Source organism: Protomyctophum parallelum (genome assembly GCF_964188405.1).
Source record: "Protomyctophum parallelum genome assembly, chromosome: 4".
In the NCBI taxonomy this organism is placed as follows: Eukaryota; Metazoa; Chordata; class Actinopteri; order Myctophiformes; family Myctophidae; genus Protomyctophum; species Protomyctophum parallelum.
Genome location: NC_139700.1, coordinates 17,141,510 through 17,271,509, shown reverse-complemented (window position 1 = coordinate 17,271,509; position 130,000 = coordinate 17,141,510). Strand labels below are relative to the sequence as shown.

Sequence of the window (130,000 nt, the reverse complement as noted above, 5' to 3'; positions counted from 1 at the left end):
ACCATGGAGAGTGGGCAGCTCACACGGTAAGATGGCTGAAGCTCACCAACCATGGAGAGTGGGCAGCTCACACGGTAAGATGACTGAAGCTCACCAACCATGGAGAGTGGGCAGCTCACACGGTAAAATGACTAGCTAATGAAAACTCTTGGCAAGCCTTCTGAGGACCTTGCTTCAGAGTCTGGAAAATGTAACAGTGCACATGCACTATCATTAGGAAGTCTCTCCCTTTGCCTGTTTGTAAATATAAAGCATGAGTATAGGCTTTATCTCCGGTAGCTACAGTAATAGTTATATTATATCACTTGTGGTTACTCCATTTCTGCGTTGGGAGGGGTGCATGTGGAAGACCAATTGACTAAATTGGTCTTCCACATTTTTCAAATGTTGTAGTTAAACGTGTTACAATACATTATATTGTCCTGTGTCTTTAAAGCTTATAGCACTGTAGGTCTTGTGTCTTTAAAGCTTATAGCACTGTACATTGGGACCCTCTAGTGTCAGATGTAGGGATAGCTTAGGGAAATAGGGATAGATAGTTCAATGCACTATCATTTTGTTGATTCATCTTTCTTTTTTTTTCTTAAAAAAAAAAAAGTTTTCTACTGTGACAGACAGACAGACAGACATGTTCTGCTGGGTTACATAGTAAATGCTCACTGGCTTTCGCAATAATGATTAACAAAGAGCTGACAATTAACCAGGTCAGGTATGAGGAAAAAGTCAACCCTGTAAATTGGCAGCTGAAGGGGAACAAAAGCCTACAGCAAAGTAAGTCTTATTTAAGCATGTGTTTTCCAGGTGAAGCTGAAGTCGGGCACTAACATCCTCTACTGGAGGACAGGAGCGGTGTTGACAAAAGCAGTGAAGCCAGTTCTTCTGAAGAACGTTCAGATAGAGGGTCAGTGAACACTTTCCACTCCGTTTACCTCCTCTTCACTTTCTCCCGCTTGTCCGTGCCAAAGAATGAATTCACTCACATACCTGTACATTATCTGACCTCACTCACACATTGTAACCACTTATCTCACTTCCACTTGCTCATTTACATCACTGTCTCATGTGAAGCTTATTATAAGTATATAAGTACTCATCATACTCATCATATAAGCACTCATCAATCAACACTCATTTCCTTTCCTCACTCTCGACTCTCATATGGTGCTGTGTTTCCCAGGAGTGGCCTACACGTCAGAGTGCTTCCAGTGTAAGCCAGGGACATTCAGCAGCGTCCCGGGCTCTTCCTCCTGTGATCTCTGTCCCAGGGACACCTACTCTGGGCACGGAGCCAGCTCCTGCACACCCTGTAACACCACCACGCACTACGCACGTAGGTACACACACGCCTGCACGCACACATGCGCACGCACACATGCACACCGCACGCACACACACAGGCTGTCCTAGTTTCACAAGGGGTAGATACACTTGAGTGTTTGTGATCAGTCCTTCCCGTCCCTGAGGCCTCCTTTTCAGGGCCCGAGAGAGTTCGATTTGACTAATGAATCACTGTCTGCAAACATGCTCATGTTCTTTATTAAAGTTCTCATAATGATTCACTTTTCATGTTTTTCCCAATGTGGTGTGCTTTGGAATAAGTAAAATAAACAAATATATTTTGATACAAACATACACACACTCATAGTAGCTTGATGTCACACAATTGCACAATTTCATTATTAATTAAATTAAATTCGCTACAAACCTGGCGATATGAAATACCGCCCTAAAGATTTTTGCAACTGGCTTTGCAACTCTCAAAATCTTTCCCTTCCCAGTCTTGGCAATGAAAGCTAATACTAACTTGTGAGTGTAGGCATGCTAGTCAATTATTATTAGTTTTATTTTGCATTTAAAAACAAATGCAAAAGTACTTTATTTCTTTATATTATTATTATGACGATGTTACTGCTACTACCTTATGAAAGTGAGTTTTTTCTGTCCTTCCTCCCCCAGACGAGGGATCAGGTGTTTGTAAGGACAGACCTCCATGTTCCAGGAAGGACTATTTCCAGATCCACACACCCTGTGACAGTGACGGCAAGGTGAAATGGGGGAAAACACTCGCTCTACACAAAAAGATCCTCAGTGTTCCTTTATCCACTCTTGAGAGTGCAAGTGTACACAATATTAAATTCTTTGTCTTTCTGGCCTTTAACATCAGCCGAAGCTAAACTATTAGTATTACGAAATGTGTCTGTGATTTTTGTAAATTGTAACATTTCGATGTTCAATGCAAAGAACACAGTTAAATCGTTAAATCACAATTATTTGTGTGACAATTAATCTGCAACTTAAATTTGTAATGGTGACAGCCGTACTGGTCCTGCTGTCTTTTTGCGACCGCAGTTTACTATGAAAACCTGCATCTCCCGTCAGTCATGCCTCGTGATACGCTCCATATATGGCCAATACAGAATTCATTCCATCTGACCTCATCAAACCATGTACACTCAAGACACTGCCCTCCACCCTTTATATATATATATATATATATATATATATATATATATATATATATATATATATATATATATATATATATGGAGCTGACCTGTTCTGACATTCCATAATTATGTTGATCTGACCTCATCAAACACTGTGCACTCAAGACACGCTCCATATATGGCCAGTACAGAATTCATTCTATATGTTGATCTGACTGACCCCCCCATGCCAAAGCGCCAGCACTCGCTCAGTCTGCCGTCACCCAGGCAGATGCCTGCATGTCGCTTCTCGCCCTCAGGGCTGGTACTTTCACTCTAAATACTTTTCCCTGTGTGTTGCTGTGTGAACGCAGAGTGACTCAGGTCATCTATAACGTTTCCCTGTGTGTTGCTGTGTGAACGCAGAGTGTCTCAGGTCATCTATAACGTTTCCCTGTGTGTTGCTGTGTGAACGCAGAGTGACTCAGATCATCTATAACGTTTCCCTGTGTGTTGCTGTGTGAACGCAGAGTGTCTCAGGTCATCTATAACGTTTCCCTGTGTGTTGCTGTGTGAACGCAGAGTGACTCAGATAATCTATAACGTTTCCCTGTGTGTTGCTGTGTGAACGCAGAGTGACTCAGGTCATCTATAACGTTTCCCTGTGTGTTGCTGTGTGAACGCAGAGTGTCTCAGGTCATCTATAACGTTTCCCTGTGTGTTGCTGTGTGAACGCAGAGTGACTCAGATCATCTATAACGTTTCCCTGTGTGTTGCTGTGTGAACGCAGAGTGACTCAGATCATCTATAACGTTTCCCTGTGTGTTGCTGTGTGAACGCAGAGTGACTCAGGTCATCTATAACGTTTCCCTGTGTGTTGCTGTGTGAACGCAGAGTGACTCAGGTCATCTATAACGTTTCCCTGTGTGTTGCTGTGTGAACGCAGAGTGTCTCAGGTCATCTATAACGTTTCCCTGTGTGTTGCTGTGTGAACGCAGAGTGACTCAGGTCATCTATAACGTTTCCCTGTGTGTTGCTGTGTGAACGCAGAGTGACTCAGGTCATCTATAACGTTTCCCTGTGTGTTGCTGTGTGAACGCAGAGTGACTCAGATCATCTATAACATTTCCCTGTGTGAACGCAGAGTGACTCAGATCATCTATAACGTTTCCCTGTGTGTTGCTGTGTGAACGCAGAGTGACTCAGATCATCTATAACGTTTCCCTGTGTGTTGCTGTGTGAACGCAGAGTGACTCAGGTCATCTATAACGTTTCCCTGTGTGTTGCTGTGTGAACGCAGAGTGACTCAGATCATCTATAACATTTCCCTGTGTGAACGCAGAGTGACTCAGATCATCTATAACGTTTCCCTGTGTGTTGCTGTGTGAACGCAGAGTGACTCAGATCATCTATAACGTTTCCCTGTGTGTTGCTGTGTGAACGCAGAGTGACTCAGGTCATCTATAACGTTTCCCTGTGTGTTGCTGTGTGAACGCAGAGTGACTCAGGTCATCTATAACGTTTCCCTGTGTGTTGCTGTGTGAACGCAGAGTGTCTCAGGTCATCTATAACGTTTCCCTGTGTGTTGCTGTGTGAACGCAGAGTGACTCAGATCATCTATAACGTTTCCCTGTGTGTTGCTGTGTGAACGCAGAGTGACTCAGATCATCTATAACGTTTCCCTGTGTGTTGCTGTGTGAACGCAGAGTGACTCAGGTCATCTATAACGTTTCCCTGTGTGTTGCTGTGTGAACGCAGAGTGACTCAGGTCATCTATAACGTTTCCCTGTGTGTTGCTGTGTGAACGCAGAGTGTCTCAGGTCATCTATAACGTTTCCCTGTGTGTTGCTGTGTGAACGCAGAGTGACTCAGATCATCTATAACGTTTCCCTGTGTGTTGCTGTGTGAACGCAGAGTGACTCAGGTCATCTATAACGTTTCCCTGTGTGTTGCTGTGTGAACGCAGAGTGACTCAGGTCATCTATAACGTTTCCCTGTGTGTTGCTGTGTGAACGCAGAGTGACTCAGGTCATCTATAACGTTTCCCTGTGTGTTGCTGTGTGAACGCAGAGTGACTCAGGTCATCTATAACGTTTCCCTGTGTGTTGCTGTGTGAACGCAGAGTGACTCAGGTCATCTATAACGTTTCCCTGTGTGTTGCTGTGTGAACGCAGAGTGACTCAGGTCATCTATAACGTTTCCCTGTGTGTTGCTGTGTGAACGCAGAGTGACTCAGATCATCTATAACATTTCCCTGTGTGAACGCAGAGTGACTCAGATCATCTATAACGTTTCCCTGTGTGTTGCTGTGTGAACGCAGAGTGACTCAGATCATCTATAACGTTTCCCTGTGTGTTGCTGTGTGAACGCAGAGTGACTCAGATCATCTATAACGTTTCCCTGTGTGTTGCTGTGTGAACGCAGAGTGACTCAGATCATCTATAACGTTTCCCTGTGTGTTGCTGTGTGAACGCAGAGTGACTCAGGTCATCTATAACGTTTCCCTGTGTGTTGCTGTGTGAACGCAGAGTGACTCAGGTCATCTATAACGTTTCCCTGTGTGTTGCTGTGTGAACGCAGAGTGACTCAGGTCATCTATAACGTTTCCCTGTGTGTTGCTGTGTGAACGCAGAGTGACTCAGGTCATCTATAACATTTCCCTGTGTGAACGCAGAGTGACTCAGATCATCTATAACGTTTCCCTGTGTGTTGCTGTGTGAACGCAGAGTGACTCAGGTCATCTATAACGTTTCCCTGTGTGTTGCTGTGTGAACGCAGAGTGACTCAGGTCATCTATAACGTTTCCCTGTGTGTTGCTGTGTGAACGCAGAGTGACTCAGATCATCTATAACGTTTCCCTGTGTGTTGCTGTGTGAACGCAGAGTGACTCAGGTCATCTATAACGTTTCCCTGTGTGTTGCTGTGTGAACGCAGAGTGACTCAGGTCATCTATAACGTTTCCCTGTGTGTTGCTGTGTGAACGCAGAGTGACTCAGGTCATCTATAACGTTTCCCTGTGTGTTGCTGTGTGAACGCAGACCCAGATCATCTATAAGTGGATCGAGCCTAAGATCTGCCTGGAAGATGTCGCTGGAGCTGAAATGCTGCCCCCTCTTGGAGAACGTGAACCTTGCCCACCCTGTAACCCCGGCTTTTATAACAACGACACAGCCACCTGCTCACCGTGCCCGCCTGGGACCTATTCGGACGGCATGAAAGGTACAGTGAACTTCTAGTACTTTCTATCGGCCCATTTAGACCCGAGGGCGCATCTGTGTCACCTTATGGCAATTAACCACTTTAACCATTATTTTAAACTTTAGAGCTACGAGCTTGTAGATCTGCCATTTTTGAAAAATCGTGAAAATGTGTGCAAATCTTTGAATATATATTCTTAATTCACAGTGAACGTTTTGAACTCAAATTAAATTCTGAGGGAGGGGGGGTCCCCCTTGAACAACATATTTTGAGATTAAGTCGGCCGCCAAATACACAATTTTGGGAGTCCTTCACATGAAATGTTTTGAGAACCACTGACTTAGAAACATAGGTTTCAGGATGCAGAAGACATTTTGTAGAATCAGGTCTCAGGTCTAAATGGGTTAGTGGGCCAGTTGAAAGCTAGATTCCAAATAGGTTTTCCCTGTTTTGGTTTTCCTAACTCCTCTTAACCCCTCTTCTCTTGCCTGTCTGTTTAATCTATAATGACTCATGCATAGCATAATTTTCACATTAAAACTTTTGGTTGTATCAGTAACTTTGTATAGATTATACCGTATCACCAATGCAAATATGTGATTGACCTCTTGAACCCCAGCATCCATATTCCAGGGGTAACATTAGCCAAACATAGCAGATCTACAAGCTCAAGACACGTCACGTTTGAGCTTATATATCAGCCATTTTGGTGTGCACATTTTTGAATAGGTCTTTTAAAGCAAACATTAAATCATCTTAAATCTTTGCTTCTCGGGATCCCTGGAACAATCTATTTTGAGGTGAAGGTCCGCGGCCAAATACATATACTTTTGGGGGTCCATGACATGTAGAAGTTTTGAGCACAACTGATATAGTAGGATTTAGAACACATTTGTAGAATCGGCCCCAGGCATACTTAATGAACTGGTGGGCGTGCCAACCGTGTCCACATAAAAACGACATTTTAACAAATACTGTACACTTATTTGAAAACAAGATTCCTTATCCCGATGATCATGTTTTAGTGTGGAAAAAAATATCACGGCACTCCAACTTTAAAGACATTTCAAACTCTTCACCCTGTTTATCCTCCACTTCCTCCAGCGTGCCAGAGCTGTCCGGCCGGCACAGAGCCCAGTCTGGGTTATGAATATAAATGGTGGAATGTCCTGCCTGCCAACATGAAGACATCCTGTTTCAACGTGGGAAACTCCAAATGTGACAACATGAATGGTGGGTACTGTCCTGCACCTCCATGAACTAGTAGTGTAGCTATTTCTCTCTCTTTGTCCGTCTTTGTCTCTGTCTCTTAAGGTGACAAATAATTATAAAATAAAACCATGTCAAACTGTTGACACATGTTCAGGTTTAACAGCAAAGAGGAATGATCTATTCATATCCAAGGACAGAATAGAACCTATGAGGGCTTGGTTATGTAGCCTGATGGCTAGCAGCACAAAGGACTGACCAAGTGGCTCTGTCTTGTTTTGGGGGGGACGGACGGACGGACGATGAAGCCTGCAGCATACAAACTGTGTTTGGCTAGGATAGGTCAATAAGAACAAAATGACAACGTTCAGCAATGCATGCATAAGATAAGCGTTATCTTGTCCTGGTTTTAATCACTTAAGCCCTATTTTATACTCGTTTTAAATGTGAATGTCGCATCGAATTGCAATGCTTTGTGAGGTTGAACATCTTTTGAATTGTTTGATTCATTAAAAACAAAAATGCATATTATCGTCACAATATTGACATCGAGGTATTTGGTCAAAACTATTGTGATATTGGATTTAGTCAATATCGCCCGTGCAGCCCTAATGTCTATCCAGACCTAGTCTCTCGCTCTTTCTCAAGTCTCGAGACTGTTGAGGGCGATATAATCTGAATTATTTTGAGATCGATCCGATACCGATACCGATTTTAAGGGTGATTTCGATATGCTACCGATTATAGCATGCATCAGTGTGTTTTGCTGGTGGCTGACGACCATATAAAGTGTGTTTTGCTGGCTCCCTCAGGTTGGGAGGTGGCTGGAGATCACATCCAGAGTGGAGCAGGGGGCTCGGATAACGACTACCTCATCCTCAACATCCACATCCCTGGCTTCAAGTGAGCATCATCCTCTTACATCTAGTTATCGACGTATACGCAGTACACATGGTTCAAGGTCACAATAGAGAAAGGAGCGAAAATGTGCCATTGATTATTTTACATCAAAGTATTCGTTGTGGTTGATGCTCCATTCATACAGTTTAAAAAAAATCATTGATGCATCTGCATGAAATATTTGCGTTCGCACAAAAAAAGAAAGAAAAGAAAACGCTCCTGGGTCCTCCATGTTGCAGTTGTCAGTGTGGACAAAAATAGTGTTACAAAATAGAAATAAAAGTAGCCTACAAAAAAAAGATGGCATCTGCACAACCGAAGATGTTCAGACTGTAATCCAGTACCGTCTATATAGTACAGTATACATACTGTCCATGACTACATATCAAATATATAAAGTTTATTTGAAATTACAGACTATTATCTTCAACAGAAAAGACCGTTCATTTGTAGTAGGCCTACACACTCTATATGAGTACGTTAACAGTATTTATTTAATATTAAAGTAGGTATATTTATTCACTCTGAATGAAATAAATAATTCTGATGCCGGTAAAGGCAATTTAACAAATGATCAACAGGCATCGCATCACATTGTTCTCCCAGTCCCAGATCATGGGATGAAGTCGAGTTGCATGGCATCATTATTTATAATCTGAGAGCAGATCTAGTACAAGCTTTAAACAATTGTGCACCCTTGGTTGCGAATCGATAAAGAAGGCTAATAATAATGACATAAGAGAATGGAGCGGAGAGGTGATGTTCTGCAAGTGCTTTACCCAAAACTCTTGAACCCTGTTTGAGTATTATTGACCCACTTGTGCAGGTCCATGTTTTGCTTTACTTCTGGTTGTATATTATTGCTCTTATGAGCCTTGTTTTTACGTGATTATTGTTTATATTGTTGTCACACCCCTGTCTCAGGCAAGGGTCGTATGATCATAAAGGATGGCGAGGCAACACAGTTGTTTAACAATGTTTTGTCCCCAAGTGCAGATTATTTGACAAAAACAAAGGAGACCATATGTCTGAAAGTAGAAAATAAAAGGATATTCAAAATAATATTATTATAATATTATATACAATAATATAAATCAAACCAATCATTTTAAATAAATCAACAGATCTAGATCCAAAATGCATTTCAACCATGGTAATAAAAATAATAAGCAAAACATCACCTCCTCAGAAACAGACACTTCCTTCCTTGACCAGCTCCAGACAGCAGACTGACTGACTGTGCCCTTTCTCAGAGCTATATACCCCCTGGCTCCTCCCACAACACAGGACCAAATGAAAAAGGGGTCAACATGATCCACAATATGTTATAGTCGCTCAAAACGGTCACAAAACACAGATATATATATACATATATTTCAGTTCATTTGAGCTTGTAGCTCTTTTATTTCACAAAGTCTTTATTTTTCCAAAGTCCTTTTAGAATTCCAATGTCCCTCGGCGACAAGTAATCCTCCCCATCCCTAGACAGGAGTTGGTTTGGCCCAAAGTGGCCGATTAGTGTTCAGCTGAGAGCAGTGTGTGATCTGTTTGCTGCTTTCTTATAGTTTGTCCATACCCTACCTAAACAGTGCATGCTACTGAAAGGAATGCAAATGAGCAAACAAACAGACAGTGACAGGGTGGGGTCACACTGTCACAATTGTTCTCCATTGTACAGCATCTTGTAACATTGTTTCGAAAGGTGCTTTATAAATACCCCATTAACCCAATAACGGGAACCCCTTTTGGGGTTCTTGTTAAGTTGTTGCTATCTACAGTATATCTGTATAGCAAAATTCAGCCTCAGTCCTAAATGGGATAAAATGTATGAACTTAAACGAATACCTAAATGCGTTGCAATGTGACACATTGTACATTTTATTCATTTTGAAATGCCCAAACTATCTGTTGCTCTTTGTGGTTTATTTTCTCCCCTTTTCTTCTGACTTCCTGTCACGTCCAGGATCCCAACCTCGATGTCCAGCAGTTCGGGGATGGAGTTCGGTCGCATCACCTTTGAATTTGAGACGTCGTGCATGGCCGACTGCGAACTCTACTTCATGATGGTGAGGAAGAGCTCGCCGTGAAATCTCATGTCAATACGTATCCAACTCATGCTGTAGGGTTAGGGTTAGGGAAATCTAATGTCAATACGTATCCAACTCATGCTGTAGGATGTTCGCAACCATTTCTGGATCAGTGCATACTTGAAAATCGCAAAAGCATTCGCAGCCCACCCATCTGAACACGGCAGTCAGAATGGGTGAGCCGTGTGAATTTTCAGAGCATTATTTGAACAATCAATAAATCAATAAATCAATCAATCAATAAATCAATCAATAAATCAATCAATCGATTGTGTTCCGGCTTGGATCAACTAATCGATTATTCTTTAAATTCCTACAGTAACGTGTGTTGTGTGTGTGTGTGTGTGTGTGTGTGTGTGTGTGTGTGTGTGTGTGTGTGTGTGTGTGTGTGTGTATGTATGTATGTATGTATGTATGTATGTATGTAAGTATGTATGTATGTATGTATACATACGTATATATAAACTTCATTCTTTTTTTTAGATGAATCTTCATTCACAGCTATAGGATTCAAAGTAAAGGACAGGTTGCCTCATACTGTGTTTTTTGTAGGATGTGAACCGGAAGAGCACCACGGTGGTGGAATCCTGGGAGGGAATGAAGAGCAGGCAGTTCTACACACACGTCATGACCAAGAACGCCTCTGTGTCATACACATGGGCCTTCCAGAGGACCAATCAGCCGTCTGATGTGAGCGCACGCACGCACGCACGCACTCACGCACGCACGCACGCACGCACGCACGCACGCACGCACGCACGCACGCACGCACGCACGCACGCACGCACGCACGCACGCAAGCAACGCACTCACGCACGCACGCACACACACACACACACGGACACGGACACACACACACACACACACACACACACACACGGGGACACACACACACTAAATAAAGTTCATGGGATGATTATTGTTGTTGTGTCTGACGTCTGTGCATAGCCTGGTGGCTGCTCAGACCGATGCGTGATCCGCATATTTTGTCACAGGAGGGGCAGGGGAAGGCAGCAGCGGTGGTCGGTAGACCCCTAGCACGCTGGTTCCGCTGTGCACGCCGCTGTGCTCTCCTCTCTGTGAGCTTCTCTTGAAGGTGAGCGATTCCCTGGTGGCAGGTAGAGCTCCAGGTGTGGCGATCAACAGCCAGGGACTCCAGCGCTGGTGGTCTGATGTCACACCTCTTCAGGAGGGTTTTGATGTGGTCCTTGTACCGCTTTTTTGGACCTCCGGCAGCCCTTTGACCGGCTTGAAGCTGGCCATACAGGATCTGTCGGGGTAGGCGATGGGCTGGCATACGGATCACATGCCCGACCCATCTGAGGTGTTTTTGGCCAAGGAGTGCTGTAATGCTGGGTGTGTTGGTCCGGTCATATATTTCATTGTATGGCACCCTGTCGGCCCAGGTCAGACCCAGGATCCTTTGGAGGCAGAATATATGGAAAGCCTCTAGACAGTTTGTATGCCTCTGGTAGGGTGTCCAGGTTTCAGAGCTGTAGAGCAGTAGAGCACTGCCTTGTACACAGCTGCCTTAGTGGAGATGGTGAGGTTCCTGTTCTGGAAAACCCTGGACCTTAGCCTACCAAAGGCAGTAGAGGCCAGGCTGATGCGTGCCTGGACGTCATCGTCTATGGTGCAGGATGGTGACAGAGTGCTACCGAGGTAGGTGAAGTGAGGGACGATGGCTAATGAGTGCCCGTCGAGGGTGAAGATAGGCGTGTTTGGCTGGGGGGTGAAATGCTGCACGAATATTTGTGTTTTTTTAATGTTTATCTGGAGACCAATGGCACTGTATATGGAGGCGACCACATAGTGCACGCTGAAGGGATTCGGTGTGTGAGCAAGTAGAGCACAGTCATCAGCGTACTGTAACTCCAAGATGTGCTGGGTGGTGACTTTGGTAGTGGCTTGGAGGCGACGGATGTTAAAAAGGTTACCATCCAGCCTGTATTGTATATGTATCCCATCCGTGGGGTCCAGGTGTTTATGGGACAGGAGGGTGACAGTGGAGATGAATACATTAAATATGGTTGGGGCTAGGACACACCCTTGCTTGACCCCCACATCCACACTGAAAAAAGGGGATTGTTGGTCACCGTTGCTCACACATGCCTTCATACCATTATGTAGCTGCCGCAGGAGGTTGCAGAACTTTGCTGGTACACCTAACTTCCCCAGTATTTCCCACAGTAGGTCCCGATTGACGGTGTCGAAGGCCTTGGACAGATCTATGAAAGCCAGGTACAGGTCTGTGTGATGTTGTATTTCGCAGGCCTTCTTGGTCCACCAGTCGTTTTCCATGGCTCTGAGGGTGTGCTGGGTTTCACTTCTGAGGCGGATGAGGTGAGCCTTCAAGACAGAAGATTGGGGGTTAGATAGATGGGCTGCAAGGGCCTTGTGTTTTGCTTGAAGGAGATCGTGGATTCCCGGTTGTTGAACCAGTCTTGATGTCTCCTTCGGGTGTACCCAATAGCCTCAACAGCCGCTTGGTGGAGGGCTGAGCGTAGGGTGCTCCAGGTAGAGTTGATGTCCAGATCTGCTGGAGTTTCAGGACTCATGGACAGCTGGTCTGCTATCTTTTTCCTGAGCTGATTGACAGAGTGCTTGGACTTCAGTGCATCACAGTTGAGCCTCCGGGAGGGTGGTGTTTTCCTCTGAATTTCTAGGGCAATCTTTGTTCTGATCAGGCGGTGGTCAGCACCTCTTTCCTGTCCGCTTGGCGAACGATGATGTAGTCTAGGAGATGCCAGTGTTTAGAGCGAGGGTGTTGCCAGGATGTTTTGTACTTGTTCTTCAGTTGGAACAGGGTGTTTGTGATGACCAGTTGATGTTCAGAACAGAGAGTGAGGAGACGGAGACCATTGTTGTTGAGCTTGCCAAGACCGTGCTGACCAATCACTTCCTTCCATAGTGTACTGTCAGAGCCCACTCTTGCGTTAAAATCCCCTAGAAGGATGAGCTTGTCAGTAGATGGTGTTTTGCTAATGGCGGAGTGCAGGGATGCGTAAAACTCATCCTTGCATTGAGTGTCGAGACACACACACACACACACACACACACACACACACACAGACACGGACATATACAACCCTTACCGGTCTCTCTCTTGTCTTCGGTCACACAGACGCGTCGGTTCGTGAACGACGTGGTGCGTATCTTCTCCGTGACTGTGAGCAACGCCGTGGACGGCGTGTCGTCGGAGTGCCGAGCGTGCGCCCTCAGCACCCGGCCCTCCTCAGGCTCGCTGTGCGTGCCCTGCCCCTCCGGACACTACATAGACACCCACAGCAGCCGCTGCACCGAGTGCCCGCCCAACACCTACCTGGTCCCTCAGAGCACTTCGGGCTCCGAGGCGTGCCGGCCGTGCGGACCCGCCAGCAAAAGCAACATGGTGAGCCCTTTTGCATTTCTAATATTAACCCATTTAGATCTGAGGCTGATTCCAAAAAAGTTGCTTCTAAATTCTAACAGTTATCAGTTATCACGTTTGAAAGGCCCTTTATACAGGCGATGGGGAATAACAAAAACAAACCTTATATACGACAGAGTATTATAAAAGTGCTACATCTAGTGGCCGAATGTTGTGTTGTTTCCCTTAAGTTTTTCACATTTTTGATTTAGTATTTGCTATCGTAAATTGTAGTCCAGCTTTTTATTCATATTGTTTTGGTGCATACCTTAACAATATGTAATTCATGCAGAGGCAATATGACTTTTTAGAATGTTAGACTTGCTGGCTGTATAATAATAATAATAATAATAATAAAGGGGGACAGATGCACAACGGAGACATGGCTTGTTACACCTGGCAGTTCTTGTTTTTTTGTAGGAGCACAGTTTATGCTACAGTGACTGTCACTTCAGCCACACTGAGGCCAACGTGACCCTGACTTTTGACCTGAGCTCCCTGGGTTCTGTTGGCTCACTGATGAACGGCCCCAGCTTCACCTCCAAGGGCACCAAGTACTTCCACAACTTTAACATCAGCCTGTGTGGAGGAGAGGTACGCACGCACGCACGCACGCACGCGCACACGCACGCACACGATTTGATTGGCTGAGCACGGATGATGTATGATGATGTATGATGATAAGAGCGCCCCTCACTTCACACAAGAGTGATATTTGTTATATTATAGCAGGATAATGATTATGATCAACACTTTATTTAGGTTTTAACAGATACAAATACAAAAACTATCATCCAAAAAGAAAATCAGAGCAAGAAAATGCACACAAATAAAAAACACAAACTTTCGCCTATAATGACATACCCAAAATAGGGACAGGCGTTTAAAGCCAAATATTTTCTTTTAAGCCCTTTTATTATTTGTCCATGTCTACATTTCACCTCACTGTGTTTGTGTGTCAGGGCCGTATGGCAGTGTGTACGGACAACGTCACGGACCTGTCCGTCACCGATGGACAGAGAGAGAAGGGAGAAGGAGCCAACACGGTGAAGACATTCATCTGTCAATCAACCATAATCCCAGCTAACGGGAGGGGCTTCCACACGGCGCTGTCCTCACAGTCCATCAGCCTGGCGGACAGATTTCTGGGTTAGTATACTGTCCTCACAGTCCATCAGCCTGGCGGACAGATTTCTGGGTTAGTATACTGTCCTCACAGTCCATCAGCCTGGCGGACAGATTTCTGGGTTAGTATACTGTCCTCACAGTCCATCAGCCTGGCGGACAGATTTCTGGGTTAGTATACTGTCCTCACAGTCCATCAGCCTGGCGGACAGATTTCTGGGTTAGTATACTGTCCTCACAGTCCATCAGCCTGGCGGACAGATTTCTGGGTTAGTATACTGTCCTCACAGTCCATCAGCCTGGCGGACAGATTTCTGGGTTAGTCCATGCATACGAATTTAGAAGACATTTTTTAAATTTCGACGTCAGGCCAAGACCGGAGGCCAATTATTATATCGTTGCAATTTCCTCTCTGTTGCTCTAGTCAAAACCGACCTATTCAAGAATTTGAATTCGGTTTTATTGGCCAAGTATAATGTTACATTATACATGATGTACGGGATTTGAGTTGGTGCTTTTCTGTCAGACACAGAATAAAGAAAACAACACGTTTAGTACATGATTTGCAGTTACTATAATACATATAATGTTACTAATATTATACAATATAATGTGTTTAACAGGAGCAACAGTTGAGAGCACACTGGATGCAATCAGGGCGAGACCAGAATTGTTCCCAGAGACTATCAAGAAAGTCCCCGATATCAACTTCTACTACCGGTACTGCTGCCATCTTGCATGTTCACCTTTAATAACATTATACTGTATGTTGACATGAAAATACGTACAGAATATTTGAGCTTGTTGTTAGCTCACATTTGCTGTTTATGTGCCGTTCAGTTCCTTGGAGGCGACCTCATCGTGCGAGTCGGGCCGAAGCACAGTCGTGACGCTTCGTTGCAATCCAGAGAAGAGCATGAAAGGAGAGATCACAGTGCCAAGGTATTTTATACATATGAATAGCTAGGTTTGCATCTTTCGTTGTTTTTGCAAAGTATGCTGTAACAAATAAGAAATTCAGTTCAGTCAGACAACTCACGAATGGATTCAGCATGTTAACCCCTTGAGTATAGTATGTGCCTTTGAGCACGGCATGAACTCCCTCGAGTATGTCTGACTGAACTAACTCCATAGGCTACGTTTCATTTGTCAGATTTCATCAGATTGCCTCAATTTTCCAACAAGTCGGTTTTCACACTGATAAAGCGCATTCCTCCACTGTCATTCACTGACATTGTGAATTATATTTAGACAGTCTATTTGAAAGCACTTGGAAGGTACGCTAAGAACGAACTTGACAGCTACAAGGGAATATATTAATTGAGTTGTCTGCCAACTGGCTGGATTTAAACAATCATTTTTCAATCTGCCAATCTGTGTTTGGCCATTGTAGTCAGTGCCCCGCGGGAACATGCGACGGCTGCACCTTTCACTTCCTGTGGGAGAGCTCTGGGGCATGTCCTACATGCACTGAGATGGACTATCACAGGATAGAGGGGGCCTGCAACGGAAGACTCCAGGTGTGTGTGTGTGTGTGTGTGTGTGTGTGTGTGTGTGTGTGTGTGTGTGTGTGTGTGTGTGTGTGTGTGTGTGTGTGTGTGTGTGTGTGTGTGTGTGTGTGTGTGTGTGTGTGTGCGCGTGCGCGTTTGCCATTGTGTGCTTGTTTCTGTCTCAATGTATCTTAATTTAGAAAACAAATCAGTTCTCATTATGTGTGCGTTCGTCCATACTCCGCAGGAATGGCTGTATGTGTGGAATGAACCAAAGCGCTGCATGGGAGGAGTGACCTTGCCCGAAAAGAAGGTGTTGCCGTGCGAGAGCATAGAGTTCTGGGTGCGCCTGGGCGCAGGGATAGCAGCTTTCACAGCAGTACTGCTCGTCTCCCTCACCTGCTACTTCTGGAAGAAGAACAAGAGGTCTGCACTTTTTATTTGTAACGCACTTACAGTACACTGCCACACACTACCGATGGAGACTGCTACTCCCTCCTGCTTGCTTGCTTGCCTCTTCAATTCCTTACTTACTTCCTCTCCTTTCCAATTTCCCTTCACGGGAGTTCAACCTTTTTGTCAATACTCATTTCACTAATCTTGATGCATAATCATAATTGAGCCGTTCCCCCTCTTTATATTGATTATTTGGGTTTATTGTTCCTGCAGGTTGCAGTATAAGTATTCCAGGCTGGTGATGACCGCCAACAAGGAGTGCGAGATGCCGGGAGCCGACAGCTGCGCCGTGATGGAGGGGGAGGAGAACGAGGGAGACATGGAGGACGAGGTGGTGTACCACAAGCCTTCGCTGCTGGGAAAACTCAAAGCCATTGCGTCCAAGGTGAGTGTCCACCACGGTCCCTCCTTGTACATTTTATAGGGCTGGGACTTTAACTGATTAATTGAGATGAATTAATTACAGAAACAATAACGTGTTTAAATCGTGCATAGTTTTTTTAATTTATGTAAAACTGCCTCTCCCTGGCCAGCCGGGGCACCTGATGGAGGGGAAAGGGAACCCAGCAAGCACGGTCAGGACCTGGACAAATTCGTGACGTCTCTATTGGGGCCAAATCAAGTCAAACCAAACCAAGACTAGTCAGATCTGGCCCAGAATATCACCTGATTTCAATGAACAACAAATCTGCCCACTAATACAGACGTCCCTGGAGGAATCAGAGAGAGTGCGATAGAGGGCCAGGCCATATCAACTTAAGTCATATCATAACTAGTCAGATCTGGGCCAGAATAAGCTATATTATTTCAACTGGTGAAGACGTCCTGGAAATGACGTAAAGATCATCCCCATATGGGATGTGATCTGGCCTAGTCCTGAACGTCACCGGAGTCACCGGAGGGCATCATAACGTCATCATGACGTCATTTGGCTTGCTGGGAACCGGTTGGAATAACGTGTTCCTTCCACGGCTCGCTGCGTTCAACCAGGGAAAATAAATCGGCTTGAACTCCTCATGCATTGAAGGAAGCATGAGGTCAGTCCGTCAATCGTGGCATAAAAATTAAAGAAACATTTATTTTACATAATGTAAAAACAGCAGCAGAGTACAGTCAAACACTTATTCCAAAAGGAATAGCAATGTCCTTGCGGTCTTGTTTCCATTTAGGCCCTATGCAATCAATTCATACTAGACATGACATGAATAATAACAACAAAATTCAATATCATCAATAACAACAACAAAATCAATATCATTACAGGAAAATCCTCTCGGACTGGGATAATCTAGTATTATGACCTGGAGCTTTGATGTTAGGACTTTGATACTCTGTTGGTGAACTAATGCTTATAGCAGACATTTATCCGACATACCAAAAGTCTGACAAGCTTGCGCAAATCACCCGTTGCTCCCGACATGCATGTCCGCGACATGCGTTGCGTCTGTGACATGCGTTGCGTCTGTGACATGCGTTGCGTCTGTGACATGCGTTGCGTCTGTGACATGCGTTGCGTCTGTGACATGTGTTGCGTCTGTGACATGTGTTGCGTCCGCGTGCGGTTAGGCCAGGGTTAGGTTAGTGTTTGGGTAGGGTGTCGGACTGCATCCGGCGCCTGCACCTGGTTGTACTACTTGTAAATTACTCTGGATAAGAGCCTCATTGAAAAGGCTAGTACAATGTGAAATAGTTATTGTTGTTTTTCTTTCTTAGGGAAATGGAGAGCGTTACGAACACGTGCAGCTGAACTCCTCTCATCCAAAAGCATTAGTGTGGAGTTAAGAGGGTGAACCAGGAAGTGAGTCAGAGGGCGCGGGCAAAGACGGAGCCGTAAAAGAGACTTGTCACTGTAAATACCCCCCCCCCCCCCTCCCACCCCCCCAAATAAAATGCCTCCTTTATGAGTTTTGGAACCTGTATATTAAACACTTGTGTGTGTGTGTGTGCGACTGTGCGTGCACGCATGTGTGCATATGCGTGTGTGTTCGGTTTAGAAACACATGGACACCACACACCTGCTGTGACCGGGTTCGGAGAAGTCGCGCCCGTCTGGTGGCCTTAGAAGCTTGGTACACGAGAGCAGTCCATCTCAACGTGTTGGTGGCGCGTGTGACATGCTCACTTTGAACTGATGTCAGAGAGAGAGTGCGTTGGAAATGCTCAGGAAAAGAAGAGAACCAATTTCATGTGTTTCCGTGCTTTTATTTTTTTAATTTATTTGTCAATGTAATGTTGTCCGATGATATTTCCAGATGGATAACTGTTGCATTTTGCCATAGCCATTGTCAAAATTGTTGAAATATGTGGCCATCTGTAGTATCTCTAATGTCCCTTCCTAGATGAAAACGGATACGCAAACATCACCTGGTCATACTGTACATGACAGCCAGTATATCTTCACTTGTTCATTTGCTGGTGTGTGTGGCTGCTGGCGGTCGCGTTGACAGGAGTGCTTGCAGCCCAGTAATGAATGAAGATGTCAAACTATGCTGATCGTCTTGTTGACTGTCCATGAACAACGGATGAATAAATTGTATTTGTCTACAGGGAGACTGTTTTATTTACTAATTTCTTCTTTGAAGACATGTGGGGTTCCTTTCTGCCTATTTTTAGAAAGACATCATTTGACACTAGACGTATCAGAATCTGAGGCGACGGGCAATTCTGCAAATAGACCCCATGGCCAGTTGTTTGGGATCAATATAAGTACGAAAATGAGCCTATGTTATTTATTTAGTCTGGACTTTTTAGTCCAGGCTTTTATCCATCATGTTGTGTACGTCACAGTACCTAAAGAGTGCGGGGTCGTGACCCCAAAATAGCTTATCTACTACCTAGTATATCTGCTATGTTCAAAATGCCCTTTAAGGGGATTTCAGCCCATGCCTCTCTAACATTCTCTGCACGTCCCGTTGGGACTGCTGAAGACATGATTCACTTTTGGTTCTCCAAGGTCAAAGTCACTCAAGTGCAATGCAAACTTAATACATTTGCAAATTTCAGATGCTGGTATGCAGGCAGTGTTTACACCCCGAGATGCTTTAAAAATGATCTTCACTTGACCATTTATATTATTTTCATTATTTAGTTGTTGGCAGATGCAAAATTATTGTAATTTAGATAGATACTATCTAATGCTACATTATTAATGTAGCATCATGGTTTATTAATACTCACTACATTATTTGACCACTTGCCCTCTCTGCCTCTCTGGGTGACTATAAAGTTCATCTCACCATTGTAAGTCAATCTGGTTGACTAAGTTTCTGTACAACTTTGCATTTTTTTCAACAAATACATTTGCATGGATTTCCTTGAAACTGCAGGAACACACCCATAATATGACTGTCGGACTGGATCATCAGTTGTTCCCAAACCTTTTCATGTCAACGACACCCAAATTAACACCAATTAGCCTGTGGACCCCCATTTGAAGAGATATGCCAGGGACCCCCATAAGAGAAGATTTTTACAGCTCTAGCAGTGATTCTCAGCGTGTTTAATTACACAGACCCTTAGTTTGACATGCATTAGTCTACGGCCCCCCATTTAATGGCATTTCTTTCTCTGGGACCCCCAATTTATATTGTAAAATCAATGTTAATTTAACTCTAGTGTATACAAAGTGTCTAGTGTAAATGGAACCAAATGGACCCGTTAGGGAGGGTCCATTTGGTTCCTTTTGTACACTCAGAGTTATTATTTGGTTCCAAACTATCATTTAGCTCATGGACCCCTTGGGGTTCCCGGACCCCACTTTGGGAACCACTGATCTAGACCACATTAACGTTTGATTCAAAATGGCATGTGTGACATTTTGGCGAGGTTTTCAATGTAATGACCCTAGTCTACCACCAGAGGAGGCCGTTGGTCTGGTTATCCAACCATGGGTTAAAACTTAAAGGAAGGTGTTACTTTACCTAAACCCAGTTACTGGACATGTCTACTTGGACCAAAACAATTATAGCAACAAGGAACACACACATCAGCAATGACCCAGAGATAAAAAGAGAAAAAAGAGGAACTAACCAGGTTAGTGGATTAAAAAGGCAACTGCAGTTGCCTTTTTTATTTAATAAAGGCGTTCCTAATTGTTTTACTTTGTGTGCCCGGATCCTTCTCTTTTTATCAATGACCCAGAGATATTGGTCCATCCCAGTGTTGATTTTGACAGAACGTTTTTATATTACATATTACATTTGTGAAAATAGACAACGCGTCACACTGTATCATCTATTTTCAGCATGCAACAAAGTGTAAAATGACTTACACTGGATCTCTTGTCCTACAGTCCCTTCCTAACATTTTAGTCTATTTTTATTTGTTGACGAAATTGTCAATAATATGTTTAGTCTTAGTTTTAGTCATCATAGCTTAGTTTTCATTTAGTTTCCATTTAGTTTTCGTCAGTGAAAAAGGTAGTCGACGAACATTTTTTGTCATAGTATTAGTTGACGAAATCAACACTAGTCCATCCTTGTTACAATGTATGTATAATGATAATATAATATAATATATTCATGATGATGAATTATCATGATAAGAATAAGAACAATAAGGATAATTATCTGCCTGCTGACAGCAGCCGTGTTTTAATAATTAAAAGGTAAAGAACAGACGAGACAATTTAAATGATCAAAATCCTTCCCAGATGTAAATGTTTTCCAAGGCTGCATGTGTGCATACATGGAGCTTGTGATAATAATGAGTTGGCTCAGAGTATAGGATTCCAATTATTGCATTATTTACCCCAGCTCATTACCAGGTTTTAGGGGATTCTCATGCAGCTGCTCTGAGCCAGTGGCTTACATGTTATCTTTGACCAGTACAGAACAAATAATTATCTGTATTCAATTTATGAGGTTTAATATCCTATAATATCCTTTGAACATTGGAAGGGTTAAATTATTTGGGGGTCAAGGTCATTGGTCATAATTATAATTATTTACATTAGACATATAATGAATTGCATTTGGTCAACAAATAGGAAGTCACATGGATTTATTTAGTCACCTTTTACCTTGGGTGACCTTGAAAAGGTCACACTCACGGTCACCACATTAAAAAAAATAAAAAGAGGGCATGGTTTGTTGTTCCATGCAGCCTGATTTTATACACTGTAGGCTACTTATCCTAGCTATGACCAAACCTACTGCCTAGCCCTAGGCTACCTAGCCTGTCTAGGGTCTATTACCAAACCTACTGCCTATAGCCCTAGGCTACCTAGCCTGTCTAGGGTCTATTACCAAACCTACTGCCTATAGCCCTAGGCTACCTAGCCTGTCTAGGGTCTATTACCAAACCTACTGCCTATAGGCTACCTAGCCTGTCTGGTCGGGAGCGCAATACAAACATGGAGGACGACAGCTGGATTCAAACTGAATATATATACATTTTCTTCAGTAGAAATATTTCCTTAACTTTTCTTTTAAATGACCAGTGACTTCAGGGTGCTGGTTTACACTATGTAAAATGCCTACCACTCAAAAGATCACAGACCAAAGCAAAATAATACAAATACTAAACCTATACGTATAACAAAATAACACAACAGGAGGAAAATATAGGAGGGTGTGGGATGAGCCAAAACAAAAGTACCAAAAAATATTTTACAAGGATTTTACAACGATAATAACGTAAGCTCAAAGTAGGCTACTAATTGAAACAAACTAATAACTGAGATACTAAAGGTAAATGTCTTAACTAAAGCACATAAGCAAACTAAATCAAAAATTAATTTAAGGTTAAAGTTTGGTTGGCGGATAATAGTGTTTTCATTTAGTTTTAGTCACATTTTTGTCACCTGGAATGTTTGTGTTATTCTGTTATTTCTTGATGCCGTCGTAATGACAGATTTTACACAAATCAACACTGCGGTGTATAAGAGGAATGGAGTCTCTGTTTGCTGTTCAGCTGCCGATCCTCAGAGCTGTCAGAGCAAAGTGAGGCTTTTATAGTGTTGGACCCCAGATCCACAGCCAATCAGGGTGTTGGACCCAGATCTACAGCCAATCAGGGGTGGGTACCAATTCCCCACACGCAGAAGCTGGCTCTGGCAATCTAATGCTGCCTGCATCAATCTACCAATCATTCCATCCATCACCACACCCAACTCCAGCATTCACCACCAACCACACCAACTAACTCTCTACCATTCACTCACAAAGTGAAAGAAACATAAAACCAGTAAGAAGCCTGAGGGCGAGAAGCGACCAGGACTGAGGTCGCTCGCATCCGCCTCGTAAGGAGCATGTCTTGAGTGTACAGGGTTTAATGAGGGCACAGGTAGGGCCGGGCCTTCATTTTCTGGCCTGTTGAGAACTAGTTTTCCCCCGGTTGCCGGGCGCGGCTGCACTAATAACTTTGGGACAGGCCCGTCTAGAGTTTGAATGGACAGGTATCAGTCAAAAGGGAGACATCGAAAAGGAAGGATGAATGGGGAAGGATCAACACATGGAATGTTCTGACATATATCCATATATGGAGATCTAAGGGTTTGAGGTCAGAGGTCAACAGTAGAGTTGCTGGCCAATATTGATGACGTCAGGGATCTCCATGGGCTTAACTGTGACAGCAGGGATATCCATACCTGATGATGTCACGATGACCTGGGCACCATGGGGGCTGATGTCACGTGATGTCACGATGAACTGGACACCATATATGGGGCCTGATGTCACGTGATGTCACGATGACCTGGGCACCATGGGAGCTGATGTCACGTGATGTCACGATGACTTGGGCACCATATATGGGGGCTTGCCTGGGGTGACCAACCAACCAACCAACCACCCAACACAATGAGGGGAAATGCACGATTCCATAGTAAATGCGACCTGTGGTCGCAATAAAAAAATGAAAAAAAGTGTGTGGGTGTGTGTCTGGGGCTAATATTGTAGTTTAAAGTACTTCATATAGAGCGTCGCAGTCCCGCCCCCTGCAAGCGCATCGGAAGAGAATTTCCCATTTTTCCATAGACATTTAAGCCTTGGACAAAGCCAACAGCCGAGTTGACAAATCATCACAATAAAAACAATTATTTGTGTTTGAAATGTGTTTATCTTCCCCAGCACCCAAGCAGAGAACACCATGCTGCCATTATGCTTTAGTTAAGTTTTTCTCTCTTTCTTCTTTTCAGTTATGACGGGCTGGTCGTAAGTATGATTTTGTGTATTTTCTTTATAGTTCAGTTTCACATTAGGTTTTGGTAGTTTATGGGAGTCTGGTGACTCCGACAAGCACATAGTGCGTACTCACAGGCTCCCCTCTTTTTTTTGTTTGGCCCAGCCCATCCTTTCTTTTGTTTTGTTAGGGCTTTAGTTAGGTCATGTTTTTGTTGATTGTACAGTTTCTTCACTCAGTTATTTGCCAAAAGCCACTGATGAGTGATTATGATTTATGAATAAAATGTCAGTACTTTTGACCTGACTTTTGTACTGTTATTATGTTATGGTCCTTGGTGTTCGAGACAATTTTAAAGGTCCGTAACATAAATGGGGCTGTTGGCTTTGTCCGAGGCTTACAGGTTTTCATAAATACTAATAAATATTCTCTGCTGGTTAGTTTGTTGGATGTGAGCTGATCCCCAAGTTTCTCCGGTCAGAGAGAGTATATGTGACACCAAGGACATATTTCAACAGAATAGTAGTTTATTGTCTTCAGTGAGCCATGGTTTACTGGCTGCAGAGAAGTGAGTGGTGTTGTAGGGTACTCAATGAGAGCTGCAGGTTCTGCATTGCATGTTGCCTGTGTGAAGGGCTGTGGAGTGAGTGATGGCTTATATAGGGCACACCTAAACTGTGATTGGTCATTGAGTTGAGTGGTGTGATGGCAAACACCTGTGTCATTGTGGATGCAGGGAATGGGGAATGTCCACCAGAGGCTGCCATTCTGACAGCATGGATATAATTCACAACAAATACTTTTTGAAACGTCTATGGGAAAAATAAATGGGAAATTCTCTTCTGGGGCCCTTGTCGTTCTGAAAGGCGGCCGGGACTGTGACGCTCTATAGGTGACAACCTCTGTCATGTTCCTGCAGAAACCATCAGCCCTGCTCTGTCTTAATTCACGGATAGGTCAGTCAGTGGAAGACGAGGGGAAAGGATACTCCTTCCTTCTCTTTGTGTCTTTCACCCTGCATGTGCAGTGGTGGCACAGTGGAGTTCATTGTCCCGAGGCATGCAGGGAGCAGATTCCACTATGCTTTAATTGGAGTGCCATCACATTGGGGACAGATTAGGCTGAGTGTCACAGACATCTTTCAAGACTTGCCAACACATCCTATGAATTGTGTGTGTGTGTGTGTGTGTGTGTGTGTGCGTGTGTGCGTGAATGCGTGCATGTGTGCGTGTGTGTGTGCGTGCGTGCGTACGTGCGTGTGCCTGCGTGCGTGCGTGTGTGTGTGTGTGTGAGAGAGAGAGAGACCAAGAGAGTGAGAGAGAGAGATATATGCTGTGAAACATACCATACCATACCCCCTAGGGTAGGTACCCTCACAAAATACATGCAGTAATCCTGGTCTCTAAACTGCCTCCCCCTGACCAGCCGGGGCGCCTGATGGAGGGGAAAGGAACTGGTTGGAATAACGTGTTCCATGCGCTATGTCCAACCAGGGAAACTCCCCCCTATCAGGTGTAAAGGAGCAACTTGGACACTCAGGCATGAAGGAAGCATGAGTTCAATTCCGTTGCTCTCCCCATGTCCCCCATATATGGGGACTAGGTTGGCGGAGGGTGTACTAGAGCCCAGGATCACATTAGATAATTGACACAGGGGTGAAAAATGGGTTACAAAATCGTGGGATAAAAATTTGATTAAAAATAAATAAACATACCATTACCTACTGTACAAATACAGCATTAGTTTGTGGATCTTGCACACAAGAACACACCACACCATCATGGTTTGCTTGTTACTGTTTATTATGATGTCATCATATATAGCCTCATTATTGCACGCACCATGTAACATTGCACTATTGCTTTGTGACTGGCCACCTCCACAGTTCAAATAGAGTAGACTGTGGCTTGACTTTACCGCACGCACTCACGCACGCACACATGCACATGCACGCGGGTGCACACACACACGCGCGCACGCACACACACACACACGCACGCACGCACGCACGCACGCACGCACGCACGCACGCACGCACGCACGCACGCACGCACGCACGCACGCACGCACGCACGCACGCACGCACGCACACACACACACACACACACACACACACACACACACACACACACACACACACACACATTATGCCTCGTTTCGAAGCCGGCCTAGAGCAGGACAAAACATTATAGAACTATTAAACAGAGACCATTGTGGAGAACACTGCACTTTGCACAGATTGAATAAAGGGAAGAAGTCTTTAGAGGGATTGAGTATAAAGCCAATTAATACTTTTGGGTGCTTGAGATGCCAAGCTTAACTGTAAATCAAGGCATGCATTTGCAGGAGCTCTCCAGATCCTTTGTCTATACCTTCCCCTCTTATCCTTTTTTCCCATCTCGTCAAGGCCACTCATTCACTGCCTTGGCTTGTGTTGGCAGCGGGCACAGAGAACCGAGCTAACAATCTGTTGGCCCAGTTTAGGTGGTCTTGGCGACGCGACAGCAAAGTTTCACACACAGAGTAAAATGAGGTGAACAGGGGTGGCAAGGGGTAAGGTTGAGAGAGGTGAGGGGTAGTGAGAAAGAGAGAGCGAGACAGAAAGACAGACAGGTCTCCGGATTAACCAAGAGGAGAACCCGGGTTAACTGCTCTATTTGTGTCGCCATTCAAAGTTGGTATTGGGAGTGTTGGACTTACGCATGCACGGCCAAGTCCCTCATGCACTCAGCGCCAATTTGAATTTAGAACAAGTGGCTCCCGTTTTCCCTTTACTTTTGCAGGACATTGATGGCCTCGTTGTTTTCAGTGATGGACTGAATCATTAGAATGAGTTTGCTAAAACGTTTCAGTGCTTGAACAGACTGACCTCTAGAGTCCCACTCACTGAGCTGAAACACATGCAGTCGAATGGTCAATTCAACTGGTTCAACTATAGTGAACAGAAAAGGGAAATTTCCCTGACAAACTTGGAGCGCGACCCTCTCCTTGTGTTAGAATGGGATCTCACGGTCTTCGGACTCGCAGTAAAGGGAACTGAGGGGTTCTCAAGCTGGTGGTCGCGACCCCTCGGGGGACCCGAAATTATTTTGGGGGGGTCCCCAAATAAATGGCTGAATGGCTGGAAAATGGAAATGTATACAGGGTTTACATAGTACACATAGTGCATAAACTTTCCTTAATGATTATATCTGGTTTTAGTAACGTATTTTCTCTACAGGGCGGGGCGGGGGTTGCGAGACATGGCCAAAGCATTTTCAATGGTCCCCAGCCAAAAACTTTGAGAACCCCTAGCTGGATTAGATGACCATTGAATAAAGTAACATTTATAGCTGCTCCAAGCTATACCGAATTACCTCCTCGATGTTGTAAGATCATAAGAGCGCCCCTCACTCCACACGGGTGTGATTTTTTATATTTTCATATTTATGAATGTAATTCACATTATTTTACTGCTATTCATAATTTTCTTGATATTCATAAGTATGATTTTTGATATTTTCATATTTATGAATGTAATTCACATTATTTTACTGCTATTCATAATTTTCTTGATATTCATAAGTATATTTTGTTCTGCCATGAATTGCTGACTCACATTCTCGTTGCCACACTCTCATTGCAGCTGTACTTTATTAGGATGCTGAAGAAGGCCGGACTTGGCCCCTTACTCTCCGCCTACAGAGGACTCCTCGAAAGCATCCTCATCAGCGCTGTCACGGTGTGGTTTGGAAACACTACGCAAGCTGAGAGGATCGAAATCGCTGCAACGAGTTGTCAAAAGTGTGGAGAGAATTATTGGATCAAATCTCCCTGCCATGGACACAATGTAGGCCTACACACCTGCTCACCCTCTGTTCATGTGGAGGGACTCAGGACACAACCTGAGACACCACCGGCCTGAGAGTATCTCCACCCACACAACAAGCTTCTCTAACAGTTTGTTTCCCTGCTACTGTGCGACTAGTAGCCGAGGACATTAGGGAGTCATAGGGACGGTAGTCAATATGAACTGAATCATGAAAGATGAACTGTTTTTAGGCAGATTATGAAGCACTTTACTTATTTATTCTATATATCATGATAGATGAACTGAATATGCATTGTTTTAGGTAGATTATGAATCAGTTATTTATTTATTCTATAGGATTGTATGTTTTTTCTTATACCTGTCCCTTTCTTAATGCTTAACCCTGAACATTTCCTATATGCACTTGTGCAAATGGCAAATAAAGTCTATTTTATTCTATCTATTCTGTGTTGCTGCTGTGGCAAAGTGATTTCCCTCTGAGATCGGAGTCACTGAACGGACTGGGTGAGAGAGGATCCAGGATCAGATTTCGTTCACTGAGCAAAATAGTCAACAGTCCATTTATATACCGTAGGAATACACAGTCCCTGAGTCGAAGACCGAATCAAAATGTTCAGCGAACAAGATCATAGTTTCGTTCAGTGAATGATGTCATAATTTGTTTCGTTCACTGACTCAAGTCATTTGTTTGAAGGGATACAGTCAGTCACAGAGGGGAGATATATATCCATGACGAACAGAGCTCCTTTCTCAAGGAGCTTATTGGAGACAATGTTCATCTTGTGCACGCTGCTAGCAGGCCAAGGATTAGCCACTAGCTATTAATTGCTAGTATTTGTTCAGCTAATCAAAAAAAAAAAAATCAACCCATTATTCAGGAAGTGATTTATTTCATTTTGTTCATCCAAAAGAATAGATATTTTAAACAAATTTTCCGTGAATGACTCCTCAGGGGCAGTGAGTTCCCTTCTTGTCCGATGCGGACGAAAAAAGACATTCGGGCAACAGATGTGGGAGCGGTTGTCTGTAGCAACCTGCCATGCGGGGAGTATCTTGTGGGAGCAGGGTCGGCCAATGAAGAGCTAAGCCTCCTGCTAACAAAGCCAGCGAATCTCTGGGATGCTTTAAGCTTCCAGGAGAAGCGGCTGTGACTTCTGGGCCGTGGGAGTTCTTTACATAATCCAACACTCTGCTCATGCTGCAGCATTCTTCCTCTCTCTCCCCTCCTTCTGCGCACACACACACACACACACACACACACACACACACACACACACACACACACACACACACACACACACACACACACACACACACACACACACACACACAGTCACACACACACACACACACACACACACACACACACACACACACACACACACACACACACACACACACACACACACACACACACACACACACACACACACACACACACACACACACACACACACACACACACACACACACTTCCCCCAACTCCATGCATCTCTCCATGCAACTCTCCTTCTCCTCTTTCATTTTCCAATTAATTTCTCGCTCTGTCGTTTGGTGTGTCAATCAGTGCTCTTGGGACAGGGACCTGTACCAAGAAGGTGCAGGTTGGTGAGAAGCCCTGGCCACAGCAGGGCACAGACCAAAACCAGAACAGGACTGGGGTGCTTCAGAGTGCTGTGGCTATACCGGCCACGCTTCAGAAGGAATGCAATCTTCACGTCTGATGAAACATTCTGATATAATCAAGTAACAGCGGTCATACCTCTGTTCTTCTGAACAATTTCAGCTGAATATATGTAGGTTTTAACTAAAACTAAGAGTACAGATCAAAGAAAACTGGCAGAGGGAGTCAGGCTCATGATGTAAATCATGGCACACTGAACTTGTACGCACCTCCTCTCTGCTTGTGCTCCATTCCATTGCCACTCCGTCTCAGCGTCTCTTTGTGACATCACTTGATCGTTTTGTTAGTCATTTTGTGCGTTTTTCCTACCATCGCTCCATTCTTCCACTGCCATATTGCATCATTTTATCCTGTAAGAGGCTTTTCTTTCTGATCGCATACAGAAGGAGAGACGGATTGCGCTTTAGCGGGTTTGATAAGATGTGAGGCATCTTGGCCACGCTAAATGCAGCAGCTGATGGTTGTGTACTCTTTGCGTATTCTTTGTGTATGCATGGCTCACTCGCACAAGCCTCTCAGGAATGGCCCATTTGCCAGATGTTACTCTGTGCCTCCCAATATCAACAGATTTAGCACATGCACGCACATGGCGTGTGTAAACTGTACACCTCGAGAGGCAGAGACAGTGACTTTGTCTTAAAGGCTTAATTCAGATTTTTGGACTTGGAAAGCTGTAGGAATTAATATAGTCATTCCAAAGGTATTAATTGATTATCTGAGTCCTGTGGTTGGAGGTTTTGGTGAACATTCAGTAGTTCCGGTCATTTTGGTGGGCGTCATTAAAAATACATGAATCCACAAAACCTTCGTTCAACTTTGACCCCTCTGTCACATGGAACTGTGGTTGTGTGATGCTGCTGGCATAGTACATAGTTCCATGTGACAGAGGGGTCAAAGTTGAACTAAATGTGCACTATATGGTTGAAATAGGTCAAAAATGTATACTGTAGACTGTAGTTTTGTGGATTCATTTATTTTTAATGACGCCCACCAAAATGACCGGAACTACTGAATGTTCACCAAAACCTCCAACCACAGGACTCAGAGAATCAATTAATACCTTTGGAATGACTATATTAATGGCAAGTATTTCCTACCTATACAGCTATAGGTCCAAAGATCTGAACTAGCCATGCTGTGTGAGATTCTCGTCCTCCATCCCTCTGTTATTATAAGGGTGATGTACAGAAGGCATATACTTGCCTGTGGCGAGCACAGAACATAGCAGAACGTTTTCAACACAAGTTTTCAATATGTTGAGCTTGTAGTTTTATACTTAGTTCGACACCGGCACGCAACTAAGTATGAATCAGGCCTAAGAGAGAGGCAATTTTTTGGACACGATTTTGTGAATAATGAGTTTAAAGTGGTTATTTGATAAAAATATTGAAATACCATATTTTCACCTAAAAAAAACGACATTTACATTATTATTTTTACTTGGTTTATAGTTGGTGGTCACCTAATATCTCCAGACTTGATATTCTTTGACGAAAATCGTTGGTTGCACCTCCATACTGCATGTATAACTTAGCTGTTAAATGCAATGCACAACATCCGGACTAATAATGTCTGCGAGAAATCTCCCTCCACTTCTGGTTAATTTTGATAAGATATTTTGATAAGATTAGTTCTTTGGCTTTTGAATAAAGAAACACTTTAGTCGGGCCGTAAACAAGGAAGTGAACGGCAGTGCGCACACGCGAAACAGGTCTAGGATCGCTGAAAGTAAAAAAAAAAGAAGAAATACAGCAATCTTGTTTGATATCATTAGAAAGGACCTGAACTAGAAGAGACGTGTATACACGTCATTAGCATAATTCGTGTTAAAAGAAAGAAGTTGGGTGGAGAATCATCACACACTTTCAGGATTCACTGTAGCTCTGTCCACATTCTCTCACGTAAACAATCAACATAATGTTGTACTACTAACTTGGGCGATGTCGCCTTTGTAGGCTACACATGTCATTTGAGGCCACTTTTACATTTATGTTTAGTGATGTATACATTGCAGATCTCAACTGGCTCACGTCTAAGGGGAACCTCTATGAGGAGCGCTACCAAACGCACATTAAGGCACATAGCCATACTCAAAACATACTGTATCTATCTATCTATCTATCTATCTATCTATCTATAGGACACAATATACACGGACAAACCACACTCCTGCTGCTGGTTTAAAAGAAAATGCAGTGTGTATTCATCAAAATAGACTGCTAGAAAGGTTTGTTGTTTTTTTCTTTTACTTTGCTCAAATTATTTGAGTGAATCCATAATTTGCTAAATAATACACCACTGTCCTTTGTTTAACGAACAATCACGGTACTAGTCTTGCGATTGGAGAAATCGGAGATACCGATACGTCTGGTACTGTAGTTGCTAGCACAGTGTTGAGAACGGCCGCTATAACAAACTGCTTTGGAAACCAATCATGTCAGTGTCACAATATGAAGGATCACCCTAAGCACTTTGGATTTGTTCCGGAATACAGAACTCTTTCATTGTTTCCAACCAGTTTTAGTAACAAAAGCTTGGACATCGTCCTCAGTCTCTATTGAACGAAGCTTATAGAGACTGACTGATTGGTACTGTAATGTCGCTTTGATGCGAAACAAGTGCAATTTTAATTGCCGGCCTATTCTTCTTTCTTGTCATCACAACACAATGGTAGTTTGAGCGTGGGAGTATAGTGAACACACTGGGCCCCCTTTGACGAACACATGTCTGGATCTATGGTCATTTTCAATAAAGGGATTCCAGGATTTTGAAGTATAAAACCAAACCAAACATCTGTATCAAAAAGCAAGACATAATCACCCAGAAACAGCCACAATGGGTGTCTTTAGAGACGGATCTATGACAGGATGCAAAGCACATCTACCACGATGACAGATCAGTTCTCCTCCACAGAGAGATAAATACAACCACAATGTTCTGCCACAGTATTGAGTCAATGATTTCTTTTTGTACACTTTTTGTTTTGTACACTTGGGCATTCTAGCCATTCTAAGCTATCCAACCCACACTCATTCTAGGGTTATTATAATACTGTCAATGTTGTGCTGTTTAAACCATCAGGATTATCATATATATATATTTTTACAAATGTACAGATGCACCGTAGAAATGCATACACGCAATCAGTTATAACAATGAGACCTACAAAAAAAAGTAAGGTGAGAAATCGAATAAAAACATTGTGGTGATATTGCAGGTGAGGTGGGTGCGAAACCCTCCCACACCCCAATACCCCGTCAATAACCATGACCGAAGGTGTGTCTCTATATACACAGCATCATAACAAAGCTATCAAAAAAACAAAAGGCTCCAAAAAATTCCTCCTAGAAACGTATTTTTTTTGTTCTTTTGTTTCTCTACTTACAATATTTTCCCTGTATTATGTACATCCATAGAAAATAATTTAATCATAGTTACACACTTTCTACATACCATGAAACGATACAGTTCTAGTCCACGAGGATGGTGTGTGTGTGTGTGTGTGTGTGTGTGTGTGTGTGTGTGTGTGTGTGTGTGTGTGTGTGTGCACGCGTAGGATTGGGAACGATGGTGGAATGTGGACATCGTTCTTGGACGGACTAACAGTCTTAGACGGTTCAGGTTTGGGGGCGGGGCTAGGGTGTGATCACAGGGACGAGGTGGTTGAGTCCACGATTTCTCTGCCGTTGCACACCGTCGGAACGTAGTGGGCGCACACAGAAGCTGATAGACATAGAGAAAGAGAGAGGAAGGTGGAAGATAATCATGCCCAGACAGAAATCTCATTATTGTTTAGCTACTTAAGCCATATTCAAACATTTGAAAATATTTTGTGCCGGGGACCCCCATAAAAAGAAGATTGTTACGGTCTGAGTAAGTCCCCTAACCTCAGATCAGTCTTAACCGGCCACGTAAGTATTTCCTGATCGCAGCCAGTAGGCTCCCAGTATACATGCAGTAGGTCCCTAAGATCATCTTGATAAGTAACCTACTGGTTATTATGGGTTGATAACATTGGAGTCATGTGCCCTTGTCCCCACAGTGAGCAGCGATATGTGACCTACCATGGGATGCATACGTGGTGTTGGCTCCGCTGACACTGAAGCGGTTGGCGTTTAGCCTGAGGCTGGTCACGTTCTTCTGAGGCTGGAACATGATGATGTGGACCTTGGGAGCGAACATGCAGCCCAGCACCACGAAGCCACTGAGACTCACCGAGATGCACATGGTGGTGGTCTGAACCTGGAGGAGGAGAGGGACCAAACGTTTGGGAAGTCAAGTCACGACACTTCAAACTTCAAGCCAGTCACAAGGAACTCTTTAATAAAATATGAACATTCATTTGTAAAGTAATAAAAGTTTGATACAGAGACACTGATCTAATCCGACCACTATGCCTATTGACCGATGTCAAACTCGGCATATGGATTGAGTGAGGAGCTGACGACCTGAGGGCAAAATGCGCCGCGTATTGTGGGAAGTAAGTCGGATCAGCGGAACACATTGGTGATTTATCCAACACATTGGATGCCACATTGGATAAATCAGAAAATCCCCATAATGGTGTGCGCTGATCATGAATATGATGGCCTATAGACTTTATATTTGGCTGTGCCTGACACAGAACAGCATATGTGGGCATAAAAGGCACAGACAGGTACAATGGTTACTCTGACACGGGTACAATGGGTATTGTATAACTGGATTGCATAATTCGTGACTTGCATCATTCCCTTGTAGGCCGGTTCCCGCTCTAGTCAGGTTAAACTCACAGATGCCTTACAATGCAAACTTCGATCGATGTGAACTATCAATGTTCTTGTTGCCAAGGGTGATACTGATAACAGTACACTATGTAATATGTAATATTCCCATCGCCCCCTTTGGAGTTACAGAATGCTTTATCCATAATGCACGATGAATGTAACCGAATGAGAAATATAGTAGATAACGAATACATCCAGAATCCACCAATTCTCTCCTGGGACTGTTGAGTGAGAGAATAGCCGTTTATAAACCAGAGATGATCAATATATGTGTGGAAAGTGGATCAATAAAATCAGCAGGGACCACAAAAGCCAAACTTTGTTATGTCTCAAAGGAAGCTTTAACTTGAGTTTCAGTGATTTATGGTGCTATTAAACCATTTGCTGGAGAAACACAAAAAGGTGAGTATAAGCTAAATGAAGCACATCACACACCGTCTGCGACCGTCAAAACAGCCGCCTCCATTATTTTCAATGAACCTATCGCACACTGGCGGCGTCCGACGCGCGCTGACGCCTCGCCTGGCGCGCCGATAGAACCAGTTCTATTTTCCAGGCGGCGCCGCGCGGTAACGCGCAACGCCGCGTCGGACGGAGCCGGTGTGTGTTGGGCTTGAGATGTTTCCTTCTTGGTTACTGACTGCCAGTGTAGACAGGTGTATGCATGCACCTGCTTTACTGTATATGGCTTACTATGGGCTTTTTTTCTAAATCTAGATCAGTGTGGAAATAAAGTAGGGGATGTGACAGGGATATTAACCACTTTCAACATGGGCAAATCATTATATTAAAGTGAAAACTAATTACACAATTTTCCAATAATTGTGGAATTGCGTCTTGGACCGATGCATTGTGAGCTTGTAGATTGACTGAAAGTATAAAATAGGACTGTAGTAGTTAAGTCATCACTGTAGGGGTGTGAGTGTGGGTGAGTGTGTGAGTGTGTGTGTGTGTGTGTGTGTGTGTGTGTGTGTGTGTGTGTGTGCGTGCGTGCGTGCGTGCGTGCGTGCGTGCGTGCGTGCGTGCGTGCGTGCGTGCGTGCGTGCGTGCGTGCGTGCTTGCGTGCGTGCGTGTCTGTAGTGTACACTGTGCAAGCATCTGTATGTGCACTTGAATGGATGAATATATTGTATGTGCACAAATGCCTACATAACATGACTGTGGGGTATATTTATGTATGGTCTTGTTGAACATATACATAATATGCATTGACCCGAGCAAAACGATTCTCTCTTGTGGATAATAAAGCACATCGAATGATATGTAGGCATGTGTGCCAGGTATGCATATCTCTCTGTGTGTGTGTGTGTGTGTGTGTGTGTGTGTGTGTGTGTGTGTGTGTGTGTGTGTGTGTGTGTGTGTGTGTGTGTGTGTGTGTGTGTGTGTGTGTGTGCGACTGTGCGTGTGTGTGTATTTAAAACTTTTCTATAATGTGAATTTTGTATGCTTTATTGAAAATCATTCAAAAACTTTGATGACAAAAAATAAAAGTTTTCTATAAGTAGGCCTAAGTATAAGATTTTGGTGGGTGGGGTGAAAAGTCACCCCTCTTGCTGTTAAAGCTAGACGTGTGAGCAATGCAACATGACAGATCCTGTCTGTACGTATGTCATCACTGCACTGCAGTATACGACTCCTGCTAGCAGGATTACACTTTGACTATACAGCGCAAGCATATCTCTCTCTCTCTGTGTGCGTGCGTGCGTGCGTGCATGTGTGTGTGTGTGTGTGTGCGTGCGTGCGTGCGTGCGTGCGTGCGTGCGTGCGTGCGTGCGGTAAATGGGTACTGATGACGCAGAGGAGGAAACACGCCACCAGCACCCACAGCGTCTCGAGCGGGAATCGAACCCAGGACCTGCTAGCTGTGAGGCGACAGCACTATACCAACTGTGTCACCGTGCCCCGAGATTGTGCATTTCATTCACCCATTCATACACCAATGCCGGAGGAAACCTTAAGGCACCAACCTGCACATCGGGAGCAATTAGGGGTTCAGAGCCTTGCTCAAGGACACTTCAACACTAACTCTGGGGGAGCCCGGGATCGAACTGAGAACCATCCGGTCACTCTACCCCTGAGCCACTGCCGCCCCTGTGTGTGTGTGTGTGTGTGTGTGTGTGTGTGTGTGTGTGTGTGTGTGTGTGTGTGTGTGTGTGTGTGTGTGTGTGTGTGTGTGTGAGACCTTACTCTGTAGTCACTAGACGTAACATAGAAGATGGGGAGAAAGGCCAGCCAGATGATACAGGTGGTGTACATGGTGAATCCAATGAACTTGGCCTCGTTGAAGTTCTCCGGGCACTTCCTGGTCTTGAACGCATACCTAAACATCGTGGATAATCAAAGCTTATAGACAAACGAAAGATGTTGCCAAGTGAACTATATGATCTGCTTTCCCAATTCTTTGGTAGGCATAATTGCATCATAGATCAGGTTTAGACCTATGGAGAAATGTATTTCCTGTCCTGGTATGAGTATCGAAAGACAATGAAACATAACATACTGAGTGATATATATAAGGGAATATATTTGTTAAAATATGGTTGAAATTGATAAACAACAGAGTAGTGGTGGGGCCAGAAAACTTTGAGATCTGAAGAAGGAAAGTTTGGTCAAGAAACATTTCTGAGGGTTTAGCTGTGAATCAATTCAGAGCTTTTGGACAAAGAGGAACCTCTTGTGGCCTACTGACTTGAAGGTTCGGTGAGGAATATAATACCTTTTTCCCTTTTTGAGCAATGCATTGCCGTTTTAGTTGACTTTATGGATTACTTGATTTTTTGATTTTATTTTGTTCTGATTGAATACAACTATAGTAGCTAGTGGTTCTCTAAATAAAAGTTTAATTTGCAAGGACCCGCTTGCCCCTTAACTCTTGAGTGTACAAATAGAACCAAATGGACTCTTACGGGACCATTTGGTTCCATTTGTACACTCTCAGAGTTACAGACCTTGTTATGGTTATTCAGTGCTAGACGAAAATGTCCACCACAAGCCAGCAGGCCGATGACCCCTGATTTTAGGTCATTACTTGGCCTTTTTACTGTTGTTTTTTCTCTCTTGTTTGTACCCCCTTAGTAATGTTTATATGTGTATATTTGTTTTGTTTAATACCTGTTTTGTGTCTGGGGACTACGGATGGAAATTATAGCATCCTTGCTTAATCCGGCATATTTACATTGCAAATGTGCAGTGTCCATTAATCTGTGCTGTCCTGTCCAAATAAACGTATAAATAAAAACATTAAAATACTGAATGAAAACGTGTGAGCCTTACACGGTACACAGGATGACCAGGAGCACGTCGTAGCTGAGTGACAGCAGCATGCTGGAGTCCCGCACGTTACACTTGAGGATGACCGTCTGCCGTCTCTCTGGCAGCGTGAAGCGCCGCGTCCCAGGAACCTCCAGCAGCAGCCACACGGACACCGTTACCAGCTGCACCGAGATGAGGCTGAGACAGATAAACACCTTACAGAGAGAGAGAGACACCGTTACCAGCTGCACCGAGATGAGGCTGAGACAGATAAACACCTTACAGAGAGAGAGAGAGACCGTTACCAGCTGCACCGATATGAGGCTGAGACAGATAAACACCTTACAGAGAGAGAGAGAGACCGTTACCAGCAGCACCGAGATGAGGCTGAGACAGATAAACACCTTACAGAGAGAGAGAGACACCGTTACCAGCAGCACCGAGATGAGGCTGAGACAGATAAACACCTTACAGAGAGAGAGAGACACCGTTACCAGCAGCACCGAGATGAGGCTGAGACAGATAAACACCTTACAGAGAGAGAGACACCGTTACCAGCAGCACCGATATGAGGCTGAGACAGACAAACACCTTACAGAGAGAGAGAGAGACACCGTTACCAGCTGCACCGATATGAGGCTGAGACAGACAAACACCTTACAGAGAGAGAGAGAGACACCGTTACCAGCTGCACCGATATGAGGCTGAGACAGATAAACACCTTACAGAGAGAGAGAGAGACCGTTACCAGCTGCACCGATATGAGGCTGAGACAGATCAATCTGAGAATCCCATCGTCAAATATTCGGGAAAACGACGTTAGTTGACGCGAGGCAACAGTCTGTCTTGAGAGACTATACTCATGTTGATGTCCTTAAGCATTGACCCCGCCCTCCCTCTGGTTCAGATGCGAAACCCCAGTGCCTGCAAAACCAAGGGGACCGCCCACCAAACGTCTAGACCAATCAGTGAACGAGGTGATAGCCCCAGAGTGAAAGGACTTGTTGGAAAGTAAAAACAGAGAAATGTGTTGGGGTCGAGTGACGCGATGTTGTAGTTTTCTAACCTTTAGAAAACTACACACCTCAAACTGGAGTATGAACAGGACTTTAAGACCGGCGTGCACACCTGAGAGGAGGGGCTGATGAAGCGTGGGCGTGTGACTCCACCTCCGTCCTTCACGCCGCTGAAGATCCGGGCGATGCGATTGGTCTTGGTGAGCAGGGCAGAGTAGCAGACGGCGAACGAGGTGCCCAGACCGAGGCGCCGCAGGGCGCAGACGGCGGGCGAGGGCTTGGCCAGGAAGAGGAAGGTCATGGCGTAGGACAGGAAGACCCCCAGCAGCAGGAAGTAGCACAGCTCCCTGCCCGAGGCCTTGACGAGAGGCGTGCTGTTGTGACGCACAAACACCCACAACACCATGCCTGTGCACAGGAACCTGGGATAGGTGTAGAGGGGAGATAAAATAAGTCTATATCCAAAACACAGGAAATAGAGGGTATGCGCATATGTACATTGGGTGGCACATCGAGTGGCAAAGTGAGTTTAATGTTATGAAACGTCATTTAATCAGATAGGACTTTTCTGCTTGGATGTATGGGCTGTCAAGGGCAAGGCCATAGTTTTTTATGATGTCACGTGCATATACTCTGTACATGAAAATGTACATTATATGGTAACTACACAATACTATATGTCCATTACTCCATTTGGTTAAAATGGACATAATACTACTGTGCGCTGGCTACGCTAATCCTGAACCTGGCCAGGTGTTTTCTAAAAATATAGCTTCTAAAAATATATGGAATTAATGTTTTAATTGTATTATTGAATTAATTGCATTTATGAATTAAGAGATATTTGGAACACTCTGACCGCTTTGTGTGTGTCACCGAGGTCCGCTTTATAAGTGACACCAGTTTCTTTATTGTTCATTAACGCTGAGGAAGGCCTCAGGGCCGAAATGTCCCATGTTTGTTGCAGCTGTGGGAAAACTGGAAACAAAGCAAGAATCCTATTGGATATACAGTGAGTGCTGGTGTAATTTTCTATAGACTGTTTCTGCCAGAACCGTGCACCAATACGTTCTTTCTTTGAACTACTCAACTGAGTGCTTGCTCTCCTCTCTTCAAGTAACCCTGGACCTGAACCTAGAACCGTCCTTAACGTACTCACCCCAGACAGGCGATGGTGATGGGTCCAATGGCCCAGGCGTCCTCCCACATGATGTAGTCCTCTGGGAGGTCGTAACAGGACGTGGGGTCCTCCTCGAGGGGCCACTGACCGGGGGCACAGGGCACGCACGTGAACTCGTCAGCCAGGTACTCGTGAGGCTCGCAGGCAGTGCAGATCCAGCAGCAATACTCACCTGGAATGTGGCCATGCATATACACAGTATACAAACAACATGGCAGACTCTGCTTTGCTAAAGTGGCGCTGTATAGAGCGTCACAGTCCCGCCCCCTACCAGGGCCCAGGAAATGATTTCCCCGTTCGTTTTCCTCATTGACATTTCAAAAAGTCTTTATTTAAAGACCTTTTAAGCCTCATACAAAGCCAACTCGAGTTGTGAGAAATCTTGACAACAACATTTTTTCGGGTCGAACAAATAATTAGAAAGAAGAAGAAACGAAAAGGTTACAACACTTTCTTTTGTTGTTTTTCTTCTTTGTAATTATTTGTTCGGCCCAAAATGTTGTGTTTGTTGTCATGATTTGTCACAACTCGAGTTGGCTTTGTCCACGGCGCAAAGGTCTTTAAATAAATACTTTTTGAAAATCATATGGAGAAAATGAACGGGGAATTCACTTCTGGGTCTCACGTCGTCATGAAAGGGGGCGGGACTGCGACACTCTATGCATCATTGAACTGGGGTTCGTTAATCAATTTCATTTATTCAATCTGCTTCAGACTATTCATGATCCATAGGTGGACTGGATTGGCCTTCTATCACAAGCACATGAATGCTGAATGTTGGTATGGTATGGCATGGAAAATAAAGGGGGGGGGGGGGGCATTTGCATTCCTTTCACCATAGTAAATGCTGCATGGTAAATGGTGCATTTATATAGCGCTTTTTATCCAAAGCGCTTTACATTCACCCATTCACACACCTTTACATTCACCCATTCACACACCTTTACATAGATTGTGCATTACATTCACCCATTCACACACCTTTACATTCACCCATTCACACACCTTTACATAGATTGTGTATTACATTCACCCATTCACACACACACACACACACACACACACACACACACACACACACACACACACACACACACACACACACACACACACACACACACACACACACACACACACACACACACACACACACACACACACACACAAATTGTCGCACGTGCATGCTCGTTTCGTGACCAGAACTTTTTGTTACGTTTGTCGCGCCCCTCATGAGCAGACCTGGAGCAGTCTGTTTGATCCAGACGGAAAGGTCTGCGTTAATCGATGCCCGTCTGAAAGTACCTCAAAAAGGCAGGGGCTGAAGCCCCTGTTCGATGCCTTTCATGTCACGACACGTGCCTGCAGGGTGTGTGGTGCCTCTCACCTGCCTGCATCTTCTTCATCTCGTTGCGTGCGCAGGGGTCGCTGCACTGCGACGTGGGCACGGCCTCGCGGGGCCAGTGGATCATGTCGGTGCTCAGGCTCAGTGTCTCCGCCCACTCCCCTATGGGCACGTAGCCGTAGCGGTCGCCGGAGCGCTGGTAGCTGAAGATGTTGTAGCGGCCCAAGCCGTCCCCCTGGGTGTCAAACTTCACCACCGTGTCAATGCCTGGGGGAGAGAAGGGGGCTGAGGATGGGGGTGAGGGGTGAGGAGTGGGAGGGCGGTAGAGGGACATTTCACCACTGGAAGAAACTGCAGTCACTCAATGTTAATAGTTTGTAGTAGATAACAGTAGCACATTTTGAAATGTGCACCCTATGGCCAGAGAAATAAATAATTAAGTCATGTGTGTTTGACTATGGTTTGACAGGATAGCTGAATTCATACAATGACCGTCCATAATGCTTTGGTGCACACTGCCCCTGAGGGGGAAGGCTGCATGGCGATGTGACTTGTAGTCCGGGAAGGAAGTGTCATTTTCATGACAAATGTTGGTCATGAACATGACGTCATGACTGAAAGCACATATCACACACATAAAACCCCCAGGGAAGTGTTTCTTGTGTCCTAAACATCATTAAAATAAGATCTGGTTGCAAAAGGAGTGAAGTGGCCCTTTAAGATGAGAATGAAAAATAACAACACAATAACAAACCAAACCACACAAAACCAGCCCATGTCTATTTGATTTATTTTACACTAAAGCAGCGCATGCAGCATCGAGGAGAGACAATAATCTGTGCTCTGGACTGTTGAGCCTTTGTGGTCCACAGGAGACATTGAATGGGGACATAATAATCACAACCAATGTTTCCATTAACAATGATGACCAGCCGGCAGCCGCTCTGTATCTGCTCATGGGCTGTAGTCGTGTAAATGCCTGCTCTGCAGTGATATCTGCCCATGGGCTGTAGTCGTGTAAATGCCTGCTATGCAGTGATATCTGCTCATGGGCTGTAGTCGTGTAAATGCCTGCTATGCAGTGATATCTGCCCATGGGCTGTAGTCGTGTAAATGCCTGCTCTGCAGTGATATCTGCCCATGGGCTGTAGTCGTGTAAATGCCTGCTCTGCAGTGATATCTGCCCATGGGCTGTAGTCGTGTAAATGCCTGCTATGCAGTGATATCTGCCCATGGGCTGTAGTCGTGTAAATGCCTGCTCTGCAGTGATATCTGCTCATGGGCTGTAGTCGTGTAAATGCCTGCTATGCAGTGATATCTGCTCATGGGCTGTAGTCGTCTAAATGCCTGCTACTGTATGCAGTGATATCTGCGAGCCAGAGGTTCCCAAACTATATTTACCTCAAGAAATTGTGGCTATTTTCCACTACCCATACTTCTACTTTTCGAATTTATTCATTTTTTCTTTTATTTCTTAATAAAATAAAAACTCGTAGGATATTTGTGTTGCCCCCCCTCCCGACGAGAGCACTGCTATTCCTCATGCAGATGAGTCTATTTTCACTGTTTGTGAGGACGCACACACAGCCGCTCGTCATTACGCGGCGGAGCCGCAGAGAAAATTGTTATTTTGAGGGTCGTCTTGGCACTTTCTGGCACATTTTGTTGCCCCCCTCGGCGTGTTTCCCTTCTCACAGCGTGCACTGCGCGTATAGGTAGCGACGGCACTGCACGCCCCCCCCCCCAAAAAAAAACCAACACCCCTGCATGGTCAAACAGGGACAAAACACACCGCTACTAACCGACGACTTTATTATCAAAATGCCACATTAAAGTCACAGAAGCGTGCAAGCGGATGAGCTGAATCCCTGAGCAGTGCTGCTATACAGCCACTGTAGCCAGCCAGCCACACACTGATGGAATAAGCCAGTGGCTGTCCTTATGTGAGGGGATACACACACTGCTGAAAATGCCAAACTGGTTTGTGTACACGTTGTTATTCAAGAGATTACAATCTGCCCTGAGGACGTTGTATATAGACATTAGACAACAACAGGAGAAGAGACTGTGAAATTGGCGGCGAGCGCCGCCTGACACTATAACGAAAACGAGAGGCAAGCATGCATGTAGGAGGTGACCGCAACATTCTTGTATTTTTCTATTCCTACACTTTCCTACACTTTCTAGTTCATATTTTGGTATGATACATCTTCCAAATCAGTAGCCTAATGCCAGTTATCATGACCATTATGTGACCATATACCATTAACAACCTATATAAACAACAACAAACAAAAAAATAACAAAAATAAATAAAATTCATTATGCTTAGCAAGTGTCGTATCAAACTATAGTTTTCATGATTCGGAATCCATTCCAAGCATTAGTTTTGCACGGAAAACACTCCTTTGGATAAAACCGGCCAATAGCCGTCCTCACAAATGTGATGTCAGCCCATTATTTTGGGCAAGTGGCTATGGCTGAATTTAGGCCAAGGAGTGTGCTTGGAATGGATTCAGAATCATGAAAACCCCCTAGTTTGACACATGCTACTTAAAGCATAATTGTTACATGTGTGAGGGGTGGGTCCTTAGGACCTGGGAGCTCAGAGCAGGCAGCAGCAACAGCCTTTATATAGTAAGAGAAGCTCTCGTGAGAGCAGAGAGAGTCGCGTTTGTTCTCGTCCGTTTTGTGCGTGGTTCAGTCCTGGGGTGGCCTCATTCACCGGTGGCCAGCACCGTGCGCCCAAACTTTACTAAAAGAGGTATGTTACAATGCAGGTTTAGGGTTATGCTTTATTTGTTTGTTTCATGAGTAGTTTTATATGTACTTATTACTGTCACTGCACTCCACAGTTTCTGGTGGTGCTGTGCAGTAGGACGGGTGGGAACCAGCAAAGTACTGTTTATGCACTGTAACAAGAGTCTGAGGTAGGAGTTAACTTATATGTTGTTTAATAGCAACCAGAGGTTTATGTATATACTAGAGTTTATTGCATTCACCCAGCATGGTGGTTTATGACTATTGTCTGGTGATGTGTAAATAATATGATTTTCTGTATTATATTGTAGTGCCAGACAGACCCAGACCCTGGTCAGCCCATGCTCCTGCCGTTTGGGTGTACATACCTCGGGCCTATAGGTAGGAAGATGGGCTTGCCAAGTTGCCAGTATATTGTATATACATGGCATTCTGGAAGTGTTCCAGTCCGGGTACAAAGCTCTCCACAGCACCGAGACTGCACTGTTAAGAATCTTTAATGACATATTTTTGGCTACAGACTCTGGTGACTCTCTCATTCTGGTGCTCTTGGATCTTACCGCGGCATTTGACACTGTAGATTACAGTATCTTGCTATCTCGCTTGGAGCACTGGGTTGGCATTAAAGGGCCAGCACTAGAATTTTTTAGATCTTACTTGTCAGGGAGAAGTTTCCGTGTCACCCTAGGGGATGCCACATCCACCACAGCATCCCTCCATTGTGGAGTGCCACAGGGCTCTATTCTTGGGCCAATTCTGTTTATGTTGTATCTGCTCCCCCTAGGATCTATTTTTCGAAAACACAGTGTTTCTTTCCATTGTTACGCTGATGACAGCCAAATTTATTTGCCTCTAAAGCGTAACAATCCTGACTCTTTGAAACCACTCCTTGCTTGCCTCGAGGATGTAAAAGCATGGCTGGCTTTAAACTTCCTAAACTTCAATGACAGCAAAACTGAAGTTATGGTGTTTGGGCCCACACAAGCACATGTGTCCCCTCCTGGTGTTTTAGGCCCCCTTGAGCCCTTCTTGAAGCCTACTGCCACCAATCTAGGTTTCAAAATCGACTCTGACCTAAAGATGGACAAACAAATAAATGAAGTAGTAAGAAAGAGCTTCTTCCAGCTTAGGAGGCTATCTAAGGTTAAGTCTTGTCTATCCCGCTCTGTGTTTGAAACTGTAATTCATGCTTTCATGACTTCCCTCCTTGACTACTGTAATGCCCTGTATATTGGAGTAAACCAGGTTTCCATATCTCGATTACAGCTAGTCCAGAATGCAGCTGCTAGGTTACTTACAGGCACACGTAAGCGAGACCACATCAGCCCTGTACTAGCCTCCCTCCACTGGCTTCCTGTGCGATACAGGATTGACTTCAAAGTATTGCTCTTTGTCTTTAAGTGTCTAAATGGTTTGGCACCCATTTATTTATCTGAACTGCTGAAACCCTATGCTCCGACACGGACGCTCAGGTCCTCTGACCAGCTTCTCCTGGTGGTGCCTAAAACCAGGCTGAAGCTCAGAGGTTATCGAGCTTTTGCAGTGGCAGCTCCCAAGCTCTGGAATGAGCTGCCTCTGCACACAAGACAAGCCCCCACCCTCCAGGTGTTTAAGTCACGCCTCAAGACTTACCTTTATTCCTTGGCTTTTCCAAGCACAGTATGAGATGTTCGATGTTTAACGTGACACTGTGCATGTTGTTTGTGGTTGTTTTGTGGTTTTTAAATGAAGTTGTTTTTTAATGTTTTACTGTAAAGCACTTTGGTACAACGTTGTTGTTTTAAAATGTGCTATATAAATAAAGATGGTATGGTATGGTATGGTATGTATTGTGTGTAATGATGATGGTGCTCAAGGAGTAATTCTATTTTTGTATATTGTTATGTAGGCTGACACTGGTGACACACATCGTGGTCAGCAGGCAGCCGCTCTTTTTCCTCCTGTTTATTTTATTGATAGTTCATAGTTGCTACTCAAGTGCCTCACCTTAGGTCCAGTGTATATACAGAGTCAGATCAAGGTAACTTCACAATGATGACCGTACTGTTCCCTTCTCCCCTTGTTTTAAGTGTGCAGTGTTTTAACAAAGTGTAATTTCAGTGGTTTGTGCGCATATTAAGTCGCAGTGCTTCTAACCTTTTGCAGTGTTCTAGTCTTATCAGTGTGCTGTGTTAGCATTATTATTAAAGTCTTATTGTCCCCGGTCATTGGAGGTGTTGGTACACAACCAATACTCTTGATAAACCTTATGCTGATATGATATTTAAATAAAGTGTTCAATGGTTGTACACACAAAAGCCTCTGTCTGTCTTGTTAACCTGAGTTTGGTCACCACAGTAACAGTAAATGTATAGTTGGTTCAGGGTCTCTCCCCTTAAAGAGAGTGGCGTAGTCACATTGATTTATCCCAAAGTATTATCAGTGTCCATCTGGTCACACATGGTCACATAATGGTCATGACAACTGGCATTAAGCTACTGAATTGGAAGATGTATCATACCAAAATATATAACAGAGACATGTAGGAAATCAAAAATACAAAAATGTTACGTTCACCTTAGGTGGTACCAATTTGTGAAATAATATCAGTGTTGGCCCCTGCACTGAAAGAAGGTAAAAACTAGATAAAGTGCCAATCGGCACAGGTCTCCACCAGGATTCTTCCTCAGCCTAGTGGGAATATGCGTGCACAGTTTCATCGCAATCGGGCGCTGCGTTGAGGAGTTGTGGCCATTTGCTACTCCTGAAAACTGTAGGAGCCAATCGTGGCCAATCAGGATGGAATATGAGAAATCAAACAAACCTGTCTTGATCACATGACTATAGAGATCATGTGTACCGATTTGCGTGAAATTTGGATAAAATCTGAAGGAGTAATAATAGAAAATGTGTTTTACATATGTCGGCCTCCTGGTGGCGCTATAAAGAGCAGATGTGAAAAATTCCAGACAAAGGTTTTTCCTTGGCCTCTAGGGAGTTGGCATACAAAGTTATCCACAGATCTGTGCAGTCAGAGGTAAAAACACTTTTTGGCCAGTTATACCTTGAGGCTGAGTTGAAATTGTTCATGTGGCATTTCGTCCTCGGCCTAGTGGGAATGTGGGTGCACAATTTCACGGAAATCACGCGATGTGTTCATGATTTGCAGCATTTTTTTGAAACTGAGCAGTCCTGTGAACTTTGGAAGCCAATCTTAACCAATCAGGATGGAGTGTGAGAAATCTGAAAGACCGGTTTCGTTGAATGGCTGTAGAGAGACTGTGTACCAATTTGCGTGATGTTTGGACAAAATCTGTAGGTGTACTGTGCAAAACCTTGTTTGCACAAAGCGGCCTCCTGGTGGCGCTATAACAGGCCGTTCTGGAAAGTTTGGGGCAGAGGTTCATCGTTGGCATCCAGGGAGTGTGTGTGCAAAATTTGGCATCGACCGGGTTAACGGTGGCCGAGATTAGCTGCTCACGGACGGACGGACGGACGGACGGACACACGGACGGACACACGGACGGACGTGCAAAACATACTCTCCCCCATGCCTTCGGCTGGTGGAGACAATAAACATGCTTCTTGAATTGAAGCGGTGCTCTCTTGGAACATCTGACAACACTGCTGCTGACTGCTGGCTGTTTCTGACGCGCTGCTGACAAAGTGCATGTTCCACTGCCACTGCGGAGCCTGCATGTCCTCGTAGTATAGAGCAATCAGCTCTAGCCACTGACACGCGCTGTACAGCACCGCTGTTACAATACACGCCTGTGACGCCCTCACAGGCAGCCCCCGTCAAAATGACGATGCGACGACAGGGCATGTGTGCAGCGCGGTGCACGCGCTCGTGTGAGGCTGCGGTGGAAAAATAAGTACTTACATTTACTTAGGTCTAAAAGTATCAATGCTGCAATGTAAAAATAGTTTACGAGTAAATGTACGGATTTCAAAATGTACTTGAGTAAACTTGCAAAAGTATCAGCATCAAAATGTAAAGTACCAAAAGTAGAAAGTACTGCAGAATGTCCCGTTTCCCGTTTTCAAATACAAATCGTTTGAAAGTAGCAGATCTACAAGCTCTACAATTATCTACACTACATATCAGATCTAAATATTGTACTTTTACTCCACTACATTTATTTGAACACTTTAGTTACTAGTTACTTTGTAGATTTAGATTTTTATTAGAAAACATACATTAACCACGTCTGCCTTACATACATTTCAGCAATTTGATCTACAAGCTTCAAATTTCTAGTAGTGGAGTAGATAATTGGAATTACTCAAGTAAAGTACATTACCTCAAAATGTACTTGTAGTGGAGTAAAGGGGGGGGGGGGGGGGTGTCAGTGTAAAGTATGGCACGGAGCTCACTGCTTTCACAAAGCATCACTTGTCAGAGACTAACAAGGGCCTTCGGTCGTATTATCAATGCACAATAGCATTGATAATACGCTGCGTGTCTACCTTATGTGCCCGTGTGCCGGTGCAGGCTTCTAAACAAATCACACATAGCTAAGTCCGTCCTCGTAATCAGTAGACAGACACACACGGCTTGGGATGAACCCACGGGAGTCACCATAATACAGCAAAGGCTGTGAACACGGGATGAGAAAAATGATCGGTGTGTCTCTGTGTACTTATGTATCTATGTGCGCTTTTCTTTTGGTACACGGGTGAGACCCACTGAGACCCCTATCTTTTGGGTTTTGGTCTGCAGTGGGTGACTGGTGCAGGTATTGAGCTCCATGCGAGCGCTGTGGGAGACCGTGCTGACAGGACCAAAGCTCTGACTGACCCCGCTGTGCAAGTCTGTCTGTCTGTGACTCTGTGTGCGTTTGTTTGTTTGCGTGTCTGTTTGCGTGTGTTTGTGTATGTGTGTGTGTGTGTGTGTGTGTGTGTGTGTGTGTGTGTGTGTGTGTGTGTGTGCGCGCGCTGCAGTGCTGACAAGGGCTAAAGCTGTTCCATTGTTGTGAAGGCTCAATGAGTTGAGAGATAGAATGGCGTGTCAGACTGCAGCAGAGGGGGTTAGGGTTTATGAAATCCATAAATCACACCAGACAGCACAGCCCTCCTCTATCTTTATCCCCCTCTCTCTCCCTTTTCTTTCCCTTCCTCTATACACCCCCACGTCTCAGTGTCAAGTTTTCCTGACGATTTAGCTGCTAAACGTTTTTAAGTGACAGCCAAATGGATATGATTTCAATAAGGAGGAGCTGATAATGATCTTCAGACCGGGTGGAAGAGATAAGAATTCATTACCCTGCAAAGTTGGAAGACAATAAAGTCTGCTAATAAAACGGAGCAATATCATAGCAAGTTGGGCTCTGCTCCCCTCATAAACGCACGCACGCACTCACTCACGCACGCGCAGTCCCTCTCTGAAATGCATGCACGCTTTGGCTAATTACCATAACTGCGCCTTATTAATACATTAGCTGTGTGTTGAAGGCTAATTAGCTATATATGTGGTAATGATGTGTAATGCGGAGCAGTGAGATTGGTATTAGTCGGCAGCAGGGACCTTTGAGGGTGCCGTGCATGCATGCTGTCCTTCATTCCCTCTAATAGACCTCTATCTGCAGAGCAACACACTCGGGAGATTGAGATCCCCCGTCCCTCCCTGCGAGCTAACAGTGTTGCACATGAGACCTTGCAAGTCGACATGCCGTATGAAGAAAAGTGCATGCTATAGGGTTGGAAGTTGGAGCTGACGAAGGCCAACCGAAGCCCTTCTGGCGGCTGTGGAGACCGAGGGTCCTTGATGACGGTCCTTGATCACTCACTTCAAAATGATGGCATTGAGTGATGCATGCATCATGCATACAGTCGCCAAATAGGTGTGAAGGTTTTTAGGCTGTACGGGCGTGTTCCATGAATGGAGCTTTGTGCTTCACTGGTAGGGGCGTTACAGTATGTTTTAACAGCGAGCGACAGCCAGACGAATTTTCCGGAAGTGCATTATTTGTCAATGGGACCTGTTAACTACTGGCGATAGAGGCGATAGCAGGCGATGGTCGAAAAGTGGTCGGAGGAACGTCGGCCGAAAATATAAAAATAATTCATCTTTTGGGCTACATCGCCCGGCGATAGTGGGCGATAGCCAATAAAATTCAAGCGACGCTCGCCGTTGGTCTCTAAGGTCTCCCGCTGTTAAAACGTACTGTTCTGCTGTGGTTTTGTCTTAGTAGAGTTGGTAACCAAATGTGACCAGTGCCAGTGGTTTAATATACAAGGGGGCCATGGTCATTTTTCAGTTCTTTACATATTATGAAACTGCACACTAGGGCTGTCAGTTCACCTCTATAATCCAATTCGAATTTCATTGCTTCATTATTTGTAATTTTCGAAAATATTCGAATATTTACATTGTTTATTTTAGCTCATATTTAGCCTATAATAATACAGAATATAATACTATGCACGTTCTGTCCACTAGAGGGCCCCCCCTTCCAAACGACAAAGCAGTACTTTCAGCACACGTAATAATGGTTTTCACGGCACGAAATAGCGTTTAAACTGTTTTATTGAGCACAGTGCACTCAGCACGGTAAGATTGTTGTCTGTCTATAGTGCAAATGCATTTTACAGTGAACGTGAAACGTAAAACGACAGGCCTAGCGCGAGACCCACCGAATGCTTGTGTTTCCACGGACATTATGTCATGTCATTGCGGTCACTCTAAGCGCCGCCGCTCCTCCGGACATTTCGGAACTTTTCGGGGGTACCGCCATGGGTTCTGCGCGACGGGCTTGACCATGCGGAGTACCCCTCGTCGGCCCGCTCAGGACCCACGGAACCGCGGGCTTGTCAGCGGCGGTACCGCGAGGCCACGGGGCCTAGAACGCACGAAAATCGAGCCTCCGAAAATTTCGACATTTCGACGTTTTTGACCGCGTGCTCAGCCTTTGCAATCGGGGCCCTTGTCACCTTCGTGTAGCTGGCTAGTCTCCACTCATTTATCACCGGGCCACTAAGCCGTCTCTATTACGGTCGCGAGGCCACGGGGTCCGGAACCCGGCCCACATTCGCTCGAGACGTGAACGTGCACGTTTTCACATGCATTGGAAGCGGCCGGGGAGATTTCACAGCGGTAGATTCGTTACTCAATACATTTAGTGAGCGGATAAAATAACATAAAACAAAATAAAAATATTAAATAGAATTAATAAATGATAAAAGCTCCATTCGAATGGCAATTTTAGCTTTCGAATATATATATATTTTTTAATATTCGAATTTCTTTCATATTATGAATTTCGTTCTGACAGCCCTACTGCACACTGTAACCTTTCATATGATGTATTGCTCATTGAAATTGGGGGGAAAATGAAGAAGATATGACCATTTGAAACTTGTTGAACCAGAAATGTCAAATTGGAGAATTCCCCCTTCAAAGATTTCAGCAGTGATCAGTGACTTTAGGGGGCGCTGTTTTCCCTTCATTCCTCCATTATTCAACCAGCAGTGTTGCCATGTCTGCTTATTATAATTAGTTGGCCTTGTTTCTAAAGAAAAATAATGCATAGGCCTACTGTACCAATTTTATAATAATTTATAACCTGTTACTAAAAATGTATTTGACAAAAATAAAGTGTAGTTGATTATTTGGGCTTGTTTTTAAAGTGTAGTTGATTATGGAGAGTTGGTAACCAAGTGGACCCTTATTATATCAGGCCTATGTAAATGTTCCAGATGAGTAGCCTACAAATAAAATAGCTATATTAGCCTGTTATTATTATTTGTCTGCAGAAAATAATGTATGCCAGGGTCCAGGGACAATTTTGTATTGTTGTAGATCGGCTATTTTAGCTTATTTTGGGCTTGTTTTCATATACCGGGTTGCTTATTTCTCAGAACCTGGCAACCCCGCGATAGCTTTTTTAGCATTATATTGATATCAATCCTGTAGCTAGAACAAGTACATATCGCGCTATATTACATATCGATGTGATCTGCGTTATTATGACCTTAATTTTCATGGCAGGTACATTCCAAAGTAACTAATATTAGCCACGTTATGGTGACATAATGTTACAATGTTTTCAATGTTTATATTGTGTTCTTCTTCTGCTATTGGAAAAAGGAAGCCATTTCAACATGTTCCATTGTTCTGATTCACCAGTGCCCCCATCTGGAACATCAGCTTTAGGCGGACCGAAAATAAACACACTTTTTACAAAATACGATGGTTAATACTTCTTTCTCTGCTATTTCTGTTAGCCAGTTAGCAAAAGACTAGTATTATCTTCAAAAACGATTGTGTACAAAAAAGCGGATTTTAGCGGAATTTGCATACTTTGAAAGTAAAGCTGATTTTCTGATTAGCATTGGTTAGCATTGCTTAACTCAATGGTTAAAACATTAGACATAGTGACTTGTTTACGCAATTACAATGACTTAATGACACTAAAACGACTTTCTGATGGAATAAAAACATTCTTTAACATTCCAACTGTGTTAATGTGGCTAAAAACGAAAACCACCAAAAAAAGAAATGAATTGTATTTTAACCTATAACTGTATATCAACTGTGCCGACTTGTGGTTGAAATCACTGGCCTGGGACACAAATGGTAAGACTCTTGGGAGTGATTTGAGAGTTAAATTATTGTTAAAAATGGTTGTATTTGTGAGGGACCGAGCAGTCAAAGCTTAAAGATGACACAGGTTTTCAAACTCAAAGTTTGGTTTAATGTCAAAAGTAGCAAATAATTTTCAGCAACTGAAGTGGTAGGGCCCTTGAGGTCAACATAACATAACTTAAATGAAAATAACTTAAATGAAAATAATGTGGAACCAAACAGGAAATGAACTCAACCAACAGACCTGTCACCTGTTCAACTTCAAATGACACATGAGGGAGACATATATAGTGGTGGACCAAACCAATAAATACACAAAGGGGTGGACAGCAATAGAGCCAACTGTCTGGAATCCCTAAACAATTCCCAATTCCCCCTTCTCAATAAAGTATGTTGGTATGGTCCTCTGCATCACATCTGACTCAACCCCCTGCCCCATATGTTGCCATTTAAGGAACTAAATAAAGAACAGAACATTAGTACTTGTAACAGTGCATATTGTCACCAAGCCATTTTCAAATACTGATTGTGTTTTATGCATTATAATATAATATAATCATTGCAAATGTCAATACTAGAGGTTAGAGTAGAATGCAAATGTGATTGTGGGTTAGAGGAGTCTTATCTCACTGTGGGGCTGGGATCACAGCCCTCACAGTATTATATTATTGTGATTATATATTATATAATTGTTATACATTACATCATTTACAAGAAGTCTACACAAAATTAGAGAATGTAGAAGAATTGTTAGTTTGATCAATGTTTGCCTGTTATCTCTCCTAATGGTACCAACATCAACACAGCATGGAATTGTTGTGGCGCTGAATCCACAGCCTGATATTTGGTTGATATTAATAGGAGTTATATATTACTACAGTACACTAATGTAAAGAGTGGAGTGAAACCTGCCACCAGTTGCAGGCCAGAAAACCTCCCCAAATAGTTCCTGCTCACACCGCTGGAGAGCAGATCAGGGTGTGAAATGGGACACCATGCTTTCGGGGGAACAAATAATGACACTGCCTGTAAAGAACCAAACAGGCCATGTCATAGTAATGGAGAATGGCTGATGCTGCCATGGTGAGATATTGGAACCTACATTCTGCTTGTGTCTACCTCATGTCAGTCAAGGAAGCTCTTAGATGGAAGTGAAGTCGTCACGTGACTGGGCTGCGCCATGACACTTTCATGGACACTTTCACGGGAGCCAAACTACACCCGGAAGTTCGGCAGAATGAACTGGAGCCAATGAGAGCTCAGTGACCAGCTCATGAACAAACATTATTTATGAATGACTGAGACCTTTTGTAAAGTGATCGCTTCTGGAAAATTAAATAATATATATAACACGTTATTTTAGGCTGTCTTATTTTTTGATGTGCATACTACTTAATGTGATTTATTTTTTCAAAGAGCAGAGAGCAGCCCAGGCAGAAAACTTACTATGTGCTCTTCTATAAATACCTCAATAAAAATAAATAGTTATTAAGTCGAAAAACAACCACTCGGAAAAAACGTGTGATATCACTTCATGTCTTCTTTCATATTCCTGAACCAATTATATGACAAAGCTCGCAATCGTTCATGTATAATGTTTGTTATGAGCTGGTCCAGCCGGCTCCATTCACTGCTTCACCTCCCAATGTATGAATGAATGAACCATTGTAAAGCGCTTTGAGCACTTGGAAAAGCGCTATAAAAATGCAATTCATTATTATTCATTCATTATGTATTCATTGCACTATACCGGTGTGAGTTTGGCTCCCATGAAAGTGTCCATGAAAGTGTCATGGCGCAGCCCAGTCACGTGACCACTTCACTTCCTTCTAAGAGCTTCCTTGGATGTCAGTGAAGACAGATTTACTTCCTGGCCAACTGACTTCTCACAGCCAATGACTAAGGGTTTAACTAAGCCACTCCCAGGGCTGATTTCCAGTACCCACAGCAGCCAATAGCTGTTATAGACCTGCCTACAGGGCGGACCTTTAAAGCAGAGTTAATAAAAGTCACTGCGCAAGAGTAATCATTCAGAATTCAACCAAGAACTAATGCATCTGGACCAGTGTAGAAGTCAGATCTACTATAAAAATTCACTGTGTAGTACTTAAACGTATATCCAAGCTTGAATATCAACTACGCTATTTCTGGAACTCTTATGGGCTTCCTTTGCCTTAAGTATACGTGACTGAAAACCCACGGAATACTAGAAAAATGGACAATTGTGGACAAAATCTTCTTTAGTTTTGGGTCTGAGAGGCTAAAACTCAAATGCCCAATAAATAATGGACATTGATGTGTAAAGGGTTAAAAACCACTGTGCTATAAGGGAACAAAGTGAGCGACATACAGGCTCACGCACAGTAGACTTTTAGTGTGTGTGTGTGTGTGTGTGTGTGTGTGTGTGTGTGTGTGTGTGTGTGTGTGTGTGTGTGTGAGGGTGTGAGGGTGTGTGTGTGTGTGTGTGTGCAACGCACACATGTGCGTGTGTGTACGCCCTGAAACAACATTAGTTCTATGTGACCCTACCCACAGAATAACTCCCTATAGCCCACTGTAGTCCAGCTGAGGCCCACATCCACTGCCCTCAAGCACGTCTGCACATCTCATGACTATGACTGAGTGATTTCCGTGGCCTGGAGGCTGGAGGTGGCCTTAAATACAACCAAAAGTTGAAAGTCATTTTAACACTCAAACAAAGGCTTGGCAGTCTCCTCGAATCATCTCACACAAGCGGCCTGTCCTCTCCTCTGCACTTTGGGTAAATACATTATACATTCACAGTGGTTCCCAAACCTTTCAGCCCGTGACCCAAAACAGAAATTTGAGAAAATAGCTGATCTACAAGCTCACAAGGTGTCGCTTCACGCCACGTTGATCAAACAGTGGGAGACAGGAAAACAAACAACACTATAAAGGCAAATAATAAAGTTATCCATCCATCCATCCATCCATTCATCCATCTTCAACTGCTTATCCATAGTCGGGTCGTGGGGGCAACAGTTCCACCAGAGAGCTCCAGACTTCCCTCTCCAGAGCTTCCTCCTGGGGGATCCCAACGTGTTCCAAGGCCAGTGAGTCGATGTAATCCCTCCACCTGCGCCTTGGTCTGCCCCGGGGTCTCCTCCCAGTGGGACGTGCCTCGAGGACCTCCCTAGAGAGACGCTCGAGAGGCATCCTAATCAGATGCCTGAACCACCTAAGCTGGCTTTTTTCCAGACAAAGAAGCTAGCCACCCGTAGAAGAAAACTCATTTCCGCCACTGACCCAGGTAGGGATGTAGCTCTGGTCCATAGCCTTACTCATGGACCAAAGCTACATCCTGCTTTCTCTGCACCATTTAAGGCCGTTTCCAAATGTAAAAATGTAAAAGACCAATATTATTATGAAGAAAACAAGATGTTAAGACCGCTAAAACAAATAGAATAAAGTTTAGCTTTAGAAAAAGCATTGTTTATGGCAAGCACGGCACACGCATGGCGCAAGCACGGCACGCACGTGCGGCAATCATGGCACGCACGCACGCACGCAAGCACACACGCACGCAAGCACACACGCACGCACGCCACTAACTCAAGAAAATCTTTATTACTCAAGATTAATTAAAAGTAGGGTGAAAACATTCATTGAGAATCTGAGAGATTAATTAAAGTTCTAGGCCATTTCGGGCAAAAGCAATGCCACAAGGGAGACTGGCGGTAATAAATTGAGTGGGGGGGGGGGGGGGGGGATAAAGGAAGCTGTTTACTCAACATCATGAGTCTATATTCCTTTTTAATCCAGCCAACATAGACCAACAGAGAGAATAAATAATATAAAGACTTCGGACACTATATTGAACAGTATTGATATTTGTATGTTTCATTTGGACAGAAATCGTTGCTCTCTCGCACATGCACACACACAGACGCACACAAAGACACGCACGCACGCACGCACGCACGCACGCACGCACGCACGCACGCACGCACGCACGCACGCGCGCACACACACACACACACACAGTCACACACACATGCACTGAATTTGCTACAGTATATTCGTTCTTCCTGCGGGGCCCGGCCACTGCCCCCCCGCCGAGACTGAGACTGAGGCGCTGTCTGGGTCGCGGAGCTGCGTGGGCCACATCGGAGAGAGACGGACAGAAGAGACGACGGTCACGGGGGACAGAAGAGGACGAGGAGAGGAGACAAGTGGAAACAATGGGACGGAGCGAGGTGAGCATAACATGAAGAGGCCGAGGTGACGGTATATAGCCAAGATAGCCAAGGCAGGAGAGAAGAGATAGTACAAGAGACAAAGAAAGAAAGGGAGCAAACAACAGGTCTGCTTGTGGGAGGGGAGGGGGGCTATATAAGGGGCGATGTGGAGTGGCCGGAGAGGTGGGGGGACGGGACGGGGGGGACGGGGGGGACGACGACGACAAGATAAGGTGCGAGAGAAAGGAGGAAAGTGACATGATGGAAGAAAAGGGGGATTGGTTAACGACTAGAAGGAAGAGGGAGAGATGGAAAAGGAAAGCGAGGAGCAGGATCGAGTGACAGCTAGTGGAGATACACCGTTTGAAAAAGAAACCCCGAGATGGGAATCATTACTATAGGGAGGAGAAGATGAGACAGAGAAGGTGACTGGAGAGGAGGAGAAAGGAGAAGAGGAGAGAGTAAAGGATGAGGAAGAGATGAGGAAACTGAAGGAATATTATGGGAAGAGACATGCAAGTGTGAGTGTGAGAGAGGTGAATTAGCCTGGGAAGAGAAATGTAATGTTTTGAAGAGAGAGAGAGAGAGAGAGAGAGAGAGAGAGAGAGAGAGAGAGAGAGAGAGAGAGAGAGAGACAGAGACAGAGACAGAGACAGAGACAGAGACAGAGAGAGACAGAGACACACTGCTGAGAATGACAGTGATGTAGAAATTGTGCAAATGAGATCGGGATAGAACGTGCGACGTATAGACAGAGACAGAGAGAGAGAGAGAGAGAGAGAGAGAGAGAGAGAGAGAGTACAGAGTGAATGAGTGAAGGTTGCTCTCTACCATCTAAACATTACAGTAAAGCTCTCAGCTCCATATGGCCCTGAAGGCACACCGCCTCTGCTAACACAGGCATAACACGCACACGCACGCACGCACGCACGCACGCACGCACGCACGCACGCACGCACGCACGCACGCACGCACGCACAGTTCAAATAGTGGTGATAGATGTGATATTCGCCTATCTCTGCTCTTTTGTGTTTGTTTGTGTCTCCTGAGCGGCAGAAGAGGGATGTGGGTGGTTGTTAGTTGAATGATGGCTTTGAACAGTGTATGTGAGTGGGTTGGGGGTGTCTGCGACTTCACACTGGTAAGAAAAAAATTAATAAAAATCTAACGTTTCAACTTTCAAGCTGTCTTTGTGCAAACAAAGACAATTTGTACATGTGCATATACAGTTATATGTGCATGCATGTGTGCATACTGTGTATATATATATATACTGTATATACATCTGCTGTCGGGAGGAAACCACCTAACTCCAAAATGTTCATTCTTCGGAAATTAAGAAAACCGTATATTTTTTTAAACAAAGCAATACTGCCTCCTCAAAGTTGGTTGTGACTTTATTTATTGTCAATTACTTCCATGAAAGGGAGAGAGGGGTTGGAGTTAGCTGATTTAGCAGACAGTTTGAGGGTCCAATGGAGTTAAGAGGTTTTCTCCAAAGCACTTTTTACCACTTTCCATTGGTTCAATATTTCCGAAAACCGGGAGGTTTTATATATATACACACAATTTTGAGGTATTCTTACATCGTTTTTCCAATTTTCAGTAGGCCTACTTTTCCTTTTACTCCACTATAATTATTTTGAGTAAATTCTGAATTCCATACTCAACAGAGTATTTCTACATTGCAGGAGTATTGATACTTTTACTTAAAGTTAAAATGATTTTCCACCACTCTGCCTATGTGTTTGTTTACTTGTGGAAAATTAAACCAAATGGACCCTGTGTTTCATTTCACGCTCTCAAGAGTTAAAGATCTAATAAGGGTCCATTTGGTTACCTATATACTCTCCATCATTTAGCTGGGGACATGGTTGAAAACCACTGCTCTACAGGATCAGTCTGCCATTGGCAGTGGTGTCATCTTCATTTCCATGGCAACAGCATGGAGCTAGGTGGAATGAGATGGGTCGGAATGAAGCATTGTGAAAACCTGCTGTGTGCTCTCCCTGCCCGCATGGTTACAACACGCACGCACGCGCACGCACGCACACACACACAAACACACACACACACACACACACACACACACACACACACACACACACACACACACACACACACGCTAGTGCACGCATGCTCGCACGCACGAGTACACACACGCATGCATACATGCACGACGCGTGTGCGGTCAAACTACACACAAGGTGAAAGAGGAAACAGTGCTTTCTGTAACACGGGAGTGTTTTGCTCACTGTAAAGTTGGTTAGAGGAAAACACAGGGAGATGAGAGAGAGAGAGAGAGAGAGAGAGACGGAGACGGAGACAGAGAGACAGAGAGACAGAGAGACAGAGACAGAGACAGAGACAGAGACAGAGACAGAGACAGAGATATTTATGTTATGCTGGCAATTACTGTTAAGAGAGAGAGAGAGAGATGCAGGGAGATATTTATGTTATGCTGGCAATTACTGTTTCTATTCTAGCTAACATCAAACTTTGATGTAGACTATAGTATTGTGATTCTGTGAATGTGTGTGCGCGCGCGCTCGCGCGCGTGTGTGTGTGTGTGTGTGTGTGTGTGGGTGGGTGGGTGTGGGTGGGTGCCTGTGTGAGGTAAACAAAGAGAGACTACAGGCTATATGAGTGAGTGCTGTAGGTTTTTCCCGTGTGCTGCTTCTGTGTTCAGTCTGTCAGCACTGCAGATGGAGAGAGACGCTGCAGTATATTTATATCCTCCATTCAACCTCGCCTCACCTCGCAACCATCACATGCAGGACATACACGGGCTGGACACACCATAACATAAACTATAAACTGACAAGTGAACACTGAATACACAGAGGCTTAAATAGACACAAAGACTAACTAGACACAGGTGCAACAAAACTACAACACATGATTGGCTGACACTAAACAGGACACAGGTGAAATACAATTACAAAGCAGACTGGTGAGACAAGGCATGCAAGTACCAACAAATGGAGCACACAGGAAACACTAGGAACACAACTACACAATAAGGCCTCTTTTCCACTATGGGGTGGAACAAGAACCAGAACTAGAACTTTCCAGATCCCAGAACTACCAGGAACCTGTGAAGTTCCAGAACCAAGTTCTGCTTCTGTTTCCATATAACCAGAACCCAGAACTTTCAAGAACCTGTTAAGTCTGCCCCCCCCCCCCCCCCCCCTCCCCTATTCCCCCACTGCTGAGTAGCTCGGCCGGCAGGGACCCCCCTTGGCACGGCCGGGGGGGTCCCGGAATACAGAGATATTCATGTTTAAATAATGACTGGTTATTATTCAACAGTGGTGGAAAGTAGCTGTATATAGTATTGTACTTAAATACATTTCGGCCATTTGAAAATAGACAAACTATACAAGCTCGATGAGACACGTGAGCTTGTAGATTGTCTATTTTCAAATTTATTTGCTTTTTTAAACCAATAATATGAACATATTTTTGTGCCACAGCTGTGGCAGCCACATGCCAGAGCTGTCACATATATTTCCTATACATAATACATATACTGTATATGCACATACTGTAGTTTATATGAACATGGATATATGCAGCATACATTATAGGCTATATTTGCCGATATGGATTTCCTTTCCATGTGGGGAGTGGGACAACAGTAAAACACCCGTTTTAAATGCATTAGACCAGTTGTTCTCCAACCTTTACCTGTCTACAATATTTTGCTTAAACTGCAAGAGAAAAATATATCTCATATAGGCTATAGCTCATATGATGATAAATGATAACCCACCTTTTGAATATAGCATTTAACATTGTGTGGGTTGCAATTATAGTGCCTCTTGAGCAGATTGATAGCCTGGGCACCATTTCATTTCGGTATATGATCCGGGCTGGAGCCGGATGATATGCTTACTTCATGTTGTAGGCAATAGTTTGCCTACAACAAACAGGAAGAACAGGCGGCGACAACTTCCTTTTCCCTCTCAATAAAAGCTCTCGTAAGCGAGAGCTTTTATTGAGAGGGAAAAGGAAGTTGCCGCCGCCTGATCATCCTGTCTGGCGACTACAAAACAATACTACAACATGACGTAACCACACTGTTCTTTAGCTACATAGAAATGTCTATTTGTATGTCTCTAAATGTTTGTATGTCTTTAAATGTTTTGATGAATTGAACAATGTGGACCCTGTTGTAAACAAGTGTAATGCTTAATTGGGTCGTCCACTCACAGTTGACAGTCTTTGTATTGAGTTTATGCTTAAAATGTACTGTAAATTCTACAAACTGTTAATAAATATTTCAATCAATCAAAAAAACATCATCCGGCCCCAGCCCGGATCATACGGACTTTTGAAACAGAGACCAGGCTTTCCTCCGAGGCGGTGGAAAGCCTGGTGATGCGAGGTTAGCAGATTGAGCAAATTGTGCCATAACATCCAGTCCAGTTGTAATGTCAATATCAAGAAATGTGCAAATACAAATCATTTAACCGTTCCAATGTGTAGTATTGTGTACAGCACATTTCTAGTAATGATATGCCTAATGCCTTGCCTTGAAAAAGAAAGAAAATTCTGTTCTGGCAATTTAGAATAGATCATATGGCGCTCTCGCGCGCGAGCACACGCACGCAAACACATACACGCACATGCACGCAAACACATACACGCACGCAAACACATACACACACACACGCACACGCACACGCACACACACACACACACACACACACACACACACACACACACACACACACACACACACACACACACACACCCCTATCTGCAGTTAGCCTAGCTGCAAGCAAAAACTCGTCGCGACAGCTTTATCTCTCTCTCTCCCTCACGCACACACAAGCTCTGTCTCTCCCTCTCTCGTGGCCATAGTGTTTCTGTGTGCTTTTCCAGGTTATTTTTCTGTGTGTCCGCTGTCGCTATGTCGCACTTAGGAGTTTAAAATGTGCGCTGTTGTATTGTGTGCGCTTCTCCTCGCTCCTCAGTGCTCAGAGTGCTGTCACCTCAGCTCGACCAATCGAGAGCAGCAGCGCTGCTGGCCCCGCCCATAGGTTCCCAGAACTCAGTGTTAGTACTACCTCAAAAGCAGGGCCGAAAAAAGGTTCTGAGAACCTGGTCTGAAACCGTGCCGTACCGCGCTGTGGAAACAAACCCAGAACTAAAAGAATAGGTTCAGGTTTTGGAAAGTTCTGGTTCCACCTTGCTAGTGGAAAAGGGGCCTAAGAGTACACAGTTCGTGACATTGGATTGGATTGGATACATCGTCATACATCATCTCTTTCCGGCCAATCACAATTTGCGTCCTCACTTTTGTCATCAACACTCAAAACTAGTCATAGGAAACGGTAGCAAAACAATGTTTGTGTTTACAAAAAAGTGGAAAGTAACTATACCGGTAAGTACATATAGATATATCTAATATCTATTATTATATTAGAGAACTTTTACCCAACACATGGCAAGAAACCCAAAGCCACAACAGCTACGTCGCTATTGAAACACCCACAACACCATCTTACACACTACACCCACACACACTCACACGGCAGTGACGTCACACACTTACCTTCGCAGTGTCCGGGACCTATCTCCTCCTATCGCGCCCAACACTCGACACCACCCGCCAAAAAATGTTCATTGCAGTGCCACCAAAGATGCCTCCCGTCCTTACTCACGGCGGCAATGCATTTATTTACAAACATTATCGCCCGAAGCACCCACACCCCCGGAACACTGTTGCCCTTTCACCACGCTAAATTCGCCAGGTCTATGCAAGTGAGCACAAATTACATGTGAGGAAATTCATTCACAAGCCCACAAATGCCATTCAAATGCCATTCAACACACACTACGACTCGCTTACAATTCGCAAACCTGGCAACACTGCCCTGTCTTCTAATAGGCCCACACTAGCTCTCAGAATCTTATTCTGATCTCCCGCAGGAGAAGAGAAACGAGGAAGGGGAGAGGAATTGTAGCCTCACGATTTTGGTATTTAAAATATCGCTCTCTCAGCGAATCTCTTAGTTCCATCAACATTGTACTTTGTCTGTAGTTTGTTTGTGCCTACATATTACGATTACACGGAACGCTTTGGCTATTTTCGCCTGCCAGCCAACTGCCGAGTACACACGCCTGCACACACACGCACGCCTGGCTTGCACACACACACACACACACACACACACGCACGCCTGGAAGCCACGATCTCTCTCTCTCGCCACGCCTCTCTCTCTCTCTCGCCACGCCCCACACACACACACAGGCTATACACGCACGGCGGCGCCGCGGCAGCGAGACAGGACGTTATAATCTTGAGTTTCATTAAATAACTGTCTTTCTCTGCACGCGCACGTGCGCACACAACATTATTCAAGTGAAATGCGTAACGGCAATATTGGGCTAATATAGGCTACCAATACAGGACGTTATAATCTTCACTTTCATTAAATAACTGTCTTTCTCCACACGCGCACATGCGCACACAACATTATTCAAGTGAAATGCATAACGCCAATATTGGGCTAATATAGGCTACCAATAAACAACCAGCTCATATACCCACCAAATAAAACTATCATCCCATTGCAGAAAATAGTTACAAAATGTAATTGAGGCTACATACAGTGGTGTCCCCTTCGTCTGTAAAAAATATGGACAAAGCGTTCGCCGGGTCTAACATGGACGTAAAATGAAGCCTGTTATTCCTGCACTGTAAGTCGCCATCTTTCTAGATCCGTTTGGTACCAGCTGGCCATTGGCTGGCTCCGTTTTGGACCAGCTGGCCATTGGCTGCCCAGACAACGAGGCGGGACTTCCCCCCTTCTTCTCCGTTGGTTTTTATTTTGACTCGAGTGGGAGGGGAATCCCGATCATAGACTGTAACGGTAGCCACGCCCCTCAGAACATACGCGATGTTTTTTTTTCTTTATGGTCATTTTTTTAATTAATGGGACCATAATTTTCCAAAAAGAATATTATGACATTAGAAATGAGACTTTAAACTAGTGACTGGAAGAAGAATAATAGTAATACAGTCTAGGTGAAGTTGGGCCAAAATACATGGGCCTCTATGGAGCTATGGGGCTTTTTGGGTCCAGTCCAGCGCCACAGGCCATTATATGAACTACCGATTTCAAATGAGGCTTCACGAAATATCTGGCTGACTGCCCCCCTGGTACCAGGCTGACTTTATAGGTTTTGAAAGGTACCTTTCTTTTTTTTTTTTTTACTTTACCCAGGGAATTGGCTGAGCACAGGTGCTCATTTTCAGCAACGCCCTGCACATCGAAACACACACACACACACACACACACACACACACACACACACACACACACACACACACACACACACACACACACACACACACACACACACACACACACACACACACACACACACACACAAAATGTCATGTCAAAGGTACCTCTGGAAGCCACACCTCTGATTGGTCGGGTTTAGTCTTAAGGGGTGTGTTTTTTTCACCCACTGTGTAATACAATGAATGGACGGTAGGTGGCAGTAGTACAGAGGCCAGAGAAACTATAAGACAAACGCACATGGAATGGGAAATAGAGGGGGGAAAATGGAAATGGTAGGGTTTTTATTTTTGGTGTTTGACTTTGCTACTGATGATTGTACGCAACAACAACTATTGCATTGTGTGTTTGAGCTGACAGGCCCTTTTTTATGTCAATCAATCAAGTCATCTCAGGTCATCTCAAGCGGCAGATGCAAAAATAGTTTTTAATATTAAAACTATATATATTTTTAGGGCCATGTCATGTGCTCTACCTGCAAAGCCTTTGTGATCTATAACTTTTGGGCACCGCTTAACGTCAGATCAGGGGTTTTGTCGGCCAGCGCCAAAAATGCTCCCCGACAGCATAATCGGAGCAAATACCGGGCAGTGTGTATGAGCCATAACGTGTTGACTACACTACACTACACTAATAAGGACACATAATAATAACTAATAACCCATCCGTTACTACATGTGGAGTCAACTCCCGCAATTTCCTTCTTCCCATAGTGCGCGGCAACGTAACTCTGGGATGAGCGGCCGCAAAGCGGCCGCGAAATTCTAGTATTATACATTTGAGAAGTTGTACCCAACCCAACACACGGACAAGGGACCCAAAGTCACACACACACACACACACACACACACACACACACACACACACACACACACACACACACACACACACACACACAAAGTTATACACGCTACACACACACACATTAGAAGAAGAACAAGACGAACACTACACGCGCGCACACACACACACACACACACACACACACACACACACACACACACACACACACACACACACACACACGCATGCAGTGTCACTGCAGACACATGGGTTCACAGTAAGTACACTGTATGGAGGACTTCTGTATATCACAAAGCGGGGGGACTTTAACTGAGAGTGTGTGTGTGTGCGGGGGGGGGAGGGGAGGGGGGATTTTGGATCGCATCGTGATGCAGCTGAAATGGCACACACACACACGCCACAAAACGCGCAGTCGCCTGTCAAGTTCTTCTGCACATTATTTATTTCCCAGTCCCACCACGGACTCACGCGCTCGTGCGTGTGCAGTTTGATTTCAGCATCACTAATCAAAATAATACAAAACAAGTTAACAACACATAATAATAATAACCCATCGTTACTACATGTGCAGGGCACAACACTGGGTTAAAAAACACAGCTGAAACATGAAGTGGAGTCTGTCAAATCCCGCAATTTCCTTCTTCCCATATTGTGCTGCAACGTAACTCTAGGATGAGCGGAATTCTAGTTAAGTACAATTTCGAGGTATTTGTGCTTTACTCGAGTCTTTCCAATTTCCATTACTTTTACTTCTACTCCACTAGGCTACATCTCAGAGGCAAATATTGTACATTTACTTCACTACAAAAGTATATAGTTACTAGTTACTAACAAGACATATACATTAACCACTTCAGCCCTGTATACAATTGAAAATAACCGATCTACAAGCTCACAACGTGTCACGATGCCAGTGATCACCCATAAGGTTGCCTATAGAGCGTCGCAGTCCCGCCCCCTACCAGGGCCCAGGAAATGATTCTCCGTTCATTTTCCTCATAGACATTTCAAAAAGTATTTATTTAAAGACGTTTACGCCGCGGACAAAGCCAACTCGAGTCGTGACAACTCATGACAACACATAATTACAACGAAGAAAAAAACGGCAGGTTACACTTTGTAATTATTTGTTTGGTCCAAAATATTGTGTTTGTTGTCATGAGTTGTCACGACTCGAGTTGGCCTTGTCCGCGGCGTAACAGTCTTTAAATAAATACTTTTTGAAATGTCTATGGGAAAAATGCATTGGGAATCATTTCCTGGGCCTGGCGTCGTCAAGAAAAGGGGCGGGACTGCGACGCTCTATAGAGGGTATGCGTGTGACATCATCATCAATCCCGGAAGTTATGTGGGAACGTCTACTGAGTGGCAAAAACTACTTTCTGGCTTTGACAGTCCATACATCGAAACAGAAAAGTCCTATATGATTGCATTAAACGACATTATACAATGTTAAACTCACTTTGCCACTCACATTGCCATTTACTTTGCCACTCGATTTGCCATTCACTTTATGCATGTGCATACCCTATACAGTATAAGGGCATCTAAACAGAACTAGATGCTGCACCACTCACCTCACCCTGCTGCCCCCCCCCCTCCCTCCCTATATGAGAAAGCAACGCTTTGATTTGTAGCAGAAATGAAGACTTTCAGAAGAAGAATTTCAAAGAGAATCCTCTTCTTCTGCTGTCTCACTGCCTCAGCAGCATGCACTCCCTCTCTCCCTTTCACATTCACATGCAATCTCTATGTGACTTCACCCCTCACCACACACACATGCCCAAAATCGGGATGCCAGGTTTAAAGTGGCCCTGCTGTCCTACTTTCCATTCTCTCTTCTCAACTCTGTCCCCCAGTTTCTCTCTCAGCCCCCACCCCCCTTGGCATGGCAGCAGATGTTTATAGCATCTTTGTTTGTTGTGGTTGTTTTTAATGCGTGCTCCGCGGTCACGGTTAGCGCGCAGGGAGAATGAAAGCACCTCTAAACCTCTACCAGTCCCAGAAACACTGCGAGTATTTATAGTTTTATACCCACGCTTTCCTTTTGTCACCCACCTGTCAGTCAAGTCAATCCGCCGTTCTCCCCCTCTTGCCTCTCCACAGTCTACAGAGACCGACAGGCAGACGGGCAGGAAGTATTAAATTAAAAGTTTTTAAAACACAACAATCTCATTAGGGTGAGAGGGAAGAGTATGGCCAGTGGATTAGGTGACACGCTCATTTGTCAGAACAACTTTGTAGTTGTCGTGTCAATTACACTCGGGTAATAGGTGTCAATGCACCGACAACACATGGCAATTAAGGGGATTCGTCTCAGCGCTTTAAGGTTTTTCACGGCTGTACTTTGGCTGGGAAGGACATTTTCTCCCTCGTTGTTTCGTGAGGGGATTGCTAATGAGGCGCGTGCACCTCTTGTGTTGTTTCTCTCATAATTTTTGCTAAATTATTTCCCCCCTCATTCATCCCACCCATTGAAAGCGGGTTGCATCATACATTAAAGGACACATTCTCTTCCCTATAATCTTACACATGCACACCTTACCAGAGGTGAGCGGTAGGTGCCGAGGGCCAGCTAAATGTGCAACATGAGCTGAGAAGAAGAGCTCTTGTTGTTGTGCCTGAAACTGAAAGTACTCATAACCCCTGTAGCGGAGGCCCTACAGGCAAAAAGCGTGCACTTTATTTACGATAAATGTATGAAATTTGGCACACAGTTAGAGTATATGCCATAATGAGCATTGTACATTTTTCAGGAAATGAAGAGAATGTTATATCATATCATCATACTATAATTCAATCAATGTCTGAATGAATGAATGTCAGAAACACCACCGTATCTCCTCATTGCCTGCACCAATCGCTCCCACTTTACACACAGGCATTGACCATAATAATATGGAGGTCTTAACGAAGCCATTTTTCAATAAGATTAATAATGAATTTATTAGTGAATAAAAACCTGTTTATTTGTCCGTGGTCTATCTCCGACTGAGCCACACTATTAGCACACATCTCTCCATGCCAAAAGAAATCTGCATGCTCCCAGAATCCGGCTAGGCTACATTTTACCGACGCAACTGTCATATCTACTGTACAGATATTGTTTTTACATCACCACACGATCCCACGGGACTCATCTCCCCGCAAACCACGTGTCACCAGTGAAATGCATGTTGGGACGGACACAGATTAATACTGGGACACAGTTTCCGGCGCAACATTCCCCTTGCATTCTCCAACGCACTTCCCCTTTTTCACACCGCCCCCAGGCAGGCATCAGACCCACATGAGGAAAACAACTCGGCCCCATAGTACAGCTACTCTTGCGTCAGTCGACATAACTTCTTCTTTGGGGAAGCATCGCGGCCGGGTTGCGTGGCACAGGCACCTGAAAGCTCCGACAGTTGGACGGAGGCATGTTAACGTGAACACACACACACACACACACACACACACACACACACACACACACTGTTTCGACACCACACTGTCCGCCCCCTCCTCAACCACCTCCTTCGCCGTGCATTACACATGGGCTACATGCACGCTCAAAGCCTGGACACTGACAACGACAGCTTACAGCCCTGCGTGCACCCAGCGTGGCTGCGTGACACACTGAACAGCACGATCACAACGGAATGCTTATCTGTCGGGGTCTCGGGGTGGCCAAATGGAGACGTTTGGAGAAGACAGATCCCGTGCCGTCGGAACAACACAATGACAAAATACATACAGACAGATGCAATGACAACGACACATTCCTAAATCACACAAAACATCAAATTCTTATCCTGATTATATAAAGAACAAACTACAACTTGCTTTGAAGCCCAAAAAGCCAACCTCCGCGTTCACCGTTTAATATCTTATATCTCCATGGGCAGCAGACGGTGAGCGGTTAGGGACCTTCTACAAAGTGCAACACCGAACTTGAAAATATTCAATAACTTCCATTTATAGGCAGAATATCACCACCCTATTTACATCACATATCAATGGTGTACTTATGATTGTACTACAGCATTTAATTAGCCTATACTTTAGTGCCCAACCCAACTTCCCAAGACCATCTGTCAACAATTCCCCCCCCTATCAGTGATGTGATCTATTACATCGCACACTGAACATGATTTGCTGTTCATATAATCAGAACGGGTAAGGACTAGTTTTGAAAACAAAGCAATTCTGCCTCAACACAGTTGGTGGTGTTACTTTATATATTGCCAATTACTTGCATGAGAGGGGTAGAGGTGGTGTAGTTAGTTGCTTTAGCATACAGTTTCAGGGTCCAATGGAGTTAAGAGGTTTTGTCCAAAGCGGGTTTTTGAGTGGTGCAACCACTCCTACAACCAGCAATGTCCGTGCGTATCCGTGCATATCTATGTATCTACCGTATGTAGTGCGTATCCGTGCATATCTATGTATCTACCGTATGTATCTATGTACCTATGTATCAGTGGCCGTCGAGTGATGAGCACGAGTATGACTTATTAGTACCAGTAGGGGGCGCCAGAAACAGAGAGAGAGATAGTGATGTGCCTGCTGCCTGCTAATGAGAGAGAGAGAGAGGTGCGGGGGGGGGGGGGGGGGGGGGGGGGGAATTGCACCACTCAGTTCACACGGGTGTGATTCTTTTTCTACTTTTTCTCCATTGGTTCAATATTTTTTAAACAACACACAGATGCAAAATGTTTTCATGGAGTTAGGTGGGTTCCTCCCGACAACGAGGAGTGAAGCAGAAGTGAGATTGTAGAGGCGAGATTGTAGAGGTATCAACGGTTAGTTAATGTGGCGCTGAGTATGACGCTCAGCGTTATTATTGGGATTAATAATGTCTACATGAATATGCTGTTAACCAAACTGCCCAAACCCTGGCAGTTGCCGGCTAAAGATAACAGTGTGATCTGTGACCCAGAGCAGGCCCTGACTTTGTTGAAGGCAAAAAGGTGTGAAACAGGACACCAGCCATAAAATAGGGGGAAGCCACAGCTTTCTCTCACAGGCTGACACAGCAGGGGATCTGATAAGGGCACATCTTCACTGTCTCCACATAGCCACAGCACATGAAGGCACATGTGCTGGATTCACTTCCTGGTTCCACAGCCCAAATACTTCACTGGAGGTGACAAACAGCCAGTAAGCTAACCAATGGCTGAGGGCTTGACACAAACAGCCAATCACAGGAATGCTCAGAGTAGAACGGAAGGTTTATATGAGTGAGCATGGGTCCTCTTGGATTAGATTCTAAACAACCAAGATGAATCCACAACCTCGTGTGATAAGCACGATGAACCAGCCCTGTATTACACTGCACGGGCGACCAAACGCAGCCTCACATTGACCAATGGTAAATATGAATTCATGCAATAACTATGAATAATGCTATCTATGTGTTGTGCTGTAAACCTGTAAATTGACGAATGTATTATGTGTATTTTGTCTCATCATTCAGGTTTTTTACCTAATCATAATCAAAGGCCTGAACAAGGGCTATAATCACTAACCCAATCTAAAAGAGCTAAGCTCATTGTGTTTAAATGTAGGTTTATGAAATCATAAGAAAATATATAAAGACAAGGAGTTATGTTATTTTAGGTTGCGAATGGCCTGAGATTTGAGTAAACACGTTGACCCTGTGTGAAGTTGTTTTCCCTTTCAGAGGGATAGGTAGCACGATATGTTATCAATTAGCAAAGAAATCGTAGCAAGCTATAAATCTGAACAGTTAATCTACCAATCTACCTTTTCTCAAGCAACTTTTCTCAAGCTAAACTTTTTTGCCAACATTTCTCAAGCTCAATGTTATGTAATAGGAGGGCTGTGCTTTTTTACAGGTCTCCCGGGGACATGCGTCTAAAGTGACCTTTTTCTCTGAAGTCCTCTAATGACATCTCTGTGTTTTCTCATCTCCTCTGGTTTGATCTTCCCCTCTTCCCCCTTTTTTCCCATGCTCTTACCTGCAAAGCTGACATTGAGGAGATAATCCCTGTAGAGGCGGCGTCCATCCAAGGCCTTCATGGCGTCACACAGCTTGGTGGTGTTGGCGCACAGGCTCCGCTGCATGCCGTGGAGGGCGTGAGCCATGGCGTATACGGCATTCACCACAAACATGATCTTGGACTCCGGCTCGAAGGTCTCCTTATCCACCGACAGGCCGTCGCGGCACAGTGGGAGGGCGAAAGTCCCTCCTCTCTCTCCGGATACCACGCCTCCTCCTCCTCCGAACCCCAGGGAGCACTGGTGTCTCTGCTCCCAGAATTCCCTGTACCTGTCACGGTGGAGTCAAGAGGGTAGGACCAAAATGGGAACACCCAAACATACGCGTCAAGAGGCGGCAAGAAAGCGCCTAGAGCAGGCGTCTCATCCGGGTTATTAAACAGGTGAAACTAAAACAGACAATCAACACAGGGATATAGGCTACAAGACTAACAGGACACAGGTGGAGCAAACAAAAAATCACAGGTGAGACAGGAAGGTGTGAAAAACGCAGATCGTGACAGTATGTACCAGGGGTTGCGATGGTTCCTGACCGGGTCCAGGCCCAGGAAGTATCGGTTGAACTCGGGCAAGGGGTTGGCGGCCAGCTCCAGGGTGATGGCGCCCTCGGCCGTGACCTCATTGCCCTTGACTATGCTCTCCTGGGCGCCCCAGCCGTCGCTGGCCACCCAGACGAAGGAGGAGGCGTTGAGGCGGGCGGCGGCCGACAGCAGCTCCTGGGCGTCGTCGCTGCGCAGGAAGAGAACGGCCACGCGCGCGTTGGGCTTCTGGAGGAGCTGGCGGATCACAGCCTCGTAGGCCTTCTTGGCGTTAGAGCGCCCCACCTGGTTAGGAGGACCGAGTATAGTTAACCCATTACGACCTGAAGAGGACCTGATTCTACAAAATGTCTTCTAACAGTTTTCTGAAAAACCATATGTTTCTTTATCAGTGGTTCTCAACCCTTTTCATGTCAAGGACCACCATCTGAAAATATGTTGTTCCAGGGACCCCAAGAAGCAAATATTTGAGTTAAAAAGGTTTGCTGTGAAAGAAAATAAAAATTATATTCAAAGATTTGCACGCATTTTCACGATTTTTCAACAGATAAAGTTTAAAGTAATGGTTACATTGGTTAAAAGCTATAAGGCAACACAGATCTAGATGTGTTAATACATCTGATTCACGTGTCCTTCACGAACAACCTAAAGAGAAAAACTGTACTGAATTACAATCATATAGTGTGAAAATATGTCATTCCTGCATGTTCCCCGAGGGCGGCTGGATATTCATTTCTACTGCTCTCCCGCAGATGGAAAGAAAAGAAAATAACTTGTTCCGCTCCCTAATCTGTGATACCGCGCCTCCGTGGCGAATGCAATGAAAAATGTGACAACTGTGAAAGTACCCAGGATGAGTTGCTTGAGATAAGGCCCCATTTTCTGCTTCAGCACTGATATCACTGCTCTAATATAAACCTCATTTGGGTGTTATAGAGAAGATAAGACGCGTTCAGACAAACTTTTTTTTACGAGTGCACAAAGTCAACATCCCTCTCCTCGTGTTTAGCGGAATGGTCCGCTCTATAGGCCGTGTATTGGTACATAACAGATTTGAGGCTCCGGGTAAACTCAGGGGAGAGTTGCTGTTCATTGCTGTTCCTCTTAGCTGGGTGGTGAAAAATGTGACCCTGGAAATGTGAAGTCAGAGAACATAGCTACAGGAAGTTGTTTTGACCGGGGGGTGCAGAGTGCAAGCACCAGGCGCCCCACTCCGCACCCCTGCACCAGGCCCCCCACTCCTCACCAAGCCCCCCACTCCTCACCAAGCCCCCCACTCCTCACCAAGCCCCCCACTCCTCACCAAGCCCCCCACTCCTCACCAAGCCCCCACTCCTCACCAAGCCCCCCACTCCTCACCAAGCCCCCCACTCCTCACCAAGCCCCCCACTCCTCACCAAGCCCCCCACTCCTCACCAAGCCCCCACTCCTCACCAAGCCCCCCACTCCTCACCAAGCCCCCCACTCCTCACCAAGCCCCCCACTCCTCACCAGGCCCCCCACTCCTCACCAAGCCCCCACTCCTCACCAAGCCCCCCACTCCTCACCAAGCCCCCACTCCTCACCAAGCCCCCACTCCTCACCAAGCCCCCCACTCCTCACCAAGCCCCCCACTCCTCACCAAGCCCCCCACTCCTCACCAAGCCCCCACTCCTCACCAAGCCCCCCACTCCTCACCAAGCCCCCCACTCCTCACCAAGCCCCCACTCCTCACCAAGCCCCCACTCCTCACAAAGCCCCCCACTCCTCACCAAGCCCCCCACTCCTCACCAAGCCCCCCACTCCTCACCAAGCCCCCACTCCTCACCAAGCCCCCACTCCTCACCAAGCCCCCCACTCCTCACCAGGCCCCCCACTCCTCACCAAGCCCCCCACTCCTCACCAAGCCCCCCACTCCTCACCAAGCCCCCCACTCCTCACCAAGCCCCCACTCCTCACCAAGCCCCCCACTCCTCACCAGGCCCCCCACTCCTCACCAAGCCCCCCACTCCTCACCAAGCCCCCCACTCCTCACCAGGCCCCCCACTCCTCACCAGGCCCCCCACTCCTCACCAGGCCCCCCACTCCTCACCAGGCCCCCCACTCCTCACCAGGCCCCCCACTCCTCACCAGGCCCCCCACTCCTCACCAAGCCCCCCACTCCTCACAAAGCCCCCCACTCCTCACCAAGCCCCCACTCCTCACAAAGCCCCCCACTCCTCACCAGGCCCCCCACTCCTCACCAAGCCCCCCACTCCTCACCAGGCCCCCCACTCCTCACCAGGCCCCCCACTCCTCACAAAGCCCCCACTCCTCACAAAGCCCCCCACTCCTCACAAAGCCCCCCACTCCTCACAAAGCCCCCCACTCCTCACCAAGCCCCCACTCCTCACAAAGCCCCCCACTCCTCACCAGGCCCCCCACTCCTCACCAAGCCCCCCACTCCTCACCAGGCCCCCCACTCCTCACCAGGCCCCCCACTCCTCACAAAGCCCCCCACTCCTCACCAAGCCCCCCACTCCTCACAAAGCCCCCCACTCCTCACCAGGCCCCCCACTCCTCACAAAGCCCCCCACTCCTCACCAGGCCCCCCACTCCTCACCAAGCCCCCCACTCCTCACCAGGCCCCCCACTCCTCACCAGGCCCCCCACTCCTCACCAAGCCCCCCACTCCTCACCAAGCCCCCCACTCCTCACCAAGCCCCCACTCCTCACCAAGCCCCCCACTCCTCACCAAGCCCCCCACTCCTCACCAAGCCCCCCACTCCTCACCAGGCCCCCCACTCCTCACCAAGCCCCCACTCCTCACCAAGCCCCCCACTCCTCACCAAGCCCCCACTCCTCACCAAGCCCCCACTCCTCACCAAGCCCCCACTCCTCACCAAGCCCCCCACTCCTCACCAAGCCCCCCACTCCTCACCAAGCCCCCACTCCTCACCAAGCCCCCCACTCCTCACCAAGCCCCCCACTCCTCACCAAGCCCCCACTCCTCACCAAGCCCCCACTCCTCACAAAGCCCCCCACTCCTCACCAAGCCCCCCACTCCTCACCAAGCCCCCCACTCCTCACCAAGCCCCCACTCCTCACCAAGCCCCCACTCCTCACCAAGCCCCCCACTCCTCACCAGGCCCCCCACTCCTCACCAAGCCCCCCACTCCTCACCAAGCCCCCCACTCCTCACCAAGCCCCCCACTCCTCACCAAGCCCCCACTCCTCACCAAGCCCCCACTCCTCACCAGGCCCCCCACTCCTCACCAAGCCCCCCACTCCTCACCAAGCCCCCCACTCCTCACCAGGCCCCCCACTCCTCACCAGGCCCCCCACTCCTCACCAGGCCCCCCACTCCTCACCAGGCCCCCCACTCCTCACCAGGCCCCCCACTCCTCACCAGGCCCCCCACTCCTCACCAAGCCCCCCACTCCTCACAAAGCCCCCCACTCCTCACCAAGCCCCCACTCCTCACAAAGCCCCCCACTCCTCACCAGGCCCCCCACTCCTCACCAAGCCCCCCACTCCTCACCAGGCCCCCCACTCCTCACCAGGCCCCCCACTCCTCACAAAGCCCCCCACTCCTCACAAAGCCCCCCACTCCTCACAAAGCCCCCCACTCCTCACAAAGCCCCCCACTCCTCACCAAGCCCCCACTCCTCACAAAGCCCCCCACTCCTCACCAGGCCCCCCACTCCTCACCAAGCCCCCCACTCCTCACCAGGCCCCCCACTCCTCACCAGGCCCCCCACTCCTCACAAAGCCCCCCACTCCTCACAAAGCCCCCCACTCCTCACAAAGCCCCCCACTCCTCACCAGGCCCCCCACTCCTCACAAAGCCCCCCACTCCTCACAAAGCCCCCCACTCCTCACAAAGCCCCCACTCCTCACCAAGCCCCCCACTCCTCACCAAGCCCCCCACTCCTCACCAAGCCCCCACTCCTCACCAAGCCCCCCACTCCTCACCAAGCCCCCCACTCCTCACCAGGCCCCCCACTCCTCACCAAGCCCCCCACTCCTCACCAAGCCCCCCACTCCTCACCAAGCCCCCCACTCCTCACCAAGCCCCCCACTCCTCACAAAGCCCCCCACTCCTCACCAAGCCCCCCACTCCTCACAAAGCCCCCCACTCCTCACAAAGCCCCCCACTCCTCACCAGGCCCCCCACTCCTCACAAAGCCCCCCACTCCTCACCAGGCCCCCACTCCTCACCAAGCCCCCCACTCCTCACAAAGCCCCCCACTCCTCACCAAGCCCCCCACTCCTCACCAAGCCCCCCACTCCTCACCAAGCCCCCCACTCCTCACAAAGCCCCCCACTCCTCACCAAGCCCCCCACTCCTCACCAAGCCCCCCACTCCTCACCAGGCCCCCACTCCTCACCAAGCCCCCACTCCTCACCAAGCCCCCCACTCCTCACCAGGCCCCCACTCCTCACCAAGCCCCCCACTCCTCACCAGGCCCCCCACTCCTCACAAAGCCCCCACTCCTCACCAAGCCCCCACTCCTCACCAGGCCCCCACTCCTCACCAGGCCCCCCACTCCTCACCAAGCCCCCCACTCCTCACCAAGCCCCCACTCCTCACCAAGCCCCCCACTCCTCACCAAGCCCCCCACTCCTCACCAAGCCCCCCACTCCTCACCAAGCCCCCCACTCCTCACAAAGTCCCCCACTCCTCACCAGCCCCCCCACTCCTCACCAGGCCCCCCACTCCTCACCAAGCCCCCCACTCCTCACCAGGCCCCCACTCCTCACCAGGCCCCCCACTCCTCACCAGGCCCCCCACTCCTCACCAAGCCCCCCACTCCTCACCAGGCCCCCCACTCCTCACCAGGCCCCCACTCCTCACCAAGCCCCCCACTCCTCACCAGGCCCCCCACTCCTCACCAAGCCCCCCACTCCTCACCAGGCCCCCCACTCCTCACCAGGCCCCCCACTCCTCACCAGGCCCCCCACTCCTCACCAAGCCCCCCACTCCTCACCAAGCCCCCACTCCTCACCAGGCCCCCCACTCCTCACCAAGCCCCCCACTCCTCACCAAGCCCCCCACTCCTCACCAGGCCCCCACTCCTCACCAAGCCCCCCACTCCTCACCAAGCCCCCCACTCCTCACCAGGCCCCCCACTCCTCACAAAGCCCCCCACTCCTCACCAAGCCCCCACTCCTCACCAAGCCCCCACTCCTCACCAAGCCCCCACTCCTCACAAAGCCCCCCACTCCTCACCAAGCCCCCCACTCCTCACCAAGCCCCCCACTCCTCACCAAGCCCCCCACTCCTCACCAGGCCCCCCACTCCTCACCAGGCCCCCCACTCCTCACAAAGCCCCCCACTCCTCACCAAGCCCCCCACTCCTCACCAAGCACCCCACTCCTCACCGCCCCACCTCACCGCCCTCACCGCCCCACTCCGCACCCCTCACCAGGCCCCCCACCCCTCACCAGGCCCCCCACCCCTCACCAGGCCCCCCACCCCTCACCAGGCCCCCCACCCCTCACCAGGCCCCCCACCCCTCACCAGGCCCCCCACTCCTCACCCCTGCACACCCCTGCGGCAGAGAAAAAAAGAAAAACCTAGGCCTTTTGCACCCTGGACAGGGACGTAAAACTTTTAAACTTTTAAATGACTTGGCTGTTGTTCCATTCAATTGGAGCTTTATCTTTTTAATAAGACAGGCAATAACGATGCATTATTCTCTCTCTCTCTCTCTCTCTCTCTCTCTCTCTCTCTCTCTCTCTCTCTCTCTCTCACTCTCTCTTAGGCAGTGAAAAGCAAGACTGATAGCCTATTTAAAATCGTAACCTTGATAACCGAATTGGACTCAAGGAATGAACAATCAGGCATAGCTATAGAAGTATAGCCTGACACGTAGTCTCTCGAGCCTCGAGACTGTTGGCCCACGCAATTTTCCAAATGCTTCCATCATACAGTTTGTGCAACATAAGTGCTATTTTGACAACATAAAACTTGTATGGGCGTCCCCGGAACAACATATTTTCAGATATACAGGTTCTGTAGTCAAATTCACATTCATTTGGAAATATGTATTTAAAAAAAGCTGGAGAACCACTGCTTTAGCCATTTACTTTGTCATTACTTTAGCCATTTGTAACTCTGGTGCTGTACAAATGGAACCCAAAAGGGTTTGATTCAGTTTGTACGCACTCCCAGAATGAAAGGACAATTGAAACAGTTGTTAAAAAACAACCAGTCTTGTGATCACGTATATGACTCCACAATAGAGTAGGCCTACGTATAGTAATAGTTTTAATCTTTTCTTATTTTTCTCAAATTCGTATTTTCTCATTGTCAATGTCAACTTAACTCTGAGAGAGTACAAATGGAACCAAATGGACCTGTTATGGTCCATTTGGTTCCATTTGTACACTCTGCCAAAAGCCCTTGAATATGATGGCAGAGCTCCAGCAGTGATTCTCATCATTTGACTTTGAAGGACGCCCAGTTAGTTTTTTTGTTTTTCTTTTAGGTTTCATGACCTAAAAGATGAATTTTCTGTGGTCTTTCTGTGGTTTTCTCTGGGGTTTGGAGGCCTTTTGAGCTGCAATGAAAAAGGCAAAACAGTGACATCTGCTGGCAGGCTGTGACATTACAAACAGCAGGAAAAGCAGAGCACTTGTCTGAGCCAGAATACCCCAGACCACAGAAAATCTACTGAATGTTAAAAGTTCAGATTTTTTGGGTGCAATTGAGCTAAAAAAAGAAAAGAAAAAAAAGACTTTTATGTCACAATCCCTTTAATTCATGAAAAGTTTTTGCTTTTTTGGGAACGTTTTTGGAAAATGTTTTCAAATAATAATAATTAAAAACCAAATGTAGGAAACAAAAACTAAGTGTCTGTGACCCACAAAAAATGGGTCCCGACACCCACTGTTTGGGAAACAGCGCTCCACAGTGTGTACACTTACCTTCTCGGAGGTGGCGATGCAGATGTTCCTCATGCGCGCCTCCTGCTCGAAGGCCTCGATGCCCGTCTCGCCGTAGTCGCCCTCCGACGCCACGGTGGACACGTACGTCCAGTTGAAGAGCCGCAGGATCTCGGCCATGGCCTTGGCCTGGTAGAAGTCGGGCGGCACGGTGCGGGCAAAGTAGTCGTAGCGGCTCTTGTCGCTGAGCTTGGCGCTGGTGGAGGCGTAGCTGATCTGAGGGATCTGGAAGAGTCGGAGGAGGTTGGCCACCTGGAGACACACAGAGTGCAGGAGGAGGACAATCAGTGGTCTGTAAAGCAGTGGTTCTCAACGTTTTGGGGGCTGGGGACCCCCGGAAATGCTTTGTCTCGCAAACCTTCTGACTGACTTTGTGGTCACTGAAGGCTATCCATGCTATTGTGTTTATATGTCAATGATATTAACAGCTTCTGTACAAAACACGTCTATAGAAACGTCATAGGGATTCGAACCGAGCTGTACATCCGACGTCGCTAGGGGCGAGATAAGACTATTCAGAATTTTTTCTATTTTTCTTTTGGCCCGTTCGCCTTTCGGCTGCCGTATGCTACGCTCTGGGCAATTATTAGCTTACAGTTGACTTACATGTTAGCGCGGCGGAAATAATGACGTATCTCCTAATCCAGGGTGCTCTCCGTGGTTATGAACGGATCGATGTACTGGCGCTTCATTTCTGCTCCTCATCCGTCTCTCCCGCAAAATATGAACGCTTTTTGGCGTATATATCGTATAAATTAAAAGGATTGCTATGTAAGCTAGCAATGTAAAGTCAACTTTTTAAAGTAGATTGTTTCCGGGTCATGGCTTTTGTTATGATTCTATACTAAGTACTGGACCCTCGTCTGGTTCTGACAGACCGGTCTTGTGTGTGTAGGCTGAGGTGGTGTGTGACGACCCGGTTGAATCATTCCTTGGTTCGGCGGCGGACGGACGGACGGGCCGGCCCGGGAGAACAATAACATGACACGAGACTGTATCACGCTAAGACGCTCACAAAGTTTATTACATACAGAACATATATAGCTTGGATCCTCATGTCCTAATGACGTCACTGACTAGACATCACAATCACTGCCTGCAGCACGCTGACCTTGCTGCTTCTCTAACTGTCTCCACTCCAGGAGCTGACTATAAAGTGTGTCACAGTTCAGGCAGTAGACAATACATATCAAGTGGCGGCCGTTGACATTTGTCCTAGGGAGGGCGCTATAACAAAATCAAGAAAACATGCACTAGGTATCATCACATTCAATGAATGGCATTTATTTTTTAAATAAAAATACATAATAGACAGTACTCTGTAAATGTCTCAAAGACATAATGCTGCCACCTTGTGGCTTAACATTTCCAAAATGTAACAAAAGGTGCCAAGAAAAGGTTAAAGAAACAAACCTGTTACCTGAGACAGAAGGACCAGTGCCATAAAAAAGTGCAATGGCTCAAAGCCACATGACCTTGCTACAGTGGCTTTAACATTAACAAAAAAATAAACAAAAAGTCCTTTTATAAAAGAACCCTCAAAGCCATGACTCTGCCACCTTATGGCTTAACTTTTACTTTTTGTACATACATTTTGCTCTTCTCTCCTTGAGAGATGCAAATCTGTCAATGACTCTATGTTTAAAGTCAGGGAAGTTTCTTCTCCATAGAGAGCATGGCCACTGCATTGAGACGATCCTCTGACATTGTGTTTCTGAGGAAGGTTTTGATTCTGTTCAGTGTTGAGAAACACCTCTCAGATTCAGCTGTAGTCATAGGAGTTGTGATAAGGATATTCAACAAAGCTACAGTCTCTGAGAATGTTTTCTGAAGGTTGTTCGCCAACATGACCTGATACAGAGCTAAAGCACCACCACAGTTCCTGAACTCAACATTTTTGTAGATGAGTGACAGCTCAGTTTTCAGCTTGCTCTTGTTCAGCATTGGGTAAGCCTCCATGGTGGTGTTCAGTGCTGCCTCAGGGAAAGTGCTCCTGTAGTCTTGGAATTTGTCACTCTGTAGCAGTGTAGCACTGATTAGGTGCTTGGTGAAGGAGAACCTCTCTTTTGCATGCCTCAAGATAGTGTCACACACCTAAAAAAGGGAAAGAAAAATAATGCACCAATTTAATAGAAATGGAGTTGGTTGTTCACACTACTGTGTAACACATTAGGGACAACACAAATTATCACAGCAGTATTATAATACGAGACAGTTATATTAGGTCACTACTACAATAATAATAATACAATTTTTAAAAGACTAACAGCATCTTTCTCACCTCTGTAGCTATCCTCTGAAGTTCAGTTGGTCCCAGTGTGTGATGTTTCTTGCTAGTATGCTCCTGCTGAGATACAGCTCTGCTATGTTCTCCACAGAGTGTAGGATTGGAATCCCTAAACAGGACCATAATAGAAAAAATAGATTTAGTTGTCAGGCAAGTTATTACCTACACATAGTTAAATAGTTACAAGTTATTCAAGGATCACAGACAGTAACACAGTATCAATAATGGTATTATACAGCACAACATACACATTTACCTGATGTCTTGCACTTTTTTTGTGAACTGCTGCAGGATTTTCTGGAGCTGGTTGTAGAGAATGTCCACATGAGGCATGATATGATGGAACAGTTCCAAGAAGAAGGTGAACGTATCATCCTCCAGCAGCCTCACAAACCCTAATGTCCCTAATGGTTTCAAAACACTGAAGGAGGTCATCTTTGTGCTCAAACACAGTGTTCACAGTGCGGCTGTGGAAGTTCCATCTTACTGTGCTTGCTCTTGGGAGTCTGTGAGCCACCACTCTATCCAGAACACTGGTTCTCTTTGGAGATCTTGAAAAAAAGCTAGTGAATCCACCCAGGTCAGAGAAAAACTGTCTAACTTTAGAAATGCGAGCTGTCACCTGCTGCATTATTAAGTTGAGTTGGTGAGCATAGCAGTGGACATAGTGTGCATTTTCATAAATATCTTGAACCTTCTTATTAACACCTCCTATGGCTCCTCTCATGACACTTGCACCATCATATGCCTGGGCGATGAGTTTCTTCTTCTGGTCCTCAGGGAGGATGGAACTCAACCTTTCAAGAAGGGCTGTGGAGATGGTTGCAGCTGTGGCGCTCTGGAGAGGTACAAACTCAAAAAACCTTTCTTGTACAACATGGGCTTGGTCAATGTAGCGGAAGACAATCACCAGTTGATTTTGAGTGGAAACATCAGTTGTTTCATCAGCCTGTATGGAGACAAAGTCTGCAATCTTGATTTCTTCTATGATGCTTTCTCTCAAAACTTGGAGCATACAGTCAAGGAGTTCATTCTGTACTGTCTTAGATGTTCCCTTAAACACAGTAGCAGACTGCAGGTGCTCATGTACAACTGCATCTAGTGATGCTACAAAATTCACCAAGCCTCTAAAAACACCAGGATTTACTGAGTCTGCACTTTCATCATGCCCACGTAGGGCTAACTCAAAGGCACCACAGAACTTGATACAATCTATTATTTTAGATAAGATGTGCCTGTTTTTGTCAACCTCCTCATTGTGTTGACGGATCCCTAGCCTGTAGCCTTCATTAAGCTGAGCAGCTATATTAACTTTTCCAAACATGGCTAATTTGACAGAACTTTCCATGTGCATTGAGGTTTGCTCATGTTTTTCAGCTTTGTTTGGAAAGTGCCTTAAGTCATTCACTCCAGTCTTGATCCATGCTGGATCTGATCCTGCTGTCTGAAACAGTAGACAGGGAAAGCAAAATAATGCTTTGGAGTGAGTGCATGCGGTCAACCAAGCCTTCTTGTCATACCAGCTCTTAGAAAACGTCCTGGTGTATACTCTCTTCCTCTGTCCTTGGTCTGCTGTGTGATTATTACATCAGGTTTGTCTGGACCCAGCTCTTTAATTCTTAATTTTTCTTGCAGTGTCCTTCTCTCAAATGGTGTTTTCTGCAGTGATTTCACAGAGTTCTCTTTTTCCTCTTCTTGTTCCATTATGCAAGTGATTTGAAGTGAATTAAACTATTATTTATTATCTTTACCTGGCTGACTCCATTCATCTGTCTCATCTAGGGATGCCAAACGACTCATATGTGGCCAATCGACGAATCGAGGCCTAAAATCGACGTGTCGAACGACTTTTTTCCTTCTTTTTTTTTTTTTTTTTTTTGCTGCGCAGCAGTTGACAGCGCAACTAACGACGCATTCCTTTGAAGCGCCACAACTTCTTCAGCTGTACCCATAGTATTTAGAATGTGCATCAAATCAATCAATCAATACAAATTAAACTTCATTTTGTAACCAATAAACATGTGTTTATTAAACACGGAACAGTAATCCGTAGGCTGCATCAGCCTATATAAGAAAGCCGACGTTTGACAAAATTAGAATAATGTCAGACTCCCGGTGCCAATTAACAGTCAGTAAACATGGCAAATCAAACATAATGTAGCTATATGGCCTGGAACATTTATTACAAAACAAACGAAAAGTAATACACTTGCAGCTGTTCCAAAATAAATGGACACATAGCGCCCTAAAATAGGCCTATTATAGGCTTAAAATAAAATAAGAGGCATGTGCGTGGCACTATACTTCGTAGCAGCAAAACATTAAAATTTTAAATCCAAAACATTCTTCTAGGCCTAACAGTTAAACAACAGTAAGTAACAATTAACAGTGAAAATCTGTGCAATTAAACACGAACTCTGTGCAATTATCGTTTCCAACTATCCATCACGCAACATTGCAGACCAAATCAATTGGAAATCATTAGCCCTACATACCGGACATAAAACAAATAGCCTTCAAAATATAAAATAGACCAATAGGTAGACTACTATATATAAGCTACACAACACTGCACAACACTGTGCAGTACAACTTATTAATCTTTTTTTTTTAATGAAATGATTCATCCCCAAGGCCGCGCTGCGAGGCCAACACTCACTACATATAATGTATGCTATACAGTATATGGCCTGGAGATTAACAAATAGCAGCTCAACATTTTAGAGTAGACTAGCTTAAACCACTGACTTGTTCTTGTTCAAAAACACAAGCATGTCCACGTGCTCAGGGGTAAGGCGAGTGCGAAGCCTATTTAATATCAATCCCGCAGCAGAGAAAACTCTTTCTGCCGGCACAGATGTTGCGGGAACGCACAGGTAACCTCTTGCTAAACGTGACAGTTTCTTGTACCTATTCTCGTGTAGTTCCCACCACAGACCTGGGTCTTGTGCGGGAGAGATGGCGTCTTCCCCCAGGTAACGCTCCATTTCGACCTGAACAGACAAAGCGGCATCCGCGGCGAAATAATCTTCCCCGAAGAAGTCAATCATTGCGTCCACATGTTTAGCTCTTTTTTCGGTGGGCGCAGCAGCGACCGACTCCGCCACATCTTCGTCCTGCTCCCCCTCAACAGTAGTAGCTGGCCCAGCAGCATCCAAGTCCGGGAGCTTTGACAAGAGAGCATTGACATTTTCATGAACAGCTGCTCTCATCTCCTCGGTGGTGAACTTCAGATGTTTGTGACGTGGATCCAAAAATGAACCGATCATAGCCGCTTTCTTAGACACCGAGTGGACCTTGTCTGGCTTGTCGAGATCCATGCGAGAGCGGAGAGACTCTGCCACCTTGGTTTTGAATTCCCGCACCTTCGCACCTTCATCAGCTTGCAGTTGCAGATCCCTGATTGATTAAATTATACTTTATTAATATTAATATTAACAGTTTGCAAATTGCAATGGCACAGAATGGATACGTAATAGGCCTATACAAAATAATGCTATTGATTTAGTATTTTAATTGCACCTTTCACATTTCACATTTTTACCTGGAGAGCAGAGTGGCTGTGATTGGATACACGGTTGAGATTGACACCTCCTTTTCCCCGCACACTGCTGTGGTGGCTATCTTTAGGGCACGTAGAACGGGCAACAACTCCTCGATAAGGTGCCAGTTTGCATCAGTAAGCTCCAGGGTGCGCGCATCGGAGAGTGAAGTTACGTCACGGTCCGACAGTACCGAGGACACGGCCCATCTCTGCTCCAGTAACCGCTCGAACATGTCATAGATGGAATTCCATCTAGTCTTGCAGTGTTGGATGAGACGGTGGTCATTTTCAACTATGTCCCTCGGCTGCTGCCTGGCCTTGAGCGCAGTTGTCGCCACGGTGCTGTGATTAAAATGGGATACGAGACGAGCTGCAGCCCCAACAGCACTAGAGACAGCTGCCAATTTGAAGCCGTCATTGATGGCCAATTGGAGTGTGTGTGCAAAGCACCGATGCGACTCCCAATCCAGGTAACGAGTGTGTGCCAACACAATATTAGTTGCGTTGTCATGGACACAGACATCAACTTTGTCGGCTATGCCCCAACTCTCAACTGCAGCCTTTAGGACGTTGGACATATTTTCTGCAGTATGTCTCTCTGGCATTGCTCGTGTCTGCAGGATAGCACTCTTCAACTCCCAGTCTTCAAAATAGTGAGCGGTAATTGTCACATAGGACTCTGTAGTCAAACCTGTCCATGCGTCAGTGGTAAGAGAGACGTTTGTGGCTTTGGTCAAAATCTCACGGAGTGAGGCGGCCACCTGATGATAGGATCCCTCCAATCGGGTTGTCATTGTTGAGCGACAGGGCACGGTATATTCTGGTTCTGCGAATGCCATCAGGGCACGGAAGCCTTTACCCTCGACAAAGCTAACTGGCAAGGTATCTTCAGCTATCATCTTTGCTGTCAACTGTGTGAGCCTTTCAGCCCGCTGAGGGTCACAGTGGCGAGGCTGCACTGTAAAGTTGGCCATGTGGCTTTGGGCTTTCCTTGGCTGTGGATGTTTGCTGAGCATGTGAGTTGACATCACCGATGTAGATGAGTGATATGCATATTTTTTGCCGCACAGTTTGCATTGTACACGTTTGTTGTCATCAATCTTCACAAAAAAGTCCCACACAACACTCCTACCTGCAGATGCCATATTTCACGTTGCGCGGTATTTATTTACTTTGCTGTGGGCAAGCAGGAAGTAAACGCAGATGCGCAGTGCGCACACGAGAGGACTGAGAAGACATGCACTAGAGCAGCACAGACGCGCGCAGCACAGACATGTTCAGACACACACACCCATAGCCTGTAGGCCTACAGTTCCCGCTCCCATTTTGAAAACGGTTACTTTATAACGTTTTTGAAAAAGCCATTACAAAATAATAATTAATTAAAAAAAAAAAAGAAAAAAAAAAAGACGATTTTTCGACTCGTCCATTTTGAGTCGCCGTGAGCACTAGTCGAAAATCGAGTCGATTTTCAACTTTTTTCAACATCCCTAGTCTCATCCCTCGTTTTTCTAGTGCATGTTGTTGTGGCTGTGTGTTAAACTGGCCAAAGTAACCCCCTTGTTCAAAAAAGGGAGTAAATTAGAACCCGGCAACTACCGCCCTATTTCTATTCTAAGCTCCATCTCGAAAGTGATGGAAAAAATAGTCTATGAACAGGTTGAAAAGTATCTTGCCACTAATAAATTGCTGTACGAGTTCCAATCTGGTTTCAGAACATCCCACTCCACTGACACATGCCTCCTCTATTTGAGCGACCACATCAAACACGAGGTGGACGCTGGAAAATACTGCGGCATGGTCATGCTGGACCTCCAAAAGGCTTTTGACACCGTGAACCACTCCATACTGGTTAACAAGCTTAAAGCTATTGGTTTTGATAGCACATCAGTGAGCTGGATGCAATCCTACCTGGAGGGGAGAGAACAGATGGTGGAGGTGAACGGAACACTGTCCCCTCCCCTCCCAGTGAGCTGTGGCGTCCCACAAGGAAGCATACTAGGGCCTTTACTGTTCCTAATATATGTTAACGACATGACTTCAGCTTGTGACTGCAACTTGTTCCTGTTCGCAGATGACTCAGCACTGCTGGTCTCGGACAGGAACAAACTGCAGGTTGAAAAGACCCTCAGCTCTGAACTCGGTAGAATCTGCACCTGGCTCGCTGATAACAAACTATCCTTACACCTGGGAAAAACTGAATCCATCCTCTTCGGATCAAATAGTAATCTCAGCAAGGCAGATGGCTTCTTGGTTAGAGTGGGTGACAATATTATCACACGAAAAGATCAAATTACCTACCTAGGTTCCATCCTGGAGGCCAATCTTTCCGGTGATAAGATGGCCACCAACGTAATCAAAAAAGTCAATCAAAGAACAAGATTCCTTTACAGGATCTCCTCACTGGTCAGCAAAAACACCTTGAAGACCTTAACAGGAGCCCTCGTACAAGGTTTCTTTGACTATGCATCCACCTCTTGGTACCACAGCACCTCAAAGGCCCTTAAAACAAGGCTCCAGACCTCCCAAAACAAACTGGTCAGGCTCCTACTTGGCCTCACCCCCCGAACCCACCTCACCCCTGCCCACTTTGACAGGCTGGGATGGCTTAGGGTCGACGACAGAGTACAGCATCTTGCAATGGGTCTGGTCCACAAGATTCGATACACCACCAAGATACCCATGTACCTGTCTAAATACTTCCTTAGTGTAAACGAAGTCCACACCCACAACACCAGAGGGAGTACAACAAACCATGTACAACCCAGATTCGGCACAAACAAGGGACTAAATTCTTTTCGCTCCTATGCCACCAAAATGTGGAACGCCCTACCAACAGTCATTAAGACATGTGAATCCCTTGACTCCTTCAAAACCGCTCTCAAAGGGCACCTACGGATGGCTGCAATTCGAAACTGGCCTCTGTAAAATCTGAATCCCCCCCCACCCCCCCCACCCCATTTTCCCTCACTGTATATTGTATCTTTTCCCTTTTTTGCTTCCCATATGATGAATTTAGCTACATAGAAATGTCTATTTGTATGTCTCTAAATGTTTGTATGTCTTTAAATGTTTTGATGAATTGAACAATGTGGACCCTGTTGTAAACAAGTGTAATGCTTAATTGGGTCGTCCACTCACAGTTGACAGTCTTTGTATTGAGTTTGTGCTTAAAATGTACTGTAAATTCTACAAACTGTTAATAAATATTTCAATCAATCAAAAAAAACCTGTCCCTATGTCAAACTGTGCTGTAATGTGTATGCTGCCCCCAAGTGCTTAGTGGTGTGAATAACATGTCATGGATCGCACATTTTTCGCGACCCAGTGGCTGCCTATAGTTTGTATTGAAGACATGTGGACCGCAATGCATTACTCTTCAGTGCTGAGAATCAAAGGCTACAGATGAACGCGCACCAACACGTGACACTCGGTAACCAATCAGAAACGTTACATAACGTAAACAACATTTGACATTTCATGGAGGCCTAATACTAACGTATCAGCATAAAACAACTTTTAATCACTGCCTTTAGTTAGTGGCTACTTATATTATATAATATTTACGTTTCTAGATTGCTAATTTTAAATAAATTACAGGCTGTAGATTTCGTTTCTCAGTCATTCTTATTCAAGGTTTATTAAGGGGTTGTGCATGGTGGTGCGGCGCACCAGCGCCCCCTATGGACGCACCGCCACGACAAGTACATTGTATATTCACGTACAAGTACATTGTACAAGTACACAGCATGTTGTATACTACAACAGCTTTCAGAGTAAAAGCGCTGAGACAACCCCGGCCACCCAGAGCTCCTATTTTGAAGCACTTCCGGCACTGATAGTGTTTTAAGGATAGATCGGTTAGTATGGTTAGTGTACTAAACCTTTTTCATATCAAGGCCCATTATTTATTCAGCATTTGAGCCACGGACCACCATTTGATGAGATTTTTGACTTGCAGACCCAAAAATCTTTGGATACAGATTTGGGCCACAATTCCATACTGTATTGATGTTGGTACCATAGGAGAGATAACAGGCAAACCTTGATCAAAATAAAAAAATATTCTACATTCTCTATTTTGTAAACTTCTTGGAAATTAAGTAATGCAGATATTTAACTTTAAATTAACTCCTGAGAGCGAAAAACGAAACCAAATGGACATGTAGCCTGCAGGTCAATTTGGTTTCATTTTACACTCTCAAGATTGTAAGATCAAATAAGACCACTGTTGGTCCCTGGACCACTGGTTGAAAACCACTGGTCTAAAACACCACTGCACCACTGTATCATAAACTAGCACTAAGCTAACAGACCAGTGAGCACCTAGCCTCGGTCCCAGCCTTACTCATCTGCGAAGAGAAAAGCCTGGTCACAAAACCAAGGCAGAGTGTATCAGCGGAAGTGTCGGGCTGGAACATCCATCAGATGTATTTCCCCCGGATAAGATATTTTTTTGACCAATCACAAGACTTGTTTCATTCACAGAGAATGTAAACTGATTTGTAAAGCGTCAACATTATTTTCTTGAGCAGTACTTCCGCCAAAATCCTGCAACTTCCGCCCCCCAAAAAGATACCCCCTACAACGTAGGTCTTGCCCAGTGTGGTGAGCACACCTAAAAACCCAATGTAACAAGCTAAGAAACTGTGTTTTTGCCATGACCAAATCAGCAAAAAGTAACTTTATCAATGATAAAGCCGAGGAAATTAAAAACAATCCTCGGGAGCTTTGGAAGCTACTAAACAACCAACTAGGCTGTGGTCAGAAACTAAAAACCAGGTTTACTAACATAAACATCAAATCGAATAACACCCTCATCACTGACAAGCTTGATGTAGCCAACCACTTGAACATTTTCTTTACAAACATTGCAACAATGCTGGTTAACAAACTGCCCTCCCACTCTGGGCGTTTTGGTGTAGAGCACATCAAAGCCTTCTACAAAAACCTAGGTGTTTGTAAAGATGATTTTAAAATGGCAATGGTAACAACTGAGGAGGTACTTAAAAAACTGAGTGCCCTCCAACCCCACTGGCCATGACAATATACCCTCCAAATTTCTCAGAGACTCAGCCATTTCCATAGCTCCAGTCATCACACACATAGTAAACCTCTCCATAAAACAGGGACAGGTCCCCCAAGATTTTAAACTGGCCAAAGTAACCCCCTTGTACAAAAAAGGGAGTAAATTAGAACCCGGCAACTACCGCCCTATTTCAATTCTAAGCTCCATCTCGAAAGTGATGGAAACAATAGTCTATGAACAGGTTGAAAAGTATCTTGCCACTAATAAATTGCTGTACGAGTTCCAATCTGGTTTCAGAACATCCCACTCCACTGACACATGCCTCCTCTATTTGAGCGATCACATCAAACACGAGGTGGATGCTGGAAAATACTGCGGCATGGTCAAGCTGGACCTCCAAAAGGCTTTTGACACCGTGAACCACTCCATACTGGTTAACAAGCTTAAAGCTATTGGTTTTGATATAGCACATCAGTGAGCTGGATGCAATCCTACCTGGAGGGGAGAGAACAGATGGTGGAGGTTAACGGAACACTGTCCCCCCCCTCCCAGTGAGCTGTGGCGTTCCACAAGGAAGCATACTAGGGCCTTTACTGTTCCTAATATATGTTAACGACATGACATCAGCTTGTGACTGCAACTTGTTCCTGTTCGCAGACGACTCAGCACTGCTGGTCTCGGACAGGAACAAACTGCAGGTTGAAAAGACCCTCAGCTCTGAACTCGGTAGAATCTGCACCTAGCTCGCTGATAACAAACTATCCTTACACCTGGGAAAAACTGAATCCATTCTCTTCGGATCAAATAGTAATCTTAGCAAGGCAGATGGCTTCTTGATTAGAGTGGGTGACAACATTATCACACGGAAAGATGAAATTACCTACCTAGGTTCCATCCTGGAGGCCAATCTTTCCGGTGATAAAATGGCCACCAACGTAATCAAAAAAGTCAATCAAAGAACAAGACTCCTTTACAGGATCTCCTCACTGGTCAACAAAAACACCTTGAAGACCTTAACAGGAGCCCTCGTACAAGGTTTCTTTGACTATGCATCCACCTCTTGGTACCACAGCACCTCAAAGGCCCTTAAAACAAGGCTCCAGACCTCCCAAAACAAACTGGTCAGGCTCCTACTTGGCCTCACCCCCCGAACCCACCTCACACCTGCCCACTTTGACAGGCTGGGATGGCTTAGGGTCGACGACAGAGTACAGCATCTTGCAATGGGTCTGGTCCACAAGATTCGATACACCACTAAGATACCCATGTACCTGTCTAAATACTTCCTTAATGTAAACGAAGTCCACACCCACAACACCAGAGGGAGTGCAACAAACCATGTACAACCCAGATTCGGCACAAACAAGGGACTAAATTATTTTTGCTCCTATGCCACCAAAATGTGGAACGCCCTACCAACCGTCATTAAGACATGTGAATCCCTTGACTCCTTCAAAACCGCTCTCAAAGGGCACCTACGGATGGCTGCAATTCGAAACTGGCCTCTGTAAAATCTGAATCCCCCCCACCGCCCCCCCCCCCTTTCCCCTCACTGTATATGTATCTTTTCCCTTTTTGCTTCCTATATGATGAATTCCTGTTCTGTTCTTTAACTACATAGAAATGTCTATTTGTATGTCTCTAAATGTTTTGATGAATTGAACAATGTGGACCCTGTTGTAAACAAGTGTAATGCTTAATTGGGTCGTCCACTCTTGCAGTTAACAGTCTTTGTATTGAGTTTGTGCTTGAAATGTACTGTAATTCTACAAACTGTTAATAAATATTTCAATCAATCAATCAAAAAACCCATGGGACCAGTGAATGAGTTTGACTCTACTACTGCCTGGGAGCCAGAGGGAGAGAGTAGAGCAGGGGAGGGGAGGGAAGGGAAGGAGGATGTATTGTAGTATAGCAAAACTGAACTTGAAGAAACTGGTGCAGTAGAGCGGTGCTGTGTGTTTCCATTTCTGTTTCTAATGCGAGTCACACTCCCAGGCATTCGCACGCACGCACGCACGCACGCACGCACGCACGCACGCACGCACGGCACGCACGCACGCACATACATACATATACATACAGAGAGAGAGAGAGAGAGAGAGAGAGAGAGAGAGAGAGACTTCCCTGGCACGAGAATCACATGCTCAAGTAAAAGCACGTATTAGTTGGAGTAGTAGAGCAGTAAGTCTGGTCTGGTTAAATCACCCACAGCAGCAGATACAACACAAACTCCACCAAAAACAAGCAGCAGTTGAAATAGAGGTCTACAGCATTACTCTTGTGTGTGATGATGGAACAATATACTGTAGGCCTACAGCATTATTATTGTGTGTGATGATGGAACAATATAGGCCTACAGCATTATTATTGTGTGTGATGATGGAACAATATAGGCCTACAGCATTATTATTGTGTGTGATGATGGAACAATATAGGCCTACAGCATTATTATTGTGTGTGATGATGGAACAATATAGGCTTACAGCATTATTATTGTGTGTGATTATGGGACAATATAGGCCTACAGCATTATTATTGTGTGTGATTATGGGACAATATAGGCTTACAGCATTATTATTGTGTGTGATGATGGAACAATATAGGCCTACAGCATTATTATTGTGTGTGATGATGGAACAATATAGGCTTACAGCATTATTATTGTGTGTGATGATGGAACAATATAGGCCTACAGCATTATTATTGTGTGTGATTATGGGACAATATAGGCCTACAGCATTATTATTGTGTGTGATGATGGAACAATATAGGCTTACAGCATTATTATTGTGTGTGATGATGGAACAATATAGGCCTACAGCATTATTATTGTGTGTGATTATGGGACAATATAGGCCTACAGCATTATTATTGTGTGTGATGATGGAACAATATAGGCCTACAGCATTATTATTGTGTGTGATTATGGGACAATATAGGCCTACAGCATTATTATTGTGTGTGATGATGGAACAATATAGGTCTACAGCATTATTATTGTGTGTGATGATGGAACAATATAGGCCTACAGCCTTATTATTGTGTGTGATGATGGAACAATATAGGCCTACAGCCTTATTATTGTGTGTGATGATGGAACAATATAGGCCTACAGCCTTATTATTGTGTGTGATGATGGAACAATATAGGTCTACAGCATTATTATTGTGTGTGATTATGGGACAATATAGGCCTACAGCATTATTATTGTGTGTGATGATGGAACAATATAGGCCTACAACATTATTATTGTGTGTGATGATGGAACAATATAGGCCTACAGCATTATTATTGTGTGTGATGATGGAACAATATAGGCCTACAGCCTTATTATTGTGTGTGATGATGGGACAATATAGGCCTACAGCATTATTATTGTGTGTGATGATGGAACAGGAGGGCTGAACGAACGGCATGGAGGAGGTCGACTACGGGGAGACACAGAGAGAAAGAAAGAAAGAAAGAAAGAAAGAAAGAAAGAAAGAAAGAAAGAAAGAAAGAAAGAAAGAAAGAAAGGGGGATTGATCTGAGGGACAGAAATGCTGGTGGGAGAGTGCATGAGTGTGAGAGAGAGAGAGAGAGAGAGAGAGAGAGAGAGAGTGTGAGAGGCATTTGAGGGTTTTTTGTGCAGTCACGGACGAGTAGGAGAGAGGGAGGTCTTATGCTAAACTATGCAAATGACTGCACTCTGCTGCGAGAGCAAGTGGAGAGCAGGGGAAGCACACAAAACGACACCGACGGAACATGATTCATATCAATATAGGCACACATACGCAGCTGAGCTGATCATGATTCGGCCATGCGAACGTGGCACGGAACAAAAGAGAGAGAGAGAGAGAGAGAGAGAGAGAGAGAGAGGAGGCTACTCATGCAGTAAATGTATCTTGTGTGAGTGTGTAAAAATGGACCCGTTGTGCATTCATTTTTACACTCTCAGATTTCATGGTGTACATACAGTAAAGGTGGCCTTACACTAGCCGATAATCGGGCATTTTTGACGCTCGGGGGGTGCCCGACTCATCAATCGATCTGCTCGGGGCCGCTCAAAGCGTGATCGGGATCGGCCCGATCAACATCAAGAATGTTTGATATTTGCTCTTCCCCGCTCCGATTATCCTGTAGTGTGTGGTGCTATCAGATTTCAGATTGAAAAAAATCGGCTAGTGTAAGGCCACCTTTAGTGGATGATACTGATATTGATGGAATGTCTGTCAGTGTCTGTAATCTGCCCAACCTGTTTGTCTGTAAATTACTGTAATCTGCCCAACCTGTTTGTCTGTAAATTACTGTAATCTGCCCAACCTGTGTGTCTGTAATCTGCCCAACCTGTTTGTCTGTAAATTACTGTAATCTGCCCAACCTGTTTGTCTGTAAATTACTGTAATCTACCCAACCTGTTTGTCTGTAAATTACTGTAATCTGCCCAACCTGTGTGTCTGTAATTGCGAACGCAGTGAGCCACTTACTATGACAGCAAGGGCTGAATGTCTGTGTGTGTGTGTGTGTGTGTGTGTGTGTGTGTCACGCTGTTACACCACCCGCCCGCCACCAGAGGGCGCAGCTGTAGCACACACACACACACACACACACACACACACACACACACACACACACACACACACACACACAAACACACACAGGGCGCAGCTGTAGCACACACACACACACACACACACACACACACACACACACACACACACACAACCACACACACACGAGCTGCGTTCGCTTCCCGCGTTTGCGCGTCTTACTTGTCTGTAAAACCTGTGTGTCTGCTTTCCTGCCTGCACAAAGTGCACAGTCAAGATAAATGTTCTATCCACTTGTAAATTCTACACTGCACAAATATACACTGTCAGAGTGTACAATGTTACATGTCCATGTGTACACCCTCAGAGCTAAAGGTGGGGGAGTTGTTTTCATATTTATTTTTAAACAAAACATAAAAAATTGTAAAAATGTGCAGAATCTTTATTCTGGTCATCATTACTAGTGGCCACCCCCCCTTCCCTCCCCTCCCCCCCCAAACTCTGGCGTGGAAGTGCGGTGGAAGTGCGGAAGGCACACTACGCCACGCTGCCACTCAAGTAACTGTACTGACCAATCACGGCGCGTCTTTTCCGGGACTTGTCAGACCCAAACATCCGCTCTGTGACGCACGCGGACGCTTCTGTGAAGAAGCACCAACGCGGAAGCTTGCCCTCCCTTGAGAGCATTCACTGTATGTCTATGGTGGGAACCCCTGCTCTAATCTGTGTTGTTACCTGTATGGAGACGCTGCTGTAGGACCCTCCGATGACCGCAGCGATGGCCAGGGGGCTGTCGTCCTGCAGGGCGTATGAGCCGTCCGGGCAGATGAACTCTGTGTCGTCCACCTTGGTCAGGGATGCTCGCACAAACTCCAGAGCCTGCCGAACGCAACCATGGGGACACGTAATGTATAAAAGAGTGTTTATTTTAAACCCATTAAAACTGGGAAAGCATAATTTGCCTGTATAGTCAATGTCATATGACGACATATCACAGATTAGCCTGCAATTAATTTAGATTTTCTTTGTACCTATAATGTCATGCCTAAATAAATAGGGATGACAATATTGAAGTGGTTAAAAAGCAGACTTAATTCTCATCAAGACAATAGCGTCTTAAACATGTCACGCTCGATGCTTCATTTCTCTAATAGCTCCACAACGAAATCCTCATTCTGTTTTTAAATTAAGATAAAGACAATCCCTAAAGGAGAATACTGGCATATTTGATTATTCGGTTCATTTCGCTCATTACACTTCCATTACAAATTCTTTGTGGGAAGTTTTCTTACGTGATTTTGCTTTCAGAATGTATTAAACTACATTGCTTGCATGGCACTGTGCTTCAAATGCTTTTCCAACAACATTTGCGCATTTCTGCCACATTGTGTGTGTGTGTGTGTGTGTGTGTGTGTGTGTGTTGCGTAACGCCCAAACCACACCTATGCATAATGTAATGGGTAGCGGAGGTGTTTTAAGGATTTAGGTACGTGGTGGCACAAGATTTTTACGGGGGGATTCCTCTTACACAATACTAATTCCCCAAATGGAGTAAATAGGGCTCCTGGCGCGAGATAGAGCTGTTGTAGGACAACAACATTGCATGGGACATTCAAATGAAGTTTCAGCGGGGATATTAGGACATCATTATAGAGGCAGCTGTGAATACTTGATCAAATAAGCAACACATTGAACAAGCTAGATAATTTCAGGAGGATCACTAATAATATATAGATTTATTTTAAAAATATATTATTTTTAATGCTGTGCATGGCCAAGTTAGTCTGGAACAAGTTATCAGGCGACCAATTCAATATACAGCTTTAATAGACCACGTGAGACACCTGTTCCAGTGCGTAGGTATCTCGTGAGCAGGTGTCCAGGATGTGAACGCCCAGCGAGACGCCGGGCAGCAGGTCGGGGTTGCCGTTGATTTGGTCGATGGCGAACAGCATGGCCTCCAGCCTCTGGATCCCCCGGTCCTCGTTCACGCGGCCGCACTCCTCCACGCCGGCCCCCTTCTCGTGCACCGGGAAGAGGCCGCCGAGCACCAGGTCCCCCTCGATGCGGATCTCCCGGCGGGCCTGCGGGGGGTCCACCTGCGCGACACTCCGGCACATTGTGATGACCAGGATTAGGACGGGAAGGCGTGCGATCATGGTCGGCTGTGGCATGCAGGGTAAAACGGAATGGGGATGGGTTTGGCAGAGAGTGAGAGAGAGAATGTGGTGAGGGATGAGAGGAAAGGGGGGGTGGGCTGAGGGAAGGGGGTTATGGGGAGGAAGGGGTTATGGATGTGGTGTGAAGTGGGGTGGGGGTGTGGGCGAGGAGTGGTGACCGTGGATGCTGAGCCTGTCCGTGGTCCATGAACCGGTCAGCGAGAGCTGGACTGGAACGCACATGGAGGAAGAGACCATCAGCCCTGTTCAGAGAGGAAAGGAGATCGGTGTGGAGAGTAGAGAAGACGAAAAAATAGCACAGAGAAGAGAGAAGGAGAGGAGGGGAGGAGAGGAGAGGAGAGGAGAGGAGAGGAGAGGAGAGGAGAGGAGAGGAGAGGAGAGGAGAGGAGAGGAGAGGAGAGGAGAGGAGAGGAGAGGAGAGGAGAGGAGAGGAGAGGAGAGGAGAGGAGAGGAGAGGAGAGGAGAGGAGAGGAGAGGAGAGGAGACCAGTGTGTTTAGTCCCCCGGTGACACTTGACAGGCAGCTTATTATTATTGTTTGTGTGCTTTCGTTGTTTTTTTCCCATAGTTGTCATAGTTTTAGTCGACAAAATCAACACAGGAGAGTACATGGGAGAAGAGCATGATGTAACGGTAACAATCCAATCCATTTGTCACAATATAAGGACCAAAATGCCATCAAGAGCCATCAAGGGGAGAGACAGCGAAATGCCTTCACGATGGACGACGTACGTCGCGACGTATATTTTTCCGTCGCAACGTATATTCGAGTACGTCCTGGCGTAAATATCAATTCGTCCCGGCAGAACGGACTCGTCGCGGCTATATCTACCCGTTTGCGACGTAATATGTTGGCTATTATTTTCCGTCGCGCCAGAACGGGACTCGTCGCAGCTATATCTACCCGTTGTGGCGTGAGCTGGACTCGGCGCGGCAGAACGTGACTCGTCGCGACTATATCTACCCGTTTGCGACGTGCGCCTCGCCGGTCCGGTCTCCAGGCGAGCCTGCGTCCTTCATATATATTTTTTTCTGCTCTCGTTGGACTTAACTTTAAAAGTCCAATGGAACACCTCTTTGTAACGGGTCGCTGTAGTATAGTGGTCTAATTCCTCGCCTCTCTATTCTTTTTTGCTGAGGACGCTGGTTCAATTCCCGCTCGCGGCAAACCAAAATTATTATATTTTAGACAGACAGACAGACAGACAGACAGACAGACTGCCTGTCTGCCTGCCTGTCTGCCTGCCTAATGTATTGTAAATAATGTATTCATTCCATACGGCTATTTTTTTTTAATATAAAAACTTTTGTCTTTCGCGCGATTCGAACCAGCGTCGTCAGCACCAAAACATTGAGAGGCGAGTGATTAAACCGCTGGACTACAGCGGCCATACGTTACAAAGAAGTGTTTCATTGGACTTATAAAGACAATAGCACCCAGCTGCAGTCTCGCAAGGGGAGGGACCGGAAGTGCTTTTATTTCCGGCTTCCACGTGCACAAGCGCACATACACGCACGCGAAATATAATGCAATATGTAATAATCAGCTCATACATTATAAAGACATTATTGCATTATGAAGTTTTATTACAGTATGAGTCGCCTATGTGGAGGTTCTTAATGTAACACATTATTACATTATAGAAAAATCTATTAAGTTATGTGCTCGTCTTTTAATTACATTATGAGCTGATTATTACATTATGAGGTCAGATGTAGAGTTGCTGGCCGCCTCAGCTCCATATATGGAGATCTAGGTGATGATCCAGTCTTTTCAATGTATGGCTATCCAGGGTTTGATGAGGTCAGTGTCGGGATCTTATATCATATGGAAACGGCCATATATGGCGGTGTGACGTGTCATGAGGCGTGACCATATATGGAGGCATGACACGAGGCGTGACATGACACACTTACTGACTGACTGACGGGAAATGCAGGTTTTCATAGTAAATTAAATGCATATGGTCGTGTGTCTGTGATCTATGGTCTGGACATGGTGTGTGTGGGACAGGGGTACGGGGTTATAGCAACTTATTACATTACTTAAATGCCTTGATATCATTATGTTATAATCGACCATATAGGCCTAGCCTATTATTGCATATCATTTTATTATTGTTAGATTTGCATTTCTTCAAATATGCACACTTATACCACCAACTAATAAGCTTTCAATTAAAATATTACCTACAACAAACTACTTCAAACTTTTCCAAACCGACCACGTAATTATGTTTAAGCACAGATGGTACTATATACACCCGGCATTTAAGCGCGCACCAGCAAGTGCGTGTCGTGCACGCGCATTATATTTCGCGTGCGTGTATGTGCGCTTGTGCACGTGGAAGCCGGAAATAAAAGCACTTCCGGTCCCTCCCCTTGCGAGACTGCAGCTGGGTGCTATTGTCTTTATAAGTCCAATGAAACACTTCTTTGTAACGTATGGCCGCTGTAGTCCAGCGGTTTAATCACTCGCCTCTCAATGTTTTGGTGCTGACGACGCTGGTTCGAATCGCGCGAAAGACAAAAGTTTTTATATTAAAAAAAAATAGCCGTATGGAATGAATACATTATTTACAATACATTAGGCAGGCAGACAGGCAGGCAGACAGGCAGTCTGTCTGTCTGTCTGTCTGTCTGTCTAAAATATAATAATTTTGGTTTGCCGCGAGCGGGAATTGAACCAGCGTCCTCAGCAAAAAAGAATAGAGAGGCGAGGAATTAGACCACTATACTACAGCGACCCGTTACAAAGAGGTGTTCCATTGGACTTTTAAAGTTAAGTCCAACGAGAGCAGAAAAAAATATATATGAAGGACGCAGGCTCGCCTGGAGACCGGACCGGCGAGGCGCACGTCGCAAACGGGTAGATATAGTCGCGACGAGTCCCGTTCTGCCGCGACGAGTCCAGCTCACGCCACAACGGGTAGATATAGCTGCGACGAGTCCCGTTCTGGCGCGACGGAAAATAATAGCCAACATATTACGTCGCAAACGGGTAGATATAGCCGCGACGAGTCCGTTCTGCCGGGACGAATTGATATTTACGCCAGGACGTACTCGAATATACGTTGCGACGGAAAAATATACGTCGCGACGTACGTCGTCCGTCGTGAAGGCATTTCGCTCCACCTGATCAAGGGTCTCCCAACACTTTCTGCTGCGGCGCTACTGACTTAAAAACATTAATGTTGCATATTGTTAATAGGATTAAACAAAAGAGCAAGATGTTTCCTGTTTAACAGTAAACGGAGGATGTTTATTTTATTATTTTTTCTTTTTTAATCAAAATGGGTTCCCAGATTGGGCCATGACTAACTTGACCAGTTTGGAGATTGTATGCCACTATGCCACTCTGTCTCTCTCTCTCGTTTGCTCTCTCTTGCCATCACTTAGCAAACTTTATCTTTTACTTCGACTTGTGCACCATTGTATGTGAGTGCACGGCTACGCGCGTGCATGTGTCTTGCGTGCATGCGCGCCCTTGGCTATATTAGGATAAGCCAGCTCAGATGGCTGGTAGATACGTACCGTAAGCCCACTGTTTTCACGCAACAGATTGGAAAAGCTCCCCTAATCTCATCTCCGTACCATCAATTCCCCATTCGCCCATGCATTCCCATCCTAACACATACACGTCTGTCTGTCTGTGTGTGTGCGTGCGTGTATATATATTTATATATAGAATTCGAGTCTCACTCTAGCGCCACGCCACACCATCCAGGTGGCTAGTGCCATACTGTACTGTACCGTACTGTACCATACTGTACTGTATCAGGCTGTACTGTACCATACTGTACTGTACCGTAGTGTACTGTACTGTACTGTACCGTACAAGCAGGCTGTACTGTAGCAGGCTGTACTGTAGCAGGCTGTACCGTACCGGTACATCTACTGCAACAGTAGTAGTAGATGCATTATGCCTTAATTTGCTCAGTCTTGCCATCCGCTAGCGTAATGCTATGCATCAATTGTATAGAGCGTCGCAGTCCCGCCCCCTTTCAGAATGACAAGGGCACCAGAAGAGAATTTCCCATTCATTTTTCCCATAGATGTTTCGAAACGTATTTATTTAAAGACCTGTAAGCCAGGTAAATGACAAATCATGACAATAAACAATTTTTTGGGGGGCGAACACTTAGAAAGAAGAAAAACTAAAAAAAGTGTTGTACCCTGGCCTTTATTTCTTCCTTCTAATTATTCGTTCGGCCCCCAACAAATTGTTTATTGTCATGATTTGTCAACTCGGCTGTTGGCTTTGTCCGAGGCTTACAGGACTTTAAATAAATATGTTTCGAAACGTCTAAATGAATGGGAAATTCTCTACTGGTGCCGTCGCAGGGGGCGGGACTGCGACGCTCTATCCCAGTGACAGAGCTTTCTTGCTCCAATTACCTACTAGGCATCTAGGCAGGGGAAGACAATGTAGTCTTCTGGGGCATATCTCTCCAGTACCACTTGTCCTCAAACTCATCTGGGTCCACTTCCAAATAAGCTCTGAGCTCCCAGAACTCATCAAGGACCTTTGTTACTTAGTGACTATGTCATCTAATTTGATGTGGAAATAATACATTGTATTATTTTTATACATTGTGTGTGCAAATCATAGACTGTAAAAAATATGGACAAAGCGTTCCCCGGGTCTAACATGAACGTAAAATGAAGCCTGTCAGTTCTTGAATTGTACATCGCCATCTTTCTAGATCCGTTTGGGGCCCAGCTGGCCCATTGGCTGGCCCAGACAACGAGGCGGGACTTCCCCCCTTCTTCTTTTTTTTGGTTTTTATTTTGACTCGAGTGGGTGGGGAATCCCGATCATAGACTGTAACGGTAGCCACGCCCCTCAGAACATACGCGACTTTATGGTCATTCTTTTAATAAATGGGACCATAATTTTCCAAAAAGAATATTATGACATTAGAAATGAGACTTTAAACTAGTGGAAGCAGAAAGTATTCATGACCATGTTTATTAAGGTAATACAGTCTAGGTGAAGTTGGGCCCAAATACATGGACTTCTATGGGGCTATGGCTTTTTTTGGGCCCAATGACAGCGCCACAACAGCCCATTATATGAACTTTCAGGAAATCCCGATTTCCTTGTGGCTTCACAAAATATCTGTCTGACTGCCCCCCTGGTTAAATATCTGTCTGACTGCCCCCCTGGTTAAATATCTGTCTGACTGCCCCCCTGGTTAAATATCTGTCTGACTGCCCCCCTGGTGCAAATCCATTTTGAAACACTCAGAATATATAGAATTCTTGCTGCATAATGCCTGTTTAGTGAATGTTTGAGGTGCTGTTAAACGAGATTCAACCGCAATAAGACTAACATCTCTCACCATTTATGTTATATTGTTCTGTCTCCCTCACGCCTCACCCTCACCTATACCAGCTATTCACTTACAATGTCACAAAAAGCCCTGTTTTCCCATTTTCTCTTAGCTTTCTCAGGTCTCTCATGTAACTGCAGTTCTCAGGAGGGATGACACAGAAGCTGGAGTTGACATCCTGACTATAAAAATCACTCAGACTAAGTAGGGGGCTTGTAGTCAAAAACTCAGTTTACGTGCGTGCGTGCGTGCGTGCATGCGTGCGCGTGCGCAATGCAGGTAGGAGGATGAAAGCATCTCACATCTCACATTTCCAACTTGTATCATTCCAGTTAACCGTAGAGGCCCCACGGGCACCTCTATAGCATCTATAAATGCACCAAATCTCTCTGTGTGTGTACGTCTGAAATCCATGTAACTGGAGAACCGTTCGCCCCGCCGACTTCAAATTCACCTGTCATTTGTCTTTGCACTGGGTTATCCAAACAGGGGCAGGCACATCAGATGCAGTCATCGCTATATGTGATTATACAATTATATATATATTTTTAGCCTGCATGGCATTCGTCATTCATTGGTTTGGTGATGATAAACTGTACTAGTATACAGTTAAAGTATGATGTATATGCATGGCAATGTAAGGAACTAACCTTTCGTGAATGCCTCGTCGCAATGTCTGTACAGTAATGTACCATGAAACTGTTTTTAAGCATGTTTGTCGTCCCGCATTGTGTACGCAGCTCTCTCCCTCTTTCCTGTAAATCTCCACTTGTGTGCGTGCGTGCGTGCGTGCGTCTGTGCACACGCATGTGCATGTAGGCCTACTGCAGGTGTGTAAAAAAATTAATAATAACTACAGTGCAGACCATGCATCTCACTCAAGGCCTTTGCTTTAACAGCACGCTTTAATCTAATTGGCAGCTCATGAAATCAATTCTTGGAGAGTAGTGCCAAAGAACATCTCACAGCATTCTTGCTTGCGTTAGCCGTAGAAATATTTTCTTCATTATACAGTAACCTTTTGGAAACAGTCCAGAGCCAACTCGATTACAAACCCACAAAGGATGCAGACAATAGATTGACAGACGGACTGACGGACGGACGGACGGACGGACGGACGGACGGACGCACGCACGCACGCACGCACGCACGCACGCACGCACGCACGCACGCACGCACACTCAGAGGATTTACTGTGTATCTTTGTATGTATGTATGTATCACGTCCTACCTGACTACAGAAGGAAAGCAGTTGATTGGTGCTGGAACATGGCAGCATCACCTTAGAGACCTGTGGCACACAAAAGGAGCGCTGATGAGGGACATAGTGAGGAGGTCGGCAAACCACACGCGCACACACGCACGCACGCACGCACGCACAGCCTCCGTGAATTGAAATGTCACATGTGACGAACGGACGGCGATGACATGCGGAGGCCAAACCCTGCACACGATGACATGCGACAGAAAGCAGTGGATCCCATTTCACCTCGCCGTGTGTCTATAGACTAGACCTGTGTCTGCAACCATGTTTTTATTTTCTAGATAGTCAGTGTGCCATGTCAACATTCATTTTAATGACACCACATCAACATTTCCAACACATTTTTATTGTCCAAGAACAGAACCTTTTCAATTTGTAATATTTTCTTTCACATTGTTAGACTCGCAAATTGTGATTGGCCGGAATGAGATGATGTATGTATCATATTATGTATATATTAATGTACGATGATAATAAGTGATAAGAGCATTCCTCACTTCACACGGGTGTGATTTTTTAATGTACATGTTTTTTATGTTCATCTTGTGTACAGCCCCCCACACAGTGAGAAGAGATATCCCTCTAACCCAGGCCGCCCGTCCACACTGTTTCTGTGAGTGTGCGTGCATGCGTGCGTGCGTGCGTGGGTGCGTGCGTGGGTGCGTGCCTGCGTGTGTGTGTGTAAAACTTATGCATATGTGCATAGGTGAGTGTGCATGCAAATCAAAATCAATCAATCAAATCTTGCGGGAAGGAGGATCTATAGATACTTTTGTGAGTTCTTGTCAGGCCAATTGTTTTGCTCTGCGCCCTGTATTTACTCTCTTGCACACGCACGCACACGCACGCACGCACGCACGCACGCACGCACGCACACACACACAGTCACACACACACACACACACACACACACACACACACACACACACACACACACACACACACACACACACACACACACACACACACACACACACACACACACACACACACACACACACTCACACACACACACACACACATACACACACACACACACATGCATACACTATACAAATGCATGCATACACATGCATGCACACAGATACAGTGGATATAGTGCAGCTATTAAATGTCTGGTGACATAAAAAAGGTTTTGGTAATTTTTCTAGTTTTTGTAGGTTTTCTGAGCTCAATTGCACCCAAAAAACCCTGACATGTTCTGTGGTCTGGGGTTTTCTGGCTCAAACAAGTGCTCTGATTTGCCTGTGCGGACTGTGATGTAACAGTCCACAAATCCCATATATGACATAATGATTTGCCAGCAGATGTCACTGTTGAGCGATTTAGCCTGTTTTCTTTGCAGCTCAAAAGGCTTCAGAACACACAGAGAAAACCCCAGCCCACGGAAAATCCACTGAATGTTCAAAGTTCAGGTTGTGTGGGTGTAATTGAGGTCATAAAACCTAAAATAAAAATACAAAATAAAAATAAATGTAAATGAATGTCATGAAACCTTTAAGAAAGAAAAGGTGTCTTTCTCTCACTATAAAATCCAAACATGCACAGCTAGTGCCCAAATTCTGCCATACAGACACAGCTAGTGCCCATGCACCGGCACACATTCTGTCATACAGACAGATAAGGCAGAGCGTCATTAAAATGGACCGCTCACTGTGAATCACAGGAGAATGTCTGTATGTTCGCAACTAGACTACATGTGCACCTGGCCTGTATGTCTTTGAAGTGTCTAAAATCATCCGTGCACATCTGCGCCACCATTTTAGAGTACATACAGTACATGCGATGCGCGTGCGTGCATGTGTGCGTGTGTGTGTGTACTGCGTAAGTATGCGTGTGTTTGTCTGCCTGCGTGTACGCACTGTATACACGTGCATAGACATACACTGTGTCCCAGGCTTCTGTCAAGATTGCGATGGGCTGAGACCATTTAATACATACCGGTATATGTTTTTAGGATAACCCATTAAAACCGGGAAAGCATCTGTGTCATTGTAGATATTTGTATTGGCTATTCAAAAATAGCAGATAGGCAGCTTGTACCTGTACAAATCTTGAAAGTGTAAGAACTACTGATTTAGAAGGCATTTGTAGAATTGTCATAATGGGTTTAAAGTAGTCTTAAATGTGGTGGGGTGAATCTCATTATTCAAATACACAAATACTCACGTAAATAAAGTACACATACTTACTTTAAGTTACTGTCATTCATTACTGTCCACCACCACTGGACAGAATCCCACCATCCCTAAACAGTCAGGCAGACTAGCCATTTCTTTCATTCCTTTATTTTTGTTTAGAGCAAACCCATTCCAAGTGCAGCACGCACAACTCAAAGACAAGCGGTATCACTGGCTGAACAATCTGTTTTCTTTGGAGCTGAATTTTGCGTTGCTAAAGCAAAGGTATTGTGATCTCAAAGCAGTGTGAGCTTGTACTGTGTTTATGTGTTTGCGCTATATGCAGTGGGGGAAAAAGGCTACTCATTGGAAATTGGAAATACTCAAGAAAAGTACAAATAACTTAGAACTGTACTGTACTGTACTGTACTGTACAGTGCTTGAGTATACTAAATGTACTTAGTTACTTTCCAGTTAGGGGCAGCCGGGCAGGGGTGGAGGGTGGAGAGTTGATTGGCTGCTAACTAGGCTTAAAGATAATCTGTCACCATTCAGCAATCAGAATCAATAATCAATCATGCACTCTGATCTCAGGTGACCATTGATCTTCCCATTGCAGGCACACAAATAGAAAGCAGCCCGCTCTCGTATTGATCGGACGGGCTGGTTCAAAGGTTAGGCGGGTCAAGTCGTGGCAACTTGGAAATATAGGGAAATGGATTTCCTGAACTTAAGAATGGGATATAGATTGAAAGCGTTTAACTGTTATGAAACACTGCAGGCCCAGCAGTTATCTGCTGTAGTGTTGGTTACAGGTATACAGACGAGTGTTTCACTAACCATTGTTTCGGTGGTCACCTTATCACCTAAAACTGGAGTATATAAATAGGCCTTTATAAGACCAGGGTTGGGACAACAAACCAAGGTTTCCAAGGCGGCCTCTAAATCTACTCATCTACATGTCCCCAGGTAACTTCCTTAATGCTTTCTCACATCGAGTCATTACCTGCACTAGCACCTTTGTCACCTTTTGTCAGTCCTCAGAGGACATTTTTGTTTTCCTGGGGTTCCGGGCCAAGTCCGACAACTCTCAACCTCTGTAGCAGCATGATTAGAAATGGATTCTCTACACTTTACAACAGGGCCGGCGGTTCAGAGTGCGTGAAATCATTTATCAGCTCAGTATTTCATCAATGCTGTGGCACGGGGGGGGGGGGGGGGGGGGGGGTTGTTGTGCGGGTGGGCTTGTCAAAGGATAGAATTTCCCTTCTGTGGAGGACATCCATCAGTCTAACTGTCAGGTAATGACCCCACCAGTCATCATGGAATATCAGTCATCCTCTCTGCGGCCCCCGGATGCCAAGGCATTCTGCTTAATTCATGTTCACAGCCTGGCTGTGGTGTCGTCACGTGGTGGTCGATGCACGGAAGGGAGCAGAGCCACGCAACAGGACAGGTGGAGGGGAAGGAAGAGCAATGAAACCCCTGGACTTAATGACAGCTTTTACTTATTACCGTAGATTCATACTGAAGAAACAAGGAACGGTGTCTAAGATGGCACTGTTGAGATGAAGTTTTGCAGTATAGTTTTATCCCCTCCGGGGAGAGATAATCTAAGCATTCGATGCGATTCATGCCGATGGCTTCTCTGTAATGAGCCATGTAACAATTACAATTATCAACTGCAGCAATGCTATTTTCAATCAAATAAACAACAGCATTCTCAATCAATTTTAGGATTTCCGTGATGTAAAAATGTGTTCTGCTCCCACAGATAAACATGTGTACTTTTTTTTGCCTAGCCTATAAGGATTAAGTTCTACACCTCAGTCAGTAAATAAATGTCTGTAGCTACTAGTTTTTTTTGGAAATGAACCAATATGACTAATTATATTAAAGTATATTATAGTATAATGTTGTTTATAATTATAGACAGGTTATGTGCAAGGCTGCAAGTTCAACTGTGATTAATATGAACAGTTTCCATTGCAAGATGTGTGGAAAAAAGGCTCATAGTGATATTTCAAGTCATTAGAGGATGTCTAATTGTAATTGGGTGCAATGCAAAAGTAATATCATTAGAATTATAATGACTCCACAATGATTGCTCTTTAGAAGTTCGTTTTTGGTAATATAATCGCTTTAGGGCAGAAACCTTGTATCTAATTATTTCAACTTTTTATGTATTTTTTTTGGTAAATGGATGCTCTACTTTGTCATACTACAGTGTCACACAAAAGGACGGGTTGTGTTGTGAGCTTATAGATTGGCTGTTTTTGCTAATATAATGTATGGAAGACACTTTTGTATTTTTATCTTTCTGTTAGACCAGATAATAACAGTTGCACAGTCGGGAGGTACAGGAAGAAAGACTCTGCTGAGACAGACCCCATCCCAGCCCTGTAGGGCAAACATGCTCTAGAGGCCAGCCTCTTGCACCTGCCAATGGCCACACCGTGCAGTGGCGCAAATACGAGGGAGACAGGGGTCGGGTCGGGTCTCCCTCCAAGATAAAACAAGCTATTGTCCTCGCTCTTGTCCCATATCCAGTTCCCGCTAGGACAGATCATATAGACTGAGTTACAGTATATAATATATACTGTAACTCAGTTACATTATTATATTATAATCGGCCAGATCAGTCTAAATCCGGATATTTCCGTATCCTGAGATAGCCAGATGTTTACATTCATGACAGGAGAAGGAGAGAAAAGAATCAATGGAGTCAGTCAGTGGATTATCATGGTCACTTTTAGTTTTTTGCCCTAGCGTTAGTTACAAGAGATCCTCCCGTACGCGAACGGTCAACCCAGTTTTTTGGACATTGTTTATTTACTTTCAAAGGGAAAAACTACCCAACATCACTGATTTATTTTAAACAGCTACTAATTGCGACCATAGGTCGCGTTTACTATACCCGAATGTCCGGGGACAGCCATATATATATATATATATATATATATACATGTTTTATTGATTACATTATAGTGACATTCACAGCAGAGGAGAAGCTCCCAGGTGACTGCCAGATGCGCACACAGCAGTGGGCAAGAGCAGCGGGGCTGAGCTGAGGATAATGGCTGTGGATTGTTGTGTGAATGAATATCCCAGCCTGTAATGTACACTGTAAACTCACAAATGTGAGCCTTCATAATTAATTATTACTATCATTATTAATAATGTATGAATGGCGCGTTGTCTTGGGCCAAGTATAAATCAAGCTTAAAGGAATACTTGACTCATGCCATGAAGCCTTGAATTTGAGGAGATTGTTTTTGTTTTTGTCGCATTCTTTAATATTTTAAACATTATTAATATTTAGGCTCATCTGAGATTAGACTAGACTGTAAGAGTTATGGCTGCATGTGATGTGAATCTTCTGCTATCTCACGATTCGATTCTGATTCTTGGGGTCACAATTCCATTGAAAATTTATTCTCATTAAAAAAGAAAATCTCAATTATTAGGAATCAAGCCCAAAGGTGAAAAGACCCCTTATTGTTTTCGTACGGGTTCTGCCATTTTCCCCAGCTATGTGCTGTCGTTTTCCATCAAATTCGGCAATATGGTACAGGGTTGCGAGAATCGCTCAAGAACTGAAGCTCACAGTCATTTGTCAAATTACCTCCGACCTTTAGATCTCCCAATGAGTCAATTATATGATTTGCTCGATCCACTTTTTGACGACGTCAAAAAACGACGTCAAAGATTTTTGCCTGGTTAACCACTCCCACTTCACATTTTGATTAATTCGTGTGTGGAGTCTGGACCCTGCTATTTCATGGTTGGCTGCGGGAGTACAGCGTTGACAGCCAATCAGCGTAACAAAAAAGTGACGTCACAACCAGTCTCCAACCAGCTATTAAAAGCGAGCATTTGTTAATTGAGTGGTCTTCTTTCTCTGAAGTTCTCTCAAGTGTTTCTATGGCTCATTGTGCATATTGCGTATAGCTTTTTTCTTTATTGCTTCATTGCTTTTATGGCTTATTGTTTTCATCTGGACAACCAAGTGTAACCTAGTAATTTCCAACATATCAAACAAAACATTATACAATACCAGATGTGTAAAAAGATTTGATGCAGGTATCTTAGATTATAGGTGTAGTTGTATTTCATGCAGAATAATTGACTGGTTTATAATACGAATCGTTTTTTATCTAGAGTTTAATTAATTTAAGTAATTGATAGATCAATCAATTTTGTGTGTGTGTGTGTGTGTGTGTGTGTGTGTGTGTGTGTGTGTGTGTGTGTGTGTGTGTGTGTGTGCGCGCGCACGCGCGTGTGTGGGGGGGGGGGGGGATTTCCTTTAAAGGGACATTTCACTGCAGGAAGAAACTGCAGTCACTCAATGTTAATATTATTTGTAGCAGATAACAGTAGCACAATTTGAATAATTATTTGACTAGGGTTTGACTGGATTGCAGAACTCCTATAATGACCGTACTGCTTTGCTGCACTGCTCCTCCATGTGGAGACGGGGAGGGCTGTCTTACTGAGACAACATGTAGTCCTTTATTGTTCCTAGATGTAGTCCAGGAAGGAAGTGAGATCAGTGTCAATGACATCACTGGCACTTTGAAATACTAAAATATCTAAAAACACATACACACACTAAAACCCCAGGAATGTGTTTCTTGTGTCCTAAACATATAAAATAAGATCTGGTTGCTAAAGGGGTGCCATGGCTCTTTTAGTGTGGCTATCCCATTTAGATTCTCAATTGAGTTCCTGTTCAAACAAATCCCATTAGATCCCAATGGGAGCACCCCATAATTGATTTTAGTTTGTAAACAAGAGATTGGTTAGGGATGTCAATGCACTCTGCTTTTATGATATTGGCATGTGTCCTATTGACTGGATGTTGTGCGGGAAACGCCACGGTCACTTAGCTAGACATCTCATTGATAATGTCACTCGCAGAAAATCATGGAGTAATTATGCCCAGGGACCGTTGACAAGGGTCTATAGGCCGATTGATACACTACAATTAATATGCTAAATGCAGTACAAGGCCACTCCTACACACACACACACACACACACACACACACACACACACACACACACACACACACACACACACACACACACACACACACACACACACACACACACACACATATATATATATATATTAATGCTGGGCCGTTATCGGCGTTAACGTGCTGCGTTAACGCAAGACTCTTATCGCCGTTAATCTATTCTGAAAGTAGGGTCTGGGAGCTGGGTCTCACTCTGCACAGAGCCTCTGGGTCTGCAGCAGCCAGCTCCAAAACTGTGGAATGCACTTCCCATTGCAGTCAGAACTGCAGCATCACTCCCAATCTTCCGCCGTAGCCTGAAAACCCACCTTTTCAGACTCCATCATGGCCCATAGCACTTACCCTAACCCCTTAGATAGAATTTCTGTTGGCTTAGATAGCATTTGACTTAGACTTATAGCATGTTATGTAGACAGCACTATAATTATATTGTATATAGTCATAGCACGCCATAGTACATAATTATGTATAGCATAGTAGTGAATATGTATAGTTTATTATGTATAGTGTATGTATAGTTTCATCATATAGATATTCCACTGTTACTTTCTTAGCTTACGCATGTTTCATGATAAATGCTTTTATGTGATGTATTCCCATGCTTTTGTTCTTGCCTAAATGTAAGTCGCTCTGGATTAAGAGCGTCTGCTAAATGCCTAAATTCTAAATTGTAAATTGTAGAAGGCGGTGTGTGTGTGTGTGTGGGTGTGTGTGTGTGTGTGTGTGTGTGCTTGTGTCTGTGTGTGTGTGTGTGTGTGTGTGTGTGTGTGTATGTGCGAGCGTGTGCATGTGTGTGAGAGAGGAGGCGGTCCAGGCGAAGCACTGCGACTGCACGGAGACAGTGCACTCTGTGTAGTCTGTGAGAGGGACGGTAAACAGTCAGCAACACGTTAAATTTCTACTTCTACTAAAGAAAGAGGCAGTCGGCCCAGGCCGTGGCGTAACGGTCTGGGCACCGGACTGGTAATCCAGTCGCAGTGTGCCGCGGGTTCGACTCCCGAGCCGGACACGGCCTTTACTGCATGTCATCCCCCCATCTCTCTCCCGTTTCCTGTCAGCCTACTGTCTGTCCCTTCAAAAATCAATAAAAAAAAGGCGTAAGCCGCAAAATAAATATATATAAAAAAATAAAAATAAAAGAAAGAGGCAGTCCATATCCATACATTCTGGGACATAAATTGCGCAAAATACTATTAAACATGACGGCAGCAGCCTGCTGCATATTCCTAGCTGTTGTGGGTGACAGACCCCCATTCCGAAACACCGCCATTCAGAAACACCGCCATTCAGAAACCCGGTTAGGGTTAGTTTTTCGGATTTTCTGACTTGTCTATTTTCATAGACATGTTTGCTTGTTTCCCTCTCAGTCACAAAATGTTGCAAACCTGGTCAAAGCGGTGTTGCGGTTCCGTGGTTGTGATGCATGTATGATAATTTAGTTTAGCAGAATAAGCAACTATAGTTCCGGAGGACCGGATTGTGTGGCCCTGGTTTTTCCCTAGTGGGTCTGATCGAGGGTAGCTACTGGGACGTAAATCGGGACTTGATCACCTCGGCTTGGGTCACCCAAGTGAGGGGTATGATGTTGGAAGACCCGAAACCCCGATGACCTTAGGATACATCTCTGAGGATACGTCCCAGGTGCATCCATGCGATGTATTTTGTTTTATGCTAGCCATGTTTTGCCTAGCATATACTAAATGGTAAATGGTAAATATATAGCGCCTTTATCCAAGGCACTTTACAGAGATTGTGCATTACATTCACCCATTCACACACACATTCATACACCGATGGCAGCGGAAACCATGCAAGGCACCAACTAGCACATCGGGAGCAATTAAGGGTTCAGTGTCTTGCTCAAGGACACTTCGACAGTAACTCTGCGGGAGCCCGGGTTCGAACTGGCAACCTTACGGTTACCATCCAGGCACTCTACCCCTGAGCCACCGCCGTCCCATATACTGTATATATATTGTGGTGTACTCACTGGTTAATTACCGCCCAACATGCAAGCGCCGCTCTGGAGCGAGAGGGAGGCAGAGAGCAACAATAGGACGCCGACCTTTGGGCCAGGTGATTGACAGCAGATACATACCTCATCATCAGCTCAGACAGCTCGGCGCACCTGCGCTCATCAGCGTACCTGAGCACAGCAGTATAAAAGGGAGAACTCTCTGCCTCATGACGTATATTTTCTCAGCTACTTAAAGAGAGAATAGAACGGACGACGGTGCAGGCAGAATGAAAGTTTCCAAGTCCATTTTATTGTAGAGTAGAGTACAGAGTACAAAAACAGCATCGCAGCCATGCAGAGGCTGGAGCGCCCCATGCATGCACCCAGCCAGCCTGACGGCTTCTGGGCCTAACACACTTACAGACATTTTCAGTAGGCTTTTATACAGACACATCAAAGACAACAAAGAGAAAAGGTGGTCTCAGGTTCCCCACCCCCACTGAAGTCTAAAGTGGTCACCAGAAAGAACTTGCTATCAATAGGTCAAATCTTTAGGGTCCATGTTAATTTCTCCTGCAGCTGTCATCTATTTAACATACAGGAACCCCAGTCTGTCCAGACATGTTTGTTCCCTCACTCATGAGAGAACAAAGATCCACTTTAGTTTAGAGGTGAAACAATTTAGTCTGTCTAGTTTAACATTACTAGGCTATATTTAATGTGAATTGTGGTTCCAATATACATCACATCCTCCCTTTGAGGCAACCTTGCCTCATAAAACGAATATGGAACACAATTTACCCTAGTCCTCCCTTTTGCACTGACTGGCTGGAACATAAAAAAACATGAATCAAAGAATCAAATCAAACATTACAGTAGAATACAAAATCGGTCATTCGTACATATATGACAATTGACATAACTGATAAACCATATTACAAAAATCTGACACTGAAACACAATACACGTCGCTGAATCCAACCCCTTTTGCTTATCAAAGCACCCAATCATCGAATCAAAGTGTGTTACAACTTGGCATCTGAAGCTCTTAGCTTCAGCTTAATGTCAAGGATAAAGTTGACCATAGTCATCCATAAAATGATTCGTAACTTTCGTTATTTGTTTAGTTAACTCCTCTTTTAGCACAATGTAGAAAGCACTCATAATTTATATCTAAACACTCTAGAATACCAAGGCTCGTACAAATAACCAATCTACTGCGACGACCATAACGCTACCCTCTTCCCATTTAAAAAAGCTGTACGTTTCCAGATCTCGTGCATGCTAAAGGTTATCTATACTTACGTTAAAATCACAGAGTGTCCTATATAACTTTAGAGTGTCCCCACATGTCATAACATAAATACCTTGTTGACTTTACCCATTCACAAATTTATTCAAACATAAATAAGAACTTTATGCATCATTAGGACGATTAACACTTATGCGTACGACAGGAGCACTGTCTTTCGCCTGACAAAGAAACATCTAACTAATTTTACTCCGGTAAATATCTCTATTCAGTTTCAAATCTCCCTTAGGCATATTCATCCCCATTAAGTCAACTTCTCTAATTAAAATACCCGACACATAAAATCAACATACATGCCCATTATATGTTGAACTTAGACAAACATAGACGTACATTTGAAATCAAATGGAATGATATCCATCTGATATAATATAACCATTCTCTGTAATGTTGCTCTTCTTTCTTTGTCTCACCTTCGAGTGTTCATTCATCAGCCAGCGCACACAGGCCAAACAAAGTTGTAATGCAGTACAAATATGCACCGCATGGCGTAGGCCGCTCTGTTATCGAGAGCTGCCCATTGTCCGAAAACTTTCATTCTGAATTCTGATCTGAATTCACTTTTATCACCTCCTCCCTTTTCAGTCACAACATGACTGAACAATCAGAAAGTGAAATCAGCGTCATCACAGGAGCCTGTAGGCTCCAGCAAAGCAGAAACGTGTTGCGCGCCGCGTTGCGAGCTCGTAGATCAGCCGCCTTGCCGTCGCCGTCGAACCGCGCAGAGGCGCACGCCGAGAAGAGATGAAGAGCGTCACCGCCTCCCTTTGATCGTTGACCGCCGATGAACGCCCACGGGCCGGCCGGGGTACATGCCACGCTGCGCATCCTCACCCCACCGCCTAGTCGTTCTGCATCGCCTCTTGGTCACCGATCGATGAGAGCCGCCGCCGACCATCGCCGCTCCTCCCCATCGCGCTGGGCAGGCCGTCGCCACCACGTTGAAACACCGCTGGTTCGACTGCAGCACGCAGCAGCACCACCGCCGTCTTCCTCCATCCAAAAATTGCCGACCGAAATACTATATTAGACTGAAAAATTCCCTCGCTGGTTCTCTCGCCTGACGCAAAAAAGCACCAAAAAAGCGACCGGGATCGGCACCACTGTGACGTATATTTTCTCAGCTACTTAAAGAGAGAATAGAACGGACGACGGTGCAGGCAGAATGAAAGTTTCCAAGTCCATTTTATTGTAGAGTAGAGTACAGAGTACAAAAACAGCATCGCAGCCATGCAGAGGCTGGAGCGCCCCATGCATGCACCCAGCCAGCCTGACGGCTTCTGGGCCTAACACACTTACAGACATTTTCAGTAGGCTTTTATACAGACACATCAAAGACAACAAAGAGAAAAGGTGGTCTCAGGTTCCCCACCCCCACTGAAGTCTAAAGTGGTCACCAGAAAGAACTTGCTATCAATAGGTCAAATCTTTAGGGTCCATGTTAATTTCTCCTGCAGCTGTCATCTATTTAACATACAGGAACCCCAGTCTGTCCAGACATGTTTGTTCCCTCACTCATGAGAGAACAAAGATCCACTTTAGTTTAGAGGTGAAACAATTTAGTCTGTCTAGTTTAACATTACTAGGCTATATTTAATGTGAATTGTGGTTCCAATATACATCACTCACTAACAGATCCACTCTCCAGAGACAAGGCGAGGCTGAGGGCAACAGCGTTGGGCGGTAAGCAAGACGACCACTATTTCAAATACCATTCAATGTTATTATTATGAAATCCCTCTGCATCTCACTCGCAGGCAATATACCGGGCAAGCGCTCCTTGGCCGACAGGCACGTGCATTAGACCGGCTATTATGAAGTGACCGGCTTATGGAAATGGAGGTAAAGCAACCAGAGTACACGGATATGGAAAAGGAGTAGAAATGCGGCCCTAGTACACAGCCTTCGACGAAGGAGTACAAATACTGGCTGAGTAGAAATACTTTCGTTCTGAAACCCAGTTCTGAGGGCATTTATTGACCTTTATCCACCTGTTTGAGTTGACCTGTTGATATCCATCCTGGGGGAAGGAAAACCTGAGCTAAGAGCTACGCTAGGACTAAGCTAACCCTGTACCTCATATACTCACCTCTGGAATCCCTTGCAGGAGTACTTACCCAAATCCTCTGTGAAAGTAATCCAAACTCAGTTAATTTCTGATCTGAATTTATGTTCAATAAATGCCCTAGTGAATGGGAAAATCTGACTCCTGAGTTGTGTATCAGTCACCACAATTTACATACATGAAAAAGGAAGTATATAGACAAGAAAAACATGCCGTTGACATGGAAAATGTTATTGATTTGGCCAACTTTTGCAACACTCTGAACTAGGGCTGTGAATCTTTGGGTATCCCACGATTCGATTTTGATTCTTGGGGTCACGATTCGATTCAGAATCGATTTTTTTCCCGATTCAAAACGATTCTCTATTCAAAATGATTCTCGATTCAATACATACAGTAGGATTTCATCATGATCTACTCCAGTCTTGTGGCATGAAAGCAGAGTACATTTCTTAAAAAAACTTATTGTAAATGCTTTATCAACTGAATGATGTGAACACACAAAGATAAATACAAGACAAGACAACATGTAAAACGTTTTAACTTCTGACTGAGTCTGACACTCAGTTACTTTTTCTCACTCAGTTTACCAGAACAATACATTCAAGTAAAAACGGCTGTAAAAAAAGAAAGAAAATTGGTAGGCTAGCTGGTAGTGAAAATGGACACATGCAATGTATGCACTATGCAGAAACCCATAATGTATTGCACAGGTTGAACTCAATAACGTGTTAGGCACAGAGACTAGAGACTCACACTCACACTAACGAGTTGCCTTGATGCTAATGAGGGTCAGCTGGCTCCTCGTTGACAGACACACCTCGGCTATGTGCTGAACTGAAGTGACTACAGTAACTTGAAAATGACTGAAGACATGTTTACTGTGATTAGGGTAAGCTTACATTTTATATCACAAACACCATGTAGTGAAAACTCCTGTAACTGTAACAAACAAAAAAAAGAAAGAAAACGACTTTTGGAAATTATGAATCGATTTTGAATCGTTCATGACGATTTTTTGACACGCCTACTCTGTACCTCTGACAACCTCTGTAATCAGTCTCAATTCCACGTTTGTTTGGGCAGAAAGCAAGACCTGCTAACGAAAGGATTGGACTCATCTGATATATGTATATATGTATGTAGGAGACAGTGGGACCTTTCGGAAGCTCTTTTTTTGTTTTACATTGATGATGACCTTGTAGAGACAGATAAGGGATGCCTGGAGGATGGATTCGGAACATTTCTATACATGATGAGACAAGGTATAGGCTGTTGAATAAACACATGAATAAATGAAATGCAGGCCGGCTACATACGGAAATAAATGCTTCTCTCTCTTTCGTGTGCATGCTTAACACATGCACTCCCACCAGCACTGGATTGCATAAGATAGGGCGTAAGATAGGGCCCTGAGGATTTTACAATGTACTTATTACATATAAACATGTGATTGTGAACTTCTATCTCTCTAACAAGCATTACGACGTCACATTGGCACATCATCTCTATACCACATGCTTATAGCAAGTATACATGTAGCAGGATGGTCCTGGATATAGGCTACTGACATTAGCCCCCCTGCACGACCAGCCGGAATCTCCTATATGCATCTCAAACCCCCACCTCCATGCACACATGCACGCACGCACGCACTCACGTAAGCACGCACGCACGCACGCACACACATGCATACATGCACATTGCATGCACATTGCACGCACACATGCACGCACATACGCTCGTGCGCACACACACACTTCTCTCACTCAGGCTCATCATTTATTAACGAGTGTGATCTCTCTGAGACACACCATCACAGCTGTACATCCCACTGCCCTTTCACTGCCTCATCCCCTGAGTGTATGTGGAGATGTCTGAGTGGATACTGTCTATCAAATGTGTGTGTGTGTGTGTGTGCGTGTGCGTGTGCGTGTGCGTGTGTGTGTGTGGGGCGCGCAAGTGTGCATGTGTGTAGGTGGCGGTGGTGATAGGGTTCATATAGAGTACAGTGCTGACGTGTATGTGTACCAGTTTGTGTGTTTGGCACAGCGTGAGTCTGTACACTTGATGAGTGTTAATTATTGGACAGTTTTGGCCGTGTGTGTGTGTGTGTGTGTGTGTGTGTGTGTGTGTGTGTGATTGTGTATGTGAGTGTGTCCAGCTAATCTCGGAAACTATAAGACCGATCAGCACCAATTGAATTGAATTGCACCATAGATCGAACGCTCGCTTTGGGAGCGTCCAATCTTGGTAGTAGTACTTTATTAATATACTCGCGTTCGATTTATTTTATAAGAGATTATTCCGTTTTCTCTTCTGCGCGACCACAAGTCAAGCTATATCACTGTCACAAAAGTAATTCCTGATATAAAATATTTTAAGCCTCATAAGGATGGATAGTTACACTGCTCGGTACCGCGAGGTTCAGTGAGTTACTCCAGTGATATTGTGCTCACAAGAGAACGTAAGTAGTAGGGTTTAATATTTAGCACGGATTTGGCTCATTTTAATTCCCGGGAATTTGCCGACCTTTTCCCGGTCCTCCCGGGAATTCCTGTCGAAAAAAAATAAAACAATAAAAGAATAAAAAGTTCCCACTAAAATGCATTTATATGTAGATACTTCATATTTTCAATAGAATAGTGATATTTCATTGTTTGAATGAAATATGAACATATATTGGGGCACGGTGGCACAGTTGGTAGTGCTGTCGCCTCACAGCTAGAAGGTCCTGGGTTCGATTCCCTTGGGACACTGTGGGTGCTGGTGGCGTGTTTCCTCCTCCGCGTCATCAGTGCCCATACCCGAGGCGAGGTTGGCGAAAGGGCCTTTCTGTGTGGAGTTTGCATGTTCTCCCCGTGTCCCCTAGGGTAGGTACCCTCATAAAAACATGGAGTAATCCTGATCTCTTAACTGCCTCCCCTTGATGGAGGGGAAAGGAACTGGTTGGAATAAGTGTTCCTTCCACGCGTTACGTCCAACCAGGGAAACTCCCCCCTGTCAGGTGTAAAGGAGCAACTTGGACACTCATGCATGAAGGAAGCATGAGTTCAAGTCTGTTGCTCTCCCCTTGTCCCCCATATATGGGGACTAGGTTGGCTTAGGTTGTGTAGAGCCCAATATCACATTAGATAATTGACACAGGGGTGAAAAATGGGTTACAAAATCGTGGGATAAAAATATAAAAAAAAAGAAATATGAACAAATTATTAAATTAAAACATTAATAATGTATATAGGCCTAGGCCTACGCTATTCAGAAAATAATTTATATAGGCCTAGGCCTACGCTATTCAGAAAAAGGTGACACTTAAGGAGTTTACACACAGAGCACATTTTTCGGGACGAATATAGGAGCGAATGTCGGAGCAAGGGAAAAAATAATCGACCACATATGGTCTTTCACCCTTTGAGCAGTGCTGGGTCCCCTTCGCCGCTGAGAAGGTGATCATCTCGTTTTGTACTTTATGAAAAGTCAGGTGTGAAAATAGCCAGCATGGCCAGGGCACGACGCAACACACTGATTATATTGTATCAAGGTCGCTCGTTATTTGAGAGAGAGACAGAGAGAGAGAGAGAGAGAGATAGAGAGAGACAGAGAGAGAGAGAGAGAGAGATAGAGAGAGAGAGAGAGAGAGAGAGAGAGAGAGAGAGAGAGACTGAGCGTCTTACCGCCCGGTACATTGTGCACAGAGCTCGAGGCTGACAACGCGTGTGTGTCTCATCTGGTCTTGTAGGCTACATCGCATTCTGTTATCTGGCAATATCTGCACGGCACCATCGTACGACGAAAGATAATCCAGGCTTTAATTTATATATGGCATTAAATACACATAGGCTATATATTCCGGATGCAACACTGCACATGATGCACATCGGAGCATAAATTGTTGGACTCGTTTCATAAATTGATTGCAGCTGCATTTGATCAGAGACGTCTCTCATCAATGCAAAGTATTTCATCAGCTACAAAGGTTGTAGTTGCTGGCTAGCGACGCACTGGACCAGTTGCTGGCATGCAAGGAAGGAATACCAGGCAAGTTATACATTTAAGGGGATAGATTCTCTATTTTAAACTATATGGACATTATAGCGTAATATTGGGGCTGTCAGTGTGTGTGTGTTGGCCCTGTGTAGGTGGCCAGGGGACAGGAGAGGATCCAACGGAGCCGCCCGCCGATCCCCAGCTTGCTCTAGAACGTGGAGGCTCCAGCAACCACCGCCCCCGCGGCAGCGCTTGCTAAAAGTGACGCGGAGCTACTGTCCATATACAAGACGGCTTCGGACCGGTGCGTGCCCCCCCCCCCCCCCCTCTGTTCAGGTCAGACCTTCAGGGCATGCAACAGGCACCCCCGGGCCCTGACAGACACACTGCCCTTCGCCCTAGGCTTCAGAGGGGTTCACACCTGGGACGTGCCCAACGCCTCAGAGACAACGAGCCACAGGGGCCCCTTCTCCCTGGAAACTGAAATGCCTGCCACGGTGGGCCTCACCGGCATCCCAGCTATGACCGTGACATGGCGGGCTACTTGGTGAATCCCTTCCGCCCATAGTATTTCCCCATGGGAAAGGTCCCCACCTTCCTCGATGACAAGGATAAAAGGGCCTCACTGACTAATAATAAGAATGCGGAGGCCCTACTTCAAGACTCTCTAGCAGAGCTGTTGAAGTCCAGTGACATGCTACAGACCAGATGGCGGAGGCGAGGCACCTCAACGATGAGGTGATTTAGCTATCTAGGTCCATTACAGAAGCAACAGGCCAGGCTATGACAGCCGCCATCATCCAAGAGAGGACGAGATGGCTAGACATCCACCCCACCACAGTTCTGATCCGTGCTATGCTTCTTGACAGGGCAGACTTATTTACACGCACCTCGACAGTGGGTGCAGGGCCAATAAGGCAATTATGGAAGGAGCAAAATGTTTTCAAATGTTTTCATCAATGGAGGCGATGCGGTGCCTCGCCATGGGTCCTACGAACTATCGCGAGAGGCTACAAACTACAGTTTGCACAACCACTGTCAGGCGAGTGGCCAGGCGGCGGAAATACTCCGGACCGAGATTGTCCAGTTAGTGTCTCACAGGTTTTTACAGCAGGCATTTCCTGGTGAAAGATAGATAGGGGGGGGGGGGGGGGGGGCTACGTCCTATTGAGAGCTCTCAACAAATACCTAAAAAAGTTTTGTTTCAAAATGCTGACAGCTGCGACGTCGTACGTCAGGGTGACTGGTTCACCAGTATAGATCTAAAAAACGCCTATTTTCACATTCCTATCTATCACCCCCCACAGAAAGTTTCTGCAGTTTGGATTCGATGGAAAAGTATTCGAGTACATGGTTCTCCCATTCGGGATGTCGTGTTCGTGATAGCACCCCTGAGGCAACAGGGAGTCCACATAGCAGGATGGCGGGTCTGATGGCGTCAGCTATTTCTCTAGTACGCCTAGGCAGGCTTTACATGAGACCTTTTCAGAGATGGATGTGATCTCTGCGCATCCCCACCACCTGACCACCAGCCGCCGTTTCCCGAGGGTGAGACAGACGGCCACGGCAGAGTGCACACTGGCATTGCAGTGGTGGTCAAACAGAGCTGTCCATGGGAACAGTTCTCTCCAGGATAGTGGTCACCACGGACGCCAGCCTATCGGGGTGGGGAGCCACGCTCGATGGCATGGCTGTCAGAGGCGTTTGGGACAGCGGTCAGAGGACTGCTCACATAAACTATATCTACTGTAGAGTTAATGGGTTTTTTTCTGCTCTTCGTCACTTCGAGTCACATCTCAGTGGGTGGCACGTTCTGGTGCGAACAGACAACACAACAACAATCTGCTACTAATGCTGCTAATCGGATACTTTACGAAATGTAAAGTGGGCTGTTATAGCGCCATCATGAGGCCGACTGATGTAATTATTTATTGCATTCATTTTAATAATTATGTTGTAAGCTCCGACGGTGAGTTTTTGCATTTTGCCATGTAAGAGGATGGGTCATTTTAATGCACTAATACATTAATTATTAATCAATAATTTGTTAAAGTGAAAAAAGGGCTTCGTTAAGACCTCCATAATATTATGGTCAATGCCTGTGTGAAAAGTCGGAGTGTTTGGTGCAGCCAGTGAGGAGATACGACAGTGTTTCAGACATTCAGACATTGAGTGCATGAATTATAGTGATATGATATGATTTGGCCACAGACCGCCGTCTGAAAATATGATGTTCCAGGGACTCCCAGAAGCAAGGATTTTAGTTAAAAACGTTCGCTCTGAAAAAATAATTTGCGACACATTTTCACGATTTTGTGCCGCACTATGAGCTTGTAGATCTGCTATTTTTCAACAGCTAAAGTATAACATAATATTTAAAACACCAAAAGGGTTTCCGTGAATCCCATCCTGAATGGGAATTGTCAGATGTGATGTCATGAGCCTTGTCCGTTTAAGTGCATTGCAACATGTGTGATACTGTGGCAGAACATCAACACACTGTTCCACTTTACTATTCTGAGGTTAAATGTAGGGCTGGGTAAATATGACTTCAAAGCAATATCATGATTATTTAAAATGTCTGCCTCGATTTGCAGAGCAGAACATTTCACTGTCTGGGTCACTAAAACTTCCATATCGTATTTTGGTTTATCATCGGAATAATGGACTTTGACATCAAAGTGACATCAAAGTCAAGGGGCCAATCACAGCAGTTTTCTGAGCGTAATTATTCAGAAAAATAAAATACAAAATAGAATTTTGATGTCATGAAACCTTGAAGCAAGGCCACAATATCATCCACAATGTATGTATGGCTCAATGGAAGGCTTTCTCAAATAAATAAAAATCACACCCGTGTGAACTTAGCGGTGCAGGCTGCTCAACAACACCGCTGGCTGGCTGGCTGGCTGCAGTTATTGTTATAGTGATCAGTGTGAATGGTCCTTTGCTGCTCACAGTGCCACTTTAGGTCACCCAGCAGTATTGTAGCTTTTGAGGCCTCGTGCTCAGACATATATATACAGACATACACACTCGGTCACTCATCGGATCGGTTTGGCACTGCTCAATTTTTTTTATAATACAGACAAATAATTACATACACATACACAAATAAAATGAATGAATGAATGAATCAATCAATCAATCAATCAATCAATCAATCAATCAATCAATCAATCGTCGGAAGCCAGGATAAGGCTTTAATATATGCATCCCATCTAATCTAATCTATAGTCTACACCAAATTTGGTTAAAATCATCCCTTTAATTATTTATTTTAACCAAATTTTGACATAGTGTATATTATAATTATGAGTTGCCCATGTCTGTGTACTTGAACTTGAGACCGTGTACTTGATATGTATTGTGTACTGCCTGAACTGTAGCATACTTTATAGATATAGGCTACGAGAGACATCTCAGCGACAGCAAGGTCAGCCTTGCTGCAGTAGGCACGTTACTATGTCTCATATCTTGTTGTCACGTCATTATGATCCAGCTCTATATATGTTCCTGTTTGTGTAATAATTTGTGAACCTTTAGCGTGATACTGTCTCGTGTTGCATTATTGTTCTCCCGGGCCCGCCGCCGCAGTCGCCGTACCAAAGGAATACTTCAACCAGATTATCACACACCACCCAGCCTGCACATACTACCTGTCTGTCAGAACCAGACGAGGGTCCAGTAGAGTTTACAACACTGTATATCATGAACACATTACAACATCCAGTCAACCCCAGATTGGAATCGCACGCGGAGGCTCCATGAAGGTCACCTCCAAAAGAGCTTTTTCACATCCAAAAGAGATTTCCTTTTTCACTTCTGCCCAAATGCATGTGAGGCCTCATACACACGTATCAAACGAATGTTATGTGCTCTGTCTGTGATTAATGGCTGCCAAAATGCAATTCCAATGGGAGTCACATGGTTTGACCAAACATTTGTGTTTGATTGCTGATTGCTCAATGTAGAAGTACTTCGTTACAAGTAAGTCTGCTGTTCAAAATGTACTTGAGTAAAATTCAAATACTTAAAGCACTCGTGCAGAAGTTTTCAAAATGTATACAAATATTTTGAAAACATTAAAAGTAAATAAATAAATACACCAGGCATCCCCCAATAGTGTGCGGACATTCAGACCTAAATGACCTCCCCTGCAGCACCTATGCCACTGCTTACACAGACATGGGTAGCTGGTGATCTGGCCTGCATGGCTGAGACATGCTCCACTGAGTGTGCCTTTCTAGCTTACACAGTCTTTTTACACCCTGAAGGCATCATACACACGTATCAAACACCATCAAACAAATGTTTTTCCAATGGGAGTAACATGGTTTGACCAAACATTTGTGTTTGATGGTGTTCTGCCCCTTTCCCCCATTAAACAAAAATGTTTGGTCAAACCATGTGACTCCCATTGGAAAGAAACATTGTGGCGGCCATTAAAAAAAACGACCAAACATTTGTTTGATGGTGTTTGATACGTGTGTATGAGGCCTAAGATTGTATGTACACGCTCAGGCCTCATACACACATATCAAACACCATCAAACAAAATGTTTGGTCTTTTTTTTTACATGGCCGCCACAATGCTTTTCCAATGGGAGTCACATGGTTTGACCAAACATTTGTGTTTGATGGTGTTCTGTTTGAAGGTGTTCTGCCCCTCCGCCCCATCAAACAAAACTGTGGAGAAAAAAAACGACCAAACATTTGTTTGATGGAGTTTAGTACGTGTGTATGAGGCCTCAGAGGGCTTTTACTCCCTGAGAGATAAATGGTGAGCATTGTGGATTTTGCTGTACAGGGTGTGTGGGATGTGATGTGTCCATGTTGTTGCAGTCAAACAGCGTGCATGCAGCGCCGTAGGATAGCAGCAGGGAATTCCAGAGTCTTGCCTATATCTTTGACAGAGCAGAACAGTGCTAGGAACCCTTGCAGTGCAGAGCCACGGTGTGTCCAGTGCAGGTGGTGGACGTAGGAGGGGGAGGGGGGGGGATTATAAGCTTCAACATGGCTAGAACTTCGTTCTTAAAGGAGAGGAAGGGTGTGTTGTTGTTCCCATGGTGTCAATATTCATACATTTGAAACCATATATTCAATTTTATACAGACCAAAAAACAATGATTATATATATTTTTTAAATAAAATAAATCTGGTTTAAACACCAGGATGTTAATGACAGATGCCCTATCAAATTAGAAGCTTTTAATTCCAAGGATGCACTTTGTCTTACTCTCCCTTCGCTAAAGCCAAAATATAGATGTGTGAACTACAACTGTACACAGGCTCTCCACATGAGGCAAAGGCACAAGCTGTGTGGCATTACTGCATTCTGCATTATCTTGCACATTGACTGACTTACCATAATACCGTAAAAACATCACACCTGTTGAGGGGCGCTATTATCATCATATTCCGGCCAATCACAATTAGCGTACTTCATTTTTCTGTCCTCAGAAAAGTGAGGACAGAAAATGCAATATATGTACATATACGCAATATACGTACATTGCTCAGCCTATCAAATCATCGCTATGGGGTGCTCAGTCAATCAAATCATCGCTATATATATGGGGTACACACAAACACACAAAGCTGGGCATAGGAGGGGCTAGCGCCCCTCAAAAAATATTTCAAGGAATGGTCATATATTGTAAGAAATGTGGGTATACTTCAGATTCACAGGAATGTTTTGGGGCGAGGCAAAGGCAGAGAGAGTTATCCAGGAAGACAAACAAGCGGACCAACAGACTAACAGTATATATAGCAACGTAGAGGCAGAGACAGAAATCTTCAGACGAATCAGGCTCGGGGTCCTTAAAGCATAACATTTCTGTGCACTCACAATGATCTACACACAACAAAATAGCACCTACTGTATACTAACTATACACCCACACACGCGCACGCACACACACACACACACACACACACACACACACTCACCCATTCCCTCACTCCTCCGCTGCATGCATGGCTCACAGTCAGATGTTGTAGTAGTAGAATCTCATCCCTGTATGCAGTGTACTGCACACGGGAACTATACTGGTAATGAGTCTGTACCGCATGCAGTCCACAGAGAGGAGTGCTGCATGGATAATACAAGGCCATTCGCACGCACGCGCGCACTCCGCACACAGCCATGGACACACAGAGCCATGGTCACACACTCACCCATATATGGATGGATTCCTTTATGCATAGACATACATTTATTACAAGGCCATATCCGTCTACACGCATGCACACACACACACACACACAATGTCAGCAATGTCTTCCCGGTAACAAGGCCACCCACACACATTACAGCCCTCTCTCTCGTCTCGTACACATGCGTGTGCACGTGCAATTGTATTCACCTGCACGCATGACAGCAGGTGCATGCACACACAAACACAAATCACACATGCATACATATGCAAACGAAACAGACACGCACAGTCACAGTAGTTACATGTGTCAATCAAACCAAATCTCAGATAGCTGCCAGAGGCAAGCGGCAACAAAACATATCATACCCAAATTAGAATACTGTTCCAAGACAGTGGGAATTAATTATATAGTATCACACACACACGCATGCACGCACGCACACGCACGCACACGCACACACGCTCACGCAAACAACAAATGACTAATGCAGGCAATGGGGGAAAACAGGCAAAGTAATTCCATCAGAAAACACATTGTACACCTGGCCGGATATGAAAAAAACTTTCACAGTCATACCTGCACTACAATTAATGTGAACGCAGTTTGCGCTTTTTGCTTACACTTTTTAAGTTGTTCTAGTATTGAGGACAAATGCTCTCACATATTAATGAATGGCTTCAATGTGCTTTCTCAGTCTCTCTCCCCCTATATATTGTGTATAACGCACGCACGCACGCACGCACGCACGCACGCACGCACGCACGCACACACACACACACACACACACACACACACACACACACACACACACACACACACACACACACACACACACACACACACACACACACACACACACACACACACACACACACACACACACACAGTTCACAGCTGGTCGATAAGTGCCTTGCTCAACCTCGACAGTGGGTATTGAGCGACTGGTGAGTCACTCACTTCCCCACCCAGATGTGTTGTCCTGCATGGGCCAGGGTAATAGAACGGGCAACCTTCTGGTCACACAACTATATTCCTCTAATCAATGTTTCACTCAAAGTTTTTCTTTAGTAAACATGTTTCTTCATTATATCCACCATGTTAAAAAAGTCCTCGCTCAACAACTGAGCTTATATATTTAGCTATTTAGATTATATATTTAGATACAGCATAATAATAATAATAATGGTAATAATATAAATATAAATAATAATAAAATATGTATTATTATATATTGTTTGGCTATAGCCTATATTATCATTAATATTGTCAATACCTTCAACAATATTTCCTTTGTGTGGTCACGGTGGCATATTCTATTTTCAGAAGCAATTAATGAATAGCAGTTTTTATGGAGATAGCCGCCCTACAGGCTACACAAGTGGCAAAAAGAGTACGTGTATGATTATAGCCTATTTGCCTAAATTGCCTATAGGCCTAGAGACTGAAAGAGTTCCAAGTTTAGACCGCTGAAAGAACATTACCAGACTGACAGGTACGTGTAACTGCACCAACTCGAGATGAATACAGTCACCGCTTAATGTAGCCTATCACACTATACCCCACAGCATCTGCTGTACGATAATCTAGGTGGATCTCTCATTTTCTTTATTGCCTTATAGCCCACATTAGCATAAAGTGTGGAATATAAATTGGCCTATATCGATTGAAGCGCAAAGGGAACATTCGTAGTGGGCTACACTTTACAGATAAATCATTAACGGCGATCAGATCCACCTGTATGCCATTACCAGAGACGAGCCATGCACACACGCCCATCATCATCATAATCATCATTATCACCTCCAAGAGGCTTCAGTGGGACACGCGAGCTATAACTTCTCTCTCCAGGCTGCGTAAAAACGCAACTGCAGATGCTCTTTGTTTCACCTTGTATACGTATGCCTATGTGATACACCTGCCAACATGAGATGATAGGGGCTATCACGGTTTTCATATCACAAGGCGCGTCCTCACCCGCAGATGTTTTGGTTTGTTTTTTTGTTTTTTACCGCACCGCACAAAAGGTTCCCTTTCCAAAGTTCAAAGGGGATTTATTTGCCACCACCACGGGGAAACGTGCGTCCGAACGGTCCCGATCGAACTGTCAGATTTCGCGGCAGCCTGTTGTCTATCCGTTATCAGCTTTCAACATCCCCCCTCAGTAGTATGTAATAATAACCTACCTTGGCGTCTTGACAGAAAGCGGTGGCGCACAAATCTTTTGGTTGTTGGAACAGACTTGCGACGAGTTTGAGTTTGTCTTCTACTCCGGATCCCTCCGAGGAGTAGCACTGGGAGGATGGATGGATGGGCGCCACTGCTGCGAGAGAGAGAGAGAGAGAGAGAGAGAGAGAGAGAGAGAGAGAGAGAGATGGGGCAAAACAGACGTGGAGCCCTTACCAAAGGATGCTTCAGTATCCTAGCAACAACAATCGATGTGGAAAGGAGACATTTTTATTGGATAAAAAGAAAACTTGGCCATTCACCCCTTGGTACATTGTCGTTGTTTACCAGAGCAACAACTAGACTTTACTCAGTGGCCACACAAATAAAGGACAGAGAGAGAGAGAGAGAGAGAGAGAGAGAGATTGAGAGAGAGAGAGAGAGAGAGAGAGAGAGAGAGAGAGAGAGAGAGAGAGAGAGAGAGCGAGCGAGCATGCAGGGAGGGAGGGAGTGAGATAGATGGAGGGGGTGAGGAGGCAATGCAAGAAAGGGCTTGAGGAGTGTGAAAGACAGCCATGCACCCATGATGTCTGTGTGCATCTAGTTTGGTTAAAAAACAACAAGATAATTAATTCACAACCCGATTCAACATGATGCAGGTACAGTGGGAACTGGGAACAGCAACACATTCCAACCTCCACTGTTGACTTTCTGTTTAGTAGAGATATGCTTAAATGATGTGTTATCTTCTATATGGCACAGAAGAAAAACAACATTGTGCACTCTATTGTGTCCACACTTCATCCTGTTGATAGACAATAGCTGCAGGTAAATATCAGTATTCAGAACTTGCAAACACACAGCCTATATAGCCTACTTTGTGGGAAGACCATGTCACTTGACAAAAAATAACAGATTTTCAAGATGGCATGTGTTTCCAGTTTCCACTTGAAAATAGGCTATATTCATTTTTGGTGAGTGGCACAGTCATGCAATGAAGTACAGTTAAAGCAGTCAGTGTGTGTTGGCATACACTAGCTGCTGTTCAGTGAAGACAGCTCAGAAGTGTAAATGGAAATCTATACAGTAGGTCACGGTCAACCATGAGGCATACAGTGTAAGGACAAGTAGAAATATACACACATATCGAAGTGTATATTTCTGTTTAAACAGTTATGTAACGCCCGGGATTCAAACTCGGGTCTCCCGTGTGAAAGTCCAAAATCTTACTGTAACCACTAGACCAGTGGTTTTCCAACCATTTTGATACCAGGACCCATTATTCATTCTGCTTTTGAGCCACGGACCACCATTTGATTTTTTTTTCAACAATTCCCGGTTATTGGTCAAGGACGCACTGCTGCATAGAAGTGAGGTGTTGTAGGGCACTCAGTGAGGCATGTTGCCTGTGTGTAGGCTGGAGACTGAGTGAGGAGTGTGGGGTGAGTTGCTGCTTATATATGGCACACCTAAACTGTGATTGGCTAGTGAGTTGAGTGGGGTGATGGCAAACAGGTGTCTCATTATGGGAGCAGGGAATGGGGAATGTCCACCAGAGGCTGCCATTCTGACAGCATGCAGATAATTCACAACAGTACCATTAGGAGAGATAACCACGAGCAAAAATAACAATTCTTCTACATTCTCAAATTCTGTAGACTTCTTGTAAAATAAGTAATGCAGACGTTTAACAATAATTTAACTCCTGCAAGCATAAAATGAAACAAAATGGACCCATTTAATTGTTATTCTCTACTTATGCATAAAAATTAGCATTAGACTTTTGAGGCCATCAGGCTGAGGCTCTGAGCCACTCTGCCACACTCACCCCCTTTTGACCTCCTCCCATGGGAAACCATTCAAACTCGGGTCTCCCGCGTGGAAGTCCAACATCTTAACGACTATAGACCAAAGAGTCACTCTGCTACAGTTACATACCGGTATATAAATCTGCAGCTGCCACAGATACATTATGTTAATTAATAGGCTACTATATTGCATGAGGCTACTAATACTACTGTATGTGTGATACAATATACTGTAGCCTACTTTCTGACCCCATCAGCACATATAACCATTTAACATGGTTAATTCATTAGCTCAACTACTATTTGGGTAACCCATTGATGAACTTTACATTGGGTTAGGAACTAAAGTAAAGTCTTTCCCAAATATCAGCAGCTGGACAAGTAAGTACAAATACAAATGCACAAATATCCAAATTAGCCAAGTATATATTATACAGTTTACAATATCCAATTTATTATTTAAATCTAACCAAACAAGTACAAATGGTTACTATAGACTATAGAGAGTATGCGCGTGACATCATCATCAAACCCGGAAGTTATGCAGGTACGGAGTGGCAAAAAACTACTTTCTGGCCTTGATAGCCCATATATCCAAACAGAAAAGTCCTATCTGATTGCATTAAACAACGTTAAACAATGTTAAACTCACTTTGCATGTTGCTTTGCCACTCGCTTTGCCACTCGATGTGCCATTCACTTTAAGCACTTTAAGTATGATGTGCAATGAATAGAAAAAATAGCAGATGTATACACAAGCTGGCAACGCATTGTTAAACTAATATAAAAAAGTGTTGCACATAAATGGGCCTCCTGGTGGTGCTCGAAAAGGCAAAATTAAAAAATGCAGGCCAGACGTTTTTCCTTGGCTTGTAGGGAGTGTACAAACAAAGTTTTACGCAGATCGGTGCAATTATAGCCACCATCAGGCTGATTTGAAAAATGTCAAGCGGCATTTCTTCCTCAGCCTAGTGGGAATATGCGTGCTGCAATCGGACATTGCGTTGATGATTTGCTGCATTTTGTTCAAAACGGGCCACTCCTGAAAACTTTGGAAGCCAATCTTAGCCAATCAGGATGGAATATGAGAAATGAAACAAACCCGTCGTGATCACATGACTATTAGAGATCATGTGTACCGATTTGCGTGAAAGTTGGATAAAAGCTGAAGGAGTAATATTAAAAATGTGTTTTACATATGTCGGCCTCCTGGAGGCGCTATAAAGAGCAGATATGAAAAATTCCAAGCAAAGGTCTCTAGGGAGTGTGCATACAAGGTTTTACACAGATCGGTGCAGCTATAGGTAAAAACAGAAATGGGCCAGTTATAGTGCCACCATGAGGCTGAGTTGAAAATATTCAAGTGGCATTTCTTCCTTGGCCTAGTGGGAATGTGCGTGCAACACACAATGTGTTCATAATTTGCGGAATTATGTTGGAAATGGAGCAGTCCTGCGAACTTTGGAAGCCAATCTTAGCCAATCAGGATGGAGTCTCATTAATCTGAAAGACCCATTTTGTGTAATGGCTATAGAGAGACTGTGTACCAATTTGCGTGAAGTTTGGACAAAATCTGTATATTGTACTTGTGTGTTTTGCAAAAAGCAGCCTCCTGGTGGCGCTATAACAGGCCAATGTGAAATTT

At 45.0% G+C, this 130,000-nt stretch overlaps 2 protein-coding genes across 2 annotated transcripts in view; one reads left to right on the top strand and one right to left on the bottom strand.

Moving 5' to 3' along the window:
• The window catches only part of elapor2a (endosome-lysosome associated apoptosis and autophagy regulator family member 2a), a 27,761-nt gene extending 8,911 nt beyond the window's left edge, over positions 1-18,850 (top strand). The window contains exons 6-22 of the mRNA XM_083762531.1: positions 802-901; positions 1,178-1,330; positions 1,957-2,045; positions 5,465-5,645; positions 6,729-6,857; positions 7,646-7,736; positions 9,697-9,799; positions 10,373-10,510; positions 12,945-13,211; positions 13,650-13,823; positions 14,192-14,378; positions 14,978-15,074; positions 15,195-15,296; positions 15,748-15,874; positions 16,092-16,270; positions 16,514-16,685; positions 18,014-18,850. Coding sequence (XP_083618657.1) covers positions 802-901; positions 1,178-1,330; positions 1,957-2,045; positions 5,465-5,645; positions 6,729-6,857; positions 7,646-7,736; positions 9,697-9,799; positions 10,373-10,510; positions 12,945-13,211; positions 13,650-13,823; positions 14,192-14,378; positions 14,978-15,074; positions 15,195-15,296; positions 15,748-15,874; positions 16,092-16,270; positions 16,514-16,685; positions 18,014-18,082 — 2,358 coding nt within the window. The 3' untranslated portion in view covers positions 18,083-18,850. The remainder of the gene's footprint in view (positions 1-801; positions 902-1,177; positions 1,331-1,956; positions 2,046-5,464; positions 5,646-6,728; positions 6,858-7,645; positions 7,737-9,696; positions 9,800-10,372; positions 10,511-12,944; positions 13,212-13,649; positions 13,824-14,191; positions 14,379-14,977; positions 15,075-15,194; positions 15,297-15,747; positions 15,875-16,091; positions 16,271-16,513; positions 16,686-18,013) is intronic.
• Positions 18,851-32,563: 13,713 nt separating this feature from the next.
• On the bottom strand, positions 32,564-94,931 carry grm3 (glutamate receptor, metabotropic 3; the record flags this gene model as incomplete). Its single annotated transcript, XM_083763746.1, has 12 exons — positions 94,806-94,931; positions 93,697-93,840; positions 77,552-77,821; positions 70,632-70,945; positions 70,082-70,392; positions 40,516-40,758; positions 39,111-39,303; positions 38,064-38,373; positions 36,957-37,150; positions 35,871-36,003; positions 32,982-33,159; positions 32,564-32,640 (listed from the first exon to the last, which is right to left on the bottom strand). The coding sequence occupies exons 1-12, from the start codon at positions 94,914-94,916 to the stop codon at positions 32,564-32,566; spliced, it is 2,478 nt and encodes an 825-aa protein (XP_083619872.1). The 5' UTR covers positions 94,917-94,931.
• Between the last annotated feature and the right edge of the window lie 35,069 nt (positions 94,932-130,000).